Below are 144,179 nucleotides of genomic sequence, written 5' to 3'. Positions count from 1 at the left end.
ATCCTGGACCTGAACTCTCCCTGCAGAGGAGACACAACACAGTCACACACACAGTAAGACACACACACACACACACACACACACACACACACACACACACACACACACACACACACACACACACACACAAACCTTTGACTCTGAGCAGCACTCTTTTGTATCTCTTGATCTCCCCGTAGACTCTACAGCTGTACCTCCCACTGTCTCTCTCTGTGGGCTGTTTCAGGGTCAGACTGAGGTCTCCAGGCTTCAGCAGAGATCTTCTCTTCATCTTTGTTCGGTCTCTGTAAAGCTGGTGCTGTTCTCCAGGCTGATCAGAGCCGTTCTTATACACGTGGACCTTCCTGTCATCATTGTTCCACCACACCACCTTAGCATCTGCAGGCAGCTCTTTTGTGGTTTTGAAAGGTAGCTCTACAGACTCCGCCCCCTCCTCCACCTCCACCTGACAGACTGAGAGGACAACAAATTTCATAAACAGTCTAAAGCACAAAATAAGATTTGTGTTCATGAAGATCTCATCATCTCTTCTTCTTCTGCAGCTCACACCCAGCAGCAGCACTGACCTCTGACTTTCAGCTCCACTTGTTTCATCAGGATTTTTCCCCCCTCTCTGTTGCAGACGGTGCAGGTGTAGATGTCTGCGTCCCAGTCTGTGGGGTATTTCAGGGTCAGACTGAGGTCTCTAGTTTTCAGCAGGTCTTTATTCATCTGTGTTCTGTCTCTGTAATGGTTGTCCTGATCTTCAAGCTGGCCAGATCCGTTCTCATACACGTGGACCTTCCTGTTGAATCTGGTCATCCACTTCACTTTAGCATCTTTAGGCAGGTTTATAGTAGTTTTGCAGGGCAGCAGGACAGATGCCTCCCCTGAATCCACCTCCACCTGGGGGACTGAGAGGAGTCAAAACACAACATGAGCTGTGCAGCAAAAGCAGCTCTGAACATGTTTTGTCTGAATGGAGAAAATGGCATCTTTTCAATGAAATCAAGTTTGACTGGTTCCAGTCTGAAACATGTTCAACTGAACAGAAACGGTGTCTTATTTGGTTTCTGTCTAATCAGCAGCAGAGCTCTGTCTTAAAGAACTCTGCTGTTTTATTTCAGAGTCAAAGACTTTTTTGCCATCTTGTTACCTGAGAGCTGTCCTATCAAGCAAGTTTGATTTATTCAGACTAAAAAAATATTGAAATAAAATAAAAATGTTTCAAAATAAAAAGCAAAACTGAATTTTAAATGTCAGCAAAATCTAAATGAACATGATTCTCTGCATGCCAGATACATTATGTCATAAAGACGTCTGCTCTCTGACATGAACGAGTTCGTCTTTCAGAAACAGCTCAGCTGAGAGAAATAGAGACTAATCAGTACAATTCATTAATAAAGACATCTGTTTCAGCAAATTCATTATTCATTTTCAGGTGATCTGTTGTATTAGTGATTCCATTAATGTAAGAACATCTGCTTCACCTCTTGTTGGAGACAGAGTCAAAGCAAAGAAAGGCAATTTGATGGCAGCACTGTCATGGGCCTGTCCTGGGACATGAGTATCAGGCCCACTCCAATATAATCTTAGTCATTATTATACTGCTGCATGGGCTGGGCTGTAGTTACATCGTAAGGTTTTAAAAACCGAGCTTTAAAATGAACAGTGGTAATAAAAACCGAGAGAGGCCGACTGTGATCACCGACTTTGTAAGAGGCTTGTTCAAATTACATGAAAAAAGACAACTGTCATGGGTCTGTAGTTCTGTCCACGGTTTTAGGGAACATATTTGGTTTTAAAGTAAGTTACAGGGCTTTTCCTGCCTTTCTGAGGGACTTGCATATGCAATATGATGATATGCATATCAGCATAATTATGGATTATTATGATATTAAAAAAGACACACTGTATGTTAAAGAAAACACATCAAGAAACAGATTATATTAGTGTTTGTTTTATGTGTATAGATTTTTAAAAATTATTATTCATGATATAACACGGTCTATAAATGCTTCGTAAGAATAGTTCTAGAACATTGTCTATCATTACTTTGTTATGGATTAGGTGCAAGATTTGTGAAGTGTGGATAATTAAATAATAGATTAATGCAATAGCAAACTGTGCCTTGTTGTCAGATGGACATCGAGTGGAGAGTGATAGATGAGATGAGGAGATGAAAGAGTAAGAGAGGCAAACTGAGTCACAGGGAGAGCCGAGTTTATTTTGTTTCCTTATGGTTCCAAGCACGTTCACCAATCTTTGCATTTAATGTCTACAGTCTCGGATCAGCACAGCCCTGCCCTCCAGCACTATCACAGCAGGAGCAGCAGAAACCCCACAAGAGCAACATTGTACCCATCAGGTAAACATGGAATATGTTTGCTTTGCCTTGTCCCCACCTGATGACAGTGATATAGTATGATGTGATTCCATATTAGATTGTTGATGAATGCGGGTTGTTGTTATTCGGCCTTTTCTCTGTGCCCCTTTTGAACTTTGAGCACCCGCCCATCTAAAAATCTCTGCACAGCCTTGTCCCTGTTTATGTGTATAGGTGTTTGGACATGAGTGTGTGTATCCGGAAGAAAGAATTACAAGAATCATCAGGCTGAGGAGAGTTCCTGCTCTGAAGCCAGCTGATTGCCTTCATCAGTTGCCTCTCTACTTAAGCGAGTGGCTGAGCTTCAGTCGGTGCTGGATCATTGAGTTCACAATGGGTTTGTTAGTGAGAACTTTGTGTGTGTGTTGCTTGGCAGTTTAATTCATGTGTTTTCTCACTAGGTATTGAGAACTGAGAGAAGCCACTGTACAGATTTGGAGTTGGGGTTTTCACAATTCACGCCACAGACGTGAGCACTGTGTGGGATTCGGGGAGAAACAAGGTAAAAACTATGTTTTGTGCTTTCTTTGTGCCTTTCTGTCCTGCTTTTTAGGACTCTATTTTCTGTCTCCTCAGTTTTCATGTCTAGAGTTCAGTTGGTGTGTTTCCTGTTTTACTTTGGTCTTTGTCTCATGTCAGTGTGTCTAGTCTAGTGTGTCAAAACCTTTGACCTGTATAAGCAGCACTGACCTCTGACATGGAGGTGCACATTTTTCCTTGTCAGTATGTTTCCTTTCCTGCTGTAGATGGTACAGGTGTAGGTGAAGTTGTCGTCATCCGTGGGATATGTCAGGGTCAGACTGAGGTCTCCAGGTTTCAGCAGAGATGTGCTCTTCATCTCTGTTCGGTTTCTGTAAAACCGGTGCTGTTTTTCAGGCTGCTCAGAGCCGTTCTGATACACATGGACCTTCCTGTTGTTTCTGTCCCTCCACTCCACTTTAGTGTGTTTTAGGAATTTAAATATAGTTTTGCAGGGCAGCTTGACAGACGCCACCCCTGAATCCACCTCCACTTGGTAATCTGAGAGGACAACAAAGCACAACACGATGACATCAGCAGCAGCTGTGATGGTCACATGACCTCCCTGCGCCCTCCTTGCCTTCTAGTCTCAATCAGATTGTGTCTCAGTTTGTTCCTGACTCGTTCTTTGATCTCACGATCTCATGTGTCTGGTCTGAACACAGTCAAGAGGCCACCAGAGGCCACCTGTTAACCACTGGTATTATGGGTAGTGTAGTAGGAAAGACTCTTACCTGACATGTAATAGTGACGTAAATAATATAAAAGACCTCCAAAAATCACAAAGACAAACAGGAGAACCAGAAGATCTTTGACCCAGGATGGAAATGGTTCTGTGGGGAAACATAAAACAAAATGACTTCTAATCTCTGACCTGTGTCTACAGTATTGACCTTTGACCTTTATCTCCAGCACTGACTTTTGACCTGCAGCATGACTTTTTTTCTCAGGATGTCTTTGTCCCTGTAGATGGTGCAGATGTATCGTCCCGTGTCTTTCACTTTGGGGTGTTTCAGGGTCAGACTGAAGTCTCCAGTTCTCAGCAGGTCTTCACTCATCATCGTTCGGTCTCTGTAAACTTCGTCCTGAGTCATAAGGTCATCATTTCTGTTAGAATACTCATGGACTGTGATGAGTCCGAGGTCAGAGCGAGTCCACTCCACTGTGGTGTCCTCAGGCAGGTCAGGTGTTGTGTTGCAGGGCAGGATGACAGACTCTGACCCTTCCCTCACCTTCACCTCCACCTGCTGGTCTGAGAAGACAAGAAACCAAAGTGTCAACTGTAAAAGTGGCAGCAAAAGGCCTCTAAAAGTTTTGTGTTGGGCCATGCATAAAATTTTAATGTGTTTAATGTATGTACAGATGTGTGTGTGCTGAACCTCCCGGAGGTAAACATAAACACATCTGCACATGCACAGAACGAATTTCTTCTGCTTTGCTTCTCTTGTTTTGCTGTTTTCACTGAGGTCAAGTCTACAAACGTTCCTGCTGGGCTCATCAAGACCTTCAGAAACCGTTTAAGAAATACTTTGCTTTCATTTAACCTCTGACCTTTCTCTGTAGTACTGAATACGACATGTAATCACAGCAGGTGTTAGAATTTGATGCTGACCTTTGACCAGCAGCTGAATGTCTCTGAGTTTTCGTTCTTTCCCTCCAGCACTGATGGAGCAGGTGTAGTTGCCGCTGTCAGTCTTTGTGGGTTTCCTCAGAGTGAGGCTGAAGTCTTTAATGATCAAAGCGTAACGATTCATTGATGTGCGTCTGCTGTAACGCTGGTTTTGTCCTGTAAGATCGTCTCCTTCTTCTCGTCGTTGGTGTACAGATTTGGGATCAAGGTCACTGCGAGTCCACATCACTGTTGGATTGTCCTCAGGTATAGAACCTGAGTACAGACATGATAGTAGGACAGACCTTTCCCCCTCATTCACCTCCACCACCACCACAGCCAGAGCATGCTGGGAAACTGGAAGGACAGAAACACAAACACAAATCAAATGAATGTTGTGGGTTTGACCCAGAGTTAAAAGATGCAATACAACCAACATTATCGTCATCCATCCTATTCCACTTATCCTAGTCAGGGTCACGGGGGGGAGGGGTTACACCCTGGACAGATCACCAGCTTGTCCCAGGGCTAACCATTCACATGTTCACACCAATGAATTACAAATTAACCTAATACCATGAACTGCATTTCTTTGGACATTGGAGGAAGCCAGAGTACCTATAGGGAACCGACGTAAACATGAGGAGAACATGCAAACTCCACACAAAAAGACCCCAGAGAAGCAGTGGAGTTGGACTCAGGACCTTTGTGCTCAGAGGCAACAGTGCTAACCACCAGAACACCATGTAGCCCAAGAACGCATAACAGCTTCAGTTATACACAGCATTCTTTTCCCAATTCAAAAAAACTATTGATACAATGTCAGTAACACAGAAACTGGAGAATTATAACAAATCTCACAGGCCATAATTTCCATCTTGTGTGACAAGACAGATGACCAGTCACACTCCTTCAGGACAGTCACAGTTTTTCACTCCAACAGTCCACAAATGCTCCAAAACATGTTACAAAGGCAACATGACATATTTACTTATTAATTCACAAGGAGGAATCTTGTTGCTATTAGGAATCTATATTCCATACAGAAATATTTTTATCTTCTATCTTTTAGTGTAGAGCATATCTAAAAACCATAGAGGCTCTCACTGTTTGGAGGTGATGGAGCTTCACTGTTTTCCAGAGAACTTTGCACATTCAACCAACAAAAGGACTTGACATGGATTATGAAGTAGTATAATGGGAACGACTATCGGACCATGTGTTTTCCAGCTGCCTGTGACAAACAGCCAGATGAACTAATCCAGTGTTTGACAGAAACTGTCATGCTTTCCCGTGTCTCCCTGGCGTTCACCTCTGAGATCGCACTGTTGTTGTTGTTTCTCTCTTCTTTCTCTCTCCCTCACTCTTCTCTGCAGGGGTTGAACTTGTTGTGGGTTCCACCCTCAGGCCTGTGCCCTGAAAATAATTACTCACCTGCTGCTCATTATCTTGTCACTCGAGCCTCTGCTCAAGGTGACAGCTCAGTGTTTCTGACTGCTGGATCGTTGAACGACACTAGTCAGTGTAGCCCCGGCTATTTCCTGTAAATTCTCGTCTCTAGTCTTTTCCTGACTTGTAGTCATGTTTTCTTTTATATAGATCTTCCTGGACCTGTCCGTGTTTTCATCCCTGGAGTGTGATCATAAGCGTGTGTGGTTTTTCCCTCCCTTGTCCCTGAATTACCTGGAGCTCCTTTTCACTTGTACCTTGTATATAGCTCCTGATGATATTGTTTGTTTTTAGTTTCAGCACAGTCCTGCTCTTGCGTCCGCTCGTTCGTTGTGACAGACTGATTCAGTCAAGTCATGAACTTTGACGCAACTCACTGGGCTCTCATGTCTCAAGACCTGCTGCACTTCAACACATTCATTTTAGAGCGAGATAAGAGAAAAGCTGATGATGAGAGCAAAGAGAGGAAGGTGTACTTACCGTGCAGGAGGATCACAAAAACCACAAACATCTTCATGTTCCTGTCAAACTCAGAGACTCTTTAAAAGCCCTTCAGGACATCAGCTCACAGCAGCTTCACTTTCCTCTGCTGATCATCTACTGACACTCTCACACTGCTCACACTGTCACAGCTCAGAGTTCAGCTTCACACTTTGTTAAAGCACATCTGTGGAATGAAGTCCGACCGGCCACAGATCACTTTTGAGGGAAGAGGAGGACGTCGGCTTTCCTCCTAGTTTCACGCCTGAGCGCTCCCGTTGGGGGGGACTGCTTCAGCCTCAGCCCAACACGCACAAAGCTCCACCTTCAGTCCTAACACTGAAACATCGACTGTAGCTACAATGATGCAGATGTGTTTCCATTCAGATCATGGACATAAAGCAGCTCCAGGATGAACAGTGTGAAAGAACTTTTCCAGGCATGAAGCTCAGCCAATCACAGGAGAGGGCATGATCAGCTGACAGATCTGCAGGGATTTGAAGGTTCTTTGTGTGGATGATAGAAAGTGGATCAACAGGTGTAAAACTATGAGGAAACACAACAGTCTCCCCTTTTCTTAGGAGTCAGTTTTGGCAGCCTGACATGATGTCTGGCTGCACACATATTTGAAATGTAAAACAAAAACAGCTGAAAACTGAACAGTAAAACCTTTCAATATGTGACAGGCTTTTTTTGTTTATTTTAATCAGTGATTTCTACTGGCACCTGTTACGGATTCAAATATTGGGGATGTATACAAGAGGAAAAACCACAATAACAACACTGGTCCGGCCGGGTTGAGTCAAACGATGATTTTAATGATCACACGCGTGGGAGATGGACACCGTACGCAGACAGCATCAGATCTCAAAATGGTGGAGCATTGCTCAAACTCTTTGTGAAATGCACTATACACAGGTACACACACACACAGGTCTTTATCACCAGGTTCCACATTTATTTACAGTTTTCCCAGGTTATGACTGAACATAGTCTGACAGCTGTCGGTCCCAGCTGATTTCCTCCCCTCCGCTCCTCTCCGTCTCACTATAAAAAGGGAAGGAAACCATTATCAGTCCAAATCGCCATCAGCTGTTCACACTGGCATCTCCAGCACCGCCCCGTTGAGCCCACTGCACCACTCCTCCCCTGCAGCCGCGCCCGGGACCACACCTCCGCCACACACCCCCACCGCCCGACTGAGGCCGGGGACCCGTCCGGCCGAACCTACTCCCCCCCCCCCGCGAGCGAGACAGGAAATCGGCCACCGCCATCTGCGCCCCTGGCCTATGGACCACCTTGAACTTAAAGGGCTGTAAAGCCAGATACTACCGGGTGATCCGGGCGTTGGCATCCTTCATGCGGTGGAGCCACTGCAGCGGGGCGTGGTCCGAGCAGAGGGTGAATGAGCGCCCCAGGAGGTAATAGCGAAGGGAGTCGACCGCCCAGCGGATAGCCAAGCACTCCTTCTCCACAGTGCTGTACCGTCTTTCACACTCCGCCAGCTTCCGGCTGATGTAAAGAACGGGACGGTCGTCCCCCCTTACCTGCTGGGACAAAACGGCCCCCAGCCCTCTGTTCGAGGCGTCAGTCTGCAGAACAAAAGGGAGGGAAAAGTTAGGAGTGTGAAGCAGCGGCTCCCCACAGAGAGACTTTTTCACCTGCACAAACGCCGCCTGGCACGGCCCCGTCCACTGAACCAGATCTGGAGCACCCTTTCGGGTGAGATCGGTCAAGGGGCTGGTCAGCTGCGCAAACCCTGGCACGAAACGCTGATAGTAAGCTGCCAGCCCCAGAAACCGTCTCACCTCCTTTTTAGTCCTGGGGCGCAGGCAGGATGCGATAGCCGCCGTCTTTTCCACCTGTGGACGCACCTGCCCGCCCCCCAAGTGGTACCCCAGATACTGTACCTCCCTCCGTCCAACCGCACACTTCTTCGGGTTGGCTGTGAGCCCCGCCCTCCTCAGGGACTCCAGTACCGCGACCACCCGCTGCACATGCTCCGCCCAGGTGTCGCTGTGGATGATCACGTCATCCAGGTAGGCAGCAGCATATGCAGCGTGCGGACGCAGCACCCGGTCCATGAGGCACTGAAAGGTGGCAGGGGCTCCGAACAAGCCGAACGGAAGCGTAACGAATTGGTACAACCCGTACGGAGTGGAGAAGGCCGTTTTCTCCCTGGACTCGGCAGACAAGGGAATCTGCCAGTAGCCCTTGGTCAAATCCAGGGTCGTGAAAAAACGGGCCGTGCCCAGCCGATCCAGGAGCTCGTCGACCCGGGGCATGGGATAAGCATCAAAACGTGACACTTCATTCACCTTGCGATAGTCGACACAGAACCGTATAGACCCATCCTTCTTCACCACAAGAACGATGGGGCTACACCAGGCGCTGTGCAACTCTTCTATCACTCCCATTTTCAGCATTTCAGCCAATTCCCTCTGCACGATTTGCAGTTTATGCTCAGGAATCCTGTAGGGCCGTGAACGCACCGTCACGCCAGGCTGCGTTACAAAATGATGCTCAATGAGAGACGTGCGGCCGGGCAGGGGGGAGAACACATCTGCAAAACGCTGTTGTAACGCGACAACGTCCGCTCTCTGGGCCTGTGTGAGATGGTCATCACAAGGGAGGGAGGCGGGGATGATGGAATTTGGCACCTCCGGCCCCAACTCATCTCTCTCCTTAACCAGGCTTACCAGAGAAGCGGTTTCAACCTCTCTCCACTCTTTAAGGAGATTGAGGTGATAAATCTGCGTGGCCCCTCCCCTGTCCGACCAAGCGACCTCATAGTCAACGTCCCAGACTCACCGTGTGACCACAAAGGGTCCTTGCCACTTGGCGAGCAACTTCGAGCTGGAAGAAGGGAGTAATACAAGCACTTTGTCTCCCGGTGAAAATTGCCTGAGTCTAGCCCCTCTGTCATACAGGCGTTGCTGACGCTGCTGAGCCTGGAGCAAATTCTCCCGTGACAACCTCCCCAAAGTGTGGAGTTTCGCTCTCAGGTCCAACACGTACTGAATCTCATTTTTGGCGGGGCTCAGACCGTCCTCCCAGCTTTCTTTAATCAGGTCGAGCACCCCACGCGGCTTCCTGCCGAACAGCAATTCAAAGGGAGAAAATCCCGTGGAGGCCTGGGGCACCTCCCGCACTGCAAATAACAGAGGGTCTAGCCAGCGATCCCAATTGCGTTCATCCTCGTTAATGAACTTACGAATCATGGACTTTAAAGTCTTATTCAGCCGCTCCACCAGCCCATCCGTCTGGGGGTGGTAGACGCAGGTCCGAATAGATTTAATGCCCAGTAATTCGTACAGTTCCCGCAGTGTACGAGACATAAACGACGTGCCCTGGTCAGTCAGTATCTCTTTCGGGATTCCGACTCGGGAGATGACCTGAAACAGTGCCTGCGCCACACTCTTTGCAGAGATGGTGCGCAGCGGGACTGCTTCCGGGTACCGCGTTGCATAATCCACCAGTATTAATACAAAGCGGTAGCCGCGTGCACTCCGATGAAACGGCCCGATGAGGTCCATGCCAATGCGCTCAAACGGGACCTCCATGAGTTGGAGCGGGCGCAAAGGCGCTTTTGGTATGGCCGGCTGATTAACAAGTTGGCAGTCCGGGCAGGATGCGCACCAGCGGCGCACATCCGCTCGGATGCCCGGCCAATAAAATCGGGCCGTTATTCGCTCCAGAGTTTTTTCGTATCCCATATGCCCTGCCATGGGGTTATAATGAGCCGCCTGGAAAATCGTTTCCCAGCGGCCCTGCGGCACCAACAACTGGGTGTGTGTCTCCTCCGTGCGAGTGTCACGACTCACTCGATATAACCTATGCTTTGATAAAATGAAGCGCGGGTAGGTCCGCACGGCTTCAGGGCGCACCACGTGACCATCAATCTCAATCACCTGGTCAAAGGCTGAGCGTAGGGTGTCATCACGAGACTGCTCCAGTGGGAAATCACCCGTGGGGGAAACTTCCAGAGCCGGCGGGGCTTCCCATGAAGGACCCGCCGTCTCCCCCTCCCCGGAGTCAGTGTCGGACGACCCCGCGTCACCGCTGAGCGCCGCGCAGACACTACATGCTACTAACGGTCGTGATCGCATCCCCACATACTGTCCCAACAGATGATGAAACCCCGGCCAATTCGTGCCCAGAATTAGGGGATGCGACAGGTGCGGGCTAACCGCAGCCGTTACTCTATGCGTTTTGCCCTTATACTTTAATAACAGCGGCACTATGGGATACCTGTGAACATCACCATGAACACACTTCACCTCCACCCATTCCGCCTCCAGCAATGCCCCGGGGCGAACCACCAAAGCATGGTGTATACCCCTTCGAGTCCTTACCGGAATGCTGTATGTCCCTCCTGGACCGGGAGAGGGTGCTGGGGCACTGGCAACGCGGAACACCTGCCCCACTTCCATCAGAGGACAGTCCCTCCTCAGGTGTCCCGGTTGCCCGCACTTCCAGCACTCCTGCCCCGGCGTCTGTGCTGTTCTCCGTGGCTCAGGGGCGGCACTGCTCATGTCTGATCCCTGGGAAGGCACAAACGCAGCAAAAGGATTAGTGGGGCTCAGCGCCGGCGCCCGCTCTGCCTGCCCTGGCGCAGGTACCCGGCGCCTCGGTGCTGGCACTGGGGCTTGTTTGCTCGGCCTCCGGCCGCTGTCCCCGGGCTCCCCCGCTCTAGCGGCAAGGTGGTCCTCCGCCAACGTCTCTGCGGGCAGCCCCTCCACGAACTGCTCCAGCACCACCTTGTCCACCAGCAGCGTCTCGCCCTCTGACGATCCCGGCTGCAGCCAGCGCACCGCCGCGTCACGCAGCTTCCGGGCCCAAGCAAACGGCCGATCCGCCGCGGCTAGCCGACAGGCCCGGAACCGCCGGCGATGATCTTCAGCGGTGAGCCCCATCCTGTCCACCACCGCCCAGCTCACGTCCTGGAAGCTGCTCCTCGAGGTCGGCGGCAGACTCAGGGCCGCCGTCTGGTTTATTTGAAGAGTTTCAGTCAGGTTTCAGAGCTCAGCACAGCACAGAAACAGCTTTAGTGAAGGTTACAAATGATCTTCTTATGGCCTCTGACAGTGGACTCATCTCTGTGCTTGTCCTGCTAGACCTCAGTGCAGCGTTCGATACTGTTGATCATAATATCCTATTAGAGCGATTAGAACATGCTGTAGGTATTACAGGTACTGCACTGCAGTGGTTTGTATCATATCTATCTAATAGACTCCAATTCGTGCATGTAAATGGAGAGTCCTCTTCACACACTGAGGTTAATTATGGAGTTCCACAGGGTTCAGTGCTAGGACCAATTCTGTTTACATTATACATGCTTCCCTTAGGCAGCATCATTAGAAGACATAGCATACATTTTCACTGCTATGCAGATGACACCCAGCTCTATCTGTCCATGAAGCCAGATAACACACACCAATTAGTTAAACTGCAGGAATGTCTTAAAGACATAAAGACCTGGATGGCCGCTAACTTTCTGCTTCTTAATTCAGATAAAACTGAGGTTATTGTACTCGGCCCTGAAAATCTTAGAAATATGGTATCTAATCAGATTCTTACTCTGGATGGCATTACCTTGGCCTCCAGTAACGCTGTGAGGAACCTTGGAGTCATTTTTGACCAGGACATGTCCTTCAACGCACATATTAAACAAATATGTAAGACTGCTTTCTTCCATTTGCGCAACATCTCTAAAATTAGAAATATCCTGTCTCAGAGTGACGCTGAAAAACTAGTTCATGCATTTATTACTTCCAGGCTGGACTACTGTAATTCATTATTATCAGGATGTCCAAAAAACTCACTGAAAAGCCTTCAGCTAATCCAAAATGCTGCAGCAAGAGTCCTGACAGGGACTAGAAAGAGAGAGCATATTTCTCCTGTTTTGGCTTCCCTTCATTGGCTTCCTGTTAAATCCAGAATTGAATTCAAAATCCTGCTCCTCACATACAAGGTCTTAAATAATCAGGCCCCATCTTATCTTAATGACCTTGTAGTACCATATCACCCTATTAGAGCGCTCCGCTCTCGCTCTGCAGGCCTACTTGTTGTTCCTAGAGTATTTAAAAGTAGAATGGGAGGGAGAGCCTTCAGTTTTCAGGCCCCTCTTCTGTGGAACCAGCTTCCAGTTTGGATTCGGGAGACAGACACTATCTCTACTTTTAAGATTAGGCTTAAAACTTTCCTTTTTTCTAAAGCATATAGTTAGGGCTGGACCAGGTGACCCTGAATCCTCCCTTTGTTATGCTGCAATAGATGTAGGCTGCCGGGGGATTCCCATGATGCATTGAGTTTTTCCTTTCCAGTCACCTTTCTCACTCACTATGTATTAATAGACCTCTCTGCATTGAATCATATCTGTTATTAACCTCTGTCTCTCTTCCACAGCATGTCTTTATCCTGTCTTCCTTCTCTCACCCCAACCGGTCGCAGCAGATGGCCGCCCCTCCCTGAGCCTGGTTCTGCCGGAGGTTTCTTCCTGTTAAAAGGGAGTTTTTCCTTCCCACTGTCGCCAAAGTGCTTGCTCATAGGGGGTCATATGATTGTTGGGTTTTTCTCTGTATCTATGAAGCGCCTTGAGGCGACTTTTGTTGTGATTTGGCGCTATATAAATAAAATTGAATTGAATTGAATTGAATTGAATTGAGCCTCCACCGACAGCAGAGGAAGCAAACGCGGAGCCCACTCCACCTGCAGCCACTGGCAGGCCTCCGCCGTGGCATGAAAAGTCTCCAGGAAAACCTGGGGGTCGTCCCCGTCCCCCATCCGGGGCATCGCCACCGACAGCGGCGGGGGCTTCGGCGGAGCAGCGGCCCCAACCAGCCGCTCCAGAACCAGCGTCTGCCAGTCCGTCTGCTCCTGCAGCGCAGCCAGGTGAGCCCGCTGGGCCGCCGCCTGGTCCTGGCTCATCTTTGCCATCTCCACCAGCATCTGCGCCAGAAACTGCAAAGGCTGGGCGGGCGGCGCAGCCTGTGGGTCGGACAACCCCACGCCGGCCGGACACTGGGTTTCGGCACCACTTGTGAAATGCACTATACACAGGTACACACACACACAGGTCTTTATCACCAGGTTATGTAACAGTTATCACCTTCTTCTAATTCAGGAGAATAATGCAAACTAGAACTACATAATGATTCACAGTCTTTAATTAAGGGTCTAACATGGCATATGGTAATATTATAACCCCACACACCATAACACACCTCTGAGTCAGTCAGTCTGCCCCAGGGCAGCTGTGGCTACAACTGTAACTTGCCTCCACCAGTGTGTGAATGTGAGAGTGAATGAATAATGGAATTGTACAGCGCTTTGAGGTTCTCGAAAAGCGCTATATAAATGCAATCCATTATTATTATTATTATTATTATTATTATTATTATTATTATTATTATTATTATAAGTCAGCCACAATAATCTATGGAAATTAAGGACTCAATATTTCAATCTAACCCTTGGCTATAGTTTGTTTTGTTCCCAGGCAGTGGTGGTTTTTTGATAGGGGCGACATGGGCCGTTGCCCAGGGCGGCGTTGCTTTGGGGTGTGTGTGTGTGTGTGTGGGGGGGGGTATTATGAGCAAAAAAGGTGTTGCCCTTCAGGACATCAGCTCACAGCAGCTTCACTCTCCTCTGCTGATCATCTACTGACACTCTCACACTGCTCACACTGTCACAGCTCAGAGTTCAGCTTCACACTTTGTTAAAGCACATCTGTGGAATGAAGTCCGACCGGCCACAGATCACTTTTGAGGGAAGAGGAGGACGTCGGCTTTCCTCCTAGTTTCACGCCTGAGTATTGTTAGAACAATATACTTTTCATGTGTGATATATCCCGGTATTACGTGATATAGCTCTATTTTTCTTTTGCCTGGGTGGCAGCTCTACACTTCCGTATCCGAGGCTTTTCAATGTGGCCTCACAAAATTATCACGACTACAGCAACCATGAAAAGAGTTGGATGGACATTGCTGCTCAATCACAGCTGCCTGGTCAATGTTTTTCATTAGTAATTTAGCAAAGTTGATGGTGGTGTGTGTCTGTGTGAGTGAAAGACAGAGAGAGGGAGAGCAAGGGACAGATTTTGTATGATAAGCTTCATGTTATGGATGCACAGTCTGAGCACTCAGGTCGCATCAGAGCATCAGGCCGTATAGTGTGAGACCCTGCATCGTGACCTATGAACTTCTAACCCCTGAGATTCAATGGGAAGCGGATTTATCAGTTAACTTAGACCAAAACTTCTGGTCTCAGATTTGCTTAAAAACCTTTCATTTAATTAGAAATCCCAGTCTGCAATTAATTCAATACAGGTTATCGGATGTTCAAGATGGGTTATACGTCTACCAACAACTGCCCACACTGTCAAACCAAAGCGCACTGAGCGCTGTCGATCCTACGTGCTGCACAATAATATTCAATATTTAGTATTTACTGTTATATTCACATAGATAATCGCGATGATGTTGTTTATTATATTGGTCTCTTTTTTTGCTTGTTTTCTCTTTTTTCTTTCTCAACAGGTGATCCAGGTGGTTGATATATGCATTTTTTGTCTGTTTTGTTGGTTTTTGTTTTTTGCCCTTTATCATCGTTCCTCTTCACCGCTGTTTTTCTTTCCCTCTTTCTTTCTCCCTTTTCTTTTCCCCAGTCATGTCTGTCCCGTGTGTAGCAAGTGAAAATAAAATAAAATAAACAATAAAAGCACAGGTGAATCAATAGACCAATACGGCAAGGCTGGGATGGTCCATTTGGTAAAGTAAATGCATTGGGCATCTTTTTTGGCCTTTAGACAATAATTCTGATGGCAAAAGAACCAAACAGGACAGGCGAAAAAAAAGAAAAGAAAAGGGTGATTGTTTACATTTTTCCTTTTCTTCCCTTGTTTTTCCTTGATTTTGTTTAAATACATGGTACCTGCAAAAGCATTTTGTGTTGTGTGTATTTATTTATTACTGAGCATCAGCTCCAGCAGCAGTTCTTAAATCTTCAGATTAATAATAGCCCAATATTCTGCTTAATACGTAATGTGTATCAATTCATTAGCGATTCATCAGTGTTACAGGTCACTGACAGATGTGACTGGACACAAGTCACATCTGACTGAGGCCAAATGTCCTCTGATATAACTGCAGTCAAATCAGATCTGGTATTTGTAAGAGCGCCAGCTGTTGGTCAGAAAGTGACATTACAGGTAACAGTCAATATACAGGACATTTAAGGTAGAAAATGCACAAACACACAGATCAAACTGATTGATCAGCCATCAGAGGAGTCAGATCAATGGAGCTGCTTCTGTTCCTGATGTCCCCTGTTTGATCCTGGACCTGAACTCTCCCTGCAGAGGAGACACAAGACAGTCACACACACAGTAAGACACACACACACACACACACACACACTCACACTCACACACACACACACACACACACACAAACCTTTGACTCTGAGCAGCACTCTTTTGTATCTCTTGATCTCCCCGTAGACTCTACAGCTGTACCTCCCACTGTCTCTCTCTGTGGGCTGTTTCAGGGTCAGACTGAGGTCTCCAGGCTTCAGCAGAGATCTTCTCTTCATCTTTGTTCGGTCTCTGTAAAGCTGGTGCTGTTCTCCAGGCTGATCAGAGCCGTTCTTATACACGTGGACCTTCCTGTCATCATTGTTCCACCACACCACCTTAGCATCTGCAGGCAGCTCTTTTGTGGTTTTGAAAGGTAGCTCTACAGACTCCGCCCCCTCCTCCACCTCCACCTGACAGACTGAGAGGACAACAAATTTCATAAACAGTCTAAAGCACAAAATAAGATTTGTGTTCATGAAGATCTCATCATCTCTTCTTCTTCTGCAGCTCACACCCAGCAGCAGCACTGACCTCTGACTTTCAGCTCCACTTGTTTCATCAGGATTTTTTCCCCCTCTCTGTTGCAGACGGTGCAGGTGTAGATGTCTGCGTCCCAGTCTGTGGGGTATTTCAGGGTCAGACTGAGGTCTCTAGTTTTCAGCAGGTCTTTATTCATCTGTGTTCGGTCTCTGTAATGGTTGTCCTGATCTTCAAGCTGGCCAGATCCGTTCTCATACACGTGGACCTTCCTGTTGAATCTGGTCATCCACTTCACTTTAGCATCTTTAGGCAGGTTTATAGTAGTTTTGCAGGGCAGCAGGACAGATGCCTCCCCTGAATCCACCTCCACCTGGGGGACTGAGAGGAGTCAAAACACAACATGAGCTGTGCAGCAGAAGCAGCTCTGAACATGTTTTGTCTGAATGGAGAAAATGGCATCTTTTCAATGAAATCAAGTTTGACTGGTTCCAGTCTGAAACATGTTCAACTGAACAGAAACGGTGTCTTATTTGGTTTCTGTCTAATCAGCAGCAGAGCTCTGTCTTAAAGAACTCTGCTGTTTTATTTCAGAGTCAAAGACTTTTTTGCCATCTTGTTACCTGAGAGCTGTCCTATCAAGCAAGTTTGATTTATTCAGACTAAAAAAATATTGAAATAAAATAAAAATGTTTCAAAATAAAAGCAAAACTGAATTTTAAATGTCAGCAACATCTAAATGAACATGATTCTCTGCATGCCAGATACATTATGTCATAAAGACGTCTGTTCTGTGACATGAACGAGTTTTTCTTTCAGAAACAGCTCAGCTGAGAGAAATACAGACTAGTCAGTACAATTCATTAATAAAGACATCTGTTTCAGCAAATTCATTACTCGTTTTCAGGTGATCTGTTCTATTAGTGATTCCATTAATGTAAGAACATCTGCTTCACCTCTTGTTGGAGACAGAGTCAAAGCAAAGAAAGGCAATTTGATGGCAGCACTGTCATGGGCCTGTCCTGGGACATGAGTATCAGGCCCACTCCAATATATTATTAGTCATTATTATACTGCTGCATGGGCTGGGCTGTAGTTACATCGTAAGGTTTTAAAAACTGAGCTTTAAAATGAACAGTGGTAATAAAAACCGAGAGAGGCCGACTGTGATCACCGACTTTTTAAGAGGCTTGTTCAAATTACATGAAAAAAGACAACTGTCATGGGTCTGTAGTTCTGTCCACGGTTTTAGGGAACATATTTCGTTTTAAAGTAAGTTACAGGGCTTTTCCTGCCTTTCTGAGGGACTTGCATATGCAATATGATGATATGCATATCAGCATAATTATGTATTATTATGATATTAAAAAAGACACACTGTATGTTAAAGAAAACACATTAAGAAACAGATTATATTAGTGTTTGTTTTATGTGTATAGATTTTTAAAAATTATTATTTATGATATAACACGGTCTATAAATGCTTCGTAAGAATAGTTCTAGAACATTGTCTATCATTACTTTGTTATGGATTAGGTGCAAGATTTGTGAAGTGTGGATAATTAAATAATAGATTAATGCAATAGCAAACTGTGCCTTGTTGTCAGATGGACATCGAGTGGAGAGTGATAGATGAGATGAGGAGATGAAAGAGTAAGAGAGGCAAACTGAGTCACAGGCAGAGCCGAGTTTATTTTGTTTCCTTATGGTTCCAAGCACCTTCACCAATCTTTGCATTTAATGTCTACAGTCTCGGATCAGCACAGCCCTGCCCTCCAGCACTATCACAGCAGGAGCAGCAGAAACCCCACAAGAGCAACATTGTACCCATCAGGTAAACATGGAATATGTTTGCTTTGCCTTGTCCCCACCTGATGACAGTGATATAGTATGATGTGATTCCATATTAGATTGTTGATGAATGCGGGTTGTTGTTATTCGGCCTTTTCTCTGTGCCCCTTTTGAACTTTGAGCACCCGCCCATCTAAAAATCTCTGCACAGCCTTGTCCCTGTTTATGTGTATAGGTGTTTGGACATGAGTGTGTGTATCCGGAAGAAAGAATTACAAGAATCATCAGGCTGAGGAGAGTTCCTGCTCTGAAGCCAGCTGATTGCCTTCATCAGTTGCCTCTCTACTTAAGCGAGTGGCTGAGCTTCAGTCGGTGCTGGATCATTGAGTTCACAATGGGTTTGTTAGTGAGAACTTTGTGTGTGTGTTGCTTGGCAGTTTAATTCATGTGTTTTCTCACTAGGTATTGGGAACTGAGAGAAGCCACTGTACAGATTTGGAGTTGGGGTTGTCACAATTCATGCCACAGACGTGAGCACTGTGTGGGATTCGGGGAGAAACAAAGTAAAAACTATGTTTTGTGCTTTCTTTGTGCCTTTCTGTCCTGCTTTTTAGGACTCTATTTTCTGTCTCCTCAGTTTTCATGTCTAGAGTTCAGTTGGTGTGTTTCCTGTTTTACTTTGGTCTTTGTCTCATGTCAGTGTGTCTAGTCTAGTGTGTCAAAACCTTTGACCTGTATAAGCAGCACTGACCTCTGACATGGAGGTGCACATTTTTCCTTGTCAGTATGTTTCCTTTCCTGCTGTAGATGGTACAGGTGTAGGTGAAGTTGTCGTCATCCGTGGGATATGTCAGGGTCAGACTGAGGTCTCCAGGTTTCAGCAGAGATGTGCTCTTCATCTCTGTTCGGTTTCTGTAAAACCGGTGCTGTTTTTCAGGCTGGTCAGAGCCGTTCTGATACACATGGACCTTCCTGTTGTTTCTGTCCCTCCACTCCACTTTAGTGTGTTTTAGGAATTTAAATATAGTTTTGCAGGGCAGCTTGACAGACGCCACCCCTGAATCCACCTCCACTTGGTAATCTGAGAGGACAACAAAGCACAACACGATGACATCAGCACCAGCTGTGATGGTCACATGACCTCCCTGCGCCCTTCTTGCCTTCTAGTCTCAATCAGATTGTGTCTCAGTTTGTTCCTGACTCGTTCTTTGATCTCACGATCTCATGTGTCTGGTCTGAACACAGTCAAGAGGCCACCAGAGGCCGCCTGTTAACCACTGGTATTATGGGTAGTGTAGTAGGAAAGACACTTACCTGACATGTAATAGTGACGTAAATAATATAAAAGACCTCCAAAAATCACAAAGACAAACAGGAGAACCAGAAGATCTTTGACCCAGGATGGAAATGGTTCTGTGGGGAAACATAAAACAAAATGACTTCTAATCTCTGACCTGTGTCTACAGTATTGACCTTTGACCTTTATCTCCAGCACCTACTTTTGACCTGCAGCACTACTTTCTGTGTCAGGATGTCTTTGTCCCTGTAGATGGTGCAGATGTATCGTCCCGTGTCTTTCACTTTGGGGTGTTTCAGGGTCAGACTGAGGTCTCCAGTTCTCAGCAGGTCTTCACTCATCATCGTTCGGTCTCTGTAAACTTCGTCCTGAGTTATAAGGTCATCATTTCTGTTAGAATACTCATGGACTGTGATGAGTCCGAGGTCAGAGCGAGTCCACTCTACTGTGGTGTCCTTAGGCAGGTCGGGTTTTGTGTTGCAGGGCAGGATGACAGACTCTGACCCTTCCCTCACCTTCACCTCCACCTGCTGGTCTGAGAGGACAAGAAACCAAAACATAAACTGTAGAAGCGGAAGCAAAATACCGCTAAAGGTTTTGTGTTGGGCCATGCATAAACTTTTAATGCATGTATGATATATGTACAGACGTGAGTGTGCTGAACCTCTCTGAGCTAAACACAAACACATCTGCACACAAGCAGTAGAACCTACATGAAACAGAGCTCATGTCTTTCAGAAGTTATAGAACTAAGAACACATTTTATCTGCTTTGTTTCTCATGTTTTGCTGTTTCCACAAACGTTTGTACTTGTTTTGCGTTCGTTTAATCTTTAACCTTTCCCTGCAGTACTGACTTATGACCTGTAATTACAGCAGGTGTTGAGTTTGTTACTGACCTTTGACCTGCAGCTGGATGTCTCTGAGTCTCCGTTCTTTCCCTCCAGCACTGATGGAGCAGGTGTAGTTGCCGCTGTCAGTCTTTGTGGGTTTCCTCAGAGTGAGGCTGAAGTCTTTAATGATCAAAGCGTAACGATTCATTGATGTGCGTCTGCTGTAACGCTGGTTTTGTCCTGTAAGATCGTCTCCTTCTTCTCGTCGTTGGTGTACAGATTTGGGATCAAGGTCACTGCGAGTCCACATCACTGTTGAATTTTTCTCAAGTATAGAATCTGAGTACAGACAGGAGAGCAGGACAGACCTTTCCCCCTCATTCACATCCACCACCACCACAGCCAGAGCATGCTGGGAAACTGGAAGGACAGAAACACAAACACAAATCAAGTTCCTGTTGTAGGTTTGACTCAGAGTTAAAAAATAACCAAGTTTAACTTCATGCATTCTCTGATCCTTGTCCAGAGCCTATTCTAGCTACTACAGGGCACACAGCCCTGATCAACACCCTAGACAAACGCTACACAGTGCCGTCCCGCAACTATTTTTCTATTGTTGCACTACCTGCTCTATACACGCAGCGTCGAGCAACGGTGGAGACGGAATTTCAAGCAGTACAACATTTTGCGGCAACGACAAAATGTGAGACATTTGTTGTTTTTATGTTTATTTATTGTTTTTATGTTCAGTCTCAACTGTTATGAAGTTGATGTGCAGTTAATAAGTGCAAAAAAAATCGTGATTCTCATTTTATGCAAAATCGTGCAGCCCTACTTGCCTGGCTGGGCAGCTCTCTGGATGCTCAGCACCCCCAAAGCTCTGATCCTAGAATCGCCCCTGCTTCTGAAACTCAGTACAGATGAGTGAGAGCGAGAGCTGTGTGTCTGTGCCATAAAGGTTGTGCTGATAAGAATGATACCAAACAAGGTAAGAGTTTTTAAGTTTTTCAAGTTTTAAAAGATGAAATGTAGAGGTAAAATCAAAAGTAGTCAAAAACGGCCAATTATGCCCTATACGCCATAGGATTAAACGTTATTTTAAAGTAACACAATAGTTACTTTTCCTAATATTTATTTATTACTTATTTTTATAATATTGTAACTCAGTTACTAGCTCAGTTACTTTTTTGAAGAACTAACTTCACTAATTGTTTTTTTTAAATAACTTGCCCAAAACTGCTTATCAGAGCCTTTTTGTTTCTAATACACAAAAACACTTTATGCTGCATATGTTTAAACTTTTCGACACAGACGTATGTCGGTTAGAAATGGCTGATACAGTTGGTAAAGCTAATGTGTAAAGGGTTACAGAGGTATTAAGTATAGCTGAAATATGTAGTTGAACCTCCCAACACTCGCAGTACAACTACAAACATCAGTAAAACAAACTGACTCTTTCTTACAAACTAATCCCTACATAGAAAGGGCCTGAAGCTCAGCCAATCACAGGACAGGGCGTGATCAGCTGACAAAACTATTTGAAGGTTCTAGGTGAGGCTGACAGAAAGTTGACCAACAGGTGTAAAACTATGAGGACACACAATGGTCTCCCCTTTTCTAAGAAGTCATCTTTGGCAGTCTGCCACGATGTCTGACTGCACACATTATATCTGAAACGTAAAACAAACACAGATAGCTGAACAAACTGAAGACTAAACATACTCTACAGCCAGTCATGTCAATGATCGCATTGAGGGGGTTCAGGCCTTTGCAGAATAGCAGTGGGGACAGAGCATCTTCTCGGTAGATCCCTCACTTGATGGTGACTTGTGCTATGGGCTTGAAGTTGGCCTCTAGTGTTGTGCGCCACATCCCCATTGAGTTCCTGATGGAGGCTCTTAGGATCCTGTTGATTTTGTGTTGATTTCCAGGATCCATGTGTGGGGCATTGCGCCATAGACCTTCTTATAGTCAATCCAGGCGGCACACGACTCAATTTATGAGTGTCACACAGAAAGGAATTGGTAAGAATACCAGAGGCGCAAAACACCAGCTACTGGAAGACAGAGTAGTCAGCCAAGACTGCAAGACCAGGCTGACCAACCTGTGCACCTGTTCGTCTTAGCCGCTATGATGCCTGACTGGAGTTTCCATGTGCTACTGAGGTGGTTGGTAGTTGGATGGAACCAACTACCATATATATATATACACACATATATACACACACACACACACACACACACATATATATATATATATATATATATATGTATATGTATATATATATATATATATATATATATATATATATATATATATATATATATATATATATATATACATACATATACATATATATATATATATCAAATCAAATCACTTTTTATTGTCACATCGCATGTGCAGGCACACTGGCACAGCACATGCGAGTGAAATTCTTGTGTGCGAGCCCCACAAGCAACAGAGATGTGCAAACACAACAACACAAACGAGCAAAATACAAGAATGGCCAACCTGAAACTAATAAATATATGTACAATATATAATAGTGTATGCATTTCTGGATGTGTATACTAAATATTTTCCTACGTGTGTGTGTGTGTGTGTGTGTGTGTGTGTGTGTGTGTGTATACACATTTTTACAAATTAAATAGTAAAAAAATAAAATAAAATAATAATAATAATAATAATAATAAAATATATAAAATATACAGAGTTGAATATGTGCAAAACAAGTGGCATTTATATACAGTGTGGAGTGCATAATGTTGAAGTTCCAGTAGTGAAGCTGAGGTGTCTATGACGTGTTCAGCAGTCTGATGGCCTGATGGAAGAAGCTGTCTCTCAGTCTGCTGGTACGGGACCGGATGCTGCAGAACCTCCTTCCTGATGGAAGCAGTCTGAACAGTTTATGGCTGGGGTGACTGGAGTCCTTGATGATCCTCCCCGCTTTCCTCAGGCAGCGCTTCCTGTAGATGTCTTGGAGGGAGGGAAGCTCACCTCCAATTATCCGTTCAGAGCACCGCACTACTCGCTGGAGAGCTTTGCAGTTGTAGGCGGTGCTGTTGCCAAACCAGGTGGTGATGCATCCAGTGAGGATGCTCTCAATGGCACAGTGATAGAAGGTCCTGAGGATGCGGGGGCTCATGCCGAATCTTTTCAGTCTCCTGAGAAAGAAGAGGCGCTGCTGCGCCTTCTTCACTGTTTTGTTTGTGTGTACTGACCACGTAAGATCCTCAGCCAGGTGTACGCCAAGGAACCGGAAGCTGCTCACTCTCTCCACCGCAGCGCCGTTGATGGTGATGGGGGTGTGTACTTCTCTGCACCTCCGGAAGTCCACTATCAACTCCTTTGTCTTTGCGACGTTGAGGGTGAGATGGTTGTCTTGACACCAGTGGGTCAGGGCGCTGACCTCCTCCCTGTAAGCCGTCTCATCACCGTTGGTGATAAGACCCACCACTGTAGTGTCGTCCCCAAACTTCACAATGATGTTGGAGTTGTTAGTGGCTGTGCAGTCGTAGGTGTAGAGTGAGTATAGGAGAGGGCTCAGTACACACCCCTGTGGAGCACCAGTGTTCAGTGTGATGGGGGATGAGGTGATGCTGCCCAGTCTGACCACCTGGCGTCTGTCAGACAGGAAGCTAAGGATCCAGCTGCAGAGGGAGCTGCTCAGTCCTAGATCCTGCAGTTTCCTGTCCAGCTTCGAGGGAACGATGGTATTGAATGCTGAGCTGTAATCTACAAACAGCATCCTCACATACGTGTCTCTCTTCTCCAGGTGTGACAGGGCAGTGTGTAGTGTCAGGGCTATGGCATCATCAGTGGACCTGTTGTGGCGGTATGCAAACTGTAGAGGGTCCAGTGAGTCGGGTAGTGCAGAGCAGATGAAGTCCCTGACCAGCTTCTCGAAGCATTTGCTCACGATGGGGGTCAGGGCTACAGGTCGCCAGTCGTTCAATGAGGAGATGGTGGAGGATTTGGGTACAGGGACGATGGTGGCCATTTTGAAGCAGGCTGGGACTACAGACAGGGAGAGGGAAAGGTTGAAGATGTGCGTGAACACTCCAGCCAGCTGAGCCGCGCATGACCTGAGGACGCGGCCGGGAATCCCGTCCGGACCAGTAGCTTTGCGTGCGTTCACCTTCCTGAAGCACTTCCGCACATCCTCCTCAGACACAGTGTGCGCACTGACGTCATCCGCGGTGCGCACACTGTCCGGTCTCATGGTGTTCGCTGTGTCGAATCTAGCGTAGAATACGTTTAGATCCTCACACAGAGAGGCCGTGGTCTGCGGTGTGCTGGTTTTCCCTCTAAAGTCTGTGATCGTGTTTAGTCCCTGCCACATACTCCGAGGGTTGTCAAACTGTTGCTCCACCCTGTCCCTGTACTCACGTTTGGCTGCTTTGATCGTCTTCCGGAGTTGGTAATGTGCGTGTTTGTAGTCCGATGTGTTCGCGGAGGCAAAGGCGGTGTTCCGTGCCGCCAGTGCCGCGCGAACATCTCCGTTAATCCAGGGTTTTTGATTTGGGAAGGATTTGACTGTTCTGGATGGGACGACATCTTCCACGCATTTCCTGATAAATCCACAGACTGAGTCTGTGTATTCATCAATGTCTCTGGCGGCCACGTGAAACATTTCCCAGTCCGCGTGATCAAAACAGTCCCGCAGCGCAGACTCCGATTGGTCCATCCAACAGTGCACCGCCCTCCGGGTTGGAGCTTCCTGTTTCAGCTTCTGCCTGTAGGCGGGCAGGAGCAGGATGGAGCAGTGATCTGATTGGCCGAATGGGGCGCGGGGGAGGGCTTTGTACGCATCCCGGAAAGAGGTGTAACAGTGGTCGAGTAGCCGGTTTCCACGTGTGTTAAAAAGGATGTGTTGATGGAGTTTTGGTGAGACTTTCTTCAGGTTTCCCTTATTAAAGTCTCCGGCTGTGATAAACGCTGCCTCTGGGTGTACGGTTTCCTCGCTGCTGATCGCGCTGTACAGTTCCCTGAGTGCACGGTCAGTGTCGGCTTGTGGGGGAATGTAAACAGCCGTAATAATCACTGCTGTAAATTCCCTCGGTAGCCAGAATGGCCGGCACTTAATCATCAGGTACTCCAGGTCCGGTGAGCAGAAGGATTTGACCGGGTGCTCGTTCGCATAATCACACCAGCTGTTGTTGATCATGAAGCACACACCACCGCCTCTGCTTTTCCCAGTAAGATCCTGTGACCTGTCCGCGCGGTGCACAGAGAACCCCGGCAGTTGTATTGCGGAGTCCGGTACTTTGTCCGATAGCCAGGTTTCTGTGAGGCAGATCACGCAGCAGTCCCGCATCCCTCGCTGGAATGAGATCCGTGCCCGAAGCTCGCACAGCTTGTTCTCCAGAGACTGCGTATTAGCCAGTAATAAACTGGGTAACGGTGGTCTGTAAGTGCGCCGTCTCAGTCGAACCAGAACGCCAGATCTTCTCCCTCTGCGTCGGCGTTTGCGGCCTCCAGGGCCAGAGAACAAAGGCGTCTCAGGTGAGATGAATGGGGGGTCTGCAAACGGAGCGTCCGTGTTGCAAAACTTGAACTCCGGAAAGTTATAAGAAAGACCGTCTTTTATGTCCAGTAAGGTTTGTCGGTCGTACACAAGGAGACAAGTGCTGCTCGTGAAAAAATAAAGGAAAAGTAAAATTAAACACAGAAGAAAGCCGTTGCTTGGGGGAGCTCGCGACGAGGCTGCCATACTCGGCGCCACTGTTGTCACCTCTTTGTCATATATACATATATATATATACATATATATATATATATATATATACATATATATATATATATATATATATATATACGTATATATATATATACATATATATATATATATATATACATATATATATATATATATACATGAGACGGGTAGGAAAATGTAGTATTATTATTATTTTGTTTATTTATTTATTTATTTATATATATTTGTTTTTTTAGCTCCAAGTAGTATTTTGGGATATCTCAGTCCGTGTGAGTGGTCAATCCCAAGAGGTTCTCACATCAATAAGCTCTGCTTACAACACTAAATTCATACTAATCTTGTTGGAAGTCATAAAAAGAAGCCCCTCCCCAGGGTCCAGGCAGGGGGCTGTTTTTTTTTCATGGCAGTCATGCTCTGGACTGGTCTCCTCCGATAAGGGCTCGGAACAACTCAGGGCTCAGTGGTTCAAGAAAAATACTAAAGATAAAAATCGAGAGTAGTCACCAGGTTAGGCTACCTAAACCAAACCAAAATCGATTTACTTTACCACCTCTAGCTACCCATAAGACTTCTGTAGGCCTTTTTCTTCTTTCGCTCCCTTCGTTTTCACTCTCTACATTTTCAAGAATCCCATCAGAACCTTTCCTTCTCTTTTGTAATCATGGAGTCTGAATTAAAGGATTACATCACCACATACAGATATGCTGGTACGCATGTGTGATTGTGCATGTCTATATCTGTGTATACATACCTGCCTCTCAGGTCCACTCAGACCTCATATAAATCTCTTCATCACATGGTGAACACACGGATGTCCACAGAGAATTTACATCTCAAATTTTAGAAGTATAACAGGATCCACACTTGAACCATCAGGTCTCCAGCTGCCCATGTGCACAGAGACTGTAATAAAGTGTTAATTCTACGTCTGCTCCAGATGATTCTTATCAGTGCCTTATTGTTTCTAATACAGTGGTCCCTCGCTATAATATGGTTCACCTTTTGTGGCCTCGCTGTTTTGCTGATTGTTTTTGTGCAATTTTGCATTTTTTTTTTTTTTTTTTTTTTTTTACAGCGCATTGTGTCTGCGTCGTGAATGGCTGTAGACCATTGTCAATCAATCTCGTTCTGTGTCTCCTGTACAGTACAGAATGCATCCAGCGAAACGTTTTATACCGCCAAAGGCACCTAAGGGCGCCTTAGGTTTCATTCTATAATACTCTACTCAGTTTTCTACAAAGGTTTGAACTTTGAAAGCATTTAAACAAGAGATAAAAGTGCTAAAATGTTCATGCCTCTTTGATAAAAGTCCATAATGGATATAGTGAGGGGTTTTACAGGCTTAAAACATCTATAATAATTGTAAAAAATAAAGTTGTCTACTTTACGGATTTCACTTATCGCAGGTTATTTTTGGAACTTAACTTCCTCGATAAATGAGGGACCGTACACGCATACAGTTTATCTGCCATATGTTCAAACATTTGTACACAGACATAGGCAGATTAGAAATGACTCACAAAGCTGGTTAATGCTAATGTGTGAAGAGTTAAAAAAAGGCATTGAAGTAAAAACAGCTTGATCAGTGCTATCAAAGAGAATAGATTCTGTTGAACTGCACAGTACAACACTGTAACCAAACATGTGAAAGAACTACAATTAATGAACAAAGAGCTAAACAGAAACATGATACAAAATGGAAATTGTAGCTGAAATATATAGTTAATGAAACTTCCACAAGTTGTAGTGAAAATACAAAACTTAAGCTAAACAAACCAATAGTTTGGACCCTTCCAGGAATCTGATTCATTCATAGGACAGTGCAAAAAAAACCCCAAAAAACAAAAAAACACACACACACAGAGCAAGTGATTGTAACACAACTTCAGATTTAGCGGCTTTGGATTGTTAGTTTGATGTGAACCAGAATCCAGTGTTTGATGGAAATCTCCTCCTGCTGCACTTCAACACATTAAAGAGAGAGAGATGAAAGAAAAGCTGATGATGAGAGCAGAGAGAGGAAGGTGTACTTACCGTGCAGGAGGATCACAAACACCACAAACATCTTCATGTTCCTGTCAAACTCAGAGACTCTTTAAAAGCCCTTCAGGACATCAGCTCACAGCAGCTTCACTTTCCTCTGCTGATCATCTACTGACACTCTCACACTGCTTCACTGTCACAGCTCAGAGTTCAGCTTCACACTTTGTTAAAGCACATCTGTGGAATGAAGTCCGGCCGGCCACAGATCACTTCTGAGGGAAGAGGAGGACGTCATAGTTTTCGCACCCAAGTGCTCTGGTTGGAGGTGACTGCTGTAGCCTCAGCCTAACACACACAAAGCCCCACCTTCAACTTTTCCTGCCCCTCTCACTCTTTTTGTTTGCATCTTCTATTCATTATTTGTAGTAAAAAACAACATGAACAAAGAACTTCTTCCACTACAGCATTCATTACAGCACTCCACAAACCTTTACAATTTCACTGAAAGAAGGCACGAAGCTCATACAGACACAGGACAAGACGTGATCCGCTGACAAAGCTACAGGGATTAGGAAGTTGTGGGTGTGGCTGACAGTGGATCAATAGGTGTAAAACTATGAGTAGTAGTCAGTTTTGGCAGTCTGCCATTATGTCTGGCTGTACACACTAAATCTGAAAAGTAAACAAACACGGATGGAAACTTAAGAGTAAAATATGTGAAAGGCTGAAATACCCTGACAGCTTTTTCTTTATGTTTATTGTAATCAGTGATTTCTCTGCACACTTTAAGAAACCTCTGAGTCATAAGAAGTAATTACCTTAACTACATTCTCTATTCATTGGTAAACACAATAATCCATGGGAATGAATTTAACCATCATTTATCAAATCAGATAAAAATTAATCTATATTCTAATCTAGCCCCAGGCTAGTATAACTTGTTGTGCTCCAAGGATTTTTTGAAACATGGCTGGATGAAAGATGAGCGGAAAAGCAGTTGTTATTGGATTTGCCAGTCCCCCATGATAGAATTTAAAAAAAACAAAAAAAACTCTTTGCTTCAAGTAGCAGTAGCAACCTATGAGCCCACTCTGTGGGGTCCTGATTATCCCGAGTTTGTGTTCCAGAGATACCTGTATCAAAATCCAAACCCAAAAAGTAGAATCCTTCACTGCTCACATCAACTCGGTGGATAGAAACATAACGTTTACCAAGGAAGATACAACAAATAATAGTTTGCCATTTCTGGACTGTGCTGTGCACATTAAGGCTGGATGGAAGTGTGCACAAATACAGTGGCTTGCAAAAGTATTCAGCCCTGAACTTTTCCACATTTTGTCACATTACAGCCACAAATATGAATCATTTTTATTGGAATTCCACGTGAAAGACCAACACAAAGTGGTGCACACGTGAGAAGTGGAACGAAAATCAGACATGATTCCAAACATTTTTTACAAATAAATAACTGAAAAGTGGGGTGTGTGTAATTATTCAGCCCCCTGAGTCAATACTTTGTAGAACCAGCTTTTGCTGCAATTACCGCTGCCAGTCTTTTAGGGTCTGTCTCTACCAGCTTTGCACATCTAGAGACTGAAATTCTTGCCAGTTCTTTGCAAAACAGCTCCAGCTCAGTCAGATTAGATGGACAGCGTTTGTGATCAGCAGTTTTCAGATCTTGCCACAGATTCTCGATTGGATTTAGATCTGGACTTTGACTGGGCCAGTCTAACACATGGATATGTTTTGTTTTAAACCATTCCATTGTTGCCCTGGCTTTATGTTTAGGGTCGTTGTCCTGCTGGAAGGTGAACCTCCACCCCAGTCTCAAGTCTTTTGCAGACTCCAAGAGGTTTTCTTCCAAGATTGCCCTGTATTTGGCTCCATCCATCTTCCCATCAACTCTGACCAGCTTCCTGTCCCTGCTGAAGAGAAGCACCCCCAGAGCATGATGCTGCCACCACCATATCTGACAGTGGGGGTGGTGTGTTCAGAGTGATGTGCAGTGTTAGTTTTCCGCCACACATAGCATTTTGCATTTTGGCCAAAAAGTTCCATTTTGGTCTCATCTGACCAGAGCACCTTCTTCCACATGTTTGCTGTGTCCCCCACATGGCTTGTGGCAAACTGCAAACTGGACTTCTTATGGTTTTCTGTTAACAAGGGCTTTCTTCTTGCCACTCTTCCATAAAGGCCAACTTTGTGCAGTGCACGACTAATAGTTGTCCTATGGACAGATTCCCCCACCTGAGCTGTAGATCTCTGCAGCTCGTCCAGAGTCACCATGGGCCTCTTGGCTGCATTTCTGATCAGCGCTCTCCTGGTTCGGCCTGTGAGTTTAGGTGGACGGCCTTGTCTTGGTAGGTTTACAGTTGTGCCGTACTCCTTCCATTTCTGAATGATGGCTTGAACAGTGCTCCGTGGGATGTTCAAGGCTTGGGAAATCTTTTTGTAGCCTAAGCCTGCTTTAAATTTCTCAATAACTTTATCCCTGACCTGTCTGGTGTGTTCTTCGGACTTCATGGTGTTGTTGCTCCCAGTATTCTCTTAGACAACCTCTGAGGCCGTCACAGAGCAGCTGTATTTGTACTGACATTAGATTACACACAGGTGCACTCTATTTAGTCATTAGCACTCATCAGGCAATGTCTATGGGCAACTGACTGCACTCAGACCAAAGGGGGCTGAATAATTACGCACACCCCACTTTGCAGTTATTTGTAAAAAATGTTTGGAATCATGTATGATTTCCGTTCCACTTCTCACGTGTTCACCACTTTGTGTTGGTCTTTCACGTGGAATTCCAATAAAAATGATTCATGTTTGTGGCTGTAATGTGACAAAATGTGGAAAAGTTCAAGGGGGCCGAATACTTTTGCAAGCCACTGTAATTACCTACCTATCACTACCTATTGAATCCCTCTGGAACACAAATGTGGAGTGCAGAGAGGAGTGCTCTACCTCTACATTGGAGAAAAGCATCAACGCATGGCACAAAGTAAATTTTGAACATGTCTGCAGAAACCTGAAGAGGACCACCAACAGTCTCCAACCAACCTGACAAATGTTTGAGAATGTTTGGAAAGAAGAATCAAATAAAATGTCCCAACCCAGGTGTGAAAAGCTTGCTGCATCACACCCAAAAGATTAAAGGTCAGGTGTTTTAATAATTATGTAAACGTTATAATTCAGTTTTTCTCTCAAAAAACTAAAACGACTCTTTCTTCAGCAGTAGGGTGGCCCTGAGAGGCCAAATGGACTGCAACTTAGGAAAACACCACCAAATAGAAAAACTGTGCAAAAACACACAAAACACAATGAATATAGGAAAAAAGAAAATTTCAAGGGGAGTGTTTCTGGGGAGACAATAATGTGATAGACCAGCGGGAAGTGGCAGGAAATAAAACATGCTAAGGACGCGGCTAGCAGCCACTAAAGGGCAGTGGATGATTCATCGGTTTTGTGATAAGAAAAGACGTGAGGTAAGTGTTTTTTCATCATATGATTCATATAATACTGAAGATATATGGAGTATACATACACATCTAATTATACCATAGCTAACCTTTGACATAGCTTTACATGTGTATCATTTTTAAACTTGAGAACAAATACTAATAAATAAAAGTTATTAAGGTTTGTTGCAGTCAATCACTATTTTTTTAAGTCTTCCTAAACATGTTGTAGATTTTAATTCGGCATTTAATTTGTGTCTTCATTTTTGTGTCACTTTTTGGTCTTAATCTCCTAAGAATACCACATGGCTCAATGATGTTGTTGTCTGATGAATGGCAGAAAGTTTACAGTGGTTTACTCTGAGAGGTGCTGCTAAGACTGAAAATAGGAGATAATAAGAAAAACAAGATGAACAATAACTGAAAAACAATGTATACATAAAAAAAATCTCTTGATGGATAAATTATAGGCAAGGATATGCCCAAAAGCTTAGCTCCACTGGATGTTTCCTTGGAAAATTGTTTCATCCAAGTGACTTCTTCAGTCTCACAGATGAGTGATGAAATGTTTGAAAACCGTTAAATTCAATCGACTTTTTAAGGAGAGTAGTTTAATGCTTAAATGCTCACCAAAGCTGAGGGAAAGCGAAAGTTCTTTCAATAGAAGTGAAACTGACCCCTTTCATCAGTGTTTGTTCTCATAACCAATTACAGATCTGCCAACATCCAAACTCGTTATGTGTTCGTATTTTTATTTCTCCTATTAGTTTGACCGTGTACAAATCACCTTTGAACAGGATGTGTTTTTAAAAAGGTGTGCTCATGAAGACAGTGGGTTCATCTTACAGCACAAGACAAAGTTGCCACATTTGATTAAACCTAATTGAAAAATGAAGGAGAAGAACAGTCAGAGTGTAATATCATCAAACACGATTCATGGTCTCAGATAAAACTTTACAGTATTCATGCTACTTTACCAAACTTTTGATGGCTAGGTGTGCAGTTCATGCTTTAAATGCATTCACTGTTTAGATTGAGAAATCTAAGTGATCGCTGCCCTCTGCTAAGACTGGAGATAATATAAGCAGTGTTGGGTAAGTTACTTTAAATTAGTAACTTAGTTACATTACTAGTTACTTCTGGCAAAAGTAACTCAGTTACTTCAAGTTACTCGTTACTTTCAGAGTAACTAGTTACTAGGGAAAGTAACTTTGGTTTTACTCAGAATTCTCTTGATAATGTGTTGCTTTCGTACCTGGATACCCAGCAAGTTTTCCAGTCTTCTTGCTTACTTGCCACAAGTGCACTGTGCCACCTGCCAATAGAAAGGAAAAAATAATGTGCACATTTCCTCAAGAGAAATCCCACGCCTGATTCTATCCTAGCCTGCTTTTTACATCCAACACAAAAACTGCAGTCGTGGTGCTTTCGATTGTACTCAGAACTCGGAAATTCTGCCTTCTGAATAGGAAGATGTAGGTAACACCAGACTGCAGATGAGCTGCATACAGGGCTGGACTGGGACAAAAAAATCATCCCGGGCATTTTGACTAGAGACCGGCCCACCATTATAGGAAAAATCATAAAGCCTTTGAATGAAAACAAACACTGTTGTGACAGTGATGCACACTGTTCTGATGGTATATATGCATTAATCTATCAATTGTTTGTTGCAAGACTCAGATAATTATTCTTTTAAAAGTGAGACATTTTAAATGAGAATAAGAAAGTATTTCACCCAAGATGCACCTGTCCAACTGAACCGTCTGAGAAAAGCCATTTTGTTGTGCTAGCTGGGTTTATGTTAACGAAAGCCAGCAGTAATTTGGGATTTTTATGCCACGTAGACCCCTGGCAACACTTTGCTAGATCCGCACCTGCACAGTTACCAGCTGTCAGCTACCTAAAAAGGGATCCTGGTGTTATTTGTCTCTCAGAAACAGTTCATAACTTCCCTTCAACTCATTCATGTCACCTAAAAGGTAAACCTGTTTCTCCATCACAGCTCTGATGATTCAGTAAGAACATCTCCTGGTTTCATCTTCATGTTTCCCTCTCACCACATATCCAAACCATCATGACCAGCAGGTTTACAGCTGTGGCTCCAGCAAACATCAGCTGATACTAGAAATTAATATTAAATAAATTCTAACAACAGCTGATCAAGCTTAAACGTGCTGCTGTTGTTTAGCGCGACATCCGCTGGTTTCCTCTTTCTGGCACAAAGTGGGCGATAAACAAACAAGAGAGCCGATCAGCTGATCATTGATCAGTTTTCATGATTGAAGTAGAAACAGGAGAGGGAGGGTGAGAGAAGAAGAGGCAGCTGTGCAGCGTAAACACAGAATAACTCCAGCTTTGTGTCTTTTCCATTCTATCTGAATTACGGGACAAACTGTTCCTTTTCACCTCAATACGAAACGCGTAATATTTTCTCTGAATGAGACGATTCCGTTTTTTACGGGACGGTTGGCAACTCTAATAATTACCTGTATGAACAAAATAAAGTTCACTATCAGTAACATAGCACCACCCAGCTGTGTAGAAACTCCGTCATGCTAGCTAGCACGCAGTACGAAAAAGTCAGCACAACGAAAATAAACTCCAACTAAACTTGATTTATATGTGACTCAGATAGACTGCAGGTCATAACTTCTTACCTGAAGTTCAGTTCACCTGACACTCGGACCAGCGGCCGCTTCGGGTCTCTTTTCCTCTTGCGTCCCTTTTCCTTCATCCACCTGCTGGCCTCCACCACTCGCTAATGTTATTGAATCTGTGGAAGCTCCGCGATAGCCACCACACGAAGTAACGAATAACGAGCCTATCTAAATCCCAGTAACGACTAACGCGTTCCTGGTTTTGGCATAATAACTAGTTACCGTGCTCGTTACCACAATAATAACGTAGTTACTGTAACACGTTACTTAATAACGCGTTAGTCCCAACACTGAATATAAGGAATGAGAGAACTGAGACAGCTGTTATTTTAATCAGCCTGTCTCAGTTCTTTTAACTCACAAAGTAATGTGGTAACATCTGGACTGATGTGTTTACTGTCAGCATTTTAATTGCTAGTTTAAAGGCTGTAGGTTGCAGTTTGCTCTGACACTGTATAAATGTCATAGGCCTCAGTGCTGGTTCTAATTAGGGCTGATATCGTCACTGATTTCTATAACTGATTCCATTCTGATTCACAAAGTACCAATTCAATTCAATCCACAACTCGACTCAGTCAGAAATAGTATAATTCTGCTCATTTATCTGTACATATCCATATTTTTATATCTGCGTATAAAAACAAAGCTGACACTTGTGAGACTTCATCAGAGGTGTAAACATTGTCTTTATGTCAAAGTAGCTGAGGATAAAACAGAAAAACATGAAGGAAATTGTCCTGGACTGACTTTTTACAGCCGATAACCTTAAAAATATACTGCAGAACTAAAACAGAAGAAAACCATGAACATTACCTGATGCTGTTGATGTGAAGCAAGTTATACAGGTTTGATTAGAGACACAGCTAAGAGTTTTGCGATATTTTTCTGTTTACCTGCTCTTTAATCCTGTTGTTGTTTTTGCTGTTCAGTGGTTGTTGAAATTGTTTCATCAGCTTTAACCTAAGATTCTGGTGTTTCTGGCAAAATAGGTTTATATTTAAAACTCAATTCAGGATTTAAACAATCGACATCACTCTATTCAAACTGAAATCAATTTTTCAAACCCAGCCTTAGTTCTAATAGTCTGAGGTGTTTTAAGCTTTATTTGCGAAGAGCACATTAGCTTACTAAAAATGGTAGATAGCTTGTACTGCTGGGGCGTAATACATTCATCAGTCTTCCATCAGTTATGGTGGACAGCTTCAGCTTCAGTCTTCACATATCCGTGCTGGTCAGAGTGTAAATCTTGAGGCTGAACGGCCTTTGTACAAGATCACACTCTTCTGGGCACAGCTATGAGCACAAGCAGCAGTGGCAGCCAGCCTGTGTCTGTCCAACCAATCAGAGCTCCTCACATCAAAAGCAGCATGTGGTTAATTTGGATTGCTTTGGGGTTGTCATGGTCCTACGTCTGACCCAGTGTTTTGTGTTCGCTTATTGGTCATTCGTGGTTTTGGTTTTCTGAATGTTATATGTGTTCTTGCTTCCAGTTTGGGTTACTGTATTTTCCTTGTGTACCATGTGTAACATTCCTTCAGTCGGTTTCTCAGCCTCAAGTACTTGTCCTTGTGAATTGTTTCAGGTTTTATTTTGATAGTCCCTGTCCTGTGTGCAGTGTGTCTGGTTTTGCTTCCCTTGTCTCATTAGCTGTGTTTCCCTCCTATCTCCCATTCCCTGAATACTCTTGTGTGTATTTAAACCCTGTGTTTTCTTTGCTCTGTGTCGTGTCACACTGTCATATTGTTTCTAGTGTTCCACAGTTTAGTTTTCTCTTTGATTGTGTCAGGAATAAAGCTGAGGTTTTTGAGTTTATATTGTGTATCCTAGAGTACATTTGGGCCTTTCTCTCCTGTCCACACACAGCGTTCATCCGTGACAGGGATTTAAAAAATAGATAGCAAATCAAATAGTTAATCCCAAAGCTAATTCATTATCTAATATCATAGCTAACCTGTGAGCTAACAGGAGGTAAAATGGGTTTCAAATGAGTGGAATCACCATTCTACATGTCAGTAATAAATCTTAATTTTTGTATCTATTGATTTCTTTCTGTTGTTTTTTAAAAACAATTTTGAAAATCAATTTTTGAATGCAGAATGCAAAAATGGTTTAATGAAATGAGGTTTTTATTGAAAGTTTAATTCTGCTTTTCTGAAATGCATAAATATTGATTTAGATGTTTTATTTTTGTTTAAAATTAAATCGTTAAATAATAAATGACATACATCTAGGATCCCATCTCATTTGACCTGACTTACATCCCAACACCCCACTCACTATCTGTCTTTTGCCCCGTCTGTTTCAGCTTGTTCTTGTTGTGTGTCATGTCCTGTATAGGTTTTGCCCTGTTAAAATAAAATGAAAAAAACAGAAGTCAGATAATACACGCAAACTAGTTAAATTACTGTATTAAAGACTTAAAGAGTTGGATGACCTCTAATCTTCTTCTTCGAAATTCAGATAAATTGAGTAAATTCTTGTACTTGTCCCTGCAAATATAATAGATGTGGTATCCAACCTGGCTCCAGTAACACTGTGAGGATTCTTGGGCTCATTCTTGACCAGGATATGTCCTTCAGCATGGACAGTACAGAAATCTGTGGGAGTGTTTACCTTCATTCTAACATGTGAGCACATGTTTGTTACCATAAACATGAACATTTTACTATGAAAGCTGCTCAGACACAAATGTTCCTCAGCTCATATGTAACGACTGAAGAGAGGAAACTATGTGGTAGTTTAACAGCTCCACGCTCCCTCTGCTGGAGACATCTGGTAATTGTTTCTAATCTTAGTACTGCTGGTATATATACTGCGTGACTGTACTGTCAGTCACAGGAAAACATACAAGATACTGTGCTCTAAGCTCTCCTACTCACAGTGACATTGAAAACATCAGATATCACTTTAACCCTCTCAGGCTCAAATTAAACTTTTTGTTGCTGATGCACAACCAAGTCCTGCAGTGGTACTTCTGAGTAAAATAACCTCATAAAATATGTATGTGAGGTAATCAGGTTGTTAGTTTTTAACTGTTGCAAATCGGCAACACCTGCCTTGAGAGGGTTGAACTTGACAAGAAAGATGGCCCGTCTGTCTCCACGGTGATAACCCCACCTACTGAGGTTGGATGTAAAGAGCGATGATGATTTTTATTTTAGCTCTATGTGCCTGAACTTTCCTTACTTTTTAAATGACTGTATCACATTTAAACTAAACGTGAAAAACTTATATTACTTACAGCAGATCTAACCAACAGGTACAGGTCAGGATTTTAAATATTGATGAAAAATATGTAATTATAGTCTAACTTTTGGAACAACCTGCCGAATTATAAGAAAAGCATGTCAGTAGATGAGAAATTTGACTTTATTTATTTCTTTATACGTTATATTTACAAACTGTTTAGCTCGTGGATTATAATTGTTATTCCAGTAAATTTGAGTTTAGATGTGTGAGACTGATTGTTTTAGCTGTGGTGGGCTCTGATACTCTGAGAGTTTAAAAAAAAATTTAAAAACTGAGCTCAGTCTACATGAAATGTCTGTATGAAGTCATTAAGTACATTCCCTGTTTTTTGATCGGGTTAATAACGTTTGTTTGAATAATCTGTATTTCTTACTGAAGCTGGCCAGATAAAAACTTTCACTCAGTGGGCCCACGTCCTCATTTTAGGTTTGATATTATTTTAATACATGAAGGTGAATGGCTTAAACATGAAGTGAGCTGTGGATTGGGGAAGGCCTCGCCCCTGAAGATTCCCAATTACTAATTGTAAGGGAGAAAGTTAAAGAAGTGAAAAAAGGAAGGGTGGACGGGCATGAAGATGAGAATGAACCGCTTGTAGAACTGGGGGATTATATATAGAAAGGAACTGGAAGATGCTTGATTGGAGGAATGGCCCTGTTCCTGAAATTCAAATACTTTATCTCCGATTAGAAAGCACTTGGAGAGCTTCAGTCTCTCTGACCTGAAGCTGTAGGAACTCTGGTCTCATCCTCAAACATCAGGAGCAGCTGCTCCATCAGAAACACCACAGAAGAAGAACCACAGTAGATCAAAGAGGGCATTTTTATTCTGTTCACTGAACAGATTAATATAAATATAAGAGAACTACACCTGCCTCATTACAATAAAATTATTTACATTTGTCATGCCGGGGCAGATCACACGACTCTGTACAATATACAAAAGATAAACATAAACAATCACACTGAGGTACACATGAAAACAGATCGATTGGACTGAGACGAAGCAATCATATCTTTGTTTCCTCTCATTTAACAGAATAATGTCTTCCTCAGAGGATCCACCTGTGCTTCCTCTCCTCTCTCCTCCACCTGTTACAGTGAGGGAACGTCCTCCATGATGGAGGAGCTGCTGGAAAGTGCTGAGAGTTTCCTCCAGAGTGAGACCTCTGTCACAGTTCAGAGGATCTACGGCAGCAGAGACCTTCATGGACACTAAAAGTCTCAAACACACAACAACAACATCACACTGACTCCACTCTGACATCACTGATCAATAATCAAAGAACACACAGATCAAACTGATTGATCAGCCATCAGAGGAGTCGGATCAATGGAGCTGCTTCTGTTCCTGATGTCCCCTGTTTGATCCTGGACCTGAACTCTCCCTGCAGAGGAGACACAACACAGTCAGACACACACACACACACACACACACGTTTGTATGTATTTACATCCTTGTGGGGACATGTCACTGACATAATGCTTTCCCAAGCTGCTTACCCTAAACATCAAAAATGAAGTCCTAACCCTAAACCCAACCACTGTTTCTAATTTTAATCTTGGTTATTTTATGTTGTAATCTGATATATTATGCTCTGTAAATTTGTTCTGATTTGTTCATCTGTTGTGTGGTTTTAAAGTGTTGGTAGGTGTCGTAAACGTGGTCGTATTGAGCTGCCGTGTTGATGAAAGGTTAGGCAAGTAATCAGGAGCAACAGTTTTCTAACTGTTGCTGTTTATAGTTGTTTTTGGTATAATATCAGGAAAATACAAACTGGGGTCGAACTGGAGATATTTGTTTTGCAGTTTTCAGTTTCAGTGGCATACAAACTATGTTAGAAAAGCACGAGTCAGAAGATTTTTGTCCTGCAGAAGTGGAAACGAAGGACTGAAGATTGCCGCTACACTGACACTTAAACCACAATTTGAGACTCAAAAATGCCTTCGAACTCATCGAAATGGGCATTTTGTCCCCACAAGTGACCGTTAGACCCCACAAGTATTGTAGCATGCCAGGTTTGTGTCCTCACAAAGATGTCAAAACATGTACACACACAGAGACACAAGCAAACCTTTGACTTTGAGGTGCACTGTTTTGTTTCTCTTGACCTCCCCGTCGACTTCACATTTATATTCTCCACTGTCTCTCTCTGTGGGCTGTTTCAGGGTCAGACTGAGGTCTCCAGTTTTTAGCAGGTCTTTATTCATCTCCGTTCGGTGTTTGTAATCCTGGTGCTGTTTGTGAGGCTGGTCAGAGCCGTTCTCATACACATGGACCATTTTATCACCACTGACCCCCCACTGCACCTTGGTATCTCCAGGCAGGTTTGCTGTTGTTTTAAATGGCAGCTGGACAGACGCCGCCCTCTTGTCCACCTCCACCTGACAGTCTGAGAGGACAACAAACAAAAGATGAGCTGTACAGACAGCAGCAGTGGGTTTCTCAGTAGAACAGAAGTAGGAGCTTTTGTACCTCCTCACAGTACTCTGTAGTTTCACTGTGTTTACACTGTGTGTGTGCAGGCCTGGATCTCTAACAAAGCTTGGACCTCACTGTTGGTCCATTTCTCTGTAATTTGTTCCAGTTTAGAGCAAGCTGTTCTTCACAGTTAATGATGACGTGGATTTCACTATATACATCAGTATTTGCCTCGCACCCCACCACATGGAAACCACACAAACCTTTGACTCTGAGCAGCACTCTTTTGTATCTCTGCATCTCCCCGTAGACTCTACAGCTGTATCCTCCTTTGTCTCCATCTGTGGGGTGTTTCAGGGTCAGACTGAGGTCTCCGGTTCTCAGCGGGTCTTTATTCATCTTCGTTCGGTCTCTGTAAAGCTGGTGCTGTTCATCAGGCTGGTCAGAGCCGTTCTTATACACGTGGACCTTCCTGTCATTGCTGTCTCTCCACACCACTTCAGCTTCTTCAGGCAGGTTTTCTGTGGTTTTGAAGGGCAGCTTGAAAGACTCCACCTCCTCCTCTAACTCCTCCTGGCAGACTGAGAGGACAACAAACACAACATGAGCTGTAGCAGCAGCAGGTTTTCAGAGTTGTAGAGAAAGCTGAAGGACAGAAGCAGATCAAAATCTAAAACCTGGAGATATCTTCTTTTTTTTTTTTGAAAAATTCTTCTGCAGATGGCTTTGGTTTGGTTTTGTGTGTCTAAAATAGACTTTATTAATAGCTTCCTATTTTCTTTATAATTAGAATTGTCAAGTCTGGTGCATAAGGGGCCGGGCTTTAGGAGCCATTTATGTTTGTGTGCCTCTGTTTTTACACTATGATATGTCTTTATGGCACAGTTTTTAAGGTAGGCACATTTAATTACCATCAGGTGTTGTTGGTCAGTAGGACCTAAAGGTCTGTGACCACGTTGTTGTGATGTTAAATGATGTTGAATACTAAGAGGAACTGTTAAACTATGAATAAACTATGAATACAACCATTGGCAAATAATAAATGGGTTAAATGGACAAGATATGTACAGCTGGAGTTATTACACTTTCTCAAGTTTCAATGGCATCTGCAGCTCACACACACAAAACAGCACTGACCTTTGACTTTCAGCTCCACTTGTTTCATCATCAGGATGTTTCCCTCCCTGCTGTAGGCGGTGCAGGTGTAGGTGTCTGTGTCCCAGTCTGTGGGGTACTTCAGGGTCAGACTGAGGTCTCCAGTTCTCAGCGGGTCTTCATTCATCTTCGTTCGTCCGCTGTAACGGTGGTCCTGATCTTGAAGCTGGTCAGATCTGATCTCATACACGTTGACCTTCCTGTTGAATCTGGTCTTCCACTCCACTTTAGCAACTTCAGGCAGGTTTATGGTAGTTTTGCAGGGCAGCAGAATAGACTCCGCCCCTGAAACCACCTCCAGCTGGGGGACTGAGAGGACAACAAACACAACATGAGTTGTACAGACTGAAGCAACTCTGAGCATGTTTTGACTGGTTCAAATTAAATATTTGCAATGACAGGTTCCAGTCTGAAACATGTCCAACTGCCCCACTGAACATAAACAGTTCCTTTGTTTTATTTATGTCCAATCAGCAGCAGAGACAGTCCATCCAAACCAAATGAGGCTTGTCTATGACAAGATTTATTTTTTCATGAACTCTGCAGCTCTACGTAAAGAAATACAAAATAATCTATACAATTCATCAGTGAGCTGATAAACGCTCTTTCAGTTTTATGATGGTTTATTTCATCCAGTCTGCTGCTGATCAATAAGCTCTGCCTTTCTAAACCACTGAGAACCTAAACTGGCCAAGAGGCTGAAGTATGGAGAGGAAATAGTGTCAAATATAAAATGTGTTTATTGTATGAAACTATGTTCAGACCTCTGACATGGAGCTCCACTTGTTTCTTCTTCAGCAAGTTTCCCTTCCTGCTGATGGTGCAGGTGTAGGTGGAGCTGTCGTCATCTGTGGGAAGTTTCAGGGTCAGACTGAGGTTTCTAAATTTCAGCAGGTTTCTGTTCATCTCTGTTCGTCCTCTGTAAAACTGGTGCTGTTCTCCACGCTGGTCACGTCCATTCTCATACACATGGACCTTCCTGTCGTCTCTGTCCTTCCACTCCACTCTAGTGTCTTTGAGGAATCTGACTATAGCTTTGCACGGCAGCTGGACAGACTCCTCCCCTGAATCCACCCCCACCTCGTAAACTGAGAAAACAATAAAGCACAACATGATGACATCAGCAGCAGCTGTGATGGTCACATGACCTCCCTGTCCCTCCTTGTCTTCTAGTCTCAGTCAGATTGTGTCTCAGTTTGTTCCTGATGTGTTCCTGACTCGTTCTTTGGTAACTAGTCTGCAGCGTCCTGTAAAGTGCTGCAGACATGTTGGATGAAGAAGAACAGACAGACTGAGCCTCCACAGTCGGCCATGTCTCACACACATCAGCACAGAAACCATGAAGATCTCGTGTGTCTGAACATCTGAAGCTCTCCACCACATGACTGAGCACAACTCAAGGAGGAACATTTACTGAAGCTGCTGCAACATTTACTGTCAGCACATGTTTCCATGTCAGCTGCTGTTTACCACCACAGAAGAAGAACAGCTTGTCCACATGCAGCCTCTGTGGTCGTGTCCAAATTCATGGGCCGCATCCTCCTGATCAGTGATGGGAATAACGGTGTTACAAGTAACGGCGTTACTAACAGCGTTACTCTTTTCAGTAACGAGTAATCTAACTAATTACTATTCCTATCCTTACAACGGCGTTACAGTTACTAACAAGGAAATGCGGTCCTTTACTATTTTTCAACAAACAGACGGTTGAAGCTGTGCTCAGCTTACCGCATCTTATATCAGTTGTACGGAAGTAGCTGTAAGTAATCTGGACGCTACAGCTTTAAGCAGCTGCACGCTCCCGCGGACGGTAATCACGATCACTGTCTAGCACAACACCTCGAGCTCAGGGGGCAAAACAATCGCATGAGTGCTGCTGTTTGACTGAGGAAGAATAAAGTAGTCGTGGTAAGTCAATCACATGACCACTTAAAGACAAAGCAACAAGGTGATAGATACCAGTTTATAAATTGTGTTGATAGGCCACGTAAAACCAGAGTCATGATAAACAATATATACGCAGCGTTTTTTCCTCAATAGTTTCGTCACGTTTACTGTCTAATGACAGCGCAGCGAGACCTCTCTGCTTTTGAGCAAAAAAATTAAATAAAACAGGGGAAGTTTTAGGAGTGACGGCGAGAGAGAGCAGGAAAAGAGAGAGCGAGCGAGTTTTGAGATGTGAGAGATTTGTGACGTTTAGCGTGTTTGGAGTCTGTAGTTAATGTGTTGTCTTGTGTAGTTAGTGTGTAGTGTTGTGGATAGTTTTGTGTTGTGTCAGAACAATGAGGCGACTGCTGTCTCCAGGTAGAAACAGGAGTGATACACCTGCTGCTGTCAGACCTGCAGGTATCAGGCTGTGATGTTCTCCTTTATAGTGGACAGAAATTATGTTTTTGGAGTGGCACAAATAATTTGTGGCATCTTATTGAAGAACAGCTGATTGTTCTGTAAATAGTTTGAAATGGTTATTTTAAAAAATCAAGGTAAAAGGTAAATGGATGTAAATAACTTTGTTTGCAAACTTGTGCATAGGATTTTAAAATTGACAATTTATATTTGCATTTAAAGTTATGAAATATGATCATTAAACATGTTTGTGGTTGTTACAGTAAAAAATATAACTTTTTCTACTCGGATATTATGTTTTTGTCTGATTTTAGATCAATCGTGTTAATACTGTATGTCAAAATGAAAACATAACTGTAAATTCAGACATGTGAGGCTGTGCTGAAAAGAATGACACCAAACAAGGCAAAGTAAATAGTTTTTAAAGGTAAAATGTGGAGGGAACATCAAAAGTAGTTACAAATGATCAATTATACCCTGGACCCAGAGGGTTAAACGTTTTTTTTTTAAAGTAACGCAATAGTTACTTTTCAAGTAATTAATTACTTTTAGAATATTGTAACTCAGTTACTACCTCAGTTACTTTTTTGAAGAAGTAACTACTAACTATAATTAATTACTTTTTCAAAGTAACTTGCCCAACACTGCTCCTGAGGACGCATTTGTAGACCGATTACATCACAGCGACGCGCCGAAGGCTGTCCAAATTTGTAGACTCCTCCGAATGCAGCCGACAAATGCGTCCTCCTTTTCCCCGAATTTGAAGAATGGGTCGGGTGTGTCCTTCGTGGCCTACCATATCCCAGAATTCATAGCGTGGCCCAGCCAAATTCCAGTTTCCAACAATGGTGGCCGCTACTAAGTTTAAAAATTACTTAGTTTTAAAATTAGTCTTATTAATCTTTCTGGGTCACAAAGTAAGCTTTTAACATATTTTCAGTAGAGAAAGTAGCTGTGTAAACATCAAATATCTGCTCGGTTTATCAAGACATCGCATATTTGCAAAAGTGCTTCAACGTTTTCGGAGACATCTGCTACCCACCAGCTCGATAGCTAGCCGGGAGCTCGAGGATCACTGATGCGGCCGAGAACGGCACAACTCCCGGCACATCATTTTCAGATCACCGCGGACTTTCGCTACTCAGGTTAAACGTAATATATAAGTAACTTAGACAACCTAAAAATGTTATTGTTGGGCTTTTTTCAGTGTTTTGTTTGTTCGTGAGTAAATCGGTTTGGCTGAGATTAAAGTTATTAGATTAGATTAGTTTAGGTAAAACTTTATTAATCCTCCGGGTGGGTTCCTCCTTGGTTTTCACACAGCTGAATAAACGTCAAACAGAAAACTTATTAAACAGAAGTATGAGATGGTCGAGAATTTACGCCAGTGTCCTGTTATATTTTAGATAGCAAGGAGCAGACGGCTGAGTTTATTAAACTCCACCGAGACAGCGGTGACGCTAATCAGAAGGCTAGACCGTCCAATTTCACGGCAGTTTACTTCCGGCCTACCCGACCTTCTGAGGACCCGGCCCACGTAGACCGCGAAGGCCGGGTCATCAGGAGGATGCAGCCCATGAATTTGGACACGACTTGTGTTAGATCAATGCAGTGAAGCACACACACTGTTTAGTAAAGTCATGTTGTGGAGCTGTTTCACTGATCAATGACTGAGTCTGAAGGAGGTTTTCTGACTTCTGGAACAAACCTGGAAGTTTCTCTTCAGCTCTCTGTATCAGCTGTTTGTAACTCTCAACTCTTTCAGCTTCTGGAACAAGTTTGTGTGAGCCACAGTCAAGGAGCCACCAGAGGACACCTGCTAACCATCGGCATTATGGGTAGTGTAGTAGAAGTGACTCACCTGGCATGAAGTACTGCCGGAAACGAAATAAAAGACCTCCAGAAACCACAACAAGAAGCAGGATAACCAGGAGTGCCAACAAAAGTTTGGCCCAGGATGGAAATGGTTCTGCAAAGAAAATAAATATGACTTCTGACTTATATCTATAGCACTCACCTCTGTGTACAGCACTGACCTTTGACCTGCAGCACTACTTTCTTTGTCAGGATGTCTTTGTCCCTGTAGATGGTGCAGATGTATCCTCCACTGTCTCTCACTTTGGGGTGTTTCAGGGTCAGACTGAGGTCTCCAGTTCTCAGCAGGTCTTCATTCATCTTCGTTCGGTCCCTGTAAACTTCGTCCTGAGTCATGAGCTCATCATTTCTGTTAGAATACTCATGGACTGTGATGAGTCCGAGGTCAGAGCGACTCCACTCCACTGTGGTGTCCTCAGGCAGGTCAGGTTTTGTTTTGCAGGGCAGGATGACAGACTCTGAGCCTTCCCTCACCTTCACCTCCACCTGCTGGTCTAAGAGGACAAGAAACCGCAATATAAACCATAGGACTAGAACCCCCCGAAGCTTATCCTGTTCCTGGACATAGCGTTTTCTGTGGGAAAAACATTTCCTCACTCATCCAAGTTACTTGATTTGGTTATAATTAGCAAGGCATCTAAAGAAAGCTCCAGGCGATCCGGGAGAGAAGGAGGACAACTTCTGTTTAAGCGAACAGATTTTTGGATTTTCTTACCTGGATGACTGAGCGCGCATTAACATATAACATATTAACATATAGGACTAGTAATACTGATTGTAACTGGAGCACAGTACAGTATCTACATTCCTGACCTGACTGTTCAGCAACCATTAACAATAATGTTCTCTCTTTTTGTTTTCAGTGTTAAATGTTATTTATGAGATGCTGCTACAGTTACTAAAAGTTCATAATGAATATGTTGGGGGTCAAGTAATTCAAATTTTGGGTTAGCATAAAAACATTGGTTCTGGCAAAACAACCTGAATGTTTCATGTTGAATGATGTATAAAATGACAGCAGGCACTTATAAATATATGTGCAGATGTGTGTGTGTCTCCCTGACATGAACCTCTGACCCGAAGCTGAACTTAGTAATTCTTATTATCACCAAAGGCTGTAGCTGCAAGATCCTATTTTCTTCTGCTTTGTTATTCTTGTTTTGCTGTTTTCAGTGAAGGCAAATCTGAAGTCAAAAGTTGCTGCTGGTATCATCAAGACTTTCAGAACCGCTTAGGAAATACTTCACTTCAGTTTGACCTCTGACCTTTGTTTGTCTTTGTCAGTACTGAGTTATGACCTTTAAGTACAACAGGCCTTTGGGTTTTGTTCTGACCTTTGACCTGCAGCTTGATGGCTCTGATACTCCGTTCTTGTCTTCCATTGCTGATGGAGCAGGTGTAGTTGCCGCTGTCAGTCAGTTGTGGTTTCCTCAGAGTGAGGCTGAAGTCTTTTGTGATTAAGGCGTAACGATTCATTGATGTGCGCCCTCTGTAACGCTGGTTTTGTCCTCTAAGATCGTCTCCTCCTGCTCGACGTAGGTGTACTGATTTGGGATCTATGCCACTGCGAGTCCACATCACTGTGGTGTTGTCCTCAGGTATAGAACCTGAGTACAGACATGACAGCAGGACAGACCTTTCCCCCTCATTCACCTCCACCACCACAGCCAGAGCATGCTGGGAAACTGGAAGAACAGAAACAGAAATCAAATTCATCTTGAAATGATGCACTATTAACTAATACTACCTTCAGGAACAAGTTTTACAAACAACAAAGAGCCAGCATAAATGTTATCAGTCCCACTGAAGTAAAAGAAATAACATTTTAATCTTTCAAAGAGTGAAATTGCTGCACTCCAACAGATGTCTCGAGGTATTGAGAACACAAAACAGCTTCAGTTTTCCTCAGCATTGATTTTCCTATTCATTTTTTTTTCATAGTCAGTTCTGCGTTTATTTCAGTTTAGCTGTTCTGTTCATGTTTTGTATCTGCCATAATACGCCTTCCATTAAAATTTAGTTTTGCCTCTTGTTGTCTGCATTTAGGTCCTCACAGAAACACACACAGTCTGCAGCCGCAGATCGTGACAACTCCTATAAGAATAGGTCAATCCAAGCTGACTGACATTCACTACAACAATATATGCTTGAAAACATGTTGGAGAGTCAACAGAACACTTTTATTTATTCACTCACTGAGTCATATCCCTAGCTACTCCAATCTGCATGACAAATATCTTGCTGTAGGCAAGATACTAACCCTAGGTTGCTTCTTGGCTGCATCTATGAAATGATGCATCCATGATGTGTTTTCAGGTTGAGCTTTAAAAGAACCATGAAAACACTCACACTGATGTGGAAACAGTAACAGCTAGGCTATCACACTGACTGCACCTGCAGTTAGAGCGCAAATTCTGTTCACAGCAGCTGAAACTGAGCCTGGTTTCTATGTTTGATGAAACTCCAGTGCTCCAGCCTGAGTTTAGTTAAATTTTCAGTTTTATTTACGCCACAATTATTCTTTAGTGGACTGGTGTGTTTGCAGTCCCTGAGCAGTTATGGACAGCCCATCTACCTGCATAGGGCTCTGTTGTCAGAGGGAGGCAGTGGTCATTCTGTGGGCCACTCCTCTCTGTACTGTTGTTGTACCACCAACCAGCCAACATACAAAGAGCTGAAGTGAAACTGAGTGATAGGAACAGTGTTAAGTGTGACTGCAGGGTTTTCCATCTTTCTCTTGGTGCTGCTGCTTCTCTATTCTGGCACACACGTCAACCAGCATCATCCATGTCCATTTTCAGTCTGTGAATACAGACAATGTCATGGGGAAATAAATGATTAATTAGAAATGTTTTTCACAGAGTGAAGTGAGACTGAAGGATCAGAGCTGTCTGAATTCTCTAAATACCAACAAAAGAGTCCTCAGTGCCTTTGTGCTTCACAGTTCTCAGCAAAGCAAAAGTGATTCTCTGCTCAGACGACATTTAAAGTGGATGAGCAGGTACATTTTTGAAATGCTTTTTATTTTTGTTGTGTTGAAGCACAGTCAGACTCTGTTTGGTGAACTCTAGTTTTATAAGTGTTCCATTTTAAAACATACTTTAACAAAGTTTAAGTGTAATAACTTAAAGCTGTGGAGGCTACATGTGTGGCGCAGTAATGTGGGTTCTGCCTCAAAGAACAAAAGAAACCAAAAAACACAGAAAAAAATATCGAAAAGACAACACAGCAGTGGTCAAAATGTTAACACTGAAGCTTCACAGAAATCAAAGTCAAGAAACCAGTGAGTGGTTTCTGGTGGAGATTTTATTGATTGTGTTTTATATATCGTCCATATTAACTAGAAGCATGTTTGTATCTTCGTGTTTGATTATTTTGACCTGAGGCAAAATCCAGCTGTGAGGGTTGTGCAGCTGAAAGTGAAACTATGAATGAAATGAGCAGAATTTTCTTTGTTCAGATGTAATTTTTGGCTACACACACTAACCGTGACATCACCTAAACCTCGCTGATAAGAGAAAGAAAAACCAAAAGTTGGATTCACAGATGTTTTTTTCTTTGGTTTGGGGGTTTAACAGCTTAAATAAATAACTTATTTAATTTACCCCCCACCCGTGTGGGACTGAAACCTTTTTATCTTTAAAACTGGATTCAGTGTTTGTTAAATTTTTCAAATATTTCATATTAAACGTATTATTATTATAATAATAATTATTGCTGTTGTTTTCTTCTATTACATGTGTGAATACTTAATGGCAGCAATGGGTTTAGATTATTGATGTTTGCAGGTAAACGTCAATAAAGGAGAATCATTTTAGTTTAATCTGTAAAAATGTTGCTGTAACTTTGTTTGGAACAATAAGGGACATTAATAACTGTTTGACTGGTTGAAGTCATTATTCAGAAGAATGCATGTGTGTGTGAATATTTTAAAAACGTTGGTCTACAAATAACTGTACAATAGTCATATTCATAACCTCATGAATGTCTGTTTATGTGATCATGTATTCAGACGCAGTGTCAGAGTTAACAGATGTCAGTATCACAGCTCACAGAGGGACGCCCGACTGTGACTGCAGCTGGTACTGTGCTCTCTGACCCAGCAGAGTTAAATTCTTCAACGGCAAATGAGTAACAAAAGTGATGAAAAATAATAAGAAAGCTGATTTTATGCAAAATAAATCAATACAAGGAGGAATTACGCTGTTATTTAGAATCTATATTCCATATAAAAAATAAATAATCTTTAATTTTTCAGTGTGGACTCTATAAAAAAAACCATAGAGGCTCTCGCTGTTTGCAGGTTGATCGAGAATCACTGTTTTCCAGAGAACTTTTATCTCTAGTCCAGACCCTGGTAAGAAGTGGATCACTTCATATTATTGTGAACTCAGAGTTAAACCTGACTGGACTTCATTAATCCTGCCACTGATATCTGCTTCTCAGGTCCACTCAGACCTGACATAAATCTCTTCATTACATGGTGAACACACAGATGTCCAGTGACATTTTATATTTCACACTTTAAGGAAATATAACAGGGTCGACTGTTGAACCATCAGGTCTCCAGCTGCCAATGGGAACAAAGACTGTAATAAAGGTTCAGTTTTAAGTCTGAACCAGTTGAATCTCATCAGTGTGTAATTGCTTCTAATGGGCACAGTTTATTTTGCATATGTATAAATGTTTCTACACTGACGTAGGCAGACTAGAAATGACTCATGAAGGTAATTAAAGCTAATGTGTGAAGAGTTAAAGAGAAATTGAAGTAAAACAGCTGAAGCAGTCGTATTGAAGAAAATAGCTCCTGTCGAAACGGCACAGTGCAACACTGTAACCAGACATGTGAGAGAACTAAACTTAATGAACAAAGAGAAAAACAGAAACATGGTAAACTATGTAAATTTTTTGCTGAAGTACGTAGTTATTGAAACTTCCAGCAGTCGTATTATTTGATCTGAATCAGAATCCAGTGTTTGATGGAAATCTCCTCCTGCTGCACTTCAACACATTAAAGAGAGAGAGATGAAAGAAAAGCTGATGATGAGAGCAGAGAGAGGAAGGTGTACTTACCGTGCAGGAGGATCACAAACACCACAAACATCTTCATGTTCCTGTCAAACTCAGAGACTCTTTAAAAGCCCTTCAGGACATCAGCTCACAGCAGCTTCACTTTCCTCTGCTGATCATCTACTGACACTCTCACACTGCTTCACTGTCACAGCTCAGAGTTCAGCTTCACACTTTGTTAAAGCACATCTGTGGAATGAAGTCCGGCCGGCCACAGATCAGACGTTTGTGAGAACGGAGGCAGTGATTTGCTGGTTTACCTGTGGGGGCGTGGCTAACAGAAAAGTGGATGAACAGGATGGAAACCATGAGAGAATGAACTCCTCCTACTACTCTTATCAGATAAGTTTGTTTTTGTTCTTTTACTAAAAAGAAAGAGACATAGTTTCATCACACTTTACTTTTAGCCTATTTAGCAGAAGTTAATATTCAGAAGATTGTATTTATGAATATCGAAACACTGCGTGTGTGAAAAGAGAGGGAGAAAACTGAGAGCTCAGATATTTGCTGATCTTTAAACTTTAAAATCACCACATTCCCACAGACCAATCAGATACAGGATATGAGGAATTATTCACCAGGTGGCCTTTATGACAGGAGAGGAGTTTGGATTCAGCAGCTCTGAGCCTGATACTGAGGTGGACAACTCCAACATACCACGGTACATTTCACCCTGCCCACATACTACATACATACCGTGGCCCAGTGCTGGATACACGGCCACAGACAGGTTTCTATGTTTTGTCCTGGTTTGGAGACAGCATGCTGTCGTCTGAGCAGAGGAGCCCTGAGGCAAACTCCTCAACACCAAGTTATCCTGCCCATCATTGAGGTCATGTTGCTGTTTCAGGGCTTCATCTGGATTCCTGCTGATTTAAAGTCTCTGTAGGTTCATGTGAAATAAAGATCTGACATGATAACCTGGTGTTATGTGGACTGAACCAACAATCCAGCAGAGGTCAGGTAAGCAGGGCACTGTGGCAGCCGTCACTCCTGAAGTGGAAACTAAACAGCTCTGTGTGGACTGTGATAAACCAGTATTCAGAGCGTCTAACGACACAAACAGAAGTCTGCATTATGGATCTGCTGCTTTCACAGGACAACAGCAGAGAGCTGCACAGCAGGATTATTCTGAGGCCTCGAGGATCACAGAGGAAAACAGGACATGATGTATGTAAGTATGGGGGAAAGCTCAGTGTGGTCATCACCAGGCACCACTGATAATATTCTTATTATACAAAGAAACTGACTTCAGTAAAAGCAAATATAACTCTCAATTATTAAACGTAAGATGTTAGTTTTAACTGATGAGGTTTCAGTGAATGTAGTGAGATTTATTTATTTTTATATGCAGCACAAACTGTTCAATCCAATTTATCTTGTTAAATCAGTGTAGAGGAGGAAGATGTTTTTGTCTGTGTGCAAACAAATTCACATTTTAATGTTGTTTCTGCAGGCTCTGAGGCATTTAGTGAACCAAAGGACAGAAACAAAGCGTAGACATACATGCCAAAGTTTCTGTCAAACGTTTTAAATTGGTCCTAATTTTAATTCTCTGTGACGTTATGAAATTTAAAAAGTCTTAAATCGAACTTTCCTGAAGCCCACATTCAGCCCCAAACACATCAGAAGCATCAGAAACACCACAGAAGAAGAAGAACACTGATCAAATGAAACCTTATCAAGTTTTTATTTCACAGTTTATAAAATTACAAAAATGTAAAAATATCAGATTTGGCCTCATCTGTAGTCCCAACCTGCAGACCAACCAATAAATGAAGAGAAACAGTAAACGGCTCACACTGAGTGGAGCTGGTCACAGGTCAGTTTGAGACAAACACCTTTAATACTTTAGAACTATGAAAAGGTTTTATGACTAAAGTGAAGGCACACTTACATTAATGTGATGCTGCAGATATTCTTTAAAACAGGTATTTTTCCAAGTTAGTTTAAAAAACAATCTCTCTATCAGCATAAAAATGTAAAACATAATCAATAATAAATAAATAATCTCAACTGCTGTAAATAGCATGAAGAACCTGTGATGTTTCCTACAGAGTCAGTGGAACATAATGAGGCAGGTTGTGCATGGAAAGAAGGAGGAAGAAAACGTTGGGGTCCAAGGAAAGCTGATAATAAGAGAGATCTTCTGGTGATAATAACAACAGTGTGTCAAACGATGATTAAAAGGAAGAGGCAGCATCATCCAACACAAAGTCAGAGTCTCAAGGTGACTGAAGCCAGACCAGCATCTGTAGAGGCCACATCTATGGCTCCACATTTATATTCAGCTTTGTCAGCGAACTGAAGTTACACAATTTTAGCACTCTATCATCAGGAGCGTTATCTTTAGTGGACATGCTGCCAGTGGTAGAATGGAGAAAAACCCATCACTCACCAGTTGTCAGAGACTACAGTGAGGTGCAAAGAATCCCAGAAAAAGAGAAAAAGTACAAGTGGCTACAGCAACATGAGATTTCAGAACAAAACAGAAGAGATAGAAGAAGCCAGAAGAAGAACCACAGTGGATCTGTGGGAATGAGAGTGAATGGGAGATTTTCTGGGACAGTAAAAGAAGGAGAAAACTGATGATTTAGAGATAGAAAGCTCAGAAAGAGAGTACTGTTACTATTGATTTCAGGAGTCAGACGAAGATGAAGAGAAGAGATTCGCCCTATCACAAGAATAATTCACAAGATCTTAGACACAGATGGAACAAACTTGGAGCTTTCCTCCAAAGGTACTGATGTCACCAAGAATTGCATCGTCTGGCCAGCCTGTGTACGTGCCATCTGTCCATCATGATATGGACTAGTTGCTAAACTCCACCTCTGACAGGAGCTTCAGATTCAGCTGTGAGGGTGAGGCAGCTTCAGGCTGAAAGAAAGTGAAACTATGAATGAAATGTTCAGCATCGTCTTTGTTCAGATGTGATTTTTGGCTACAGACACTAAGTGAGACGTCACCTAAACCTTAAGTGCTGATAAGAGAAAGAAAAACCAAAAGCTGGATTCACAGATGTTTTATTCTTAGTTTTTTTGTTTCACAGGTTAAACAAACAACTTTTTAAATGTAAAAATTCATTTGGAACGATATTTGTTCAGTAATATTAATAACTGTTAGTTTGATTGGTTGAAGTCATTGTTCAGAAGAAGCATGTATGTGTGAATATCTCAAAAACATTGGTCTACAAAGAATTGTGCAATATTCATATTCCACAGTTGAAAACAAAACATCATGTCTGTTTATGTGACCGTGTATTCACAGCCAGTGTCAGACTTAACAGATATCAGCATCACAGCTCACAGATGAATTCTTGACTACAACAGCAGCTGGTGTCGCGGTCTCGGACGTTTTTGCAGCAGCAACACCAGCAGAGTTAAATCCTCTGACAGCAACAAGAAACAAAAGAGATAAAAATGACAGTGAAACTATCTTATATAAAGTAAATCAATAAAAGGAGGAATCAAACAGAAATATTTGGATATGTAGTTTTTCACTATGGACTGTGTGTATAAAACTACAGAGGCTCTCACTGATTGCAGATTGATGGAGCTTCACTGTTTTCCAGAGAACGGTTGTTTCCACAACACCTTGAAAAAACCTCACTGAACTTCAAATCCTGCCTCTTGTACCAGCCTCTCAGGTCCACTCAGACCTGAAGTAAATGTCTTTATCACACTGTGAACACACGGCTCCACAGGGAAAAGGACACCAAAACACACCAACTGCACATTGACCCAAGCACTTCACATAGATTATAAAGAAGTATAACAGGAACGCCTGTCGGACCATCAGGTCTCCAGTTGCCCGTGTCCACAGAGATTGTAGTAAAGGTTGAGTTCAGGAGATTTTCTCTCTGCACATTAAGTTTCTTCAAACAGTTCTTTCTGTAAATGTCAGAGTAAAAAGTACTTCAGCATTTAGATGCAGTGTTGAAGTCTTTGTCACGGTGTGAGCCGTATAGACCCAAAACAGATACAACACGGGCACCAGATGTGTGTGTCAGGTATTTATTAGTGAAAAAGTGAAAAACGTGAATACTCACTGGTGTGGAGTTCAGTTGCTATATACAGGTGGAGTGAAACAGTGACTAAGTGTAGGCAGTGATAACAATGATCACATGGGAATTAACTACACAAGTATACTTGGGACTGGGGTAATATGTACAAGGGTAAGGCAGAAATACACAGTGAACTGGATTTACTATGGCGGACACTTGGCAAAGAAGTAGGCTAAAGATTGCTGCTTTGATGTTACTCTGGTGAAGACTGTGATTGTGGGCAAAGTTTTTACTTCACAGTTTATCATTATAAAAATACAAAATGTAAAAAATATCAGTCTTGACCTCTGTGTGCAGATCCAACTAATAAACAAAGAGAAATAATCAACAGCTCACACTGAGTGAAGCTGGTCACAGGTCAGTTTGAGACAAACAACTTTAATACGTTGACACCATGATTGTGACTGAAGTGAAGGCACGCTTACATTAATGTGATGCTGCAGATATTTTTTAAAACTGGTATTTTTCCAAGTTAGTTTAAAAAAAAAAAATCTCTCTATCGGCATAAAAATGCAAAACATAATCAATAATAAATAAATAAATAAATAATCTCAAGTGCTGTAAATAAAATGAAAGTGCTGAGAGTTTCCTCCAGAGTGAGACCTCTGTCACAGTTCAGAGGATCTACGGCAGCAGAGACCTTCATGGACACTAAAAGTCTCAAACACACAACAACAACATCACACTGACTCCACTCTGACATCACTGATCAATAATCAAAGAACACACAGATCAAACTGATTGATCAGCCATCAGAGGAGTCGGATCAATGGAGCTGCTTCTGTTCCTGATGTCCCCTGTTTGATCCTGGACCTGAACTCTCCCTGCAGAGGAGACACAACACAGTCAGAGACACACACACACACACACACACACACACACACACACACACACACACACACACACAAACCTTTGACTTTGAGCAGCACAGTTTTGTATCTGTAGATCTGTGTGCTGTCCACTTCACATCTGTATTCTCCACTGTCACTCACTGTGGGCTGTTTCAGGGTCAGACTGAGGTCTCCAGTTTTCAGCAGGTCTTCATTCATCTGTATTCGGTCCACATAAACTTGGTCCTGTTTGTCAGGCTGGTCAGAGCCGTTTTGATACACATAAACGGTCCTGAATGGTTCATAGTGTCTCCACTCTACTTTAGCATCTTCAGGCAGGTTTTCTGTGGTTTTGAATGGCAGCTGGACAGACTCCGCCCCCTGCTCCACCTCTACCTGACAGACTGAGAGGAAAACAAACCCAACATGAGCTGACAGAGACAGCAGCAGCGGGATTTCACAGTTGTAGAGAAAGCTGGAGTACAGAAGCACAGTAGAACATAACAGAGGACAGAAATCTAAAAGATAAAGCAGCTTTAGAGCTGATTGAGTGATTGGGTGGGGGCGAGGGTCATCTGCCGTGACCAGTTTGGGTGAGTGGAGGAAGACAGGACATAAGTCATGTTTGACTTTTTTGATTTGTATATACGACACTGACCTTTGACTTTCAGCTCCACTTGTTTCTTCATCAGGATCTTTCTATACCAGTTGTAGACAGTACAGGTGTAGATGCCACTGTCCCAGTCTGTGGGGTATTTTAGTGTTAAAGTAAGATCTCCAGCTTTGATGAGACCTTCATTCATCTCTGTTCGGTGTCTGTAAAAACGATGCTGTAATTCATTAAGGTCAGAGGTGTTGTGATACACCTGGACCTTCCTGTTGTCCTTATCTGTCCACTCCACTTTAGCTCCGTCAGGCAGATCAGGTTCGATACTAAAGGGAAGCTCGACAGAATCCTCTCCTGAATGCACCTCTTTCTGGTGAACTGAGGGGACATCAAAGAACAACATGAGCTGGTTAGACAGCAACAGCACTGAACACAGTTTTTTCCTGGATAAAGGGAAATATTATGGATATCCCAAAAAGTTGATTCTGTTCATCTGGATGTAGAATTTTCAGTGGGAGAAATGTTTTGTAACTAATCCAAGTGTCAGCTGACTGCAGGTTTCCCCAATCTTATAAACAGTACATTTGCATAATGACTGAAACCAGATCACTGAAGGAACGATGGGCTGGAGGTCAGTTTATGATCCCTGATATGCATAATCATGACGATTGGCAAAGACTATGAGTACCATTCACAGAGATTTGGGGAATGGCTGCAATCACAGCATTGTAAGATGGCGAAAGATGTACCCTTAGGCCCCTCCTCGATTCAGAGATGGTCTTTCCCTTTTCACATAAATAGCCTCCTTGACTCCGCGCTCAAACCAGCGTTCCTCCCTGTCCAGGATGTGTACATTCTCATCATAGAAAGAATTCAATTAAATTTTAACAACAACTGTCGCCTCAAGGTGCTTTATATTGTAAGGTAGACCCTACAATAATACATACAGAGAAAAACCCAACAATCATATGACCCCCTATGAGCAAGCACATTGGCAACAGCGGGAAGGAAAAACTCCCTTTTAACAGGAAGAAACCTCTGGCAGAACCAGGCTCAGGGAGGGGCGGAAACAGGATAAAGACATGCTGTGGAAGAAAGAAAGACATTAATAACCAGAGTAACGCGTTACTTGTAACGCATTACTGTAATCGGATTACTTTTTTCAAGTAACGAGTAAAGTAAGGGATTACTAATGCAAAAACGGTAATTAGATTACTGTTACTTTCCCGTAGGAACGCTGCGTTACTGTGTTACTAAAACCGTGATTTTTTGTGAGAATGTTTCACGACAGTGACGTAAGCAAGTGCGCCGTTAGTGACAACAGCTGTGTGCAGATCAACAATGGATCATATATCGAGTACGGGAGAGAGTATGAGCGTGCAGCGTTTAAAGCGTGGAAGTACTGACCTTACTTTGAGTTTGATTCCATAAAAAGTGACAAAAACATTAGCGTCCATCGTGCGTGGGAAGAAAACTTCTTTTTACAGCGAAAAAAACCCCTAAACTTCCAAGAAAGCACCGAGTGCGCAACGACGTAATGGGAAACTCACAGAGAAACTCGCGGATTCTTCAACTGACCGCGGCACACCTGCACCAGGGTAACCCTCCGCCTACCCTACTCCTGCTTTACAGGTGAAAATAGAGCAACAGGACCGCTAGTCTTTGACTTTATTTATTTTCTGCTGTGTTTTACTTGCATCTATTTGAAAGAGTGAGTGTAAACACAAAAAATATTTTATTTTATGTGCTGGAATGTGCAGAAAATAGGTTTAAATGTTAAACTAATTTATTCAAGTCAGAGAATGTTTCATATAATTAAATTTTTGCTTGATGCATAAAGTTAAAAGATTAAAACTAATAAAACACATTTTAAAAAGGGACTTTTCCATTTGATTACATTTTGTATGATGGATTATGTAGAAAAAGTAGAATTGGGCTGAAAGACCTATCGCTTTATCACCTATTCAGGTTGTAAATTGTGTTTTTAAAAAGTAACTATGTAACTAAGTAATTGATTACTTTTGAAAATAAGTAATCAGTAAAGTAACGGGATTACTTTTTGGGGGAAGTAATCAGTAATTAGTTACTGATTACTTTTTTCAAGTAACTTGACCAACACTGTTAATAACAGGTATGTTTAAATGCAGAGAGTTCTATTAACACATAGTGAGTGAAGAAGAAACACTCAGTGCATCATGGGAATCCCCCGGCAGCCTACATCTATTGCAGCATAACTAAGGGAGGATTCAGGGTCACCTGGTCCAGCCCTAACTATATGCTTTAGCAAAAAGGAAAGTTTGAAGCCTAATCTTAAAAGTAGAGATAGTGTCTGTCTCCTGAATCCAAACTGGAAGCTGGTTCCACAGAAGAGGGGCCTGAAAACTGAAATTTCTGGACATACCAAAATTCACGGATCACTTGAACTGTGGTACAGGGAAGCAGAAGAACAGCACATCAAGAAGACCCTGAGTAAATGTGGTTATTCCAGCTGGACATTTGTCAAAGATGGGAAGACACCTAAAGAAAGCTCCAGGCGAGAAGGACAACCGCTGCCCAAGCGAAAACCTGTTGTGATCCCGTGTCAGGAGTATCGGAGCAGTTGAGACACATTTTTTCTAAACACTGCATCTCTGTGGCTTTTAAACTCCAAAACAGACTGTGCCCAAAATTGATTCACCCCAAGGATCAGGTCCTCCGACACAGAGTAACATAGTGTACGCTGTTAAGTGCCAGGAGGATTGCCAGGATTTTGAGTTTTAAAAATTCTGACACAGTTAAAACGTCAATTGAAATTACAATGAAGTAAATCGAGCTTATTTTCGATTTTAAAAGTGGTCATACCAAATATTAAATTCAATTCAGTTTCATTTATATTTATTGCACCAAACTACAAGAACAGTCGCTTCAAGACCTCTTTAAGTAGTTGCCTCTTTATGTATTGTTAGGTAATACAGCCTACTTCAGCCCAAAACCTTAACAGAGCCTCCACCGAGTGTTCAGTGGGGCCATTTCAGACTTACAGGCAAACAGTAGATGGATTAACTGAAAGTCCACATGGATCTCTCAGGTGTTTTGCCAGATTCCTGCTGGATTTTCTGTTCTTCAGGATTTTACTTCCGGATAGTGTTCATTTTGTAGACCTGCCATGTACAGTACCTTAACTTCCACATGTCCTGTTTCCTCAACTGTTTAAAGGTTACACTGCACAAAATGCCTAGTGTTTGGTTTATAAGTTATTACGAATGATAAGGTATGGCTAGACATCAGGTGATGATGTCAACAATGATTAGATTTTCAGAGAAAAACAGGATGAGAGAGAGAGGAGTGATGCAAATGAACACATGAGGAAAATTTGGGGCTAGTTCTTGCAATGAGCAGAAGAAATCATGTGACTGGATTGTAGGAGTTCACAATGATAAAATATACCAAGTACAGCAGGAGGAACAACCACAGACAGAACACTTTGCATTTTTTACTTTTTCTCTACTCATTTTTACCGTGTTGGATTATAAATTCAAGAGGATTTGCATCTGCATTGTTTCCTACTGGAATATAACTTTAAAGAACTTAGCACAGAATAAAGATCATAACAAAATCAACATTAGCTCAGAGTAGGTTAAATAGATAAGTGTGATTAAGTGACTTGGTTTTGGAATTATTGTTGTTTGATTCTGCTTTTGATTTGCTCCTGCTAAACTTCTTTAATGAAATCCTTCATTCAAAGAGTCTAAAACATGGACATTCCCTTTTTAACCCTTTGTGAAACAGTAAAGGTAAAAACTTGAGTATCAACCCACATTAATATAAATTACGGAAGAGATTAGAGCTACTGGGGGGAAAAAGCAGGCATGTCTTTTTTACCCCCCTTTTCCGGAATTCTGGAAAAGGGAACAAAAATGCGCCAATTTGTTTTTTTTCCACTGTCCCTAATCCTCTTCCGTAGTAAATAGCTGTTGCAGATTATTTTAGCCTTTTAAAACTAACAAACTACTCTCCAGGCCTCTAAACTAAACCCAATCATAATTCCAAAAGCACTGAACAAGAGGGGAGCTGCTGCAATGGGTGTGGGTGGTAAATTCTAGGCCTCCAGGGCTAATATGACATTCTGTTTTTTTTGTTTGTTTGTTTTTGTTTATTTTTAAATCAAAGTACGTGATCAACACCCTTCAAGGTAAATGTAGCTTCTAGATGTAGGTCCAACAAATGTACTTTTACCAAACTTCTGTTATTAAGTGTGCACTGACCTTTGACCTTGAGCATCACTTGTTTCTTCATTAGGACAGTTCCCTTTCTGTTATAGACGGTGCAGGTGTAGGTTGTTATGTCATTGTCTGTGGGGTACTTCAGGGTCAGGCTGACGTCCCCAGTTTTCAGCAGGTCTTCATTCATCTTAGTTCGGTCTCTATAAATCAGGTCCTGCTCATCAGGCTGGTCAGAGCCGTTCTGATAAACGTGAACCTTGTCATTATCACTGTCTTTCCACTCCACTTTTGCATCTTCAGGCAGGGGAACTTTGGCTTTGCAGGGCAGCTCAACAATATGCGCCCCTGAATCCACTTTGACAACCTCGGGGACTGAGAGGACAGCAAAGCACAACATGATGACATCAGAAGCAGTAACAACATGGCATAACACGGCTAGATGGCTAATATGGTAACCCTGATTTTTAACTCACTGAATCTTCTTGAAAGACTTTAAACTGATCAAACCAAACAATGCACCAGTTTCACTAATAAATATATTCAGCTGTAAGGATAGCAATGTTTAAGATCCAAACCTTTATCTCCTGATTAGTCTGAAAGTTCCTGATTTGGCTCTGTTACATACTATGGGGCTAGGTGGGTGTATCTGTGTGGTGCTCCCACTCTCTCTCTCTTGCATTTTTTCCCCCATCTGGCACTCCTTTCCCCGACTCTGGACCTGGCTCTCTCTCACCAATTAGTCTTCAAACATTTTAAAGGCTAGCTGAGATCTACTTTCAAGGGTTTTTGGAGACCCAGCCCAAAGAATGGAACACCTCGGTGATGTGTTTTTACAGTTTCTCATATTGGGAGCAGTTTGGAGTTTGCTGCTGGTAGTCAGTAGTGCAGGGTTGTGTGTTGCCCTCTCCTTGTGTGGAGACCTTTTAAATTAAAGTTTGTTATTTAACCATTTTGCTCTGTCAGGCCTTTTTCTTCTCCCTTCAGGCCAAATATGTGAAAAAAATGTGATGAGATGAAATTACAAATAGGTGTAGTTAGGAGAGCTGAAATCTATGAAAATTAACCCATCACTGTCATAGCCATTTAGATCCACATATGCTTAAATATCTTGTATTTCCATCAGAAATGATTCAGCATCCCATGATTGCAAATTAATTATCAGCATGTAAAGAAAGTCTCTTTAGTAATTTGGACTCCAAGATATATATAACAGAGTTCCTCCCAGTAATAACTGAAACTGATGTCAGTTCAATAACTGACTTAACTTAGTATTAATTTTCATTGATCATCAATAGAGTCCAGATGCCCTGGAGAGGGACCACCAAATCAGGTTCCCTATGAGCAACCAGTTGGTGACATTGGCAAGGAGAAACTTCCTTTTAACAGGACGTTCTTCCAACAGAACCAGTCTCACAGAGGTGCAGTTATAACAGGTTGGCAGTGAGTGCAGGAAGACAGCACTGAAGACCCACTGTGTGAAAGTAAAAGAGTTTTGTGATTATTAATAATTAATGCAAGTGGTGTTGGAAAACATGGAGAGTGAAGAGAGAAAAAGATATGCTCAGTGCATGATGGGAAGTTCCCCAGCAGTCGCCATGAATTATGGATAGTTCACAACTGGGTATCATATGAAATGCAAAATAAAAACAAAGTAGTGCTCTGACCTTTGATCTGTATCAACATCACTGACCTCTGACTATCAGCTCGACATCTTTCCTCACTGGGCTTCTTCGTAACCTGTTGTAGACGGTGCAGGTGTAGGTGTTTGTGTCTCTGTCTGTGGGGTATTTCAGGATCAGACTGAAGTCTCCAGGTTCCAGTAAGTTTCTCTTCATCTTTGTTCGGTCTCTATAAACCTCGTCCTGTTCTCCAGGCTGATCAGAGCCGTTCTCATAGACGTGGACCTTCCTGTTGTTTCTGTTCTGCCACTCCACTTTAGCATTGTTAGTTGGGGGAAGAATGATTTTGCAGGGCAGCTGGACAGACTCCACCCCTGAATCTACCACCACCTGGTAAACTGAGAGGACAAAGCACAACATAATGACGTCAGCAGCAGCTGTGATGGTCACATGACCTCCCTGTCCCCTCCTTCTCTTCTAGTCTCAGTCAGATTGTGTCTCAGTTTGTTGCTGATGTGTTCCTGACTCGTTCTTTGGTAACTCGTCTGCAGCGTCCTGTAAAGTGCTGCAGACATGTTGGATGAAGAAGAACAGACAGACTGAGCCTCCACAGTCGGCCATGTCTCACACACATCAGCACAGAAACCATGAAGCTCTCATGTGTCTGAACATCTGAAGCTCTCCACCACATGACTGAGCACAACTCAAGGAGGAACATTTACTGAAGCTGCTGCAACATTTACTGTCAGCACATGTTTCTATGTCAGCTGCTGTTTACCACCACAGAAGAAGAACAGCTTGTCCACATGCAGCCTCTGTGTCAGATCAATGCAGTGAAGCACACACACTGTTTAGTAAAGTCATGTTGTGGAGCTGTTTCACTGATCAATGACTGAGTCTGAAGGAGGTTTTCTGACTTCTGGAACAAACCTGGAAGTTTCTCTTCAGCTCTCTGTATCAGCTGTTTGTAACTCTCAACTCTTTCAGCTTCTGGAACAAGTTTGTGTGAGCCACAGTCAAGGAGCCACCAGAGGACACCTGCTGACCATCGGCATTATGGGTAGTGTAGTAGGAGACACTCACCTGACATGAAATAGTGTCGCAAATGAAATAGAAGACCTCCAGAAACAAGAAGAACCAGAAGAATCATCAGAGCTATGGCCCAGGATGGAAATGGTTCTGTGGAGAGGAAAAGAAAATCACCTCTACTTTCTCATTTGCATCTATACTCTGACCTTTTGTATCACTGACCTTTGACCTGCAGCACTACTTTCTGTCTCAGGATGTCTTTGTCCCTGTAGACGGTGCAGATGTATCCTCCACTGTCTCTCTCTGTGGGGTGTTTCAGGGTCAGACTGACATCCCCAGTTTTCAGCAGGTCTTTGTTCATCTTTGTGCGACCACAGTAAAGGTCGTCCTGTTTCTTAAGGTTCTCACTTCTGTTTGGATACACATGGACCGTCATGAGTTCTACATCCAAATGAGTCCATTCCACTCTCGTGTCATCAGGCAGGTCAGGTGTTGTTTTGCAGGGCAGGATGACTGAGTGTGACCCTTCCTCCACTTTTATCTCCACCTCTTGGTCTGAGAGGGCAATACAGCAAAATAGTAGCTGTAGAAGCATTTATATAAATATTTTAATCATTGACCTGTGACAAAGGGCGTATTCCAGTTGTCCATTTCTAACTGAAAGAAGCAACCCAAAAGTATCTGCATGGTGGAACATCCTTAATGAAAGCAGAGTGGAAAATCCCACCGGTAATTCAGTGTGACGGACTATCCAATCAACAGTGAAAATAATCAGCAAAATAAACAATGACCTTTTTTCTGCTTGGCCGTTACCTAATGATTTGCATTCATTAACAATCTTGTGCTTGTGCTTAAAGTGCTTTGGCACTCTTTGGCAATATTGTAGATAATATTAAACTTAATCATCACATCAGCCTTCTCTGATGACCTGTTTGCTGCTGCCTGCCGCTGAAAGGCATTGGGGACAGGGGACACTTGGACAGTGCATTTATCACCGTATATAATATGTTTTCTGGATACACTGTGCTTTTTCAGCATTCAGAGGTTGATGGCTCTGACCAAATTGGTTGCACTCTAGAGCCCAGTATGTGTGTGTATATATATACATACACAAACACACACACATATATAAAACATTCCCTGTCCTATCTGGCATTGTAGCAATCAAAATTATTGTCTGAATGTCAAGAAAAATGCCCAACAGATTTACTTTCCGCAGTAGACCTTTTTGCTATACTGGTCCACTTAATTGTCATAGTTTATTCAATCTTTATTTTTTTAAGTTATTACAATTAGACTGGACATGACTCTGGGACACAAACAAAAACAAAAATGACAGTAGAGAAACTACAGCAACAACCATGTCAGTGTCTAATGGTAGGGGTCAGGAGCCATAGCCCTGCCCCCCAGCCCATGAAGCAGGCATGGAGGAGATCGAGGCTCCAGACATGTAGAGGTCCCCCAGAGGACAAGAGCCCAAGGAGGACCACCAGAGGCGCAGCTATGCCACCATACTGGAAGCAGCTGAGGAGAGCTCCAGATGGGGGGTCACCCAGCAGTCATGGTGCAGAAGCCCATAGTCTTTGCCAGCAGCCAGCTGTGCCAGACCGGACCGAGCCTCCGGCCCATAGGCCAAGGTCCAAGGGCTCCCCGGAAGAGGCCTGACCGAGCCAAGTGCACCAACCAGGCCCCGCCAAGCCAGTGAGCTAGTACATACCTGAGAGCCCAGCATGATGCTGAGACCACCAATGCACAAACAGTTGATGACATCAGCCAATGGCAGGGAGTGTGATGGCGGGAGATAGGCCCCCAAACCAGGGGGGCCTTTGATATACTCAGAGAAGTTGAGTCTAAGAACCATCCAGACATATAAACATAGACAAAGAGGCACACACAGACACAAACATCTATTCCCACCCTCATGCACACACATACAAATTCTTAGCATTCACCCAAAGTGGGGACAAACAGAAATGAACACTGTACACACAATCACACTCCCCAAACATACTCTATGCCCCAGGTCCTGGTACCAGGAGGGGCAATCCATCCCTAGACCCAGGAGATCTTGACTCGCCACCATTTGACCTTAGAACTGAAGAAGCTTCTCAGATGAGAGGTGAAATGTCTTCAAGAAACTTAAAGAAGTCCAGACGCTTTTCTTTCCAAGCTCCTTAGACATTGTTCTGCTTATGCATTTTGTCTCACAGTGTTGTTGGATGTTCTTAGTGTGTTGTTGTTTCCCTGTCGCGTACAGCACTTTACTGTAACATGCTAATTTGCCGAACTAAGGTTTGGTCATAGGAGCATGCAGGTGGTTTCTCATGTGGTCCGCTATTCTTCTCCCTTTCTTAAAGGTGTGCATGCAGAAGCCCAGTCATATGAAGTTGCTCTGCTGAATTTGTTTTTATGTGAACAGCTGAGAAAGCAAGAGTTGACTCCTCTCATCCTACACATAACACAACACAGAGAACACGGCAATCTGAGTGTCAGGCCAGACCGGCCACAAACACTTGATACCCTTTTTTAAGAAAATAAAAATAAATATAAATGAACTAAATCAGATTGTATCATTTACCCAGTATAGGGTTTTTTACTAATCAGTTGCAGTTACTTTCTGACCTTTGACCTTCAGCTCTATGTTTCTCTGTCCCAGTTCTTCTCTTCCATCACTGACGGAGCAGGTGTAGATGCCGCTGTCGCTCAGTTCTGGTCTTCTGATGGTGAGGCTGAAGTCTGCAGTTTCCAGAGCATCAGATGTCATTGATGTGCGCCCCCTGTAACGCTGGTTTTGCATTTTGAGATCATCTCCTTCTTCTAGTCGCAGATGAACACATTTGGGATCAAGATCGTTACGAGTCCACATCACTGTGGGATTCTTCTCAGGAAGAATACCCGAGTACTGGCAGGGCACCAAGACGGACATTGCCTCCTTATACACTTCCACCACCTCAGCCAGGGCATGCTGGGAACCTGTGAGGACACACAAACAGAAACCACGGTTAACTGCATGCTTTGGGTTTGTGTCTGTGTCCAAATGGTAAATTTCAGGGACCAGAGAGAGAACTATTTACAGTTAATCTGTCTATGAAATCTAAATTTACTCAGTAAGACTGAAAAAATCTTTAATCAGCTTGTTTAACAGAGTGAAATGGGTACCTGTGCTTGGTAAAGTTACTGTAAAGGTAATGTAATCAGTGAATAAATAATGACTGAACATATTTATTGTAAGATCTAGTAAATGTAAATGGTCAGTTAGACTTTTGTGTAATTTGTTTGTATAAACTTAGATGATTTTGTTATTTGACCTCAAACAACTTAAAAGTAAGTTTGGTGAGGCAAAAGACAGTGGTAATTAATTTAATCTGTACATTTGAATGCACACCTATGTTTTACTTTTTTTTACAGTTCTGCCAGACACTTTAAAGTCAGAAATATACCACGCCTTCAATCATGAGCAGCTAACATGAAACATTCAAAGGCTTCAGTCAGTTGTTAGTAATAAAAGGTCCATCCTGTACAAGGACTGATTGTCACATGTTCACCGACACTTTTGTGATATTTATAATCCCTATATGCCAGTCTCATTTCCTTTATGTTGCCAAAACAAAACAAAGACAGCAGAATTTTAAGCAGGGATTTAATGAAAAAAAATACATTTTATGAAAATCTGACCTTGAAGAAGAGGTGTGAAGTTCAAAGTAATGTGATATTTAGAATTCCAATATATAATTTCCCATATGCATACAACCAAACGCTGCAACTGTAAAGAGCTCTATACAACATTATTATCACTGTTGCCTTCAGATCAATATATTGACCTTTAAAAGAGAATTCAAAGGTAAACTTTGACATGTTATTGTAGAAATCATAGATTTTAAGTCATACTATTTTTTTTGTCAATTTTAGAGCAATGAATGATTAAGTTGACCTTAAAGAACCAATTTTAGAACCAATTTTAATGGATTGTTAACGTGTGCTCACTCCACACCACTACATAGTTTTCATAATTCATTTAAAACTTCCCATGTTATTGTGTTTTCAGATGTCCTGTTGTGATATCTACACCAAGAAATGACATTTTCAAAGGAAATTTGATCTGTGAATCAGTCTCTTAGGTCAGCTGACCACCTGCTCTTGGAAGTACCGAGATCCAGGAGGAAGCTCAGAGGGGACAGTGCCGTTTCTATCGTCGCTCCTAAATTATGGAATAACTTGCCCTTGCACGTTAAAGCGGCCCCTTCACTGTCCACTTTTAAAACACGTCTTAAAACCCAACTTTATTCTTTGGCTTTTGACCTCAGTGAGACTTAATAGCTGGTTTAATAACAAGTGACACTAATTAATTAATTTACTTTCATTTGGCTATTATTTACACATTATGTAATTTTATTATTTACTTCCAATGTAAAACACTTTGCGTAAGCTGTGGTTGTTTTAAAGTGCTTTCTAAAATAAAGATATATTAAAAAATATATCTGCATTATATATATGTGAATATATGAATAAATGTATTTTATAATAAATAGATCTCTTTCTGGCCAGACAATGGCAGAAAGAGAGTACCAATTTGTTTATTTGGTAGTTTGTTAATTAAAATGCTTCAGTACGTTAAGAGTGAAAAATAATGCATTTACATTTGCAGTTTTGTCTTGTTATGCAGTATTTTACATTTTTTAAAAACTAAACGAAACTAAAGAAACTAAATTTTCAGAAATATTTCTGGGTGTTTTCTTGTTTGCTTGCACTTGAACATTAAAGTGCCCCTCACATAAGATGACAGTCCTCTAAATACTAAAATGTTTCTTTTATTACTTAATTCAGTATAGCAGACATGGTGCATCCTTTATGAAAGGAGACGAGATAATGTTGTACCACAATTCACACACCATCATTCATGAGAACAAACCTGACTGAGACACAAATCATTGCAATGACCATCATAAACAGTGTGTTTCCCAGTTCCTGCCAAAACCTGATAGGTTTGAACAGTTGTTAAACCTGCAGCTGAACCCTAAACGTCACACTGCTGCTTTTAAAGGGATTTTAAAGTTTATCCCGATTTCATTATTTATGTCTATTGTTACAACTGATCGTAATCATATGTAAATTTGAGTGTCCAGGTGCTCCTCCGGGATTGGTGCATCCAGGGTGGATGGCTCACACCGATTGGCTGAGGACTGGGAGGCAGCGGATAAGAAGAGAGCGCCAGGGACTGCCAATTCATTCATCCCCGGCCCAACCCAACCGGCAGACCGTTCACTGTGTCAAAATATTATGTTAATGTAAGAGCATGTAGGGGTGGACCGCCTTTTTGTTTGATCAGTTTTCTCCTGTTTTTGTTAGGCAGGGAGGAAAGTGATTGTCGTTTGGTTTAGCTCTTTTGAGTAGGTAAGTTGTGTTTATTCCTGAGATAGGTTACCCTTTGTTTGTTGTTTTGGCCTTGGGTTCACCCTGAAGTTATGATATGCTCCCTTCCTTTGTTTAACTGCACTTATTGTAAATAAATCACTGTCACAAAGTATTAAGTGTGTGACGTGCTGCTTGTGGTTGGACGGGGATGGATCACCTTTTATGTTGCAGACGTGGTCTGGCCGCGCCTAGATGGGCCATAACACTATTCTTATGTAGCTTATGATAAGCATTACTTTTACTTTCATTTGGAATAGAAAGTAACATTTACTGTAAAACACTGGTATGTAACACGGGAATTAAAAAAAGATAAGAAATAAACAGACTTATTCCTGGTGAAATCAAAACCAGCTTTTAGAGGGGAAAAGTTCCGGTGACCGGATCAGAGTATGCGAGATTAACCAGGAAATAAACAATCCGCCATCCGCACAGTTTTTAGAACGAAAACAACTTTCAAGTTTAACTGGTGGTATCCCACTGAGTCACACTTTGTGAACAGTAACAGATATAGGTGACCACTCCAGTGCCTGTTCCTTCTCCTGTCTGAGAATGATGGTGGTTTTGTTATGTAGAGGGTTATCTGATCAAAGCCTTTTATCTCAGACCTGCAGCCATGACCTGCGTCACCGGGCTAGCTTCCCCCAGGCTCAAACTTCCAACACAAAGCACTGAGTCTGTCGGTCCAGACTTTCTCACACCATCCCTTACTCTTTTGTAAATAAAGCCACACATCATTAAATCGGTAATCTCACGCACTGCGCGTATCTACCTTTGCGATAATGAGCAAACTTCGGTCTGAGTGCAAGATAAACATTGTTTACAGAGTTTCTTACCGCTAATAAGGAGCAGGAGAAACAGCAGCATCTTCAACCTCCTGCAAGAAACCGCAACCTGCACAAATCCAAACACTTCTCACTGTTGCTCTTAATATTTGCGATTTGTGTCTCATACAAATATTGGGAACCGTCGATAAAAGACAATGGAGGGCGTAACACTCGTTATTAACATATCAACTGTTTACTTTCGGTTTCACGGAAACTCCCGGTGTCCTGTCCCCCAGATCAACTGGTTATTACGTTTGCCGGTGTCGTGCCAAACTAGGTATCCCCGACAGAATTTGTTTCCCCTGCGTCGGGAGCACACGCTGGACTGTCCAAATCACGGACAAACAGGGTCCCACATTGTTGATTTTTAGTTTACAAACACTTCTTGTAATGACTAACTACTCCTGACATTTTGGAGATGTTAGCTCTTTACACAACGAAGTTATAGTGGGACACAAATAATATCAGGCTGATCCTGCCACAATTTGTTCCCCCTGTGTAAATCACGGACAAACAGTGTCCCACATTGCTGATTTTTCGTTCACAAACACTTCTTATTATGACGCATTACTCCTGAAACTTTGGAGGATTTAGCTCTTTATAGAGTAAAGTTACAGGAGAATAAAAATAGTTATCAGCCAAAATGTTAATGGTTTATTAAAATAATCCCATCTGATATATAATTTTCTGTTGTAACCCCCAAACTGAATGCTAACGTAACGATGCTAATTTTTCCCTTTTTCACAAAATGAAAACATCAGTACTTCCTGCTCCCAGCACAGGGGAAACAAATTCTGTCGGGGATACCTACTTTGGCACGACACCGGTGTTGTGCCAAAATGTGATTGTCTGCCAGAAACTGATTGCCGTCCGCGGGAGCGCGCACAGCTGCTTAAAGCTGCAGCGCCCGGATTACTTAACGTGGGGGGGGAACCCAAACACATTTATGCCTTCGTTATTAGGCAAAGGTATGCATTTATGTATGGAACGCCAGGACTGCCATAATGAATTAATTAAATACACCATTAAATAATTAATTAAATGTGGCAATAATTAATTAAAATTGGAATTAATTAATTAAATAAATAGTTATGACACATGTAATTAATTAATTATTGACACATTTAATTAATTATTTATGTATTTCACATTTTAATTAATTATTGACACATTTAATTAATTATTGACACATTTAATTAATTAATTATTGACACATTTAATTAATTATTTATGTATTTCACATTTTAATTAATTATTGACACATTTAATTAATTAATTATTGACACATTTAATTAATTATTTATGTATTTCACATTTTAATTAATTATTGACACATTTAATTAATTATTTAATGATATATTTATTTATTTCATTTTGGCAGTCCTGGCGCCTGGCTCTCATCATGAAATAATTTTATCAAACTCAGGGGGCGGGGTTAACGCTGATCGAGTCAAAACCATTGCTTTGGCCTGGTGGCCATTGTTTCTAGCACACAACAACCGGCATGTGGAAGCTAACAGAACTGAGCTTTGAAAAACCCTGTTTGTGTGTTACCAAATACCGTTTTAATATTTTTTTAGCCGAGAATGTAGTGGTTTAATCTTCATGTGTCTGGTCGGTTTGTCAAGATACAGCCTCTTTGCAAAAGTGTTTCGATGATTTCGGAGATGTCGTCCCAGTCTCACGGCAAAGCGTGGGATAGACCCGCTCGCCTCGCAAGCAATCCCACCGACAAAGCGCAGGCCCCGGTACACAGCTGTAGTAACCCCCGCTGACTTCTTTTACTGAGGTTATATTTATCGATGTTTTATTTCCTGATGTTCTTATGTGTCCTACGTGTTTCAGTCGCCAATTCTGAATTATAACTAACATTAAAAACATGTTTAAGGAGGAGAGAGAGCAAATAAATCTGTTTAACATCTGATCTTTGGGTTTTTGTTCAGTAATCAGCGTGACCTGTGTATAAACACATAAAAGAGATAACGTTGGTGTTTCCGTCATGTAGTAACTGCTGGCTTTAACTGTACAAAGGTTGTTCGACACTATGAAACACATACAGACTTCATGATGTTCGGCTAATATTTTTATTGTGAATATTAATCATGCTGACCTCGCTCTGTACACCACGCAGCGAGGTCAGCATATCCACGATATCCTCAGCTCCACGAGTTAACACAAAGTTTCCCAGCTGACTATCTAACTGCCAACTATTCCAGAGACGTGAAAATATACAGCATAAAGAAAAGTGTAAGAGACCCAGCAGCAGATTAGAATAACAGTTATACATTTAATAAATCACCAAATGAATCCAAGAAACGAGCAAACCTGTTCCGACAATTTGAATTTGTATTCCCTCAGCTGCAGACTCGCTGCTGTTTAAATGTTTGAAAAGGAAGATTAGATATAAACAAACGTATAGTGGCCTCAGCAGGCTATTACTGAAATACACGTGCTATATCATAAACTATGATATAAACAGGGAGGTCCTATTAACATGTTTAGTTTTAAAGGACACCTTCCTGCCTTTAGTCTCATTCATGAGCAGTATTAGTTTTCTTCTAACATCCAGAAGTCTGCACCATGTGTTTCATAGTTTGTAACAAGCCTTTGACAGGTAAACATAACATGACCGAAAAAGCAAAAAAAAAGAGAGAGAGAGAGAGAGAGTGTTGAGATAAGAAGAGAAAATGCTCTCAATTATGGAGACAGGCAAATGGTTCATTTATGTTTGATGTGTGTTTATTCCTCCCTAAATATCGTCGGTGAAGTTCGCCATGCATGTCAGATTTTCCTGCGCATTTTTATACCTCTGCCAACAGAGAGAGAAAAAAAATCACATTCTAACAGACAGCTGGTGCTTAGAATACAGTTGAATAACTATTAAAAAACAGATGATATTTAGATGATAGTTCAGTCTAACACATGTGCCAGTGAACCATTAAACGTCTGTGAAACTATGCAGTTATGAAACGTAACTTTAACCTCAGCCAAACCGATTTGCTCAGTTGTAAATAAAACAGCGAAGTAAACGTGACCCGACAGACAGAACCTGAGTGAATGAAGTCCAGCGTTTAACCACTGAGAGCTAAAACTAAGGTGAGGTTTCAAAGCTGTGTGCCGGTGATTGGACATCAGCCGCTGATGATGGTTCGCCTATAAAGTGCTCTGTAAGGAAACAAGCTCCAGCAGCTCTGCGCTCGGGGAAAACACTATATTTACTTATCTTGTGCAGAAAAATGCGCTGACATTGCGTTATATCGAGCACCGGCTGCCCAGTTAAACTGTGACTATCACCAGGTAACTAGGCGTGTTTCTTGAATTAGCAGCAGGTGTTAAACAGCTGACAGATGAGGAGGAGGATGCATGCAGGTAAACTGAGGGTCTGTTAAGCTGATCGCTGGTTTCGTGAGAAAAATGTCAGCTCGTTCTTTATGTTACAGAAGCACAGAGACACAAGACCAGGCGGAAAGAGACGATCGTTCGGTGAAAATGAGAATCTGCGAATGCAACATGTGGAACACGGAGAGTGGAATATGTAAACAAACCGGTTAATGTACCCCCTCGGTGCACTCTGCATGCTAACTGTTAGCAGAGCTAGTGAAATCTCTGAAAACATCTGAGCACTTTTGCAAACATGTTCTATGTTGACAACCTGACCAGACATACGTCGCGACATTCGCGGCTAAAACACTGTTAAAAGTGTAGCTGGTGACAGAAAAACTACACCACCACCATTGCTGCCTGTGATTTGATCTGCATTCTGGGATAACTGGCTGCCCCAAGTCTACACAAGCAATCGATTATCTAGGATCGACCTGTTTTGACTTACTTTGCACGGCAACCAATCAAATGTTAGAGAAGCTGCATGGGCAGCGTTAACCCCGCCCCCTGAGTTTGATGGGTGAGGCTGACGAGAGCCAGGCGCCAGGACTGCCAAAATGAAATAAATAAATATATCATTAAATAATTAATTAAATGTGTCAATAATTAATTAAATGTGTCAATAATTAATTAAAATGTGAAATACATAAATAATTAATTAAATGTGTCAATAATTAATTAATTACATGTGTCATAACTATTTATTTAATTAATTAATTCCAATTTTAATTAATTATTGCCACATTTAATTAATTATTTAATGGTGTATTTAATTAATTCATTATGGCAGTCCTGGCGTTCCATATTTATGGAGCTTTAACGTTTCTTGTAACCGAATTATGACGCTTATCAGAAGGTTGCTTTCAGTGTGTAGCGCAGTCACGAATGACTACACGCATCACGATGGAATAATTAATGCCTACAGGTTTAGTATGTCTACTCTCGTTGTTCATATTTGTTATAAGACTGTCGAATAGTAGTTAAAACAATAAAGACCTATTGTGCCAGTATCACCATGACTCTTTCTTGTTTGTTCAGAATAACGACTGAGAACATGGCATTTTAGCGCTACCAAAAAGTGATTGTGGCCTATAACTTGTCACTGAAACAATATTTCGGCTTCAAACTTGTTGGATATATTCCAGAAGGGTTACATGTGATATATTATATCCCAAACAGCCTCCAAGAGCTGCTGAATAACTTGTACAGGAACAATAAAACTGACAATATGCCATTTTCAAGCTGCCAAAAAGTGATTGTGGCCTATAACTTGTCACTGAAACAATATTTCTGCTTCAAACTTGGTGGATGTCATTCAGAAGGGTCCTATGTGACACATTATATCTCAAATACTCTCCAAGAACTGCTGAAAAACTTTTAAAAGAACATTAATATAATAATATGTCATTTTCAACCTGCCAAAAAGCGATTGTGGCCTATATCTTGTTAATGAAATACTATTTCTGCTTCAAACTTGCTGCATGTCATTCAGAAGTTGTAATGAATGGTGGACTGAGTATTTTGCAAGATTGTTATTTACATACTTATTTGTATAACACTTTTAACAAAATATTCATGTTACCTTGTTTTGTCTAATTCATACTGGCTGCAAGATTTACCCACGGTGGTACCACAGGAGCTGTGCCAAGAAGCCCTGCAAGACCAAAAAAAAAACATTTGTTTGTGAAGCATGCTGGTCAGAGGGTCGCTGTCAATTTTTCAACGTTTTTGAAATGTTTCTTGTTTTGTATCGTTGTCTCCTATAATATTTATTGGTTGTTTATTTGTTTAGTAATTCATTAATTTATGTTTGTGTTGCTGTGTGTGTTTCTGTGTTGTTCACAACATTAGAGTTCAGCTTTGATTGCAATTTGTTTGTAGGATTATTCAATTATTTTGTGTTTCCTAACATGTTACCATAGTTACTGTATGCAAAGAATTAATATTGTTGTTCCATGGTTAATTGGTGTTGAGCTTCCGCTATACCCCCTGTTTCTGGTCTATTTGTTGGTTTATTTTAACTGGTGGTTTCTTCTTTAATTGGATTTAATTGTTATTTGTTTTTGGTTTTCGTTTCAATTAATAATTGCTGTATTGGAATGACATTTTTATTACCGTTTGTTTTGTCTTTCCTATTACTTGGTGTTCCTAATGTGTTTAAGCAGCTCTCCTTCCACCTGTTTCCATTTGGCCATTATCCTTTTTTTGGGTTATTTTTAAATTACAACATTTTTGAAATTTGACGTTTTATGCACAGGTTGAAAATGACATATTATCGGTATTAATGTTCTTTTAAAAGTTATTCAGCAGCTCTTGGATAGTGTTTGAGATATAATATGTCACATAGGACCCTTCTGAATGACATCCACCAAGTTTGAAGCAGAAACATTGTTTCAGTGACAAGATTTAGGTGGCAATCACTTTTTGGCAGGCTTAAAATGGCACATTATAGGTATTAATGATCCTTTAAAAGTTATTCAGCATTTCTTAGAGACTGTTTGGGATATGATGTGCCACATATCATCCTTTTGGATGATACCCAACAAGTTTGAAGCAGAAATATATTTTCAGTGACAATTTATAGGCCACAATCACTTTTTGGCAGCTTGAAAATGGCATATTGTCAGTTTTATTTATTGTTTTATTGTTCCTGTACAAGTTATTCAGCAGTTCTTGAAGAGTTTTTGGGATATAATATATCACAAGTTATAGGCCACAATCACTTTTTGGTAGCGCTAAAATGCCATGTTCTCAGTCGTTATTCTGCACAAACAAGAAAGAGTCATGGTGATACTGGCACAATAGGTCTTTATTGTTTTAACTACTATTCGACAGTCTTATAACAAATATGAACAACGAGAGTAGACATACTAAACCTGTAGGCATTAATTATTCCGTGTAGTCATTCGTGACTGCGCTACACACTGAAAGCAACCTTCTGATAGCGTCATAATTCGGTTTCAAGAAACGTTAAAGCTCCATAAATGCATACCTTTGCCTAATAACAAAGGCATAAATGTGTTTGGGTTCCCCCCACGTTATATCAGTTGCACGGAAGTAGCTGGCAACGCAAGTAATCCGGGCGCTGCAGCTTTAAGCAGCTGCGCGCGCTCCCGCGGACGGCAATCAGTTTCTGGCAGACAATCACTTTTTGGCACAACACCGGCATATGTGTTAGTGATGAGAAGCTCGCCTGTTTTCTGTCCCACGGCTCCCAAAGACGAGCAAATCTGGAACACCGGCTCTTTTGTCTCCCAGTGGCTCTTTATTATCATTCGTGGCCTCATATTTTAGTCTTACCTGGCAAATACGAGTGCTTTGTGTGTTGATAAACCCTTTTGCATTGTGTTTTTTTATGAGAAGCCTTATAATTGCCTAATGCTGTGTATTTGTTCTGTTACAAATGCAGGCATTCTTATTTCTGTTTAACATTTTAATATAACTTTTAATTTATACAAAAACAAAACACTGCAAATGAATCCGCAAAACAGGAGTTTTAATGAAAATAATTTCATTGTGTCTGAAGGTAATATTGATGCGTGTATGCATTTGTAGGACCTGGATACAGAGACTTTTATAATCTTGACAAATCTTGAATTTCGACTCATAATGATCCCCCAAAAGGGAGTCAGTATGAGGAGAAAACAAAAGCTCCATAGTACATAAAGAAGCACAGATATCATCACACTATAACACCATGAAACTGATGAAATACATTCATTCTTTTATCCACATCCCACAATTTGGATGTACCAAACTGCATGAAATAAACAACAGCACCACCATAAAAGCCACGACTACGAGAGAAAAAGTAGTTGCTGCTGCTGTTAGCCTCCGAAGCAAGTTTGACCAAAATAAATAATAAATAAGAGACATAAACTTTTCTCTTTGTTTTTCGTAACACACATGTTTGTGTTTAGTTCACTTCAGACTTCTCTGGATCATAATTATTTACATGTTTGAAAATAACAAAAAATATAAATAATAATAATAACAGAAATTGATGTTTTCAGTCAGTTACTATGGTGACATAAGAGGTAAAAGGCAACTTTCTGATTCTGAAAACCCAACAATTTGACTTTATAGATAACGACTGTGTTGATGTGATCATGTGGTTTGTAGGAACGCTCCTCTTCCTCAGAGGATCCACCTGTGCTTCCTCTCCTCCACCTGTTACAGTGAGGGAACGTCCTCCATGATGGAGGAGCTGCTGGAAAGTGCTGAGAGTTTCCTCCAGAGTGAGACCTCTGTCACAGTTCAGAGGATCTACGGCAGCAGAGACCTTCATGGACACTAAAAGTCTCAAACACACAACAACAACATCACACTGACTCCACTCTGACATCACTGATCAATAATCAAAGAACACACAGATCAAACTGATTGATCAGCCATCAGAGGAGTCGGATCAATGGAGCTGCTTCTGTTCCTGATGTCCCCAGTTTGATCCTGGACCTGAACTCTCCCTGCAGAGGAGACACAAGACAGTCAGACACACAAGCACAAATATAATCTTTGACAACTGAGGAAGTTTGGGGTCTCTCCAGTGATCCTCGGGCCTTTCTATATAGTAGGGCTGGGTATCGTCACTGATTTCTAGAATCGATTCAATTCCGATTCACAAGGTCCCGAATCTGCTTTAGAATCAGCACATAAAGGGCGTGAACACAAAGCACGGACCCGCCGACAGATCAGAATCAGCCAGCTGTCGGCTTTCAGCCCCGACCGTGAGAAAGGCGACATCTAACTGATTCTGATCCGCGGGTCGCGCTGTGTGTTTAAGTCTTTGTGCAGAGTCCATGTTCCTGCTCTCATTTACTGTCTTAGCTGTTTGGTGGTTGTTGAAATTTTGTGAGATTTCACCTGAGATTCTGGCATTTCGGGCAAAATAAATTTATATTAAAAAATTGATTCAGGATTTTAATGAATCGATTTTACGTTATCCAAGCCAGAAACGATATTAATCGAGAAATCGATTATAAAAACCCACCCCTGTATACAAATAACAGCTTCAGCTGACACAGCCTGACTCAATCCTAGATGTTCAGCACACAGAGACACAGTTTATTTATTTTTTTTATTTATTTATTTATTTTTTTCGCCTGTCCCATTTGGTTCTTTAGCCATCAGAATTGTTGTCTGAAGACCAACAAGGATACCCAATGGATTTACTTTGCCAAATGGATCATCGTGGCATTGCCGTATTGGTCCATTTGGTCGATCTTTGTTTTTATTATTTATTATATTTTATTTTCAGATGTTACAGACGGGACAGACATGAGTGAGAGATAGGAAAGGGAGAAAGAAAGAGGAAGGAAGGGAAAAACAGAAGGGGAGAGGGACAGTGAGAAAGGGGGGGAGAAAAAAAAATAGAAGGAATTGCAATACATGCTTACAAAACACTTATATATCAGATCATTTTATATTAAGGTTTTAGTAGAGGTTCTTGGTTAAAACATTTATTTAGTAGAAGACATACACATAGTCTCAGTGAGCCTCTGTCCTGGTGAAAGGTCAGAAGTGCAACAGGTGAATTGAGAAAGAGCATGTGAGGTCGTGACACACACACATGAGTTAGATTTATTTAGAGGAGAGAGAGGTTACTCATGTCTGGCTGTAACTGCAAAAGTGTCTCGGTAAAAGAGGAACCGTTCCTTGTTGTCTCGGCAAGAAAGAGGAACAAGACAAGAACTGAAAGGTAGACAGGAAGGGCCAGCCATGAAAATAGAAGATGATCTTCTGGGGTAAAAGCCAGAAGATCATCTTGTATAAATCTATGTATAAAATGTATCTGTGACGCATGAAGGGGCGTCAGTAAATCAAACCCTGATGCTATAAAAATCTGTGTATGCTTTGATTAAGTCGAAGACCACTTGCTGTCTGCGTACAGAGTGTCTTCCCACACGTGTGTATTCATTAAAATCAATTGTTTGACCAAGATCTTCTGGACCAATGGTGGTTTGTACTCTCCTTCCTCAATATTTGAACCTTAACACTATGTACAGGATATAAATATGAAAAACTATACAGAATATGAAATAAATAACTTTACAGAAATCTGGGATATACAGCTATACAGAAATGGGAACTATGCAAGTTGCAAACAGTTGTAGGATTAAAGATTATTGAATGTACAGAATGATTATTTACACAGAGCTATACAGTACAAGTACAGCTATACAAGAAACAAACAAACAAACCTTTGACTCTGAGCTGCACTTTTTTGTATCTGCTGGTTCTCCCGTAGACTTTACATCTGTATGTCCCACTGTCTCTCTCTGTGGGGTGTTTCAGGGTCAGACTGAGGTCTCCAGTTTTCAGCGGGTTGTTATTCATCTCTGTTCGGTCCCTGTAAACCTGGTCCTGTTCTCCAGCCTGGTCTGAAAACACGTGGACCTTCCTGTCATGAATGTCCCACCACACCACTTTAGCATCTGCAGGAAGGTCTTTCTTGGTTTGAAAGGGCAGCTGGACAGACTCCGCCCCCTTCTCCACCTGCACCTGACAGACTGAGAGGACAACAAACAACATAAGCTGTGAGGGAAAATTTCTCTTTGAGTTGACACTTTAATTCTTCCCTCTCATATGAGATTAATGAAGCTTGGACTTTACTGCCTGTCCATGTCTCAGTGTTTTGTTCTGTTGTTCACAGCTGATGATTACGTGGATGCACAGGTCCTCTTCTGCTTATCATGCCTATGGTGTGCCAAAAGGTTCAGTTTTGGAGACTCATACTATTTCTGTTATATACGTTCCCGCTTCACCAGATTTCCGGCACTTTGACATTACTTGTTACACAATGCAGATGACATTCAGTTGTACATCTCTTTTTTTGAAGTTAAGTTAAAGATGTGGAATTGATGCTTAGACCATTAAAAGTAGGATTGCTGAGAATCTTCTCCAATGTAATAACGAGAAAGCAGAAACAGATTCACTTAAGAAAGATTTCCAAGTAGAGTTTCTTTGTGTTGGGCGTCCTTGTCTAGATTATTGTTGTATTTATTGTTGTACAACCTCCCTGGGATGTCTGCAGATCAGCTTCAGAGTTCACTTTAAGATTTTGCTCTGACAGTTTCTCCTTCAGCTTCATGCTGATCGATTTCCAAACTGTTGCCGATCAGTAAGCTCGATCTTTCCTAACTCACCAGGAGGATAAAGTATGGCGATACATTAGTGTTAAAAGGGTGATATGTCCATATTATGTACATCACATGTGAAAAACAAAGTATTATCTGACCTCTAACTTTAAGCTCCACCTGTTTCTTCATCAGGGTGTTTCCCTGTCCGTTGTAGACGGTGCAGGTGTAGGTCTTTCCATCCCAGTCAGTGGGGTATGTCAGGGTCAGACTGAGGTCTCCAGTTGTCAGCGGGTTGTTTTTCATCTCTGTTCGATCTTTGTAAAACACAAACTGTTCTTCAAGGTTGCCAGGTCTGTTCTGCCATATGTGAACTGTCCGTCCACTCCACTTTAGCGTCTTCAGGCAGATTAACTGTGGCTTTGCAGGGCAGCTGGACCGACTCTACACCTGAATCCACCACCTCCACCTGGGGGACTGAAACAACAACAGAGCACTGAGCACAATAAGTTTTGCACTGAAGTTAAATATTTGTAGTTAAAACATGTTTGACTGATTCCCCTGAAGCTGCCTTTGATGTCCAATCAGCAGCAGAGCTGGTTCCTAATGAACTCAGTGTCATTTTAGAATAAAAGCTTTATTTGCAGTCTTTGAAAGACAATGATACTGCACTTATTATCACAGAGGTGTCCTATGAAACAAGGTCGACATATCCATACTTTCTTTGTTTTAACTGGATCAACAAAATCTAAAGCCTGTTTTTCTTCACAGCAGTTGCAGGTAAACTGCAGCAACAATGCGACTCAGACAGTTTCTCTGTAACTGCAGGGCTTCCTGCGCTGCTGTTAGTCAGACACGGATCAACAGGTTGTGGATAGAAAGCAGATTCCTTCAGCAGAGGATCCATATCACACGTGAAGCATGTCGTCGGGAAACAATCAGTGAAAATGGGACACTTTGAGCCTCAAACTCTGAACATGACCTGCTGCAGACCAGCTGATGTGTTCAGTTACCATGGAGATCTATTTTTATATTACACACAAACACATATGTACATACATATACATATATAAAATGAAATTCGTGTTTAAAAGGTCACAGATGTGGATTATATGAAATATATGTGAGTTCTGAATATAAACACACGACTAACCTTTGACAATGAGCTCCACTTTCTTGCTCATGATTGGACGATTTCCTTCGTGGCTGTAGATCGAGCAGGTGTAGATGTGTGTGTCTTTGTCTGTGGGGTATTTCAGGGTCAGACTGAAGTCTCCAGGTTTCAGCAGGTTCCTCTTCATCTCTGTTCGGTCTTTGTAAACCTCGTCCTGTTCTCCAACCTGGTCAGACACGTGGACCTTCCTGTTGGAAATGGAATTGTCCGTCCACTCCACTTTAGCATCGTTGGGTAATCTGACCGTAGTTTTGCATGGCAGCCGGACAGACTCCTCCCCTGAAACCACCACCACCTTGTAACCTGAGGGAACAACAAAGCACAACAGGATGGTCACATGACCTCCCTGTCCCTCCTTGTCTTCTAGTCTCAGTCAGATTGTGTCTCAGTTTGTTCCTGACTCGTTCTTTGGTAACTAGTCTGCAGCGTCCTGTAAAGTGCTGCAGACATGTTGGATGAAGAAGAACAGACAGACTGAGCCTCAGCCTGGGGCTGATGAATACCATCCCTGAAAAACTACTCAGGACTTCTGGGTTTTCATCAGAAAGGAAGACATTCAGAAGGCTTCAAGGCAATGAGAACATGTCGAATCCACTCAGCTCTGTCTAAGCTTTGAATTGGATCAGAGTTTAGGTTTTGTTAAAGAGAGAATCAATCTAGACTTCCTGCTTGATGTGCTGGTTTATGCAATTTACACTATAGTGAAATCACATTACCTCTGCCAGCAATGTTGTTGTGTTTAAATTCCACCAAGCCCAAAGCAGCATCAGCAGATTAAAGCAGAAACATGCATATACAATAACACTGCGTACCCTGAGCTTGCTCGGTACAGCTACATCTATCACTACAGCCGTCTTCTTCTGTTTGTCTATCACCACTATATCCAGTTGGTAAGTCCCACAGGATCTTAGCTCGGTCATTCTCCACCACCCTAGGAGAATTTTGACCTCGGGACTTCCAGGTTATACTCGGCACAGATGTTCCTGTACACTATGCCGGCCACCTGGTTATGGCGTTCCATGTATGCCTTGCCTGCTAGCATCTTGCACCCTGCTGTTATGGCTGGATTGTCTCTGGGGCATCTTTACACAGCCTGCACCTGGGGTCTTGCCTGGTATGATGGACTCCAGCCTCTATGGATCTTGTGCTCAGAGCTTGTTCTTGTGCTGCCATGATTAGTGCCTCTGTGCTGTCTTTCAGTCCAGCTTTGTCCAGCCACTGGTAGGACCTTCTCAATTTGTTATCATCTGACTACATTTTTTGGCAGTTGGTCAAGTCTGTGCGTATTTGGTTGGCAGTTTGTAAGGCCTCAGACATCGACAGCTTGCTGGACTTCTTAGGCACCTTCTTGTAGCACCTTTCTGCAGCTCCGATACTTGGCTAACCTCCCTCCGTGCCACCTTGATCTTGTGGGTAATTCTTTCTCTAATGGTTAAAATTGTATTTGTGAAGAAATTGATGAAGTTATCACCATTAACACTAAATGAATGGTTGTCTCAAGAGTGCTCTGACTTTTTGTCAGATGTCAAAGGTTTACGGAGTTCCTTTTTATAGAGCCACAAACCAGTGTTTGATCCCCGGCAGGTGTGTCGCAGAGTGGGGAAAAGAGGTTTGAAAAATGTGCAGACACCTGCTAACGCTCGGCATTATGGGTAGTGTAGTAGAAGAAACTCACCTGACATGAAATACTGCCGCAAATGAAAAAAAAAGACCTCCAGAAACCCCAAGAACAACCAGGAGAACCAGGAGACCCACTAAAACTTTGGACCAGGATGGAAATGGTTCTGTGGAGAAGCATAAAAAAAGATTTCTGACCTGTGACCTGTATCTAGAAAACTGACCTCTGACCTCAACTTACAGCACTGACCTTTGACCTGCAGCACTACTTTCTGTCTCAGGATGTCTTTGTCCCTGTAGATGGTGCAGATGTATCGTCCCGTGTCTTTCACTTTGGGGTGTTTCAGGGTCAGACTGAGGTCCCCAGTTCTCAGCAGGTCTTCATTCATCTTCGTTCGGTCCCTGTAAACTTCGTCCTGAGTCATAAGGTCATCATTTCTGTTAGAATACTCATGGACTGTGATGAGTCCGAGGTCAGAGCGAGTCCACTCCACTGTGGTGTCCTCAGGCAGGTCAGATGTTGTTGTGTTGCAGGGCAGGATGACAGACTGTGACCCTTCCCTCACCTTCACCTCCACCTGCTGGTCTGAGAGGACAAGAAACCACAACATAAAGCATAGAAGCAGCAAAATTCCTCTGAGTGTTTTGTGCTGGGTGATGCATAGAATGTCATTTATTTACATATTTACAGAAATGTGTGTGGTAAACACAGCCCTCTGCACACGAGCTGACATGAGTCTGTCACATTTTCCAGAGGCTGCAGCAGTTCTCTGCAGTCATCTCCTGCTTTGTTGTTCGTGTTTCCTCTGAGGTTACATCTGTTCTAAATAATGCTGCGGGTTTCATCTGTATTTTTACAAGACTTTCGGAATTAATTTGCGTCAGTTTGACCTCTGACCTTTGACTAGAGTATTGACCTGTAATTATGGCAGGTGTTGGGCTTGTTGCTGACCTTTGACCTGCAGCTGGATGTCTCTGAGTCTCCGTTCTTTCCCTCCAGCACTGATGGAGCAGGTGTAGTTGCCGCTGTCAGTCTTTGTGGGTTTCCTCAGAGTGAGGCTGAAGTCTTTAATGATGAAAGCGTAACGATTCATTGATGTGCGTCTGCTGTAACGCTGGTTTTGTCCTCTACCATCGTCTCCTCCTTCTCGTCGTTGATGTACAGATTTGGGATCGAGGTCACTGCAAGTCCACATCACTGTGGTGTCCTCAGGTGTAATACCTGAGAATAGACAGGGCAGCAGGACAGACCTTTCCCCCTCATTCACCTCCACCACCACAGCCAGAGCATGCTGGGAAACTGAGGACACACAAAGAGAAACTCAAATCAAATACATGTTGTGGGTTTGACCCAGAGTTTAAATGATGAATGAAAAGTGACATTATAGTCGGAAACCAGATGTACAAACACACAAATGACCAAAACATAAATAAAATCTAGAACTTAATTGCCCTTTATTGTTTCAATTTGTAAATAACTAGAAATTTGTTAATTCAAACATAATTAGAAATTGATATAATCTGTGAGTATCAGGCCATTGGTGCACATTCAATTCAGTTCAATTTTATTTATATAGCACCAAATCACAACAAAAGTTGCCTCAAGGTGCTTCATATTGTACAGTAGATACAGAGAAAAACCCAACAATCATATAACAGATTTGATTCTGTAGGAGCCATAACTAAATGTATTGAATTTTTGATGATCACTGGGTTTTCATTTGTTTGGTTGCTATGGTGATGTGTAATGGGAGTCACATGGGTGCTAGCGGTGGCATTAAGAGAGCGTTGTCAGTCTGTCTTTCACTGGTTTGATTTTGACAGAGGGCTGGGTAGCCGTAGTTTTTGTTGACCGCAGCACAACGAGTTTCCCCTTAATTGTTGCGTTAGAGCCTGTGATGTTTTATTGCTCTGTAAACTTTTCAAGCACTTTAATAAACAAGTAAGCAATTCCACCTCTCGCATTATTGCGTAAAGTTGACAGCGCATCAGGCAAATAGGCAGGCTCAGTCCCCGGCCTCTAGCGACTGAGGAAGTCGCTACAGATTCAATGCAGAGAGGTCTATTAACACATAGTGAGTGAGAAAGGTGACTGGAAAGGAAACACTCAATGCATCATGGGAATCCCCCGGCAGCCTACATCTATTGCAGCATAACTAAGGGAGGATTCAGGGTCACCTGGTCCAGCCCTAACTATATGCTTTAGCAAAAAGGAAAGTTTTAAGCCTAATCTTAAAAGTAGAGATAGTGTCTGTCTCCCGAATCCAAACTGGAAGCTGGTTCCACAGAAGAGGGGCCTGAAAACTGAAGGCTCTCCCTCCCATTCTACTTTTAAATACTCTAGGAACAACAAGTAGGCCTGCAGAGCGAGAGCAAAGTGCTCTAATAGGGTGATATGGTACTACAAGGTCATTAAGATAAGATGGGGCCTGATTATTTAAGACCTTGTATGTGAGGAGCAGGATTTTGAATTCAATTCTGGATTTAACAGGAAGCCAATGAAGGGAAGCCAAAACAGGAGAAATCTGCTCTCTCTTTCTAGTCCCTGTCAGGACTCTTGCTGCAGCATTTTGGATCAGCTGAAGGCTTTTCAGTGAGGTTTTTGGACATCCTGATAATAATGAACAGTCCAACCTGGAAGTAATAAATGCATGAACTAGTTTTTCAGCGTCACTCTGAGACAGGATATTTCTAATTTTAGAGATGTTGCGCAAATGGAAGAAAGCAGTCTTACATATTTGTTTAATATGTGCGTTGAAGGACATGTCCTGGTCAAAAATGACTCCACGGTTCCTCACATGCATTTAGGTTTTTAATATATTGTGTAATCAGTATTTTTTCAGGTTTGTCCGCATTTGTAAAATAGTTTTAGATCGCAGGAAAACCACACAGCAGAGCAGAGAAGAAAAGAGGTGTTTGCTTTCTGATGACCGACAGCAACACACTGACCTCGTGTCGTTTTCTCCAAACATTAATAATCACATGCGACTTAACGCTTATCAGCCCTGCACTCATGTCTCATATCAGCGTCGCCCACGCACACTGAGCTACTGTAGCACATAGCTACTGTGGTTAGTTAGTGTCTCTTGCTAGAAACTTTCACCTGAAAGCCCGCAGTCTGTTGGTCCTAGGCCTCTCAGACATCGTTCACACACTCGCTGTTTTCCGGGAATGAGTGAATTTGTGGCGCTGTGCTGTGACTGAGTGCAGGTTAAACAGGTAAACGGAGCTCAGAGAGTTTCTTACCGCTCAGGAGGAGAAACAGCAACATCTTCATCCTCCTTTATAAACCACAGCAGCCACAAAGTCCGGTAAGCCTGGAAGAAGCAGAGCTCCCACACAATGGCGTGTCCAGCGGGGTGGCCTGGGGGGGCACAGGCCACCCCCCCAACCAGACTGGCCACCCCAGGTGCCACCCCAAAGGCAAAACAATACAATTCAATCAAATATCAAATGTCCGATTATGTTTTCACGGTGAAGCTCAGATATCCGAGTGTAAGTGAATGCAGCATCGGCTTCTGCGCTATGCGCATCACGTTAGCAAAGGTAGGAGAGCCAAGCACGAAAGACGGCACTGCTGGAAACAATTTTTCGGTGAAAGAAAATGAGGACAGAATAAATGTCCCGGTAAGTAATATTAAGTTTGTTGAGTTTAGTAAACTTCGGTGAAATTAGAATCCCAAGGAAAAAATAACACTTAAAGAATTATTGGAGCCCTCGAATATTTCAGACAGTATGCTACTGAGGGGAGCTAACATAAGAGTTATGAGTTATAAGATATCATCTGAGTCGTAACATTGCTGTATGGAGCTGCAGATTTGGTTGCATAGCTGGACTGGCCATCGGGCATACCGGGCATATGCCCGGTGACTTATTTTTTTTATTTTATTTTGTAAGGGCATGAACAATGAGAGATGGTGGATTGGCCAGATGCAGGTCGATGTGTAAAAATAACTCAGTTGTTTGGTGGTGGCTATGGCGGGGCTTCCACAGAGGCCAGCAGGTGGATGAGGGAAGGGGAGGCAGGAGGAGGAGAGACCCGAGGCAGCCGCCAGTCCGAGTGTCAGGTGAACTGAACTTCAGGTAAGAAGTTATGACCTGCAGTCTATCTGGGTCAGATATAAACCAAGTTTAGGTGTAGTTTATTTTTGTTGTGCTGACTTTTTACTGTCAGTTGCAATAACTCATACTGCCCGAGCTAGCATGAAGGAGTTTCTGTACAGCTGTTCAGTTGCTATGATGTTACTGATAGTGAACTTTATTTTATTCATAAGGTTGGTTAGTAGAGTTGCCAACGGCTCCTTAAAAATGGAATGGTCCCTCATTCAGAGAAAATATTATGCGTTTGGTATTGAGCTGAGAAGAGACGCAGTTTGTCCCAAACTTTAGCTAGAATGGAAAAAGACAAAGCTGGATTTATTCTGTGTGTTTACGCTGCACAGCTGCCTCTTCTTCTCTCATTCTCTCCCCCTCCCTCTTCTGTTGCTACTTCAATCATGAAACTGATCAATGATCAGCTGATCGTCTCTCTTGTTTGTTTATCGCCCACTTTGTGCCAGAAAGAGGAAACCAGCAGATGTCGCACTAAACAACAGCAGCACGTTTAAGCTTGATCAGCTGTTGTTAGAATTTATTTAATATTAATTTCAAGTATCAGCTGATGTTTGCTGGAGCCACAGCTGTAAAGCTGCTGGTCATGATGTCGGTTTGTATATGTGGTGAGAGGGAAACATGAAGATGAAACCAGGAGATGTCCTTACTGAATCATCAGAGCTGAACAGGTGATGGAGAAACAGGTTTACCTTTTAGGTGACAGGAATGAGTTGAAGGGAAGTTATGAACTGTTTCTGAGAGAAAAATAACACCAGGATCCTTTTTTACGTAGCTGACAGCTGGTAACTGTGCAGGGGTGGGTCTAGCAAAGTTATGCCAGGGGGCCAGGTAGGGCATTAACAGGGAAAGGTGGAGCACAAAGAAATTACTTTTCTTTCTTATTCTCATTTAAAATATCTCGCTTTTATTAAATAATTATCTAAATCTTTCAACCAAAGTTTTTATCTGATGTAAAATGTATAGAAATCATACATATACCAACAAGACAGTGTACATCACTGTCACAACAGCATTTGTTTTCATTCAAAGGCTTTATGGTTTTAATACCTGGTGGGCCGGTCTGTAGTCAAAATGCCCGATTTTTTGTCCCAGTCCAGCCCTGCAGGTTAATACTGGCAGTGTCACCATGCCAGCTGACTGTATTTCATCATCAGCCAGTGTTGTTCTTGATCAATATTACCAAAGTTTACCATAAGGCAGCAGAGAAAGTATTTACTTGCTTTCAGGTTTCATTCAAATGTTAGTCTTTTCAGTTGTTTCCCCACTTTTTTCCTGTTTCAAAATCAAACACCAGTTTGTGAGAAGATTATCTTCTTTTTTTAATAAGCAGATAAAGTTTTACATTGGAACTGGCTAATTTGTCAATTGTTTGTTACAAATGTTCGTATTTTAATATTCAAAAATGTTTTTGCCCAAAACATATGTGCACTACATGTCAGTAAAAATACTATGCAAATATTGCTGTCCTTGAATGCTGAGTAAACACTGACAAAGCACTGATTGTATCTCTTGTACTTTATCAACGCAGTATCTAAAAACTTTGCACCGTAGTGGTTAAAATCTCATTCTAATAAGAGTTAAAAGCGCATTCGGTTATTAGGTTTATAGGATTATTGAATTATGGTTAATGGTTGGTAGAATTTTTTTTTAAACATTATCTGCCAATTACATCTGCCACCCTTCTCCAAATCTGTGCCCCTACCTGGCCCCCCCAACAAAAATTTTCTAGACACGCCACTGCTCCCACACACGCCTCACTGTTCCTGGAACTTTGTGTTTTGTATGTGAGGGAAACGCCCCGCCTTCCTCCAGCTGTAACTACTGACAGCTGCTGGTGTGTTCCAGGAAAAACACGACAAACAGGATTTGTTTTGCTTCTCAGCACGTAGAACCATCCAAACGCCACAGCATAAGAACACTTTTACTTTTGTTTGTTGCAGCACAGTCACAGACTGAGCCTGTGCACTGCTGTGTGTGGTTTACACAGCGACTCACGCAGCTGATGCAGGCCTGATTCAGAACCGCTCCTTACATTCACTGCTGCCGTCTTTGATGGTTAAGTCCTGTTATGTCATAGGTTAAAACGAACTCTTCAATCTTTTGAGTGCATTTTGTGTAATTTCCCTGTTGTTGTGCGTGTCTGTGGATTCAGAGCATGTCACAATCCACACGACAGGTTCACGCATGTTCCACGTTCACTGTGTCTTTGTGACATCTAGTGGACATTTGAAGATGCTACACAGAACAGTGCAGGGACAAAACCAGTCAGGTAACGTGCTCTAAAAATAAAATAATGCAACACGAAATAGAAAGCATAAATTAACTACAGAGGAAGTCCCGTTACTGTGCAGACAGATGTGGAAAGAAAGCAGTTGGAATAAAGAGCAGACTGGCTACGTTCAATACTGAATAATAAAGGGCTCACATAAAGTTTAAGTTCGATAACAAAGTCTCAGCCACAGGGGTTTCGTCACTACATTTGTGAGAAGCCACTTTATTAGGTACAGCTGTTCAGTTGTAGATGGTTTAAGGCGCCGTTTGTTACTGTATGACACAGTAATACAGTATATGAAGCTATCAGTTCATGCTCTTTAGCTCACTCAGATTATGCAACAGGATAATGATGCAGAAAGCCCACCTCTGAAAATGAACATTTTGCAATGGTGTCGATTAGCACAGACTTTAGTCTGAGACTGATATACTTGGGCGCGACCTTAAACTGCTGGATTAAAACATATTATTGAAATATAAATAAATATAAAAAACATGTTTAAAATGTTCATGCTTGTACTTTCATCATGTTATTCAGACATGTTAACCTGTTGTAACTGTGAAGCTCATCAACTTCACACTTGGCAGAATATCACCCTAACAGTGAAAGACAAGGGAACAGAGGAAGATGAGACAGAAGGAGGAATTGACACTCAGGGAGCCAAACAAATGAGAATACACGAAAATAGGTACAGAAACAGAGACTTTAATGTAAGTCTTCGGTGGTTTCGTGTTAAATGTGTTTCAAAGGCTGTGTGCAGCTAAGACTCATTGGAAAAAAAATAGAGAAAAGGCTAAATAAAAACCAAAGATTCAGAAAAAAAAAAACCATAATAGGGCAGCAAAGGTCCAGAAAAACTGCTGCGCTAGTTCACCAGTCCTGTTTACTCTTTATACAAATGACTGTACAAACAGTTACCTAAGTAGCAATGAAATGCATATCAAATAAAAACATGGTAAAAGCACAAAGCCATAAAAGAAATGTATAAAAGAGAAACAGAATAAGTCTACACATCAGGTGCAGCCAAGGCAAATGCACAGTCACCTCTAGATTTTGCACCATTTGATCTTAGTGCTCTAACAAGGATGTACAATCTAAGGAATTCAATAAAGTAGCTTGGCGCTGTGTTGTTGATCATTTTAAAAGTAAGCAGCAGTATTTTAAATTGGATACGGTATTTAATGGGTGCAGTGCAGATCAGCAAGAACAGGGATAATAGAGGCAAACCTCCCAGTTCCAGTCAGAGGGCATGCCTAGCCACAGTTGGTAGAAGCTAGATCTATCTACAGCAGACACTTGTTTATCAAATTTAAGAGCTATCCAGCAACACACCCAAATTGCTAACAGTGTCAGAGATGGAACTGGCAAGGGAACCAAGGGCATCATGAAGTTGGCCGTGAGGGATATTACTATCAAATACCACGATTTCCGTTTTCTTATCATTTAAGAGAGTTTCCTAAGAGCCATTATTTGACCTCACACAAACAGTGCAGAGACAGAGATCATCAGTTAGTTCAAAGTAGATCTGTATATCATCAGCATAACTATGAAAAGCAATATTGTATTTCTGAAAGATCACACCTAGAGGGAGCATACAACCCCCCTTTTACTTTTCCTGTTAACATCACTGTTTTCAATCTGATTATGTCTTCCTTTCTCCGGATGTAACATGTGTATCTCCCAATGTTTCCCTCTGTGGGGTTTTTCAGAGTCAGACTGAGGTCTCCAGTTTCCAGCGGGCATTCATTCATCTGTGTTTTATCTCTATAATCCTCATCCTGTTCTTCATGCTGGTCAGATGCATTATGATACACATGAACCTTCCTGTTGTATCTGTCCTTCCACTCCACTTTAGCATCTTCAGGCAGGTTTTCTGTGGTTTTGAAGGGCAGCCGGACAGACTCCGCCGCCATCTTCAGCTCCACCTCACAGACTGAGAGGACAACAAACACAACATGAGCTGTACAGACAGCAGCAGGTTTGTTTTCAGAGTTATAGAGGAAGGTAAAGGATAGAAGCAGATCAGAGCAGAGGACAGAAATCTTTAAAGAGTTTTAGAGCAATTGGAGATGATCAGAGTCTGATGGTGCTGTGGTTTCTTTTACCTTATATCTTTGGTCTATGTGCATCAGAGTAAACTCTCCTGTCACAGCTGGTCTTGGCTCACAGCCAAGGGTTGCCTTTTTTGGCTGGATTTACAGAAAGGAAGACTGAGACACAGTATGGTGTAAGCAAGAAGTGTTTATTTGCCCATATAGCTTTAAGGCCATGACAATCACTGGCAGATTAAGCTTTCTCACAGCACAATCACTCTCCTGTCTAATGACAACTGGCAGCCTTAAATACTCTAGCTGTTAAGGACTAAACCATTATTTTACTGTTAGGTGAGTTTTCTGTTCCACCTCAGACACTTCACACCTCCTCTATTCACCCTGCTCACTCCTCCCCACCCCCAACAACAGCATCCAATACACACTCAACACAAGGCTCCAGCCTGTCTCTCTCAACCACCCAGGTTAGGAGGGAACTGAGGAGGATTAATGGCAAGAAGGCAGCGGGTCCAGATGGCATCAGCTCGAGGGTCGTCAGGTCCTGCGCGGACCAACTGTGTGGGGTGATGGAGCACCTCTTCAACCTGAGCCTGAGGTTGGGAAGAGTCCCACAGCTCTGGAAAACCTCCTGTGTTGTACCAGTGCCAAAGACTTCACGCCCCAAGGACCTCAACAGCTACAGGCCGGTGGCTCTGACATCCCACCTGATGAAGACCCTGGAGCGGTTGGTCCTGGCTCAGCTTCGGCACCTAATAAGCTCATCACTGGACCCACTTCAGTTTGCCTACCAGCCTGGCATTGGAGCGGATGATGCCGTCATTCACCTCCTACATCGTTTCCTCGCTCACCTGGAGACCGCTGGAAGCACTGTGAGAATCATGTTCTTTGATTTCTCCAGTGCCTTCAACATCATTCTTCCCTCGGTTCTAAAGGACAAGCTGGTGAACTCTGGAGTGGACCATCACCTCACTGCCTGGATTTTGGACTACCTCACCGACCGACCACAGTATGTGAGGTCTCAGGGCTGTGTGTCGGACAGGGTCGTCTCCAGTACAGGGGCCCCACAGGGAACGGTTCTGGCTCCGTTCCTCTTCACCATCTACACTGCAGACTTCTCCCACAATTCCACCCAGTGCTTCCTGCAGAAGTTCTCTGATGACTCTGCAATAGTCGGCCTCATCACTGATGGGGACGACAAGGAGTACAGAGGTCTGACCCAAGACTTTGTGGACTGGTGCCAGCTGAACTACCTCCAGATCAACGCCAGTAAAACCAAGGAACTGGTGGTAGACTTCCGCAGGCACAAGCATTCTCCACTGCAACCACTGAACATCCAAGGTATGGACATTGAGGCTGTGGACAGCTACAGGTACCTTGGTGTTCATCTGAACAATAGACTGGACTGGACTCATAACTCAGACGCCCTCTACAGGAAAGGGCAGAGCAGGCTGTACCTGCTGCGGAGACTCAGGTCAATTGGAGTGGAGGGCCCACTCCTGAAGACCTTCTATGACTCTGTGGTGGCTTCTGCTATCTTTTATGGCGTGGTCTGCTGGGGTGGCAGCATCTCTGCTGGGGACAGGAAGAGACTGAACAGGGTGATCCGAAGGGCCAGCTCTGTTCTAGGATGCCCTCTGGACCCAGTGGAGGTGGTGAGTGACAGGAGAACGGCGGCTAAGCTGTCATCCCTGTTGGACAACGTCTCCCACCCCATGCAGCAGACTGTGACAGCACTGAGCAGCTCCTTCAGTGGGAGACTGCGGCACCCACGGTGTGGGACGGAGAGATTTCGCAGGTCTTTCCTCCCCACTGCTGTCAGACTCCATAATAAAGACTTTAACTGAACAAACACACATATCCACACATGTGCAATAATACTAAGTGCAATAATCCTTTCTGTCATCGTTGTATTTTTACTCAGTTGTATATAGTATTTGTATTCTATTTTTATCTTATTGTATATTTATTTTATTTTATTCTACTGTATATAGTATTTTATTTTATTCTGTACAGTTGTGTACTGTATTTATTCTTATTGTATTCTAATTTTTGCCTCATAACTTTTGCACTGTCCACTTCCTGCTGTGACAAAACAAATTTCCCACGTGTGGGACTAATAAAGGTTATCTTATCTTATCTTTTAATTTCTGAACTTCCATTCTACAATAAACTATTTTAATAAATAAATATATACATACATTCTACCATTATCATCTGATCAAATATTTTATACAGGGCTCTAGATTAACTTTTTGCCATGGTTGCACTGGTGTGCCTAACTTTTTTTCTTAGGTGCACCAGCACAAAAGTTAGGTGCACCCAAATTTTTCAACCACATTGCTTAAAACCGCAGTTCTACAAGAAAGAATAACTTTATTTATCCCGAGGGGAATTCTTTGGTCATGTACATGCTCAAAGCAGCAGGAGAGACAGAGGAACAGATGAATAAGATATACAATATATACAATAAGAATAGTAGTATACAGTAATATACAGTAGGATAGTGCAAGACATCGTATCAAATAACTAATGCACAAAGATTCCCCACAGTCCCTAACACACACACACACACACACACACACACACACACACACACTGCAGCACTGACCTCTGACTTTCAGCTCCACTTGTTTCATCAGCAGGATGTTTCCCTCCCTGCTGTAGACGGTGCAGGTGTAGGCGTTTGTGTCCCAGTCTGTGGGGTATTTCAGGGTCAGACTGAGGTCTCCAGTTTTCAGCAGGTCTTCATTCATCTTCGTTCGGTCTCTGAAAAACTGGTCCTGTTCTTCAGGCTGGTCAGACACTTCTGGATATACATGGACCTTCCTGATGTTTCTGTCCTTCCACTCCACTTTATCCTCTTCAGACAGGTTAACTCTGGTTTTGAAGGGCAGCTTGGCAGACTCCGCCTTTGAATCAGCCACCACCTGGTGGACTGAGAGGACAACAAAGCACAACATGAGTTGTTTGACTAGTTCCAGTCTGAAATATGTCCGACTTCTCCACTGAACAAAGACAGTGCTGCATTTCTTCTCTGTCCAGTCAGTGGCAGAGATAACCATTTGCTAAAAGAAGTGTTATTGTCACATGTCCAGACTCAAAGCTTTACTTGCTGTCTTCGAAAGAGAATCAAGAACTTGTTCCATGAGGGTGTCCTATGAAAGAAGTTAAACATATTTAGACTTTCAAGTTCAATTTCCCTTTATGGGATGAAATGTTTCTCTTAGCCCAAGTAAGTGCAAAATTGTCAAAGTGAAAACCACTCAATATAACAAAACAATAGACAATGCAAGGTGATAAAATGCAAGCAATTTTTTTGAGATTGATTTTCAATCTGAAAAATAATCAAGTGTCCAAAACCTCTGGTATGACCCTGTCTGGATTATGACTCTGATACTGGATATTGGACTCAGAGTAGCAGAACAGTAGCAGAGTAGCTGCCGACTAGCCAAGAAGCTGGCTAGTCGGCAGTAGGGCTGGGTATCATCACTGATTTCTATAATCGATTTGATTCTGGTTCGTTTCAATTCAATTTTGACTCAAACAGTCAGAAATAGTATAATTTGTCATCTTTAAGCACAGACAGTGTGTCCATGTATGTGCCGTCTGCACTTTGTGTTTACTTGTTTGTATGGAATCCGCTTACCTGCTCTCATTTGCTGTTTTAGCTGTTTGGTGGTTTGTGAAACCACCAAACAGCTAAAACAGCAGTGTGAGCTTTAAGCTGAGATTCTGGCGTTTCTGGTAAAATACATTCATATTTAAAAATCAATCCTGGATTTTACTGAATCGATATTGTGATATTCAAACTAAAATCAATTTTAAGCTGACAAGTTCACAGCTAACTGAGCTTGTTCACCAGATAACGTTGGGCCTACGAGGACACAGATGAGGAAGCTGACAATAGTCTTTCAGAAAAAGTCTTTTTTATATCTGCTGTTGGGATGTAATAGAAAAGTATATTGGACTTTGTTAAGTTAAAGTTGCTCTGTATTAAAAATGTGAGGAAGAAGAAGCAGATAGCGTACCTGGAGAGCAGGATTGCAGACTTGGAACAACGCACCAGGACAAACAATGTCATTGTTTCACCAACACCAACAAGAACCCAGCAGTGATCTTAAGGTTTGTAAACAGGAAGCTAAATGGATCTCATGTCTTCATGAATATATATGTAACAAATGCAATGTTGGCATAGCCAAGAAAGCCTCAAGAAACTGGGTAAAATTCAAAGCACTGCAAACTAAAACTAAGCTAAATGTAACACTGGAAGATGTGGAAAAATACCAGTGAGCAACATGAACTGGACTATAAACAAGGTGACACGTATCCACACTTAAAGCACACAATTAAAATAAGTGATCTGGACAAAATAGCTGCATCACTCAGACGATTGCTGAATATAATCAACTCCAACTTAAAACATTTGAATATGAATCACAATATATCAGGTTTTAAAAACATCTAAGAATTAGGGATGCAGTCTTCAGATCAGGGACTAAAGCAGGCCTCAGACTGCCAAGAACTGACCTCTCCCAAACTCACCTGAAGCATGAAGACTAAGCTGGTGTAATGGAAATCTGAAATAGACTGAGCTACACACAAAAAACCCATTCCCTTTCAGGGCTCTAGAGTGTGATCAATTTGTTCACATATGCGACTTAATTTCTCAGTGGTGCAACTAAAAGAAAATCGTAGGTCGACCAGCCTTTTGAGTAAAAAAAAAAAAAAGGAAAAGAAAAAAAGTTTTTTTTAAAGTCTCAGCAACTCTGAAAAATCTCCATGTGGTCAACAACAAACACACATTATGCCCCTATCGTGGTCTAAACCAATCAAATGTAGTCAGGGGTGGGACCTCTCTGATTGGTCGTGGTTCAGATAGTCCTGTCAGCCTACATGTTTGAAAGTGCAGGCGGATAGACAGAGGTGAGTAGTAAGCTGGGTTTCAATAATTGATTTAAAATTATTTTAGCTTGAATAAAGCAATATTAATTCATTAAATCCTGAATTCATTTTTTTCAATGTAAATTAATTTTGCCAGAAGCTCCGGGAGCTCACAAAACTATTTCAACAACCACCAAAATAGCTAAAACAGTAAATGAGAGCAGGTAAACAGATTCTACACAAAGACAAACACAGAGCTTTCTGGCATGTTTGTGCCATCGGGGCTAAAAGTCTAAAGTCTAAAGGCTAAAAGCAGCATCAGGTAATGTTCATATGTTGATTCATGTTTTTCTTCAGTCTTTGTTCTTCTGCAGAATATTTTTAAGGCGGTTATCTGTTATAAAGCTGGCAACATGATGCACTGCATTTACTATGGTGAGTGTGGAAAGACCATGGCCGGCAATACTGCATTTGTGACTGCTGCTAATACGATACACAGTGTATCCAGAATGCTGTGATAAAGGCCCAAGTGTCCCCTCTTCCCACTGCCTTTAAGCGTCAGACGATGATTAAGTTTATCATTGTCTACAATATTGCCAAAGCACTTTAAGCACAACCACTTTTTCAGTAACTTATCTTTCTTGTAGAAATGTTCTTCAAATAAAGAACTTTGTGTTGACAAGATTGTTAGTTAATCATTTACAAATCAATATTGTCTGTATGGATGGCAATTTCCCCCTGAAAAAGTGCAAATGTGAAAATGCGGTGTTAATTGATGTGGTTGAAAAATCTGGGTGCACCGAAGCAAAAGGTTATTCAACAGCCATCGCTTTATATGGCTTTAATATGGCTTTAATATGGCTTTAATATGGCTTTATATGGCTTTATATGGCTTTAATATGGCTTTATATGGCTTTAATATGGCTTTATATGGCTTTAATATGGCTTTAATATGGCTTTATATGGCTTTAATATGGCTTTATATGGCTTTAATATGGCTTTAATATGGCTTTAATATGGCTTTCCAAAACGGTCGGATAAAATGTTTTTAGTATCATCAGTAACTGACCCATTATTTTTAGTTGTTGTATTGCAATAACTCTCATTGCTGCATTTCTAGTTAAAAAATTTTAAAAAATTGTTTACAAAGGTCAAAAATGAGTATGATATCAAATCCAAGGCAAAACTATGTACGCTCTGACCTCTGACTTTAAGCTCCACTTGTTTCTTCATTAAGATGTTTTCCCCCCAGCTGTAAACGGTGCAGGTGTAGGTGTTTGTGTCCCACTCTGTGGGGTATTTCAGGGTCAGACTGAGGTCTCCAGTTTTCAGCAGGTCTTTATTCATCTCTGTCCGGTCTCTGTAATCCTGGTGCTGTTCTTCAGGCTGTTCAAAGCCGTTCTGATACACATGGACCTTCTTGTTGTTCTCCGTCCACTCCACTATAAGGTCTTTTTTTATCAGACGAACTCTGATTTTGCAGATCAGCTGGACAGACTCCACCCCTGAATCCACCTCCACCTGGGGGACTGAGAGGACAACAAAGCACAACATGAGCTGTACAGGCAGCAGCAGGTTTTTCTTCCTCACCAGTTGCAGGTAGATTACAGCAGAAGCTTTCTGCATTTTGGATTGGAGTGGAGAAAGATTACACACTCCTGGGCAAGTGAGGCTGGTGATACTTCTTTTATCACATCCTACTTATGTCTTTTCTGCTGTGGCTTCAATCAATAAAAAAAAATATAGAACAAAGTTGGACATTGAAAATCAGAGTGACAGTCTTAAAACTCCACCCCCAGGTTTCAGAAGATCTGCAGCAACAAGCAGGCTCACACCAGTCTTTCTAACACTTCCTGTTGTTTAACAAGTATCCTCTAACTTTAGAGAGAGATGATTTTCACAAACAAGGGTGATGTGCACTGTCAGTAGAAGCATAGCAGAATACAAGTGCATGCATGAGAGGCAGACAGGTGGAAAGGTGAACATGGAAGTAGCAGAAGTAGTGCAAGTAGATGAGTTTAACTACCTGGAGTCAGCCCTTGAAAGGAATGGACAGTGCAAAGGGAGGTGATAAAGGAGAATGCAGGCGGGGTGGATTGGGTGGAGATCAATATCAAAGGTGATTTGTGACAGAAGGAGAACAGCAAGACTGTTAGGGGTGGATGCTGGAAGAGGGGGAGATGTAGGAAGATAACCTGCTGTGGCAACCTTTAAAATGAGCAGCCAAATGAAGACAAGTAATCTAATCTAGGTAATTAATTAACGTGTATAGCCTCAGTATATTCATTCAGCGAAAAAGATCTGACACAGACACAAAGTGCCACATTTAACTGAGAGTCAAAGTGAACAAAGGCAGTTTGATGGCACGACTTGGTCTCAATATAAAGATTCCTGCAGAAGCACAACATTTTCCCATTATCATCAGTGAATGGTCACAAGTTAATATTATATGAAATACAAGTGAAAACTAAGTACACACTGACCTCTGACTTTAAGCTCCACTTGTGTGTCATTCAGGATTTTTTCTCCCTCCTTGTTGTAGACGGTGCAGGTGTAGGTGCCTCTGTCCTTGTTTGTGGGGTATTTCAGGATGAGACTGAGGTCTCCAGTTTTTAGCGGGTTGTGCTTCATCTCTGTTCGCTCCCTGTATGCTGGGCTTTGGTCTTCAATCCTATCATTCTGGTGCACATGGACTTTGTTGTTGTATCTGTCCTTCCATTCCACTTTAGCATCTTCAGGTATTTTTTTTGTTTTGGTTTTGAAAGGCAGCTTTACAGACTCCACCCCTGAATCCACCTCCACCTGGGGGACTGAGAGGACAACAAAGCACAACATGAGCTGTACAGGCAGCAGCAGGTTTTTCTTCCTCACCAGTTGCAGGTAGATTACAGCAGAAGCTTTCTGCATTTTGGATTGGAGTGGAGAAAGATTACACACTCCTGGGCAAGTGAGGCTGGTGATACTTCTTTTATCACATCCTACTTATGTCTTTTCTGCTGTGGCTTCAATCAATAAAAAAAAATATAGAACAAAGTTGGACATTGAAAATGAACTCAGAGTGACAGTCTTAAAACTCCACCCCCAGGTTTCAGAAGATCTGCAGCAACAAGCAGGCTCACACCAGTCTTTCTAACACTTCCTGTTGTTTAACAAGTATCCTCTAACTTTAGAGAGAGATGATTTTCACAAACAAGGGTGATGTGCACTGTCAGTAGAAGCATAGCAGAATACAAGTGCATGCATGAGAGGCAGACAGGTGGAAAGGTGAACATGGTTTTCTGACTTCTGGAACAAACCTGGAAGTTTCTCTTCAGCTCTCTGTATCAGCTGTTTGTAACTCTCAACTCTTTTAGCTCCTGGAACAAGTTTGTGTGAGCCACAGTCAAGGAGCCACCAGAGGACACCTGCTGACCATCTGCATTATGGGTAGTGTAGTAGGAGACACTCACCTGACATGAAATAGTGCCGCAAATGAAATAGAAGACCTCCAGAAACAAGAAGAACCAGAAGAATCATCAGAGCTATGGCCCAGGATGGAAATGGTTCTGTGGAGAGGAAAAGAAAATCACCTCTACTTTCTCATTTGCATCTATACTCTGACCTTTTGTATCACTGACCTTTGACCTGCAGCACTACTTTCTGTCTCAGGATGTCTTTGTCCCTGTAGATGGTGCAGATGTATCTCCCACTGTCTCTCTCTGTGGGCTGTTTCAGGGTCAGACTGAAGTCTCCAGTTTTCAGCAGGTTTTCATTCATTTCCATTCGGTCTCTGTAAAACTTGTCCTGTTTCATAAGTTTGCCACCTTTGTTTGAATACTCCTGAACTATCACGAGTTCTGGGTCAGAGCGAGTCCACTCCACTCTGGTGTTCTCAGGCAGGTCAGGTTCAGTTTTGCAGGGCAGGATGACAGACTCTGAGCCTTCCTCCACCTTCACCTCCATGGGGTGATCTGAAAGGACAAGAAAGCACAATATCAAACATAGGACCAATAGCAGTCACACTCATGGCAAATGACAAGTTTCTGCATTTCTGACCTCTGTTTTAAAAATGAGGATCACTACTCTTTGCTTTGAGTGATAACTAAACTAGAATTTATGAACTGATGCTACAGCTACAGACAATTGAGGGATCATAATGAATGTTTCAGTGTTTTAAAAGAAATCTTGAATTTTTCCTCATGGACAATATGTAAAAAGTCTACTGAGATTTGTCTCCCTGAGAAGAGAAGACAACTCTGCAGACCTAAAAGAATGTAATGCCATATACCACAGAGGCTGTATCAATAAGATCTTATTTGAGTTCACTTTCTTGCTCATGTTTTGTTGTTTCATCTTAAGGTTAGGTCCATTGTAAATCTTTCTGTTAGGTTAATCAAGACTTTCAGAACTATTCAGAAAAAACTTGGCTTTTCTTCTTGCTTTTGGGACTATTTGAGCTTTATCTACTGTACTGACTTTTACTCTTTCATTACAGCAGGTTTGACCTTTGACGTGCAGCTGGATGTCACTCAGTCTATGTTCTTCTCCTCCAGCACTGATGGAACAGGTGTAAATACCGCTGTCAGTCAGTTTGGGTTTCCTCAGAGTGAGACTGAAGTCTTTTGTGTTTAGTGCATAACGACTCATTGATGTGCGCCCAGTGTAGCGCTGGTTTTGCCCTTTGAGATCGTCTCCCCCTTTTCCTTGTAGGTGGACATATTTGGGATTGAGGTCACTGCAAGTCCACATCACTGTGGGATTGTTCTCGGGTATAGAACCATTGTAAATATAAAGCAAGAGGACAGAATTCTCCCCCTCATATACCTCCACCAGCACAGCCAGAGCATGCTGGGAAACTGTGAAGACACAAAAACAGAAATCAAAGGAATGTTTGGGTTTGGTTTAGTGTTGAAATAATAGATGACAAGTAACATTATCTTTAGGGAACATTTTACAAAGAAATGACAACATTTTAATCTTTACATATTTAAATAGAGTGAAAAGGCTGCTGTGTCTGAAGGACCTCTCGATGTATCAAGAACAGTTTAATGCTCCTCAGCACAGATTATCCAAGTGTCCTTTTCTGTCCTGAATGGATGAACACATTCTCCCAAAACACTCCTAAGGAAGAATTTGGGTTAGGTCCCAGCTGCAAAAATGGACCACTAGGAGCAGAAATAGCTTTAAATGATCAACCAAAAATATTCCAACAGGCAGAGATGTAGTCAGTGTTGGGGAGTAATGGAATACATGTACTGGCTTGACACATTTAAAATACACAATATGAGAAACTCTATTCCGTTACAGTTAACGTTTAAATAGGTGGTAATCAGTTATCAGGTAACAAGTTCGGGCGCAGGTTTAGCTCAGTTGGATGAGCATGTCTTCAGGATCTCCAAGTATTAACATGCTGTTTTTAGACTTGGTGGATAGCATTAACAACCTGTTAGCTGCAAATAATCATGTGCAGTTTCACATGATTATTAACAGACAAAAAGAAAACATATTACTGATACAAAAATAGTTTTCTAAACAAGATCGCTGCAAAAAGTGCAGCCTTACCTAATGTCCACCCTACTGTTACTCATTTTATATTATGATTTAGGCTTAGAGTACTACCGTATCAAAAGATGGCAGCTGAGCTGGTTCATGCATCTTACAAGGATGCCTCCAAACTGAGGTTTTTCTAGGCATGTCCTAATGGAGGAGGACCAGGGCAGAACTAGGACTCGCAGCTTCAGTTAAGAGTGAGAAGAAAATAAAAATGTGTTCACGTTTGCAGTTTTGTCTTGTTCTACAATAGTTGAAAGTTTAAAAAACAAACACTACATTTTTGGAAATATTAATGGGTTTTTTCTTATTTGTTTGTTTGTTTTGTACTACTTGAACACTAAAGTGGTGCTCACATGAGATGACAGTGCCAGCATTTGCCCACAGCTCATTTAGGTTTTGAGACCCCTGCCCTGAAGTATCTGCAGTCATGATCAGAGTCCTCTAAATACTAATTTTGTTCTTTTATTACCTAATTTACTAGAGGAGGCACTGGTGCATCCTTTATGAAAGAGGAGATAATGTCGTACCACAGTAACTCAGATAAAAAAGAGAGCAATTTTTTGATTGATGTTTTGTTTCCTGTTTTGTTTCTGTTACAATATTATACATTAAAGTATAATATTGTAACAGAAACAAAACATTAATCAAAAAATTGTTGAAACACAAATTACAACATTGTATAAAAATTACAATCATCAACTCAAATACTTGGTTCTAATTGAACAGAAATTTCTATGAACTTGTAAGAACTGTGTAGGACATGAATCAGTCTGTGTCAGATCCTGAATTTGAAATTTCCACTGAAGTCACGGGTAAGAGGCAAGTGGAACCAAGATCTGGGACATTTGCTTTTTGAAGTTTGCAAAGACTGCTACATTGTGCCAGTGGTAGTTCACTCTTTGCAACATAGTACGCTGTTCTAAACAGAGCCCAGAGGCTCCTCAATAGTTCAATGCAAAAATGTTAAATGTAATGGACACTATTGCTCCCATTAAGGTGAAGGTTATCTCTGGAAGGAAAAAGTCTCCATGGAGAAACTCCACACTGGTGAAAAATGAAAAAAGAGAGTGTAGGAAAGCTGAGCGCAGATGGAGAAAAACAAACCTCCAGGTTCATTATGACATCTATAAAGAGAAACTTCACAATTATAATTTACAACTGAGGAGTGCAAGGAGGTCCTACTTCTCTGACATCATCACTAAAAACAGCCATAATGCTCGGGTCTTATTTTCTACAGTTGACAGACTAACAAACCCTCCTGTGTCAGTGGCAGCTGAACTTCATTCGACCATGGCCTGCAATGACTTTGCCAAATTCTTCACAGAAAAAATCCAAAAAATTAGACAAACAGTTGGTACATCAACAGCAGATCCGGGATATGTACAGTGTCCACCAAAAAACTGTTTAAACACCATGAAACAGTTTCACCCGATTAACAGCAAAGACCTGGAGGACATCTTAGGTCAACTGAACTCCTCCTCCTGCTGTTTAGATGTCCTGCCAACAAGTTTTTTCAAAAAGGTCTCAAAGACTTTAGAGTCAGACCTGTTACAGATCGTCAACTTTTCTTTATTATCAGGTGTGTTTCCAGAATCACTAAAAACTGTAAAAGCTGTATGTCTGTGAAGGTTCTCAGTCATCCAGGTCATCGTAGTCAAAGGAGTTTGCAAAGAAAAGCGTCTGGACTTCTTTAAGTTGCTTGAAGACAGGGGGTCCTCTTGTCCCTCTGTGGGGGTTACTCCCACTAGGTTTATATCTGGGACTCTCCACCATTTGACCTTAGAACTGAAGAAGCTTCTCGGATGAGAGGTGAAACGTCTTCAAGCAACTTAAAGAAGTCCAGACGCTTTTCTTTGCAAGCTCCTTTGACTGTAAAAGCTGTAATTAAACCTATACTGGAAAAGGACAGTATAGGCACAACACAGAAGAGCTACCTCGTCAGCCCAGGACTCTGCAGTCTATTTACACCTACAGGCCAGTGGACACTCTTTCAATGATGAGGATGTAACATCCTGGACAGGGAGGAACGCTGGTTTGAGCGTGGAGTCAAGGAGGCCAATTACGTGAAAAGGGAAAGACCATCTCTGAATCAAGGAGGGGGCCTAAGGGTACATCTTTCGCCATCTTACAATGCTGTGATTGCAGCCATTCCCCAACTCTGAATGGTACTCATGGCCATTGATCAGTGGGTTTTGGTCAGTGGTTGTTGGTCATGAGATTTTGCATAATTAAGATTAACAGACTGACCTCCCAGCCCATTGTTCCTCAGTGGGCTGGTTTCAGTCATTATGCAAATGTACTGGTTGGGGAAACCTGCAGTCAGCTGAGACTGAAGAAGTCACCTGGATGACGAAACGTTTCTCCCACAAAACGTTGCGTCCAGATGAACAGAATCAACTTTTGGAGATTTACTTTCCTGGATGATTAAGAATGCATGAAGATGTCTTTAAAGGGATTTTAAAGTTTATCCTGATTTCATTATTTATGTCTGTTCTTATATAGCAGCCTTTATTATGAGCATTACTTTTGTTCTGTGTCATTTGGAACAGTGTCAAAGTAGTATTTACTGTAAATCACTGGTATGTAACACCGAAATAACTCATGTGGTCAAGTATCTTCTGTCACTGTCTGTTTATGTTTGACTTCAGGAGGCAGACCATAAACAACCCCATGAAATTGTTAATCAAACTCTCTTTTCTGCTCTTTTCACCAGTAATCAATTCAGTAATTATTAATTTGTATTCTATATTATATTATCTGACTTTTTGACAGAGCCCAGACACAAATCTGCAAGTGTGTCCACGACTCTCCAACATACTTTTAAGTGAAGTTTAGTCTGCACTGGGTTTTTGTTGTCGTTTTGTTTTAGACTGTTACTGTTTCTGACTTCCTGCCCAGCTAAACTATGCACGTTGACGGTGCTTCTTTGAAAAAGATTTTTACTTAAACAACTTAGTTTTATTTTCTGGGAAGTTAGTGAAACGCTGCGGTGAAATCAAACTTTTCAGAGGGAATCAGTTCCGGTTACCGCATCAGTGGTAGTTTGCGAGATTAAACAGGAAATAAACAATCCTCACAGTTCTGAACAAAAAAAAAAGAAAAGCTTTCGATTTTAACATTCCAGTCAGTCACACTTCGGTAACAATAGCAGATATAGATGGCCACTTCATTGCATGTTCCTGTCACCTGTCTGAGAATGATGTTGTGATATAAAGGATTATCGGACCTGTCAATAAAGCCTTTTATCTCAGATCTGCAGCCATGACCTGTGTCACCGAGCTAGCTTAGCACGGCTAGTTAGCCTCTCCCAGGCTCAAACTTTCAACACAAAGTCGGTCCAGACTTTCTCACACCACCCCTCGCTCTCTTACAAATAAAGCCATCATTACATCGGTAATTTCACACACTGCGTGTATATACCTGTGCGATAAAACTTCGGTCTGAGTGCAAGATAAACATTGTTTACATAAAGTATATAAGAGTTTCTTACCGCTCGTGAGGAGCAGGAGCAACAGCAGCATCTTCAATCTCCTGCAAGAAACAGCAACCAGTTAAATCCAAATACTTCTCATTGTTGCTCTTAATATTTGGGGATTTATATCTCATTTGGAGCCGTCGATAAAAGACAGTGGAGGGAGTAACACCAGCTATACTGTTTACTTTCGGTTTCACGTGAACAACTCTTCACCCTCCTGCCCTCTGGGAGGCGCCACAGGAGCCTCCGGACTAAGACCACCAGGTACCGGAACAGCTTCTTCCCCACAGCTGTCAGACCCCTGAACTCTGCCTCCTGACATCTGACCCACGTTAAACTCATGGACTGGACATACACACCCCCACAATGGACAACTGTACCCTCAAACACACAATAATAACATGGACTGAACCACCACTCACAACCACTAGCACTTTATATAGCCTCTGTAGAAACTATCTACACCCTCACTTATCTTAACTGCACTACTGTATAGCTCTGTGTAAATAATCATTCTGTACATTCAATAATCTTTAATCCTACAACTGTTTACAACTTGCATAGTTCCCATTTCTGTATAGCTGTATATCTCAGATTTCTGTAAAGTTATTTATTTCATATTCTGTATAGTTTTTCATATTTATATCCTGTTCATAGCCTGTACATAGCTTGTACTCACTACAGCCTGTACATACTTAGTTATAGAATATTCACAACATACTTCATACCGTGTACATTATAACATACCATAATAGACCCATTTCTGTAATATACTCACATATCTATAATTTTGCTAATATATATTGTAATATATCTATATCACTAAAGCACTTCTGGATGGATGCAAACTGCATTTCGTTGCCCTGTACCTGTGCATGTGCAATGACAATAACGTTGAATTCTATTCTATTCTATTCTATTCTATTCTATTCTAACAACAGTGTCCTGTCTTCCAGGTTAACTGGTTATTACTTTCACTGGCATATGTATTATGCCAGAGGTATAATATTATGTATTATACCTCTTATCTCCAAACTAAACTCTCAGCGCCCTGAACTTGTTTATTGATTAAACTTACGATAAAACATTACAAATACACTTACTCAGCAGTGGCGTGTTGTAATGCAGTGTATCGCCGCATGGTGGCGTCTCTTGTGTCATGACTGGTAGGTTACCCTCTTTTTTATTCTTCTTCGTTGTGTACGCGGACTAGTGTGCTCTCGTGTGTGGTAGAGCTGGCGCTTTTATTTTTGATATTTGAAATAAATGAGTACTTGTGGAAAGTTAGAAGTTGTTGCTCATTCGCTATCCACCTGCACACATCTGCAGCTGGCGTCGTCTCCACCGCATGTTACAAAGTGTGACTTTCACCAGGTAACGTGGACATTTTTCCTGAATCAGCAGTAGGCGTGTTCAGGTAAAATGAGGGTTCAGAGCTTATCGCTGGTGTCATGAGGAAAATGTCGGCTCATTATTTACCTCATTACCATCAAATGATTCAGATGCACCAAACTATGAAAAACATTGGATTACAGGAAAACTCGATGCATGCTCAATAACCCAGGTAAAGAAATCCCACAAATGATTTCTGATCATCTGGACGCAGTAATTTCAGTTTCACATTCTGCAATTCTTCCTGATGTTCATGAACAACAAAAATGCTTTAAAATTGTAGCCATCGGGGGGAAAAAAATCAAAAATAAATTCTCTCTGAGAATGTGTATTTCTTCCTTATCCTCATCAGATAAAGAATTTAGATGCTCTTAAACCTGCAGACCCTCCCCCAGGAAGAGTGAGACTCTTTCCCAGAGATCTGATTAGTCCAGTTTGTGGTTTTGAACCCCTTGATGTCTAATCTCAAACGTTAACCTCTCTAGATCATATTATCGCTGCAGCTTCAGTAACCATGGCGATATACTCCAACAAGATGTGTACGACCTTAATAAAATAGAGAAGTTGAAGTTTTCTCAATAAGCCTCAAATCCTGGTTCAGGGGTGATGTATGTCATTTAGACCACAAACACCACAGAAGAAGAACATTAAACGTTAGCAAGATACATTTATTGGGATTTATTTAAGAAGAATAGTGCATGTTTGTAAGCATCCTTATAAAAATATATGTCAAACATGTTGAGTGCTTATTCACATAGTCCTGCCTGTAGCGATTTGTGAAATGTCCATAGACGAACTCAAAACAACACAAAGTGGGCATGAAACACTACACTACATGTATTAAGGCTGATTTACATCATGGAGCCTTGCTCTAAAAAACTTAGATTTATCGCTCTCTGTAAAGCATAGCGTGGATTTAATAAATAAGTGTTTAAAAGATGTTTAGTCTCAGTACAGAATGTGATGTGATGTGCTCTATAAACCCTAACATTACAGCCAACAGGGTGATCTTCCTGTTTCAGTGCAGTTCAGTAGTTCAGTTCATGTAGTAAATTAGAGGACCAGGACAAGGACAGATGACATACAGACCACAGGTCACAATCTTAAAATGATCACAGGTCTGCTTTGGTAGAGACCGACCTTCAAACTGGAACATGTTCCTTTGATACCGTCATGATGACTTACTGATTATTTACATGTTTGAAATAAAGAAAAATAGACAACTTCCTGACACAAAAATCCATCAATGTGACTTCATAGTAAACCCCTCTGGTCAGGGGTGAAAGAAGTCCTGCCATTAATTAATGCTTCAATCTTAAATATGATCAACCTATCTCTAATAATCGGCTATGTACCACAGGCCTTCAAGCTGGCTGTAGTTAAACCTTTTCTCAAAAAGCATCTCTAGACCCAGCAGTCTTAGCTAATTATAGGCCAATCTCCAACCTTCCTTTCATATCAAAAATTCTTGAAAGAGTAGTTGTCAAACAGCTAACAGATCATCTGCAGAGGAATGGCTTATTTGAAGAGTTTCAGTCAGGTTTCAGAGCTCAGCACAGCACAGAAACAGCTTTAGTGAAGGTTACAAATGATCTTCTTATGGCCTTTGACAGTGGACTCATCTCTGTGCTTGTCCTGCTAGACCTCAGTGCAGCGTTCGATACTGTCGACCATAATATCCTATTAGAGCGATTAGAACATGCTGTAGGTATTACAGGTACTGCGCTGCAGTGGTTTGTATCATATCTATCTAACAGACTCCAATTTGTGCATGTAAATGGAGAGTCCTCTTCACACACTGAGGTTAATTATGGAGTTCCACAGGGTTCAGTGCTAGGACCAATTCTGTTTACATTATACATGCTTCCCTTAGGCAGCATCATTAGAAGACGTAGCATAAATTTTCACTGCTATGCAGATGACACCCAGCTCTATCTATCCATGAAGCCAGATAACACACACCAATTAGTTAAACTGCAGGAATGTCTTAAAGACATAAAGACCTGGATGGCCACCAACTTTCTGCTTCTTAATTCAGATCAAACTGAGGTTATTGTACTCGGCCCTGAAAATCTTAGAAATATGGTATCAAAGCAGATTCTTACTCTGGATGGCATTACCTTGGCCTCCAGTAACGCTGTGAGGAACCTTGGAGTCATTTTTGACCAGGACATGTCCTTCAACGCACATATTAAACAAATATGTAAGACTGCTTTCTTCCATTTGTGCAACATCTCTAAAATTAGAAATATCCTGTCTCAGAGTGACGCTGAAAAACTAGTTCATGCATTTATTACTTCCAGGCTGGACGACTGTAATTCATTATTGTCCTGCTCCTCACATACAAGGTCTTAAATAATCAGGCCCCATCTTATCTTAATGACCTTGTAGTACCATATCAGCCTATTAGAGCACTTCGCTCTCGCTCTGCAGGCCTACTTGTTGTTCCTAGAGTATTTAAAAGTAGAATGGGAGGGAGAGCCTTCAGTTTCCAGGCCCCTCTTCTGTGGAACCAGCTTCCAGTTTGGATTCGGGAGACAGACACTATCTCTACTTTTAAGATTAGGCTTCAAACTTTCCTTTTTGCTAAAGCATATAGTTAGGGCTGGACCAGGTGACCCTGAATCCTCCCTTAGTTATGCTGCAATAGACGTAGGCTGCCGGGATTCCCATGATGCATTGAGTGTTTCCTTTCCAGTCACCTTTCTCACTCACTATGTGTTAATAGACCTCTCTGCATTGAATCATATCTGTTATTAACCTCTGTCTGTCTTCCACAGCATGTCTTTATCCTGTTTTCCTTCCCTCACCCCAACAGGCCGCAGGAGATGGCCCCGCCCCTCCCTGAGCCTGGTTCTGCCGGAGGTTTCTTCCTGTTAAAAGGGAGTTTTTCCTTCCCACTGTCACTAAAGTGCTTGCTCATAGGGGGTCATATGATTGTTGGGTTTTTCTCTGTATCTATTACAGGTTATACTGTACAATATAAAGCGCACTGAGGCGACTTTTGTTGGGATTTGGCGCTATATAAATAAAATTGAATTGAATTGAATGTGATCATGTGGTTTGTAGGAACGCTCCTCTTCCTCAGAGGATCCACCTGTGCTTCCTCTCCTCTCTCCTCCACCTGTTACAGTGAGGGAACGTCCTCCATGATGGAGAAGCTGCTGGAAAGTGCTGAGAGTTTCCTCCAGAGTGAGACCTCTGTCACAGTTCAGAGGATCTACGGCAGCAGAGACCTTCATGGACACTAAAAGTCTCAAACACACAACAACAACATCACACTGACTCCACTCTGACATCACTGATCAATAATCAAAGAACACACAGATCAAACTGATTGATCAGCCATCAGAGGAGTCGGATCAATGGAGCTGCTTCTGTTCCTGATGTCCCCTGTTTGATCCTGGACCTGAACTCTCCCTGCAGAGGAGACACAAGACAGTCAGAGACACACACACACACACACACACACACACACACACACACACACACAAACCTTTGACTTTGAGCAGCACAGTTTTGTATCTGTAGATCTGTGTGCTGTCCACTTCACATCTGTATTCGCCACTGTCTCCATCTGTGGGCTGTTTCAGGGTCAGACTGAGGTCTCCAGTTCTCAGCAGGTCTTCATTCATCCACATAAACTTGGTCCTGTTTGTCAGGCTGGTCAGAGCCGTTTTGATACACATAAACGATCCTAAATGATTCATAGTGTCTCCACTCTACTTTAGCATCTTCAGGCAGGTTTTCTGTATTTATAAAGGGCAGCTGGACAGACTCCACCCCCTCCTCCACCTCCACCTCCACCTGACAGACTGAGAGGACAACAAACACAACATGACAGACAGCAGCAGGTTTCAGAGTTGCAGAGAAAGCTGGAGGACAGAAGAAGATCAGAGCAGAAGGTAACAGGACAGAAATGTAGAAAGTCAAAGCAGGTTTTAAAGACGTTTGAGGTGATCAGTGTCTGTAATGTCTCCTGTCATTGTAGAGCTGCTGTCTGCTGTTTTTTGGGGGGATTTAAAATGTATCATTGAAGAGGAGTTTAAATCAAACATGCCCTCTGTCATGATCTTGTTTCTGTCCAGAACAATCCTCTCTGCCAATGAATCTTAATTGTATTTTACTGATCAGATTTTCACACACATCTGCAACATGAAGCCACAGAAACCTTCATCAAATCAAAGTGTTTTTGTTTCTGCTGCAACATTACTGAATCCTTGGGATCGACTCAGCTCATCTCTCATTTCTAAAGAAGCTGTACAGCCTCATGTATTCCCTTTCAGCATCACTGATTTTGGCTGGAATCAAAGTTTGATGCAGTTGACTCGAAAACGATGTTCAATGAATGCAAATTAATCCCACTCAAAACTGCTGATGATCAGATGGCATGAGACAAACTAAATGGATTTGTTCCATCAGTCATGCTGAACATGAATAGTTTTGTAGGATGATGAAAACGGGACACAACTTCAATATCTGAGAACAAAATCCGAGTGAAACATCTTTAGAGGTGAGAAGTAACAGAGTACAAATACGTTGTTTTTGTATTTTAGTTTAATAGTGTTTGTGTATTTGTGCTTTATTTGAGTATTTATGTTTCTAACAATTTTTTACTTTGTGCTCTACATTTAAACACAAATATCTCTACGTTGTATTCTTAACATTTTCAAAACAGGTTCACTCATTTAAAAGTTAATTATTTTGGTTTAACGCATTAGAGAGTTTTTCAAACCAGTCAATCAGCACTGACCTCTGACTTTCAGCTCCACTTGTTTCTTCATCCGGATCTTTCTATACCTGTTGTAGACAGTACAGGTGTAGATTCCTCTGTCCCAGTCTGTGGGGTATTTCAGGGTTAGACGGAGGTCTCCAGTTTTCAATAGGCCATCATTAATCTTTGTTCGGTTTCTGAAAAAAACGATGCTGTAATGCAAGCAGGTCAGAGGTGTTGTGATACACGTTGACCTTCCTGTTCTCTTTGTCCGTCCACTCCACTCTGGCTTCTTTCAGTGAGTGAACTGTGGTTTGGCAGGGCAGCTGGACAGAGTCCTCACCTGAATCCACCTCCACCTCTGGCACTAAGAGCAACAACAAAGCACATCATGAGCTGTACAGACAGCAAAGGTAGTGATCACATTTTCTTTAGATAAATTAATGTATTTGGACATCCCAGCAGGGAGGTCTCCAGCAAAATTAATGAACAAATATAACATCAAACACTCCAATCAAACATAAAGAGAGGTGTTGAAGTGGGTCCATATTGTGCTTTCATTTCTGAAGAGTTCCTCAGAAACGTTGTTTCTCACAATGCTGCTGCTTCAACTGCAGCTGATTGTTAGATACAAGACTCCTCTTCACACACTTAGGTTAATTATGGAGTTCCACAGGGTTCCGTTCTAGGACCAACACAATGTAGATGCTTCCCTTAGACAGTGTCACTACAGGGCACATTTTCATTGTTATGCAGACAGAGGTTGTCCTAAAAACTCTCTGAAAAGCCTGAGAAGTAGTCCTCACATACAAGGTCTTAAATAATCAGGCCCCATCTTATCTTAATGACCTTGTAGTACCATATCACCCTATTAGAGCACTTCGCTCTCGCTCTGCAGGCCTACTTGTTGTTCCTAGAGTATTTAAAAGTAGAATGGGAGGTGCATTCAGTTTTCAGGCCCCTCTTCTGTGGAACCAGCTTCCAGTTTGGATTCAGGAGACAGACACTATCTCTACTTTCAAGATTAGGCTTCAAACTTTCCTTTTTGCTAAAGCATATAGTTAGGGCTGGACCAGGTGACCCTGAATCCTCCCTTAGTTATGCAGCAATAGACGTAGGCTGCCGGAGATTCCCATGATGCATTGAGTTTTTCTTCTTCACTGACCTTTTTTCACTCACTATGTGTCTATCTACCAATCGGTATTTAATCGTTAGTCTTTACCTTTATATGTAAATCACCTTGAGGTCACTGTTGTTGTGATTTGATGCTGTATAAAAAAACTGAATTGAATTAAACTAAAAGAATGATGACTGACAAAAACAGTGAACAGACAGCTATCTGTGGACCAGGTTTGAACTGAAGTCCCTGATGCATTTGTGTTCATCATTTAAAACACAAAAAAGCGCAAGTAGAGAACATGAATGTGCCTATTCTTGTAAGCAATTGTAGTACTGCAATTGCACCCTTGGCAGAAACTCAAATACTCTGTTTAATTCTGTTTTGTAGTTTATAATGTACAAAGACCAGTCTAAGTACTAAAATTGATCTTTTAAATGCAAAGTTCTATTTAAATATTCAATTTGTATTTGTGTGAATGAAAATGGGTGAAAAAGCAGCCAGTGCCCAAAGTAAAACATTGAAAGAACTTCAGAAAACCCGGAGAACTATTGCTCAAGACCATTTTATGAAATTATAAAATTAGAAGAAACTTTGGCTCATTGGCAGCAAAATATAAAGAAACTAGGGGTACCTCTAGATATACTGTATGCAAAGCACAGTATATGAATACTTTTGCCCTAAAAACCTCAGCAGTTCATGTAGATTCTACTTGTAGGGTCCATAAATGGACTAACCATATTTCTATTATTGAGGCTGTACTGACCTTTGACCTGAAGCACCACTTGTTTTTTCATCAGAACATTTCCCTTAGTGCTGTAGACAGTGCAGGTGTATGTCTTTGTGTCTCTCTCCGTGGGGTATTTCAGAGTCAGACTGAGGTCTCCAGTTTTCAGCAGACCTTCTTTCATCTTCGTTCGGTCTCTGTAAACCTGGTCCTGCTCATTGTGGTGGTCAGTGCCGTTCTGATACACGTGGACCTTGTCATTATCACTGTCTATCCACTCCACTTTAGTGTCTTCAAGCAGGTGAACTTTGGCTTTGCAGGGCAACTGGACAGACTCCTGGCCTGAAACCACTTCCACCACCCGGGGGACTGAAAGGACAACAAAGGACAACATGATGACATCAGCAGCAGCTGTGATGGTCACATGACCTCCCTGTCCCTCCTTGTCTTCTAGTCTCAGTCAGATTGTGTCTCAGTTTGTTCCTGATGTGTTCCTGACTCGTTCTTTGGTAACTAGTCTGCAGCGTCCTGTAAAGTGTTGCAGACATGTTGGATGAAGAAGAACAGACAGACTGAGCCTCCACAGTCGGCCATGTCTCACACACATCAGCACAGAAACCATGAAGATCTCATGTGTCTCATGTAACTCTCAACTCTTTCAGCTTCTGGAACAAGTTTGTGTGAGCCACAGTCACGGAGCCACCAGAGGACACCTGCTAACCAACGGCATTATGGGTAGTGTAGTAGGAGACACTCACCTGACTTAAAATAGTATCGGAAATTAAATAAAAGACCGCCAGAAACAAGAAGAACCAGGAGAACCAAGAGAACCATGGAAGCTATGGCCCAAGATGGAAATGGTTCTGTTGAGAAACATAAGGAAAAAAAATAACAACATAACCTTTGATCTCTGACCTGCATCTACACCTAAGGCCTTTGACTTATTTATGCATCACTGACCTTTGACCTGCAGCACTACTTTCTGTCTCAGGATGTCTTTGTCCCTGTAGATGGTGCAGATGTATCCTCCACTGTCTCTCTCTGTGGGGTATTTCAGGGTCAGACTGAGGTCTCCAGTTCTCAGCAGGTCTTCACTCATCTTTGTGCAACCACAGTAAAGGTCGTCCTGGTTCTTAAGGTTCTCACTTCTGTTTGGATACACATGGACCGTCATGAGTTCTCGATCAGAGCGAGTCCACTCCACTGAGGTGTCACCAGGTACGCCAGGTCTTGTTTGGCAGGGCAGGATGACAGACTCTGAGCCTTCCTCCACTTTTATCTCCACCTGCTGGTCTGAGAGGACAAGAAAACAAAACTATCTGAATTGCAAAACGTCCAGGCTATCATGCTTTTCCAAATAAGACTTCAAACGAGTACAAACAATTGTTTCTAAAAATTTTGAAAGGACAGGCAGCTTAGTGATAGGCATAAAATTAGCTAACATAATTTGATCAATATCAGGTTTCTTAAATAAAGGTTGCACTGATGAATATTTAAAGTTTGCAGGAACCACACCAAAAGACAAACTGGTATTCATGATGGCCAACAGTAACTGACCTATACTAGGAAAAACCTGTTTATTAAAATCAAGGAGCAGCAGCATCTTGAGGGAAACCTGAGGGCTTAATTTGATGAACCACATCTTGTATGAATCCCAGAGTCACTTGCTTAAACTGGTTCAAAACAGTTGAACAACTGGCTGAGGCAGATGGATGAAAAACACAAGATCAACTGGGAGCCTTTGTGGTGGCAACCTCATCAATCGAAACTGCATTACACATATCAGGGGAGGTTTTGAAACAGACAAGCTGTGAGGCATTAGAAACAGAGTATATAGTTTTGAACATCAGGCCTGGGTTATGACAGTTGCATGCAATCATGTTTGATAGGTGTTCTCTTTAACAGTATTCTAATAAAGACGCCAGCAATTTGATAAGATTTGAAGCGTGTCCTTTTTCAGCCTCCATTCTGCTCTGCGACACTTCAAGATGGTTTGGAAGAAGGAGCTGAACAAGGCACTAATCTCCTCCAGATCAGAAGAACTAGAGTTAGGGGGAGATATTTATTTAGACTCTTTTCCTCCAATATATCTTTCTGAGTTAACTTCAGTAATTACTTCCTCAAAACCATCAACGTGTCTTTAGACCCAATTTCTGCAAGAGTGCTCAAGGACGTCCTACCATTTATTAATCATATTTGAATCATATCTATCTAATAGTCACTCATTTGTTCATGCAAAGTTTCACAGGGTTCAGTCCCAGTCCCAGTTCTATTAACACATGCTTCCCTTAGACAGTTTCATCAGAAGACATAGCATACATTTTCACGGCTATGCAGATGACACCCAGCTCTATGAAGCCAGATAACACACACCAATTAGAAAAACTGCAGGAATGTCTAAAAGACATAAAGACCTGGATGGCCGCTAACTTTCTGCTTAGGTTACTGTACTTCTTGGAAATATGTTACTCACCAGCTTACTCTGTAAGACTAGTACCATTTAATTTAATTGCTATAGAAGTTGTTTGAAATTATTTTTGATCAAATCAAAATGAATTGCTGACCAGGTTTGAGAGCCGATTATGTAATATGCAGTTTGTTTGTAACAGATCTTAGAGGCACGCGCTAAGGACAGGGGAACCTCCAGAATTTTTCCATAGGGGTGAATATTTATGGGGGCCACAAAAATATTTTTCAAGATTTCTGAAAAACTTCAGGACTGAAGTTTTAAGTGCACATCATTGTTTTATATGTGAAACTTTCTGCCATGAGGGGATTATTATGGAAACCCAGCTCCAGAGACTGTAATCCCAGCTTCCACCCACCATCTAGACACACCTCACCTGTCATCTCTGGCTCCACATCCTTACAACTGTGCCCCATCTCCACTTTAGTCTCTGGTAAAGAGGGTGGGCTGGCTTAACCTGTGGCCAGCCACCCTCTCACCAGACCAATAGCCAGGCTGCCCTCTGTCTCCTTCCGCACCCTTGCACCAATTCACCAGCTTCTTTCATAGACAGCCCAAGGCTACAGGTGGGCCCTGCCTGTGCTAACATCAGCAGGTGCTCAGGGTGAGGAACAGAAACAGGATATGAGCCCTGTGTAGCCCCAGCAGGAGCAATCAGAGATCCCTGAGAAACCTGTGTAACCTGAGAATCAGGTGCATCTAGGTCCAAGCTAGTAACAGATTTTGTCTGCTGACGCTGGGTCCCTGGTGTCAGCTTTTGCCCTGGTCAACACAAAAACTTTTTTTGGTCTTGCCCTGCCCAAGTCTCTGCTTGCAAGCCCTGCTTGTCAGAGGAGACAGCATGACCAAATGAGGGTACCGATCTGTCTAAACCCAATCCTGAGGGTCCTCGGTCGCCTGAGCCTGGGTGTCCTGGACCATCTCGAGGTGAAAAGAAGAAATGGCAATTCATACACAAAATATTTTGCCCCCTGTTTTTGTGGTTAAATCTGCTGATAAGTATTCAAAATTAATGAAAGCATATGTATTTTATTCAGTTGGAGGTCTTCCAGTACCAAATCCTGGTGTTTGATGGAAAGCAGTTCACCTACAGTATAAACAGACCATAACCATGATAATAACCAACCAGCTGTGCTTTCCAAGGATGGATGCATGATGTGCAATGTAAATGCTTTTAGCTCTCTAAGAGTGTAGGTTATTATCAGGTGTTTGGAAAAGAAATAAAAAGCAAAAAACAACAACCCCACCAAAACAAAGCAAAGCAAAATCTAAATCAATTCAGTGGCCAAACCACAAATAATATGAGAAAGTAACATGATGCATTATAGCAGTATATTTTTGTGCAGTTGATATTTTATACCTTTTAATGAGTGAAAATAACGTAAACCAGAAAAGCTAATTCATTCAGTACAGTGTGAAATTCTTTTTTTAATAATAACTGTATTAAATCCCTGTATTTTCTCATAAATGTGGTAAGCAGTTGTTTTTTAAATAATCAGTTGCTGACCTTTGACCTTTAGCTGCACATTTCTCTGTCCCGTTTCTTCTTTCCCATCACTGATGGAGCAGGTGTAGACGCCGCTGTCAATCAGGTCTGGTATTCTCAGAGTGAGGCTGAAGTCTGAAGTCTCCAGAGCATCAGGCCTCATTGATGTGCGCCCGCTGTAGCGGAGGTTCTGCTTTTTGAGATCATCACCTTCTTCTCGTCGCAGGTGGACAAACGTGGGACTGAGATCACTGCGAGTCCACATCACTGTGGGATTTTTCTCAGGAATAATAGCAGAGTACTGACAGGGCAGCAGAACAGACTTTGCCTCCTCATACACCTCCACCACCACAGCCAGGGCATGCTGGGAAACTGTAAGGACACACAAGCAGAAAGACAAATTAACAGCATGCTTTGAGTTTGTGTCAGCATCCACGTGCTGGAATGCAGGTTACCTTATCTGCAACTTCTACACTCAGTCTATCCATGTAAGCGGGACCTGAGGGACCTTTGAAAGGGACCAGACTTTTGATGCAGTGTTGGTGTAATGATGGCAGCATATGACCAACCACAAAAATGAACAGGGTTCATGAAAACTAACCTACGAAGCCAATGTTGGAAAATCTGAAGGTCTGCAGCTTAAGTTACCACAGAAACAAGTGGAGCTCCTTCACATAACGCACAACGGAGGGTTAAACTCTGCCCAAGATCCTAATCCTGCTTCTCCTGATCAACAAAATGTTAAGCAGAGAATAAAAATTTAGTGTGAAAAGATTCGGTTTCTCTCTCTCCTGGTTTGTTCAACAGTTTTTGATGTAAATGTCTGAGTGAAGCGACGTTCAACGTTCACTCTGAGCTCTGAAGTCTGAGATGCCACTCAGATGACCACTGTGCAAGGAGAAAAAATAAAAAAATAAATATCCTGTTGAATCAGAAATGTGTAATTAAACAGCTGAAAAGGTCAAAAGTAATGATCAAACAGTTCAGCTGTAACAGCTGCTGCACAGAAACCCTTAAAGCTGATGTGCAATTCATGCACAAAACATTATTAGTGAAATGTACAGGCGGTCCTGGCACAAATACAAACACAAGCAAACCAAACAACTGCCTCTTAAATTGTATTACAAATAAACACAGTTTGCAGAAGTCTACGAGGACAAAGCTTCTTTTCTAAACGTGGCAGTACAGGTCACATGACTTCTGGAACAATGTCCTTTGGAGGAAGCGCACCAGCAAATCTACATGTCTGAATCTCTGAAGGAGAAAAGAATCAAGATTTTGCAATGGGTCAGTCAAAGTCCAGACCATAACCCAACTGAAATGCTGTGGTGGAACTAAGAGAGAGCTTTGCATAAACAAATGTCCAAAAACCTCAATGAACTGAAGCAATGTTGTACAGCAGAGTGGGCCAACTGTTCTTTTTACAGGGATGATTAGAAATAACTATATCACAGGTGTTTGACAAAGTTTATATATACAGATCAGGCTGAATGAAACAGCTACCAACAAGAGTGTGCGAGAGTCCAAGTGCTGTGTATTCTGATCTGTGTGCTTTGACTGGAAAACCAGTTGTAACATGAGCTCATCTGAAAGGCACCAAGAAGAATCCAGAGATTTGAAAGTTGCTGCTTTGGATTGTTAGTTTGATCTGAATCAGAATCCAGTGTTTGATGGAAATCTCCTCCTGCTGCACTTCAACACATTAAAGAGAGAGAGATGAAAGAAAAGCTGATGATGAGAGCAGAGAGAGGAAGGTGTACTTACCGTGCAGGAGGATCACAAACACCACAAACATCTTCATGTTCCTGTCAAACTCAGAGACTCTTTAAAAGCCCTTCAGGACATCAGCTCACAGCAGCTTCACTTTCCTCTGCTGATCATCTACTGACACTCTCACACTGCTCACACTGACACTGTGTGAAGGAAAAAATGTCCATCCCGGTTTTCCCTCCAAGGCACGAGCGATAAGCAGAGTTTTGTCCTTTCCTTATAAGATTCCTAATTATTCAAAGTAACACTCAGGTATGCCATTCAGCTGGGTTAGTTACAGCGCCGGGAGTAGCTTGGGAGAACAAGGAAACACAGACTGCTTTAGGTTGTCTTCCCAAATCGACTCAAAGGTTTATTTGATACACAGCAGTTTATATAGAGAAAAAAAGGTTCGTGTGTCAGCTTTCCCAGTTCAAACCGGTACAGACTAAATAAGGAAACGTCTTCCTGCCTTCTGAGCAAAGTATCCCTTGTGTAGTTTATCAGTTCAGCTACAATTTATGATCATCCCAGCAAAATACACTCCTAGACATAGAATACAGAGTTCTTTCATTAGTGAATTCTGAAACAAACCACCTGGCCTTTAACGAGCCTTTTTCTAAGAGATAAAGAAAAAGGGAGGATGGGAGTAAGGAAGTGGTCTCGTCTCTGTGGTGTTTTCGACCTTGGGGTACCAGCTTGTGAGTCTTACACATTAATTCTTGGGTCACAGAGAAAGAGAAAAACAACTAGTAGATGGGCCTTATTGAGTAACTTTTTTCTGTATAATATCACAATAAAACAATATCCTGTAAATGCTACCATGGTATCAAAATATCACAACAGTTCTCTCCTTTTATCATGAAATGATAACATAGTATAAAGACAGAATGTAATAACATAATATAAAGACAAATCATAAATGTGAAACAAATCATAAATGTGAAACAAATCATAAATGTAATTAGTCCTTCGAGTAAGCTTAATATCAAAAATTCCGAGAGCGTATACATGGTATCACACAACAGACAATAATCATCGAAAACATGCTGCAACGGTTACAAAGGCTACAATTAGTTTCTTCCATTTTCCAAACGTGTCCTGTAGCCACTTGTCTAGCCACTGACCGTGACCTGCATTGGCAATTAGTTCTATCTTCAATGCTTCAAGTTTATTCATAGCTTGTGTGAATGAACCGTTAGGAGCGGTGTTATTGGGAATGAAAGTACAGCATACATCAACGGTCACTAGACCACAGGTACCGGTCCAATTAACAGGTAGAGCTAATCTAAGAGTATTATTGCACATCCAATAAACATGTGGGATTGCTCTAGTTAGGCGCGTGACCATGTGTGATTTAACTAACTCCCCCCAGTCAGTATCATTTAAGACACCGTGTGGGGGAACAATGATCGAGTCTCTGCTCGAACTTGAACTGTGTGTGTGTTCCTCCAGATATGATACAACTTCAGCCACAGAGACAGCTAGCCATGTCTCATTACAGCGTGCACCTGGGGAGTCAGAGAAAAATGTATAGTTATCCTTTGTATAATCTATGTGTGTGTCTGGGCCAGTTAACTTTAGTCTGCGCAGACATATCATACTAGTATTAAAATGGAGAGGGATCTGTCCTAAGGGCAGTGAGGGCTTTAACCTATTCTTGGGGCGTTTCATTGGGGCGCAGGTCCCTGCGGTGTCATTAGATAACTTCAATAATTCGCCTAATGGAGTCTCAGGGTTAGTTGGTGTGTGTGTGTGTGTCTAAGTAGGCAGTCGAGAGGGCTCAGAGTCAACTGTAAAGCGTCTTTAAAGAGAGCATTATCTCCGCCGATTTTCTCTAGTCCCTCAGTGAGGGGGAAACCGGATATGGGGTATCCTACTATAACCTGTTCTGGATTAGCCTTTGAACAGACATAACAGTTACTGTTTCCTAAATCACGAGCGGCTGTTCTGGCATTTTCATACCAGGCGTTAGCTCCTGTTCTAGAGGGCGCATAAGATGGTTTATTAGTGGCGTCTATGTTGTCATTTACTGATTTTAGGGAACGTAATGAGTGCATTAAGTAGGTGTCTTGCAAAATAGAGCATGAGGTATCGTCAGCAAAATACGACCTGCAGAAATGTGAACATGGTTGCAGTCTACAATACAAAATAGCAAAGAGAAATCCTAAGGTTAATGCGATAGATATGATAAATAACCTAAATATATAAGAAAGTATATAAGAAAAACAGTTCTTCAGTTGTCTCCTGGCCTGGTCCCAGGTTCGAGAGACACAGAATAAGCGTCGTATGATGACAATGGGCATTTCATTTTCTCCATTATCAGGATGAAATGAGTCTGGCTTTATCAGGTTAGACATCATGTGGTACTTTTGGCTTTCTGTTCCTGCTGGATGTTTGAGTACCTTGTTGTTGTTCTTTCAGACGTTGTGTGTTAATCAGTGATTGTGTGTGTGTATGTACATTGGATCCGGGCGCTGGCTCGCCGGAGATGTCATCTGCTTGATCCGACGCCTGAGATGGTCCGATTGGGCTGGTCTTAACCCCGCTGGCATCAATCCACTGAGGTTGTCCGTCCGTAAGGATGCTGGTTCTCGTCACTGCCAGTACAGCCTGGGGGCTGGAAAATGCGCGGCCTCCCAGAGTGTCCTTGGTTTTAGTGGCTTCTCCAACACGCATCTCCTTGTCTCCACTGGTGGAACTGTGGAGGGGAAAAGCTGAGAGAGACAAACTTTCTGATAGTTATTATTCAGTTTTTCTACCAGGTTGTGAACATCAGTGGACAGTGCAATATACATCACCTTCTACTAGCGGTGCCCCTCTGGAAGCTGACCATGGTGTTGGAAATAATCTTATTTCAAATGGAGATAATTTGGTTACTGCAGATGGAGTCATTCTAATCTCACAGAGGACTTGAGGAAGTAATTTGACCCAGGTCATTAAAGTTTTAGCACACTTTTTAATTACTTCTCATGTGAATGAAGGTCCTCTATCACTGTTAATTTGGTGAGGTATTCCGAATCTGGGTATTATTTCATTGCTCAACTTTTGACAGACTACTTCTGCAGTTTCTTTTGAGGTTGGATAAGCTTCTACCCATTTACTAAATTGATCCTGGTAGTACTTGATGCTTCCTTGTACTGGCATGTGTGTAAAATCAATTTGTAATGTATGAAATGGAAAATCTGGTTGTGGTAAATGCTGATGTTTTGCTTTTGAGCTACCTACATTAGTTCGCGCACATGTTAGACAGGTTGCTAATATGCTTTTTACTGCATGTGATGTTTTCTCAATTACAAATCTTGATTTTATTGCCCCTATTACCCCTCTTTGTCCGACATGACTCACACAGTGAAAATGTCGGGCAAGGACTGGCATCAGGGAATATGGGAGGGCAATCAAACCCTTAAGATTTTGTATAAGCCATCTCTGTCATCTAAGGTACAGTCATTATTCTCCCAATAGGTGTAATCACATGCAGAGGCTTGCTCTTGTATGAATTTTAAATCAACATTTGTGTCTAAATAGTCTGGGAGTGTAACAAGTGGCAGCTGTAGGGGCACAGATAATACTTCCTGCGGAGGTGGGAGCTGTGATGCAGCTGCAGCCTTGGCTGTCACGTCTGCTAAGGCATTACCTGTTGCTTCGTCTGTGTCAGCTGTACTGTGTCCTTTCGTTTTTACAACTGCAACGGCCGATGGTAGCTGTATAGCCTGCAAAAGTCTTTGAACAAAATCAGAATTTAGCAATTTATTTTCCATCAGCAGATCTAAATCCTCTTTGTCTCCACAATGTGCCAAAGTCATGCACAACGCCAAATGCATAGCGGCTGTCTGTGTAAATCGTCACATGCTTATCCAAATGGAGCTCACAGGCGCGTATTAAAGCCATGAGCTCTGCTTTTTGTGCTGAGTGAAATGGTAATGAGTGAGCCTCTAGTATGATGTCAGGCACTGTTACCACTGAATAGCCACAAAGAAATGAGTTGTCATTCGGCCTTGAAGAGGACCCGTCCACATAAACCGTGGCTGAGTCTGGGATAGGTGTTTGCTCTAAATCTGGACGTGGTGCTGTGGATTCCTGTATACGTGTCATGCAGTCATGATCGTCAAGCCTGTCTGAGCCATCCTGTCGGTCAGAAGAACACAGCATAGGATCAATAAATGTGCTGGCGAATTGGGTGTGCTGCTCGCTTTTATGGTGAGATTTGCATATGTTGTGTAGTTATGTTTGCTAGAATGGTCGTGACCTGGTGATTGGTGTGTAGAATAGTGTCATGTGAGAGTGTAAGCTCCTCGCAGTCCCTTATCATGATAGAGCAAGCTGCTACTGCCCTCAGGCAGGCCGGCATTCCTGAACAACCACGGACAGCACCTTTGAGTGGCGGAGATCAGCACTCCCTTTAATGCATTGAAAGAGGCAGTCATTTCTGTGGACCACAGTATTCGAGGAGGCTTCTCTTTTTTACAACAGTCACGCAGAATGTGGTCATGAAAAGAACAGTCTGGTATCCACTGTCTGCAATAGTTCACCATGCCCAGGAAGGACAACATTTCCTTCTGTGTAGTGGGCCGAGGGACAGAGGTCACAGCTTTGACCCTGTCTGCAGTCATGGAACGTTTTCCGTGAGACAGTGTGAATCCCAAATATTGAACAGAAGTCTGACAGTACTGCATTTTCTTTGCTGATGCTTTGTGGCCAGTCTTTTGGAGGTGCTGGAGAAGCATGTGTGTAGCAGTTTGACATAGTTTTTCACTCGGAGCACAGAGGAGGAGGTCATCCACATGTGGATCAGGGTGCAGCCCTGGAGGAGTGAAGCACCATTGAGAAAGCAGCAGAGCTGTCTATCATGCCTTGGGGCAAACGAGTCCAAGTGTACTGCTTATTTCTATGTGTGAATGCAAATAACGGCTGTGTGTCTTCATGCACAGGTACTGAGAAAAAGGAGCGGAGCATAAATCCACCACGGTAAAATGTGTATGCAATGCATGTCAATATGCTGTGAACATCTGAAACGAGAGGTGGCAGAGGAATGTTGACTGCATTGATTTGCCTTAAGTCTTGTATGAAACGCCATACGCCAGGTTTGTTAGGCTTTGGCACAGGATTGACAGGAGTGTGGGCTTTATTACTCCTGTAGTCAATAAATCTCCTATCATGACATCTAGGGCTGCGGCTTTTTCGGCAGAAATGGGATGTTGCTTGACATATACTGGCTTGTTGTGTTTTAGTAGGTGTACGTGATAAAGTGTACAGTCAATAAATCCTATATCATTCTCACTTTTTGACCACAATGTCATATTCTGGTATTCAGCTGGCAATGTAACTGCAGAAATAGTACAGTGGATAGGGTAGGTTAGATCTATGTGACGACATATTTCGTAACCTATGTCTGAGTTATGTAACAAAATCACTGTTTGACCTTAGAGAAACAAAAGTGTGGCTTGTTGTATTTGTACACGTTTTTTTTTGGCACAGTGTGTGACATAGAGTACCGGACAAAAAGGATGTTGAGTTCATTCTCTGCTGAGGGTCCAGCTGACACAGAGGATGTTCCTTCTCCATCATGTCGGTACATAGGGCAGAGAAAACATAAGCTGTTATCAGTGTCAGCAAACATTTCACCCTTTATGTTAAATGAAATACACAAATTCATTTTTGCTTTGGGTGTCTGCGGCTGCTGGAAAACTGAGCTGAATTTGCACCTCTAGCTTGTCCAACAGTGCATAAAGCGTTTTATGAATACTAGGATAGATTCATCAGGCTTCTGTTTACACATAGTTACTGCATTTAAGTCAATTTTGTCTCTGGACATTGTTAGCAGGAATTCCTTTAGATTCTTAAAGAAATCGGTGATTTTGTCATTATTTACCCACAAAAACTCTGCAGTTGTGGATGCTTTATCATGCTTTGGGTCTAATTCACCTATCTCTCTTATGAGTTGTGACTCGGTTACTCCAGGAATGCATTGACACAATATGTACCTGTAATCCGGACCACCCAAATGGTGATATCTGGCACTTCTCTGTAGTGCAGAGACAAAGGCTGTAGGATTTTTAAGAGGATCGGGAAGCTCTTTAATAGTTGTCACTAATTCTGAGATTTTAGGGGGCTGAATACAACACTGATCTCCTATTATCATAAAGGGGTAAGTGTCATTGACGTCACTAGATTTTGGGTCTGTTTGTTTACTACCGCGAGTGTTGGCGTGAGGACCTTTGTCATTCCGGCTTTGTTTTTCCTTTTTTTCTTTTAGATAAGTCTTTATTAAAGTTCGGGTAACAGGTATTTCTTTAGCTACCTCTAAACCTCTAGCTACGATATCGTGGCGTTTCATGTGGGTGTCTATTGTGGACACTGCCTGATGCAAAAGTTTTTCTTCATAGTCGTCTGAATTGTTTTTCATAAGTTCCTCACATTCTTCTTTCAAAAGTTTTTCTCTTTTTCTATGTTCTGCTAATTCTTCCTCGCGGCGTATATATTGTTTTTCCTGATCCTGTTTAAAGAGATGGCTAAGATCCGTTGCATGTGATTCAGATTTTTCGTCGCTTTCTTTTGAGCTGGTTGGATCAGAATGCTGACATTGTTTACGTGCAGCTGCTACAGCGACTATTAATTCGGTCTCATCGTAAGGGTGTGGGGCTGTAGGCTGAACGGCTGAACATGCAAGACTAGCTTTTCCTGCGGTAGGTTTATGTTCTTTGCTAGAGCCTGCACTAGTTTTATTTGATGTTAAAGCATCTACACCTGGTTCCGGTCCCTTTTTCCATAGTGGTAACATTTGATGTATCACGTCGCGGCATTCTGTCATATATTTTCTACAGGACTTTTTAAGCAGACTACTTTTCTTATCACAAATGATATTCAACATTTCTACTGACCTGTTTTCTGGCGATAATCGTTCGGGATAGGGCTCCGAAAAGAAATTAGAATGCATTGAACTTACAGTCCGTAAGTTGTAAACAAAGTCAGTCACATAAGCACTCCCGCATGTTCTGGATACGTAATCATGGAAGTCTTCGCCGATTCGTGGACGTGGGTTACACGTAACCGGAAATGGGAGTCGTACTGAGCTGTTGTTTGAGACTTTATTTTGTATTTTATTAATTTTTGGTTTTACAGGTACTTTAGATTTTTTTATCGGACCTGTCTGTGGTCTTTGAATTATTCTGACCCATGTTCAGTGATTTCCAGAGGGGTTTACACGCTTGAAGGATTTATGTTAGTATTTTCGCTGCGGCACAGCTGAGGTTACTTTAAATTTATTGCTAGCAATTTTTTGTTTGGGTGAGCAACTCTCACTTAGCGAGCAACTTCTCGCTTAACGAGCAACTTCTCGTAAAACAACAGGCAACTTCCTGTGTCTTTCTGCTTTTAATTTACTGCTTTTAACCCTTGTATGGTAATCGGGTCTGTGAGACCCGTTTTCAGTTTTCTTTCGTTTTTTTTTTTTTTTTTTTTTTTAACAAAATTAAATTTAATTATTTACTAGCTTTCTCTGAGTGAGCAACTTCTCACTTTTTAACGTGCGTTTCAAGACAACAGGCAACTTCCTGTGTCACTTTTTGGTGAGCAACTTCTCACTTAACGAGAAATATTCAAGACAACAGGCAACTTCCTGTGTCACTTTTTCTGAGTGAGCAACTTCTCACTTTTTAACGTACGTTTCAAGACAACAGGCAACTTCCTGTGTCCACCAACACCACACAAGGGTTAATTTACTTTATTCGGGGACTGAGGAAGTCGTCAGTGTATCTCTCTGGATCACTAAGTGAAACTTCGTCAGCATATCCCGTTTTTTTTATGGATCGATCACTGAGAGAGGTATAATACGGTCTTTATATAAATATGAAAGACGCATATTTACCTTCTGTCAGTCAATCCCACTTCTGACACCAAATTGAAGGAAAAAATGTCCATCCCGGTTTTCCCTCCAAGGCACGAGCGATAAGCAGAGTTTTGTCCTTTCCTTATAAGATTCCTAATTATTCAAAGTAACACTCAGGTATGCCATTCAGCTGGGTTAGTTACGACGTCGGGAGCAGCTTGGGAGAACAAGGAAACACAGACTGCTTCAGGTTGTCTTCCCAAATCGACTCAAAGGTTTATTTGATACACAGCAGTTTATATAGAGAAAAAAAGGTTCGTGTGTCAGCTTTCCCAGTTCAAACCGGTACAGACTAAATAAGGAAACGTCTTCCTGCCTTCTGAGCAAAGTATCCCTTGTGTAGTTTATCAGTTCAGCTACAATTTATGATCATCCCAGCAAAATACACTCCTAGACATAAAATACAGAGTTCTTTCATTAGTGAATTCTGAAACAAACCACCTGGCCTTTAACGAGCCTTTTTCTAAGAGATAAAGAAGGGAGGATGGGAGTAAGGAAGTGGTCTCGTCTCTGTGGTGTTTTCGACCTTGGGGTACCAGCTTGTGAATCTTACACATTAATTCTTGGGTCACAGAGAAAGAGAAAAACAACTAGTAGATGGGCCTTATTGAGTAACTCTTTTCTGTATAATATCACAATAAAACAATATCCTGTAAATGCTACCATGGTATCAAAATATCACAACACTGTGAACCACACAAAGTTTCACACTTCAGTGAGGGAGGACGTCTGTTGCTCAGATCATTCCAACAGAAACTTTAACCTCGATCAGATCGGGGCAGACTGTGAGGAAAGTGAGGAAAAGCAGGAGAAACAAGCTCATTAAATAAGAGACATCAGACAAAGGTCATTTACACTGAAGTCAGATCCAACTTTATGAAGAAGCCAGCAATAAAATCTGAATCGTGTGGAGGAAAAATCTAACGTGAATGAATTTTGGTGTTTGAGCTAAAATATTTTCCCTTCACTGAGTTTACAGTTAGAGTCCATACAATAAATACTCATAATAATAATACTGTATATGAGTGTTTTACAGGACTAACACTGTGAGTTCAGCTGCTGCCACCAACTTTTATGACATGTCACATTCTCCTGTAAAACACACTCTTATCTCTTTATCAATAAAATGAACCGAACTTTGACCTTTAGGATGTTTATCCTTTGCACTACTAAACCTAAGGTCTGCAGCCAGACTGGATGAATAATAACAGAAGCAGAGGACGAGGATGAATACAGGACTTACCTCATTTGTGCATTTAACCTGAAACTTTGTGTCCACATTAGACACTGAGGGCGGCTCTGAGGCCCATTCATTAAGGATCCATCAATTTTCAACAAACTGAAAGTGTTTCAGACTACATCTGAAAAGAAGTTATGAAGATTATTAATTCAATTCTATTTTTCTTAAACAAAGGAAAAAAACACAGCCAGAAAGAATAAACACATCAGTAAACTTCAAATAAAGACATTAAAAAAGGAATGAAGGACTTGTGATGTTGCTGTTGGTCTCGCTAAATGGTCAAAATAATGAAGGCTGTTCTTTCTGAGCCCAGGACAAAGAATCCTAGAAAAACAGGAAGTGATGAGTTCTAAATGAAAGTCAAACAGTCTGAATGTGTGATGGCGATGTTGAGATTAGCTCTATTTAAATAAACAAACTGTATCCGTAAAATGAGAGAACAAAAAAAGACTGCACAGGTCTGCACTAGTGGAGAGGTTAAACTGCACACAGAAAGATGTTCACACGTCGCAACAGAAGCTGCATTTCCTCTTAATATGAGTGTTTAAAAAAGAAAACCACTCAATAAAAGGAAAGTCGCTCTGCGTTGTGGTTCTAATAGTTTTCTTCCCCCTAAAACTCTTTAACCTTGATGACATGTTGCATCTACTTTGAGGTTTAGAAACAAATCTTTGGTGCTCAGATAATCAGCTTTTAGCCTCAAATTAAGACAAAGCAAAAGGTTTTGTGTAGGACTTTAGCTCTGACCAGTAAGCTTGTACTTTAAAAAACAAACAAACTAGTCTTTTTTTTTTAATTTGGCAGAGTTTAAAAGAGTAAATTTTGCTTGTCCCTCTACAAATCACTTTCTATATTTTGAAAGTACAGTGGTATTCATATCATATGCTATCTGCTTAGCAGGTTAATTAATTAAATTGACAGAAAAGGGGTTCTGTAAACTGTGCATATGCTACAAGCTGATTAGCTGACAAGTGCAACAGCTGTGTGTTTGTTTCAAGGTGACCAGCAGCTGACTCCACCCAAAGGAAGTGACCTCACCCCTGTTTTATTCATTGGAACAGGATGATGAAAAGCTGTGAGCGAGCGTTTTGAGATGTAAACACTCACTCAAGAAAAAAAAAACTGGATCAGACTAAAAGTTAGCCAGTTGTTTTTATTTTCACTTATTTACAGGATGGCTCATTTCAATAAAATCAATATGAAACAGTAGAAGATGGAAACCTGCCAGATTTGAGCTAAACTGCTCATTTCCATGTGTCGTCCATGGGCAGGTCACATGACTCTATCCAACATACAAAGACACACAAGAAAAGCCAGAGAAACAAAGACAAATCCAAACAATCCATCATACTGAGTCAAAGTGATCACAGGTCTGCTTGTTGGAAATTACATTAAACGTTACACAAAGAACATAAAAGAAGTAAACTTCATAAAAACTTCACAAATGATGCTTTAAATGAAAAATAAATCCCTGTAAATAATTCAACAGGTCACATGTTAGAACCACCTTAACTAAACTCTGTAGCCGCTCACTGTGGTTTGTCCCAGCAGCTCTTAGGAAACAAACTGCTAACTTCAGTGTCAGCACACACTGTTAGTAAACTATGCAACACTGAATTCAGGTTTCAGTTGTGTTAAGTTGTGAAGTTGTGATGAAAGTCTTCTTACTGACACAGGTAGGATGGTCAGGCGTCCTCTGTTCCTTCACCGTTCATGAACTGTCACTTATAAAATGCTGCCAAACATCAACTACACTCAATAACTAAACGTGTGCAGGTTAAAGTGATGGACGCCCAGATCTGCACTCCAAATACAAACAGACTAAAGGTGTTTCCTCCAGAAACAAAGACAATATTTACAAAGGTCTCACAGGTAAATTGTGAGCGATCACAGCAGCATCTCATCCTGACTAACAGCTTTTAGATGCAGGGAGAGCGTCGTGGTTCAGAGGTGGTTCAGCAGATGATGAAGGCCTTTCTGTTGCATTGTGTAGTGCTGTGGAGGCCATGATGGTCGACTGGGTCTGCTTCTACTGAACTCACAAACACTTCTGAGGTATTTACACCTGAAGCCTCATTGAATGTGAGTCAGAAACAAACGGCTCAGCTGTGATTAATGGATGTTTCCCTGCATTTCTATTTTCACACAGTTTATTTCTTACAGCAGGAAAACTGAACAGAATGTATGTAAGAGGTCAGAGTGAGGATGACGTCACTTAATACAGGAAATACATGTTTGTCTGTTTTGATGATGAAGGACTTCTTCAGCTCTGTAAACAGCTACACTTGAGAGGACAGAGGTGATTTCATGGATCAATAACAATGTGTTTATCAGCTTTCATCATCGCAGTGCAGACATGACGTCAGATCTATCAGAGTGAAGGCCGTCTCTCTGATGACGTCACAGAGCAGAGTCGTTCTGTCCAATAAAGGATCTCAGATCAGCTGCTGCCATCTTGTGGCCACAGTTGGTTACTGTCTCTGAAAGTTGTCTCATGTTTCCTGTTGTCCTGCTAACAAAGGCTGGAGCTCATCATGCTGAGAGGGCAGCAGCATTTTGTGGCTCTTCACACATGTTCATTATATTCTGATGATCCTGGATGGAGACAAACTACAGATAAGTGTGTTCAGCCCAACTAGTTTATCTCATTACAGCAGTTTGATGTTTCCCTTTGAATCCCCCTGAAGATCCTGACAGTGAAGCACGTACATAATACTCCAGCCTTTCAACTCTGAGCTTATTTAGTTCTATTAATACACTGAAATCTCATTTGTGTCATGAAGAAAGTCTTTAATCAAACAGAATTCAAAGAGCAGAAACATTTCATATATGGAGTTAAACATGAATCATTGTTTCAACAACATATTTATTGTTGTCATAAACAGACAAGAAGACAACAACAAACTGCTCCTCCCATTCAACACATGTCAGTCCATATCCCAGCAAACTAAATCATCTCCATTTACACATCAAATAGAAACATGAATCACTTGTAATGATTAGAAACTTGATAGAATTTCAAATCTAGTTTGGGGAGTCATTCAGTGAGAAACAGTGAAATGATTTTCCATGTGAAAAGGTGAACAGCAGAAACAGAAAGAAAGAGTGAAACTAAAAGAGAAACAAAGAGCTTTGGAACAACGAGGCAGCAGGAGGACAGCTGCAGTTTAACAGCTTCAACTCACTGACAGGAAACAACATTAGAAACATCATCATCCTCAACTCATCTGCTGCACTGACACTGACACCTTCAACGGACACACCTTTGCTTTACCACCATCATCAGTGCTGATATATGGAAACATCCTGTGAGTGAAAGTGTGTGTGAAGGTGTGTATGTGTGTGTTAGTATCAGGATCAGAGAACGACAGCTTTCCTCTGTTCCAGTCCAGATTCACTCTGATCCTCTGGAGCTTCTTCTCTACTGAGAGAGCAGTGACAGGAGCTGATGGTGAGAATGTGTAGTATTTACCTAAAAAGAACCATATTGTCCATAATCCAGTCCATATGCATCCCTTCCTCTGCACAGACTCTGCTGACACACCCAGTCTCCACCCTGTACTGTCTCCTACATCAACATCCCAGCTGTGAGTCCCTGAGTTAAAGCCCTCAGAGCCCAGGACAGAGATGTAATAATCAAACCTCTCTGGATTATCAGGAAGCTGCTGCCTCTCTCCTCCTCGTCTCACACTGGTCAGATCTTCAGACAGGATGAGTTTTGGATTTGCAGTGTTTGGGTCCAGGATGAGAGGAGTGTAGGAGACCATGTCCTTCATGTTGTTCCAGATGTTGAAGGTCAGGTTGCCCAGGTGTTTGGCCTGGTCTATCAGAGCTCCTGAGGGCAGCTGTGGATCATCCAGCAGGGGGCAGCGCTGGACTCTTTCCACTGCAGCCTTGTAGTTGTGCAGGAATGAGACGTCTTCAGCTCTCAGCTCCTCCTCTGTGGCTCTGACTGTGTCTGAAAGAGCTGCTATCTCTCTGCTCAGAGCCTCCATCTTCTCCTTCATCATCCCACTCTTCTGCTCCTCTTCCTCTCTCACTGCAGCAAGCCTGGCCTCCTCTTCCTCTGCTAGAAACTGCTGAAGCTTCTTAAACTGCTCCTTAATCTGCCTCTCTGTGTGTCGGGCCTGGACCTTAATGTGTTCTGCTGTTTGATCAAACTTCACTTGAACTTCTTCACAAACCTTTAACTTCTTCTTTAAGGGCTCCAGAGTTTCCTGAAGTTCCTTCTTGTGTTGTTGTGCAGCTTCATCGATGGGTCTGAATCTGTGATTGGTGTGTTTTTCTGAGTCTCTGCAGACGACACACACTGGCTGCTGATGGTCCAGACAGAAGAGTCTGAGTTTCTCAGAGTGCAGACTGCAGAGAGCCTCTGAAGCTCTCTGATCTCTCTCCTGTAAGAACGACTCACACAGGTTCTTTAAAGCCAGGTTTAAAGGTGGATCATAAACTGATATTTCCTTACAAATTGGACACTCGTGTATTAGTCTCTCTCTCCACCATCTCTTCAGACAGTCTTTACAGAAGCTGTGGCTACATGACAGAAGAACAGGATCTCTGAAGACCTCCTGACAGACCGGACAGCAGAGATCCTCCTCTGATCTGGAAGCCATTGAGTCTGTGAGTGAAGCTGAAAACAGCAGACAGGAAGTACAGTCAGTCCTGGCTCCCCTCCCTCCTCTACCACCTTCACTGAAACTTGCTTTGAGTCGTGTTTTTGCTCAAACTCACATTCAGTGTGTGGAGCGTCAGCAGCTTGAAGCAGCAGTGTTGGAGTTTTCCACTTTTCTCTCCTGTAGCTGGACTCACTCAGAGGAAGCTGCTAGTTTGGTCTGAGCTCAGTCTGATCGTCTGTGCGTCTCTCTTTACTGAGGACGAAGAACTTCCTGTTTCCTGGTTTGTCACATTTGAGTGACGTGAGGGGAGGAGAAAATGTTGCTGTTTGACTTTTAACTAAGGTGTGTTTCAATCCTGCCTGCAGCTCAAAAGCTGTAAAACAGGTTTTGTGTCTTTTCACCTCCACAGGTCACAACATGAAACCTGTTGTGAAGTTTATAAAATAAAGTGTCACTCGGTGGTGCAGCTGTTTGTCAGCTTCTATTTTAGACTTTGTTCTGGTTCTTGTTCAGGTTCCCAGCAGTGGGAGTGTAATGCAGTCACACACACACAGGTGGTGTTAAGGTGGATTCACTTAGTTACAGACAGTGGTGTTATTTCCTGTAACTAAGGGTGTGTTTCACTCCAAAGTTCAGAGATTAACCTGCCAGAAGTTGTAAAAGTTACTGATAAAGAGCTTTTATCTCATTTCACATGCAGGTCAGAGCATGAAAGCTGTGATGCAGCAGTTTGAGAAAAATTGCTGCTGATATAAAATATTTTTTTGTTCTTTTACAAAATATATAAAAGAGCAGAAAGAAAAGAAATAAGTGTAAAGAGTGCAGCAAAATGCATGTTTTAGTGTGAGTTGGTTCATCTGATCTGGTTGTGTAAAAGTCACTGCATGACACTGAGTGTTACTTTTGTGTTATTGACACTCATCTCTGACTCAGAGAAACGATTTCTCCCCTGTGATGTTCACACAGTGGTGAGTTACATGTGTGTGGAATTTTTCACGTTTTACAGAATAAATTTTCTCTTACTTTCTTTTTTCTGTTATTTACTAAAAAGAAATAATGAATTCTCCACACGTGTTTGAAGGTTGGATGCAAATATCATGTGATCTAAAAGTCAAATATCTGCTGATGGAGCAAAACAAGGCCAGATGTTGAGCAGCTGTATTGCTGCATGACATCAGCCCACAGCAGCAGAGACCGTGGAGCCAACATGTGAGAAACAAAGCAACACGCTGAACATCTGAACCACAGCAGGAAGTGTGACTCTTTGTAGACCTGTGGACAGGAAACACACAGCAGGTCCTGATCAGTAACAGGGTCCAAAGACAAACATGTGTCCTTCAGTCCTCCATCAAACACAACACACCTACACACTGTTTCCACCAGCTGCAGCACAGTCCAGTCTTTACAGTCAGGGAGGGCTTTTAATTTGAAAGGCACCACACAGGAAGTTTCAGAGGAACAGAAGAAGAACCAAAGGATGGTCTGTGATGTTAAGGTTAGGGTGATCAGCATCAGCTGGAAATATGAAACATATCAAACATGTGAGGAAGAAGCAGCAGCAGCTCACACGTTTACCACAACCACACACAGTCCTCTGAGAGCAGCGTGGCCTCCATCAACACACAAACTCAAACGCACAAACTCACTGATTGATTATTGACTGATTGATTTTCAGAGATAAGTAATTGAAGTTTATTTATTAAGCTCTTTTCACAGCGGACACAAAGCGCTTCACACAAAAGGCTCAAATAAACATGAACATTAAGTGAAAATAAAGATTCAATAAGACAGTAAAATAAACAGGTAGTTTTAAAATAAATAAATAATAATTCAATAAAATGTTTGTCATTAGAAAGTCTGTAAAACAGAAACATTTGAACAGCTTTTTTAAAGAATCCACAGAGTCGACTAAACGTAGTTGTGGAGGCAGACTGATCCACAGCCTTGGCGCCACAGACTGAAAGGCTCTGTCACACTTAGTCTTTAGTCGTGTACAGGGAACAACTAACACATCATGAGTCCGTGAACGGAGACAACGAGCAGCAGTTTACTTTGTAAGATGCTGAGATAAATAATCTAGGACGTGATCATTTAGTGTTCTGTGTGTTAAAACAAGAATTTTGAAACAAATCCTGAAATTTATTTGGTGCCAATATAAAGAAAATTAAATAGCAGTAATGTGAGCTCGCTTGGAGGTGAGAACGACGTGATTTGTCCAGGCTGGTAAACAGGACATTACAATAATCTAAACACGATGACACAAATGTTTTTTTGTGGATCGGATCAATCCATCCACAAAAACGGATCAATGGTTGTGCTGTTTTGTGCGCTTGGCCTTATCAGCACCTGTAAAGGGAGTTGTTTTCTCAAACTGCTGAAGTAAGTTCATCTAGTTTTCACTGAACAGTAACAGTGTCACAACTAAGCATATGCATAAGCACTTAAATACTTTAAATGAGAATAACAGAAAGTTTCTATTACAGAGGCTAGAGCCTGTCCCAGTAGTCATAGGTAGAGCACACCTGGACAGGTCACCAGTCTGTCAGAGGACTAACACAGAGACAGACATCAGAGTAACAAATCTATTTAAAATTAATGTAAGTTTGCTGCAGCTGTATGTATGAACATGTGTTTCTGTGCTCACAGTCAGGAAGCTGCAGTTCATCTTTAGTCTACTTTAAACAGACCTCACAAAAGGCTGATGTGGCTGGATCAGTAGTCTGATTTGAGTACGATACCTTTGGCCAGGGATTCATCTGCTGCATCGCTTCACTGCAGTCTTACGTGTTTTCCCCACAGTGGTAATAAGGGGGCATTAGTCCAAGTTGGCGGCCAACCAAAGCGGTTTGACCGGTTTTGTGCGTGTGCGCATGCGCGTTCAGGTGCGCTCGGGGGCATGCGAGTTCATGTGTGGAAACACACAGGGCGTCAGAGGGGTTGTATGAGTTTATGTGTTTTTAACTGGGTTTTAATTTAAACAAACCATAGGGTTTTTAATGAAACTATTTTCATCACTTTGGTGTATCTCAACATTCAGTTATACAGACGTGTGTGTTCTTAAAAGCAATTCTTTGTTTTGGAAGCCGTGTTGCTTCACAGTGCACCTTAACAAAGAGGGGATGCTTTTTATTTACATCTAGTCAAACGTGTTGGTAATAGTGTTTTAATCACACTAATTTTATAATCCTGACAATATCTCAGCTTGCAGCGATGCATGCATTTCATTTTAAAAACGGCACAAGTGGGAATTTCTTCTGAATGGGTAAAGTCAGCTTGTTCACAAGCGTTTCATTTAATCAAACCACTAGTTTTAATTTAACTCGTTTTTACGCATCTACTGGGGTTTCTTTCACGGGTTGATGAGATCATTTTATTTAAAAATCGGGATTTCGGGATGTTGAACTAAGAGTGAGACAGGGGTTACTAGTTTTAACACAACAGATGGTCACAAATAACATTCATAGAATAACATAGAAGAGCGCACTACATGGTTTAAGGACATGTTTTTATACAGTGGTGCGACTGGAGAGCTATGCTGCGTCTCTTTAGCCAGATTGACGACACCATCAAGAGGGATAGGCTCAACACTGCGTACGAGGATCTTAGAAAACGCCTTGTTTTTGATGATTTTGCGACTTGTCTGAAGACTGGCATGCATTCTACCCTGTGCAAACCTAAAATCATAAGGCGTCTGACAACTAAATAAACCAAATGGTAGGTTAAATGTGTGTGGGTGTGTGTGTGTGAGTATCTATGCAACAAAATATAACATCTTGTTATTGCTCTCATTTTTCAGAGGGAGACATACAAGCATGGGACCTCTCAGACTCGCCAGACTCCGAATTGCCCGAGTATTACTGTGACACCCACTATGATGATGTGATGCCGAGGCTCACGACATTCCGATTCATCCCCGCCATACGCTTGTTTGTACGCTCATACACAGTCGATGGGACTGGAACACAATTCAGCAGGATTGCAGAACACACCATGACTGAACTGAGATCATCACAACATATAGTGTGATGGAAATGCAGTTTCCAGTAGCACCGACAGAAGTTGCATGTTACAGATGCGCTAAGGGAAATGAGAGTAAGGATATAAGCACACAGCCCCACTCCACTGACGACCTGCTGTTGGCCAACACCCTCAACGACTTTTACTGCTGGTTTGATGAGACATCAAGCAGCCTCGACACCTCCACCTTCCCCAACAATAGAGACACTTTGGTCCATCATCCCCCCACCTCCCCACTCCCACCAGCACAGAGCCATCACCACCATCAAAGACTTCACCCACAGGAGCCCCCTCCTCACTCCACAGCTATGAGGATTTCACACCACCTTCTCCCACTACAACCCTTCATATTCATGAAGCAGATGTGAGGACGCAGTTTGACCCTTTAGACCTACTAAAGAACCCAGTCCGCCTGAGCTTATCTTTATATTTTTACATGTTGCAGTGCCATTTCTGGGAGTATTTGAAGTTGCTATACATCAATACAACCATTATATCCCAAATTTTAATCATATGTATGCATTAAGTCATCAGTAACTACATAAATTGCAATAGTGGTATTTTTACACGCATTTCTAGTTAAAGTAATTTCAGAGGTTCATCCCTGAAAATTGTAAATGTAAAAAAGTTGCATAAAACAGTTTCCAAATTAATTTTGAGTGTCTTCATAATTTTATTTTTGAGATACACCAATTTGTATATACTGCAGCCACCAACTTTGACATTCTCATTTACATGACTTATTTAAACATTCTCCTCTTGAATGCAAAATTCTTAAAAACATCTTTTATCCTTTCAAGAGTAAATAAATCTGAAAGCTGTTCCATCCTAAAAGAGTACAACAATGTGTAGTTTATGATGTTCTAAAGGTTTCAGCATCTTTTTGAATTTGTCACATGTGTGGAAAGGTATGAGTGAGCCTTTGTATCATACTGTGAGAGATGCTCGTCAGCACACAAACCCAGAGTTTCTCTACAGGAACACACAGAGTTATTCCCTGTACTGTAAGGACACGTTCAGCATTGTGCAGTAAATCCAGATCATCCCAGTTAAATGCTTACATGGATGTGAGTGTGGTCGTCAGAGCAGCGCTGATCAGTGTCAGGTTATAATGACCAAGGTGTACACAAACACTAAGTTTGAGTGTGTGCAGTGAGACTTCAGTCACAGGGTTTAACTGAGGTGTGAAAAAATAAGCTGAACTCTGCAGCTTGTTGTGGTCCCCTGTGGCTTGACACGCCTTCCAGCTGTTCTCCAGCATTTTCATTTACAGTCAGAAAATATCTCCACATGTTGCTCCTCTTTCTCTCTCTCTGCAGTCCAAATGCGTCTCTGAGTGCATCTGAGTCACGTGACGGCACAGTAACAAATCCCAGCAGGGCAGGAAGAAGGGGGCGGAGCAAAGTGCGTCTGCCGCATAAGAAGAGGTGTTCACACAGACAGAGCTGCTTTTTCATCCAGAGCGAGTAAATAGTGAGCCTCCAGGAGAGAAACAAACTAAAGTATCGATCATATACCACTACCAACGTTTGGATCGATATCTGCATCGATCTGCCCACCCTTGTCTCCTGGATCGTAGCTGCGATCAGCGTGAACCACGTGGGTCTCTGCTCCCTGACCTGTTTCCTGTGTTTGGAAAGAGTTCCAGCTTCATCTCTCGGTTTGTGGGCTCATCTAAAGGTAAGCACCGAGCTAACTTCAACACTACATTTACTAACCCTGCGCAAATTTGCAGAAATCCCTTGAAACCAACACCTACTAGAATCACTGACTTTTTTATTTTCTGGTGCGTTAATCACCCCTGCTGAGATTTGTACGGGTCATATGCTCGATTCACATCCTGCTTTTGTTGTGCAAACCACCCATTGTCTTTGAGGCCTGGCACATTTGCTTTTGCACACACATACAAACAGTGGCGGTCCTAGCCAGTTTGGTGCCCTGGGCGAAAACTCCCTCTGGCGCCCCCCCCCCCCCACACACACACACAGACAAAACATATTAAGGATTGTACATTAACATAAAGCTGTTGTACGTACACACACACACACATGAAGAGAGAGAGTATGCAAACAGCCATCATAATTTATCATACAATGAGAACAGGACAAATCAACAACTGACAATGACTAATTAATATTAAAATCTGTAACATAATGTATTGTCTGGAGTTTGGTCTGTTACTGTTGCTATTTTTACCATCTCTTTTTGGAGCAACTGTAACCCACATAATTTCCTTAGAGATTAATAAAGTATTCTGACTCTGATTGGTTCAGGATGACCTGCCATTATCCAATCACACATCTGCTTACCTGCATCTTTTGCTCGTTTCTCCTCTTCTTTTCTCCTTTTTCTGAACTGAAGACATGGTGGCTTTGAACTTTTCTTGTCCATCTTCCATTGGTTCTAATTTTGCACTCCAGTATGAACACAAATCTCCAACATATATATGTGGAGTTGGGGGATATATATATATGTATGTGTGTGTGTGTGTATATATATATATATATATATATATATATATATATATATATATATATATATATATATATATATATATATATATATATGTATATGTGTATATATATATATGTGTATATATATATATATATATATATATATATGTATATGTATATGTGTATATATATATATGTGTATATATATATATATATATATATATATATATATATGTGTGTGTGTGTGTGTGTGTGTGTGTGTATGTATGTGTGTGTGTGTGTGTGTGTATATATATATATATATATATATATATATATATATATCCAGCTGCTATATAGCAGCTGGATAGCGTAGTGGTTAAACTACACGCCTTTGGAACAGAGGATCGCAAGTTCGATTCCTGCCTGGGGCGTCTGTATCCAGTAAGGGTCCTAAGGCTAGACCCCCTATGCTAAGCAAGCCTACCGCAGACATGAGCGAGACAGATAAATATGAAGGCATGCCGGCTCGGACGTCGCCCGGATCAACAAGGTCCGCGTCAGGTGTTGAGGAACCAGGGCACCCTGACGAAAAGTGGGCTACTGGAACAAGAAGGCATCGGTGGGCAAGGGACGAAAACAGGGCGTTGTTGGAATGCTACTACGCAAGTAACCCCGGCGGAAGGGGCTACATGAATAGGATGAGGGACCTATGGATTCTTCGATACCCAACATCCACAATGACGGCGAAACAACTAGTAGCTCAGTGTTCCAACATTCGAAAGAAGGGACTGCTCTCACAGCTAGAGATTGACGAGGTACAACACAAATGCTACGGCAAGGAGGAGTCAGGACGCCAGGTCAGGGGGGAGATATCATCACCCCCACCCGAGATTGGGTACATAGCCCCAAGTGCGATAGGAGAAGGATCGTTGAGTGCGAGAGGAACTGACCTGAAAAATAGGATCATGGCCAAGCTTGAAACCTGGATCCCCCGTAGCCGGTTACCAAGATTACGTGAAGTACCCTCAGAAGGTCTGCTAGATGATGTTAATGCAGCACTACGGGCAATACCTACAACCACGGTTACCGACACTAACAAGCTGATCTACAATACGGCAGCAGTGATCAGTGAGATGCTTGGCTACAAGTTGAACAGCCACAAGGGGCAGTACCCTCCATGGAGAAGGAGGCTAGAGGGCAAGATCAAAGTAGCACGGAGGGAGGTTAGCCAACTAACGGAGTTGCAGAAAGGTGCGACAAATAAGGTGCCTAAGAAATACAGCAAGCTGTCCATACCTGAGGCCTTGGAAACTGCCAAGCAAAGACTCACAGCCTTGGCCAGCCGCTTGAGGAGGTACACCAGAGAGATAGAAGGCAGGAGAATAAACCAGCTGTTCTCCACAGAACCAGCAAAGGTGTACTCTCAGTGGCAAGGGAACAATAAGAGAACAGCACCACCAAGGCTGGAGACGGAGCAATACTGGAAGAGCATATGGGAGAAGGATGCAACCCATAACGGCAATGCTCAGTGGCTAGAGAATCTGAGGGCAGACCACAGCGACCTCCCCGAACAGGGTCCAGTAACCATCACAGTGGCAGATATCCAAGAAAGGGTCTCCAGTATGAAGAGTTGGACAGCACCAGGGCCCGACATGGTTCACGCCTACTGGCTGAAGAAGCTGACTGCACTCCACGAGCGTCTGGCAGCACAAATGAACCAGCTGCTAGTTAACGAGAGACACCCGGAATGGCTAACTGAAGGCCGGACGGTCCTGATCCCCAAGGACCCCAAGAAGGGACCGGTCCCCTCCAACTACCGACCAATAACCTGCCTCAGTACTACATGGAAGCTCCTGTCAGGCATCATATCGGCTAAGATGAACAGGCACATGGGTCAATACATGAGCGGGACACAGAAAGGAATTGGCAAGAATACCAGAGGTGCAAAACACCAGCTACTGGTAGACAGAACAATCAGCCGAGACTGCAAGACCAGACTGACCAACCTGTGCACTGCCTGGATTGATTACAAGAAGGCCTATGACTCAATGCCCCACAGCTGGATACTGGAATGCCTAGAATTGTACAAGATCAATGGGACCCTAAGAGCCTTCATCAGGAACTCAATGGGGATGTGGCGTACAACACTAGAGGCCAACTCCAAGCCCATAGCACAAGTTACCATCAAGTGCGGGATCTACCAAGGAGATGCTCTGTCCCCACTGCTGTTCTGCATAGGCCTGAACCCCCTCAGTGAGATCATTAACAAGACTGGCTACGGATACCGACTACGGAACGGAGCAGTTGTCAGCCACCTCCTGTACATGGATGACATCAAGCTGTATGCCAAGAGTGAACGAGACATCGATTCACTGATCCACACTACCAGGCTATACAGCAATGACATTGGAATGTCGTTCGGACTGGAGAAGTGTAGTCGGATGGTAACAAAGAGAGGGAAGGTAGTCAGAACTGAGGGGATTGAACTACCAGAAGGCAACATTGCAGACATAGAGGACAGTTACAAGTACCTGGGGATCCCGCAGGCAAATGGGAACCATGAAGAGGCCGCTAGAAAGGCTGCAACCACCAAGTACCTGCAGAGGGTCAGGCAAGTCCTGAGGAGTCAGCTGAATGGTAAGAACAAGATCTGGGCCATCAACACATACCGTGATCAGGTACCCTGCTGGGGTAATAGGCTGGCCAAAGGAGGAGATAGAAGCCACTGACATAAAGACAAGAAAGCTCCTGACCATGCATGGAGGGTTTCACCCCAAGTCCAGCACCCTGAGGCTGTACGCTAAGCGGAAGGAAGGGGGCCGGGGACTGGTGAGTGTCAGCACCACAGTCCAGGATGAGACAACGAACATCCAAGAATACATTGGGAAGATGGCCCCAACTGACCGAGTGCTCAGTGAATACCTCAGGCAGCAGAAACCCAAGAAAGAGGAGGGAGACGAGGAACCATCATGGAAGGACAGGCCCCTGCACGGTATGTACCACCGGCAGATAGAGGAGGTGGCTGATATCCAGAAATCCTACCAGTGGCTGGACAAAGCTGGACTGAAAGACAGCACAGAGGCACTAATCATGGCAGCACAAGAACAAGCTCTGAGTACAAGATCCATAGAGGCTGGGGTCTATCACACCAGGCAAGACCCCAGGTGCAGGCTGTGTAAAGATGCCCCAGAGACAATCCAGCACATAACAGCAGGGTGCAAGATGCTAGCAGGCAAGGCATACATGGAACGCCATAACCAAGTGGCCGGCATAGTGTACAGGAACATCTGTGCTGAGTATAACCTAGAAGTCCCGAGGTCAAAATGGGAGATGCCCCCAAGGGTGGTGGAGAATGACCGAGCTAAGATCCTGTGGGACTTCCAGATACAGACGGACAAAATGGTGGTGGCTAACCAACCGGACATAGTGGTGGTAGACAAACAGAAGAAGACGGCCGTAGTGATCGATGTAGCGGTTCCGAATGACAGCAATATCAGGAAGAAGGAACACGAGAAGCTGGAGAAATACCAAGGGCTCAGAGAAGAGCTCGAGAGGATGTGGAGGGTGAAGGTAACGGTGGTCCCCGTGGTAATCGGAGCACTAGGTGCGGTGACTCCCAAGCTAGGCGAGTGGCTCCAGCAGATCCCGGGAATAACATCGGAGATCTCTGTCCAGAAGAGCGCAGTCCTGGGAACAGCTAAGATACTGCGCAGGACCCTCAAGCTCCCAGGCCTCTGGTAGAGGACCCGAGCTTGAAGGATAAACCGCCCGCAGGGGCGTGCTGGGTGTTTTTTATATATATATATATATATATATGTATATGTGTGTGTGTGTATGTATGTATACATACACATATATATATATATATATATACATATACGTATATGTGTGTATATATATATATATATATATATATATATATATATATATATATATATATATATGTATATATATATATATATATATATATATATATATATATATATATATATATTAATTAGGGGTGCAACGATATTCGTATCGATATTGAACCGTTCGATACAGTGCTTTCGGTTCGGTACGCATATGTATCGAACAATACAAAATTTGTAATTTATTTTATCAACTTTCCTTCTGACGATGCTGTCTGTGTTGAGCGCTCAGTGAATCTGCGTTCGACTACTCCGCCTAGGCTGCACTGTCCAGCGCAGATCCACTGAGCGCTCAACACAGACAGCATAGTCAGAAGGAAGAGCGCAGGGCAAGCTAGCGAGACAGAAGTTAAGCTCTCCTTGCAACATGGACCCCCCCCCCCCCATTCAGATCTGGCGTTTGGAATTATTTTGGTTTTCATGTGACGTATGACCCTGAAGGTAAGCGAGTCATGGACTAAAGTAAAACAGTATGTTGGATGTGCCATGCAATGCTCAATTACATAGGTGGGAACTAGTGTGTTAGCGCAGTTAGCTCGTTAACGTGTTGGCCGTCTAGCCCCATGCACGGGGCGATCGGTGGTAGCTCGTTAACGGAGATTTGCCGTGTTGTGGCGTTAAGGTCATTTCAACGAGATTAACCTGAAAGCACTAGTGGGAACACAACGAATATGACTGCACATTTACATCATCCTAGTGCAAAGACAAAAACAACAAGCATGCTACTAACTTTAGCCGAGTCATTTAGACAGCTGTTAGCACATGATTCTCCTTAGGCTGCTGAGAATATAGCCCAGAAGAAGCGGATAGTATAGCTTTTATTTTGGAAAGAGGCATTTCTCTGTAATAAACTCTCTTTTCCAAAGATGAGTGATTCCTCAATCAGATACAGGGCTCGCAAAATCGCTAGCCCGACGTCCTGGGGCTAGCGATTTTTTTCAGATGGGCTACCAAAATCTATCTCTTCCCTGCCCGTCGGGCTATTGTAGGAAGGAAAAATCTATGTCAATGCTTTTGCATTCTTTCGGAAATGTAGCTGGGTAATTATGTCATTGGCATCGGTGAGCCACTGCCAATATGTGACATATTGAAATCGCGTTTGAATTTGCGCTTGTTTTTTTGCTTTCACTTTGCAATCGCGCGAACTGTGTATAGAGAGCGACAGCACTGATCTGTGAGTGATGATAATTTGTGCACCAATTCCTCTGACATCGTCTTATTAATCGTTAGCTTACTATGCAAACATGACAAGTGAAATCTCCCGCAGCAAGCTTAAACATGTGAGAGGTTGATCGTGCAGAGAATCGCTGAGCATTATGTGAGTGCGTGTGTAAAAGCAGCAGGATATATATTGTAGCGGATCAGGGCTGTTCGGGGTTCTGTTTGTACAGTTATGTTTTGTTTATGTTGCCATAGTGACGGGTGACGCCCTCTCACTGCGACGGTGTGTCCTTCCGGGGTCAGAGGGTGCCCTGTGTGGTGTTGTTGTTGTTGCTGTGCTGTTGCCGCGCTGAGCAGTTAGCTAGCGGCAGTGTTCTTCTGCAGATGTCAATAAACGGCTGTGCTCCCTGGCTAGCTCACGGGAAGCAAGACCAAACGATACCTCCGTCTCCTCCTTGTCTGAGCTCGCCACAATATTTTAGTTCTGCTGAGCCAAATAAGACAGGTCAGGGTGAAGAAGTGACAGCCAAAGAAAAACTTACCACAAAACGGAGAAGTTATGACAAATCAGACTATAAGGCAAAAAGAAAGTGCAGCTTTATGGTTTCATGGACAAAAGAATTTCTGTGGCTGCAATATGACAAGCGAAATAACCAGGGCCGCAGGTGGTCCGCAGGTGGTCCGCAGGTGCGCATTCGCTGTCAAAATAAAAAACGGGCACAAGATAAGAAGTTGCAACGCGTGTTTGCATACATAAGATTTTCAGGAGGAGGACAGACATTTGTTTAGAACTCTTAAAGATGTCGAAGAAGCTCCTTTAAGCAATTACTGTGATGTTCCTCCACCTCCAAAGAAATGTCAGAAGGAGTCCGAACCACAAAAGAAGCACGTATTCTCGGAAAAGTAGTTGCAGGAGGTGAGCTGGCTTCAAACAAATGATGAACGCACAGAGATGTGGTGCGGAATGTGCCGTGAAAATTTAATAAAT

General features: G+C 42.2%; 6 protein-coding genes and 2 pseudogenes across 7 annotated transcripts in view; all 8 read right to left on the bottom strand.

The window, feature by feature from the left end:
- Nucleotides 1-6,527, bottom strand: part of LOC146578381 (uncharacterized) — a 6,599-nt gene extending 72 nt beyond the window's left edge. The window contains exons 1-8 of the mRNA XM_085259001.1: nucleotides 6,423-6,527; nucleotides 4,497-4,850; nucleotides 3,804-4,136; nucleotides 3,619-3,717; nucleotides 3,056-3,385; nucleotides 567-893; nucleotides 133-453; nucleotides 1-20 (exon numbers count right to left, since the gene is read on the bottom strand). The exon at nucleotides 1-20 is cut by the window's left edge and continues 72 nt beyond it. Coding sequence (XP_085115127.1) covers nucleotides 1-20; nucleotides 133-453; nucleotides 567-893; nucleotides 3,056-3,385; nucleotides 3,619-3,717; nucleotides 3,804-4,136; nucleotides 4,497-4,850; nucleotides 6,423-6,459 — 1,821 coding nt within the window. The 5' untranslated portion in view covers nucleotides 6,460-6,527. The remainder of the gene's footprint in view (nucleotides 21-132; nucleotides 454-566; nucleotides 894-3,055; nucleotides 3,386-3,618; nucleotides 3,718-3,803; nucleotides 4,137-4,496; nucleotides 4,851-6,422) is intronic.
- An 8,921-nt stretch (nucleotides 6,528-15,448) lies between these two features.
- LOC146578380 (uncharacterized) lies at nucleotides 15,449-28,146 on the bottom strand. The gene is made up of 8 exons (XM_085258990.1): nucleotides 27,934-28,146; nucleotides 20,244-20,597; nucleotides 19,548-19,880; nucleotides 19,363-19,461; nucleotides 18,800-19,129; nucleotides 16,312-16,638; nucleotides 15,878-16,198; nucleotides 15,449-15,777 (listed from the first exon to the last, which is right to left on the bottom strand). The coding sequence occupies exons 1-8, from the start codon at nucleotides 27,968-27,970 to the stop codon at nucleotides 15,686-15,688; spliced, it is 1,893 nt and encodes a 630-aa protein (XP_085115116.1). The 5' UTR covers nucleotides 27,971-28,146; the 3' UTR covers nucleotides 15,449-15,685.
- A 10,395-nt stretch (nucleotides 28,147-38,541) lies between these two features.
- On the bottom strand, nucleotides 38,542-50,338 carry LOC146578379 (uncharacterized). The gene is made up of 9 exons (XM_085267810.1): nucleotides 50,117-50,338; nucleotides 46,378-46,728; nucleotides 45,205-45,537; nucleotides 45,030-45,137; nucleotides 41,587-41,910; nucleotides 40,805-41,131; nucleotides 39,931-40,248; nucleotides 39,321-39,638; nucleotides 38,542-38,633 (listed from the first exon to the last, which is right to left on the bottom strand). Exons 1-9 carry the CDS (start codon nucleotides 50,151-50,153, stop codon nucleotides 38,542-38,544), a joined length of 2,208 nt encoding a protein of 735 aa, XP_085123936.1. The 5' UTR covers nucleotides 50,154-50,338.
- A 3,772-nt stretch (nucleotides 50,339-54,110) lies between these two features.
- On the bottom strand, nucleotides 54,111-68,876 carry LOC146578378 (uncharacterized). Its single transcript, XM_085258953.1, has 9 exons — nucleotides 68,709-68,876; nucleotides 65,086-65,436; nucleotides 62,686-63,018; nucleotides 62,518-62,613; nucleotides 61,506-61,832; nucleotides 59,858-60,187; nucleotides 55,665-55,991; nucleotides 55,087-55,410; nucleotides 54,111-55,000 (listed from the first exon to the last, which is right to left on the bottom strand). Exons 1-9 carry the CDS (start codon nucleotides 68,737-68,739, stop codon nucleotides 54,909-54,911), a joined length of 2,211 nt encoding a protein of 736 aa, XP_085115079.1. The 5' UTR covers nucleotides 68,740-68,876; the 3' UTR covers nucleotides 54,111-54,908.
- Nucleotides 68,877-76,454: 7,578 nt separating this feature from the next.
- LOC146578377 (uncharacterized) lies at nucleotides 76,455-85,304 on the bottom strand (annotated as a pseudogene). Its single transcript, XR_014891330.1, has 8 exons — nucleotides 85,194-85,304; nucleotides 82,900-83,247; nucleotides 82,198-82,533; nucleotides 82,006-82,114; nucleotides 80,310-80,633; nucleotides 79,318-79,633; nucleotides 78,281-78,589; nucleotides 76,455-76,546 (listed from the first exon to the last, which is right to left on the bottom strand). The product of XR_014891330.1 is annotated as an uncharacterized LOC146578377 (transcript).
- A 3,643-nt stretch (nucleotides 85,305-88,947) lies between these two features.
- Nucleotides 88,948-104,471, bottom strand: LOC146578376 (uncharacterized). The gene is made up of 8 exons (XM_085258979.1): nucleotides 104,287-104,471; nucleotides 99,749-100,099; nucleotides 98,882-99,214; nucleotides 98,714-98,809; nucleotides 97,748-98,074; nucleotides 96,467-96,793; nucleotides 92,992-93,318; nucleotides 88,948-90,265 (listed from the first exon to the last, which is right to left on the bottom strand). The coding sequence occupies exons 1-8, from the start codon at nucleotides 104,315-104,317 to the stop codon at nucleotides 89,877-89,879; spliced, it is 2,181 nt and encodes a 726-aa protein (XP_085115105.1). The 5' UTR covers nucleotides 104,318-104,471; the 3' UTR covers nucleotides 88,948-89,876.
- Nucleotides 104,472-108,828: 4,357 nt separating this feature from the next.
- On the bottom strand, nucleotides 108,829-118,063 carry LOC146578375 (uncharacterized; annotated as a pseudogene).
- Nucleotides 118,064-130,163: 12,100 nt separating this feature from the next.
- LOC146578374 (nuclear factor 7, ovary-like) lies at nucleotides 130,164-131,676 on the bottom strand. Its single transcript, XM_085259364.1, has one exon. It carries the CDS (start codon nucleotides 131,662-131,664, stop codon nucleotides 130,270-130,272), a length of 1,395 nt encoding a protein of 464 aa, XP_085115490.1. The 5' UTR covers nucleotides 131,665-131,676; the 3' UTR covers nucleotides 130,164-130,269.
- Nucleotides 131,677-144,179: the final 12,503 nt, after the last annotated feature.

Source organism: Mchenga conophoros, linkage group LG3, assembly GCF_057382185.1.
Source record: "Mchenga conophoros isolate Kocher_MC1m ecotype Shallow Benthic linkage group LG3, M_conophoros_male_GT1.1, whole genome shotgun sequence".
In the NCBI taxonomy this organism is placed as follows: domain Eukaryota; kingdom Metazoa; phylum Chordata; class Actinopteri; order Cichliformes; family Cichlidae; genus Mchenga; species Mchenga conophoros.
Note: the sequence above shows the minus strand (reverse complement) of the source record. Positions and strands in the feature narration are given on the sequence as shown.

Excerpts from the sequence above, each read along its gene's own strand:
- LOC146578374 (XM_085259364.1), bottom strand. The coding sequence starts at position 131,664 with ATGGCTTCCAGATCAGAGGAGGATCTCTGCTGTCCGGTCTGTCAGGAG.
- LOC146578380 (XM_085258990.1), bottom strand. The coding sequence starts at position 27,970 with ATGAAGATGTTTGTGGTGTTTGTGATCCTCCTGCACG. Across the intron at positions 19,881-20,243 it reads CATCCAGCTGCAGGTCAAAG|ACCAGCAGGTGGAGGTGAAG; the intron begins GTCAGTAACAAA and ends TTGTCCTCTCAG. Across the intron at positions 19,462-19,547 it reads AGTAGTGCTGCAGGTCAAAA|AACCATTTCCATCCTGGGTC; the intron begins GTAGGTGCTGGA and ends GTTTCCCCACAG.
- LOC146578376 (XM_085258979.1), bottom strand. The coding sequence starts at position 104,317 with ATGCTGCTGTTGCTCCTGCTCCTCACGAGCG. Across the intron at positions 99,215-99,748 it reads CATCCAGCTGCACGTCAAAG|ATCACCCCATGGAGGTGAAG; the intron begins GTCAAACCTGCT and ends TTGTCCTTTCAG. Across the intron at positions 90,266-92,991 it reads AGTGGAGCTGAAAGTCAGAG|TCTGTGAGGTGGAGCTGAAG; the intron begins GTCAGTGCTGCA and ends TTGTCCTCTCAG.
- LOC146578378 (XM_085258953.1), bottom strand. The coding sequence starts at position 68,739 with ATGCTGCTGTTTCTCCTGCTCCTTATTAGCG. Across the intron at positions 61,833-62,517 it reads GCGACACTATTTCATGTCAG|TTTACCAGGTGGTGGTAGAT; the intron begins GTGAGTGTCTCC and ends TTGTCCTCTCAG. Across the intron at positions 55,992-59,857 it reads AGTGATGCTCAAGGTCAAAG|TTCACCAGAAAGAGGTGCAT; the intron begins GTCAGTGCACAC and ends ATGTCCCCTCAG.
- LOC146578379 (XM_085267810.1), bottom strand. The coding sequence starts at position 50,153 with ATGAAGATGTTTGTGGTGTTTGTGATCCTCCTGCACG. Across the intron at positions 45,538-46,377 it reads CATCAAGCTGCAGGTCAAAG|ACCAGCAGGTGGAGGTGAAG; the intron begins GTCAGAACAAAA and ends TTGTCCTCTTAG. Across the intron at positions 38,634-39,320 it reads AGTGCACCTCAAAGTCAAAG|GGAGAGTTCAGGTCCAGGAT; the intron begins GTTTGCTTGTGT and ends TCTCCTCTGCAG.